Raw genomic sequence first — 144,179 nt, 5'->3', positions numbered from 1 at the left:
TGCCTGCTCACGTAGTTGACGGTGTTATAAGGCCATGGCGTAATGGAAAACGACTTGGGACGTCGTAGTGCAATGATAGTGAAAGGACTAGAGCAATGGCAACCTGAACAGACACGTGGAACCACGTGATTTACGTGTAAGGCCGTTTTAGGCGGGAAAAGGTTATATAACAACTTTTAGAGGCCTGTTCACGTAGTTGACGGTGTTATAAGGCCATGGCGTAATGGAAAACGACTTGGGACGTCGTGGTGCATTGACAGTGAAAGGACTAGACCAATGGCAACCTGAACAGACACGTGGAACCACGTGATTTACGTGTAAAGCCGTTTTAGGCGGCAAAAAGGTTATATAACAAACTTTAGAGGCCTGTTCACGTAGTTGACGGTGTTATAAGGCTATGGCGTAATGGAAAACGACTTCGGACGTCGTAGTCCATTAAGAGTGGAAGGACTAGACCAATCCCTACCTGCACAGACACGTGGAACGACGTGATTTAGGTGCAAGGACGTTATTAGGAGGCAAAAGGTCATATAACAGCTTTTAGAGGTCAGTACACGTAGTTGACGGAGTTATAAAGCCATTGCGCAATGTAAGACGAATTGGGACGTCGTAGTACATTCATAGTGGTAGGACTAGACCAATGGCAACCTAAACAGACACGTGGAACCACGTGATTTACGTGTAAGGCAATTGTTTAGGCGGCAAAAGGTCATATAACAGCCTTTAAAGGCATGTACATGTAGTTGACGGTGTTATAACGTCATGAAGCAATGGAAACAGACTTGGGACGTTGTAGTTCATTGAGTGTCGAGGGAATAAACCAATGGTAAGCAGTGCAGACACGCGGAACCACGTGATTTATGTGTAACGTCATTATTAGGCGCCAAAAGGTGATATAACAGACTTTAGAGGACTGTACGCATAGTTGACGGTGTTATAAGGCAATTACGCAGTGGAAAAGAACTTGGGAGGTCGTAGTGAATTGATAGTGAAAGGACCAGACCAATGGCAACTTGCCCAGACATGTGGAACAACGTGATTGATGTGCAAGGCCATTATTAGGCGGCAAAAGGTCATATAACAGCCTTTAGAGGCCTGTTCACGTAGTTGACGGTGTTATAAGGCTATTGCGCAATAGAAAAGAACTTGGGATGTCGTAGTGTATTCATAGTGAAAGGACTAGACCAATGGCAACTTGCCCAGACATGTGGAACGACGTGATTTATGTATAAGGCCATTAATAGGCGGTAAAAGGTCATATAACAGCCTTTAGAGGCCTGTACACGTAGTTGACGGTGTTATAATGTCATGGCACCATGGAAAAAAACTTGGGACGTCGTAGTGCATTGATAGTGAAAGGACTAGACCAATGGCAACTTGCCCAGACAAGTGGAGCGACGTGATTTATATGTAAAGCCATTATTAGGCGGCAAAAGGCCATATAAAAACCTTTAGGGGCCTGCTCACGTAGTTGACGTGTTAAAAGGCTATTCTGCAAGGTAAAACAATTTGGGACGTCGTAGTACATTCGTAGTGGTAGGACTAGAGCAATGGCAACCTGATTAAACACGTGGAACCACGTGATTTACGTGTAAGGCTTTTTTAGGCGGCAAATGGTTATATAACAACCTTTAGAGACCTGTTCACGTAGTTGACGGTGTTATAAGGCCATGGCGTAATGGAAAACGACTTGGGACGTCGTAGTGCATTAAGAGTGGAAGGACTAGACCAATCCCTACCTGCACAGACACGTGGAACGACGTGATTTACGTGCAAGGACGTTATTAGGAGGCAAAAGGTCATATAACAGCTTTTAGAGGCCAGTACACGTAGTTGACGGAGCTATAAAGCCATTGCGCAATGTAAGACGATTTGGGACGTCGTAGTACATTCATAGTGGTAGGACTAGACTAATGGCAACCTAAACAGACACGTCGAACCAGGTGATTTACGTGTAAGGCCATTGTTAGGAGGCAAAAGGTCATATAACAGCTTTTAGAGGCCAGTACACGTAGTTGACAGAGTTATAAAGCCATTGCGCAATGTAAGACGAATTGGGACGTCGTAGTACATTCATAGTGGTAGGACTAGACCAATGGCAACCTAAACAGACACGTGGAACCACGTGATTTACGTGTAAGGCAATTGTTAGGCGGCAAAAGGTCATATAACAGCCTTTAAAGGCATGTACATGTAGTTGACGGTGTTATAACGTCATGCAGCAATGGAAACAGACTTGGGACGTTGTAGTTCATTGAGTGTCGAGGGAATAAACCAATGGTAAGCAGTGCAGACACGCGGAACCACGTGATTTATGTGTAACGTCATTATTAGGCGCCAAAAGGTGATATAACAGACTTTAGAGGACTGTACGCATAGTTGACGGTGTTATAAGGCAATTGCGCAGTGGAAAAGAACTTGGGAGGTCGTAGTGAATTGATAGTGAAAGGACCAGACCAATGGCAACTTGCCCAGACATGTGGAACAACGTGATTGATGTGCAAGGCCATTATTAGGCGGCAAAAGGTCATATAACAGCCTTTAGAGGCCTGTTCACGTAGTTGACGGTGTTATAAGGCTATTGCGCAATAGAAAAGAACTTGGGATGTCGTAGTGTATTCATAGTGAAAGGACTAGACCAATGGCAACTTGCCCAGACATGTGGAACGACGTGATTTATGTATAAGGCCATTAATAGGCGGTAAAAGGTCATATAACAGCCTTTAGAGGCCTGTACACGTAGTTGACGGTGTTATAATGTCATGGCACCATGGAAAAAAACTTGGGACGTCGTAGTGCATTGATAGTGAAAGGACTAGACCAATGGCAACTTGCCCAGACAAGTGGAGCGACGTGATTTATATGTAAAGCCATTATTAGGCGGCAAAAGGCCATATAAAAACCTTTAGGGGCCTGCTCACGTAGTTGACGTGTTAAAAGGCTATTCTGCAAGGTAAAACAATTTGGGACGTCGTAGTACATTCGTAGTGGTAGGACTAGAGCAATGGCAACCTGATCAAACACGTGGAACCACGTGATTTACGTGTAAGGCTTTTTTAGGCGGCAAATGGTTATATAACAACCTTTAGAGACCTGTTCACGTAGTTGACGGTGTTATAAGGCCATGGCGTAATGGAAAACGACTTGGGACGTCGTAGTGCATTAAGAGTGGAAGGACTAGACCAATCCCTACCTGCACAGACACGTGGAACGACGTGATTTACGTGCAAGGACGTTATTAGGAGGCAAAAGGTCATATAACAGCTTTTAGAGGCCAGTACACGTAGTTGACGGAGCTATAAAGCCATTGCGCAATGTAAGACGATTTGGGACGTCGTAGTACATTCATAGTGGTAGGACTAGACTAATGGCAACCTAAACAGACACGTCGAACCAGGTGATTTACGTGTAAGGCCATTGTTAGGAGGCAAAAGGTCATATAACAGCTTTTAGAGGCCAGTACACGTAGTTGACAGAGTTATAAAGCCATTGCGCAATGTAAGACGAATTGGGACGTCGTAGTACATTCATAGTGGTAGGACTAGACCAATGGCAACCTAAACAGACACGTGGAACCACGTGATTTACGTGTAAGGCCATTGTTAGGCTGCAAAAGGTCATATAACAGCCTTTAGAGGCATGTACATGTAGTTGACGGTGTTATAACGTCATGCAGCAATGGAAATAGACTTGGGACGTTGTAGTTCATTGAGTGTCGAGGGAATAAACCAATGGTAAGCAGTGCAGACAGGCGGAACCACGTGATTTATGTGTAATGTCATTATTAGGCGCCAAAAGGTGATATAACAGACTTTAGAGGACTGTACGCGTAGTTGACGGTGTTATAAGGCAATTGCGCAGTGGAAAAGAACTTGGGAGGTCGTAGTGAATTGATAGTGAAAGGACCAGACCAATGGCAACTTGCCCAGACATGTGGAACAACGTGATTGATGTGCAAGGCCATTATTAGGCGGCAAAAGGTCATATAACAGCCTTTAGAGGCCTGTTCACGTAGTTGACGGTGTTATAAGGCTATTGCGCAATAGAAAAGAACTTGGGATGTCGTAGTGTATTCATAGTGAAAGGACTAGACCAATGGCAACTTGCCCAGACATGTGGAACGACGTGATTTATGTATAAGGCCATTAATAGGCGGTAAAAGGTCATATAACAGCCTTTAGAGGCCTGTAAACGTAGTTGACGGTGTTATAATGTCATGGCACCATGGAAAAAAACTTGGGACGTCGTAGTGCATTGATAGTGAAAGGACTAGACCAATGGCAACTTGCCCAGACAAGTGGAGCGACGTGATTTATATGTAAAGCCATTATTAGGCGGCAAAAGGCCATATAAAAACCTTTAGGGGCCTGCTCACGTAGTTGACGTGTTAAAAGGCTATTCTGCAAGGTAAAACAATTTGGGACGTCGTAGTACATTCGTAGTGGTAGGACTAGAGCAATGGCAACCTGATCAAACACGTGGAACCACGTGATTTACGTGTAAGGCTTTTTTAGGCGGCAAATGGTTATATAACAACCTTTAGAGACCTGTTCACGTAGTTGACGGTGTTATAAGGCCATGGCGTAATGGAAAACGACTTGGGACGTCGTAGTGCATTAAGAGTGGAAGGACTAGACCAATCCCTACCTGCACAGACACGTGGAACGACGTGATTTACGTGCAAGGACGTTATTAGGAGGCAAAAGGTCATATAACAGCTTTTAGAGGCCAGTACACGTAGTTGACGGAGCTATAAAGCCATTGCGCAATGTAAGACGATTTGGGACGTCGTAGTACATTCATAGTGGTAGGACTAGACTAATGGCAACCTAAACAGACACGTCGAACCAGGTGATTTACGTGTAAGGCCATTGTTAGGAGGCAAAAGGTCATATAACAGCTTTTAGAGGCCAGTACACGTAGTTGACAGAGTTATAAAGCCATTGCGCAATGTAAGACGAATTGGGACGTCGTAGTACATTCATAGTGGTAGGACTAGACCAATGGCAACCTAAACAGACACGTGGAACCACGTGATTTACGTGTAAGGCCATTGTTAGGCTGCAAAAGGTCATATAACAGCCTTTAGAGGCATGTACATGTAGTTGACGGTGTTATAACGTCATGCAGCAATGGAAATAGACTTGGGACGTTGTAGTTCATTGAGTGTCGAGGGAATAAACCAATGGTAAGCAGTGCAGACAGGCGGAACCACGTGATTTATGTGTAATGTCATTATTAGGCGCCAAAAGGTGATATAACAGACTTTAGAGGACTGTACGCGTAGTTGACGGTGTTATAAGGTTATTGCGCAGTGGAAAAGAACTTGGGAGGTCGTTGTGCATTGATAGTGAAAGGACCAGACCAATGGCAACTTGCCCAGACATGTGGAACGACGTGATTGATGTGTAAGGCCATTATTAGGCGGCAAAAGGTCATATAACAGCCTTTATAGGACTGTTCACGTAGTTGACGGTGTTATAAGGCTATTGCGCAATAGAAAAGAACTTGGGACGTCGTAGTGTATTTATAGTGAAAGGACTAGACCAATGGCCACTTGCCCAGACATGTGGAACGACGTGATTTATGTATAAGGCCATTAATAGGCGGTAAAAGGTCATATAACAGCCTTTAGAGGCCTGTACACGTAGTTGACGGTGTTATAATGTCATGGCACCATGGAAAACAACTTGGGACGTCGTAGTGCATTGATACTGAAAGGACTAGACCGATGGCAGCTTGCCCAGACAAGTGGAGCGACGTGATTTATATGTAAGGCCATTATTAGGCGGCAAAAGGCCATATAAAAACCTTTAGCGGCCTGCTCACGTAGTTGATGTGTTATAAGGCTATTCCGCAATGTAAAACAATTTGGGACGTCGTAGTACATTCGTTGTGGTAGGACTAGAGCAATGGCAACCTGAACAAACACGTGGAACCACGTGATTTTCGTGTAAGGCCGTTTTAGACGGCAAATGGTTATATAACAACCTTTAGAGGCCTGTTCACGTAGTTGACGGTGTTATAACGTCATGCAGCAATGGAAATAGACTTGGAACGTTGTAGTTCATTGAGTGTCGAGGGAATAAACCAATGGTAAGCAGTGCAGACACGTGGAACCACGTGATTTATTTCTAAGGCCATTATTAGGCGCCAAAAGGTGATATAACAGATTTTAGAGGACTGTACACATAGTTGACGGTGTTATAAGGCTATTGCGCAATGGAAAAGAACTTGGGACGTCGTAGTGTATTCATAGTGAAAGGAATAGACCAATGGCAACTTGCCCAGACATATGCAACCACGTTATGTACGTGTAAGGCCGTTATTAGGAGGCAAAAGGTCATATAACAGCTTTTAGAGGCCAGTACACGTAGTTGACGGAGTTATAAAGCCATTGCGCAATGTAAGACGATTTGGGACGTCGTAGTACATTCATAGTGGTAGGACTAGACCAATGGCAACGTAAACAGACACGTCGAACCACGTGATTTACGTGTAAGGCCATTGTTAGGGGGCAAAAGGTCATATAACAGCCTTTAGAGGCATGTACATGTAGTTGACGGTGTTATAACGTCATGAAGCAATGGAAATAGACTTGGGACGTTGTAGTTCATCGAGTGTCGAGGGAATAAACCAATGGTAAGCAGTGCAGACACGTGGAACCAAGTGATATACGTGTAAGGCCATTGTTAGGGGGCAAAATGTCATTTACCAGACTTTAGAGGAATGTACGCGTAGTTGACGGTGTTATAACGTCATGACGCAATCGAAAACGACTTAGGACGTCGTAGTACATTAACAGTGGAAGGACTAGACCAATGGCAGCCTGCACAGACATGTGGAGCGACGTGATTTATGTGTAAGGCCATTATTAGGCGGCAAACTGTCATATAACAGACTTTTAGAGGCTTGTTCACGTAGTTGACGGTGTTATAAGGCTATTCCGCAATGTAAAACGATTTGGGACGTCGTTTTACATTCATAGTGGTAGGACTATAGCAATGGCAACCTGAACAGACACGTGGAACCACGTGATTTACGTGTAAGGCCGTTTTAGGCGGCAAAAGGTTATATAACCACCTTTAGAGACCTGTACATGTATTTGACGGTGTTATAACGCCACTGCGCAATGGGAAACGACTTTTTGACATCGTAGTCCATTGAGAGTTTAAGGAATAGACCCATGGCAACCAGTGTAGACACGTGGAACCATGTGATTTATTTCTAAGGCCATTATTAGGCGCCAAAAGGTGATATAACAGATTTTAGAGGACTGTACACATAGTTGACGGTGTTATAAGGCTATTGCGCAATGGAAAAGAACTTGGGACGTCGTAGTGTATTCATAGTGAAAGGACTAGACCAAGGGCAACTTGCCCAGACATATGCAACCACGTTATGTACGTGTATGGCCGTTATTAGGCGACAAAAGGTCATACAACAGCCTTTAGAAGCCTGTACATGAAGTTGACGGTGTTATAACGCCACGGCGCAATGGGAAACGGGTTTTGACATCGTAGTGCATTGAGAGTATAAGAAATAGACCCATGGTAACCAGTGTAGACACGTGGAACCACGTGATTTATTTCTAAGACCATTATTAGGCGCCAAAAGGTGATGCAACAGACTTTAGATGACTGTACACGTAGTTGACGGTGTTATAACGTCATGACGCAATGGAGAACGACTTAGAAAGTCGTAGTGCATTAATAGTGGAAGGACTAGAGCAATGGCAACCTGAACAGGTACGTGGAACCACGTGATTTACGTGTAAGGCCGTTTTAGGCGGCAAAAGGTTATATAACAACCTTTGGAGGCCTGTCCACGTAGTTGACGGTGTTATAAGGCCATGGCGTTATGGAAAACGTCTTGGGTCGTCGTAGTCCATTGAGAGTGGAAGGACTAGACCAATCCCAACCTGCACAGACACGTGGAACGACGTGTATTACGTGCAAGGACGTTATTACGAGGCAAAAGGCCATATAAAAACCTTTAGAGGCCAGTACACGTAGTTGACAGTGTTATAAGGCCATTGCGCAATGTAAGACGATTTGGGACGTTGTAGTACATTGAGTGTCGAGGAAATAAACCAATGGTAACCAGTGGAGACACGCGGAACCACGTGATTTATGTGTAAGGTCATTATTAGGCGCCAAAAGGTGATATAACAGACTTTAAAGGACTGTACGCGTAGTTGACGGTGATATATAGCCATGTCACAATTAAAACAATTTGGGACGTCGTAGTGCATTGATAGTGAAAGTACTAGACGAATGCCAACTTGCCCAGACATGTGGAACCACGTGGTTGATGTGTAAGGCCATTATTAGGCGGCAAAAGGTCATATAACAGCCTTTAGAGGTCTGTTCACGTAGTTGACGGTGTTATAACGCTATTACGCAATGGAAAAGAACTTGTGACGTCGTAGTGTATTCATAGTGAAAGGACAAGACCAATGGCAACTTGCCCAGACATGTGGAACGACGTGATTGATGTGTAAGGCCATTATTAGGCGGCAAAAGGTCATATAACAGCCTTTAGAGGCCTGTTCACGTAGTTGACGGTGTTATAAGGCTACTGCGCAATAGAAAAGAACTTGGGACGTCGTAGTGTGTTCATAGTGAAAGGACTAGACCAATGGCAACTTGCCCAGACAAGTGGAGCGACGTGATTTATATGTAAGGCCATTATTAGGCGGCAAAAGGCCATATAAAAACCTTTAGCAGCCTGCTCACGTAGTTGACGTGTTATAAGGCTATTCCGCAATGTAAAACAATTTGGGACGTCGTAGTACAATCGTAGTGGTAGGACTAGAGCAATGGCAACCTGAACAGACACGTGGAACCACGTGATTTACGTGTAAGGCCGTTTTAGGCGGCAAAAAGGTTATATAACAAACTTTAGAGGCCTGTTCACGTAGTTGACGGTGTTATAAGGCCATGGCATAATGGAAAACGACTAAAGACGTCGTAGTCCATTGATAGTGGAAGGACTAGACCAATCCCTACCTGCACAGACACGTGGAACGACGTGATTTACGTGCAAGGACGTTATTAGGAGGCAAAAGGTCATATAACAGCTTTTAGAGGCCAGTACACGTAGTTGACGGAGTTATAAAGCCATTGCGCAATGTAAGACGAATTGGGACGTCGTAGTACATTCATAGTGGTAGGACTAGACCAATGACAACCTAAACAGACACGTGGAACCACGTGATTTACGTGTAAGGCCATTGTTAGGCGGCAAAAGGTCATCTAACAGCCTTTAGAAGCCTGTTTACGTAGTTGACGGTGTTATAAGGCTTTTGCGCAATGGAAAAGCACTTGGGACGTCGTAGTGCATCGATAGTGAAAGGACTAGACCAATGGCAACTTGCCCAGACATGTCGAACGACGTGATTTATGTGTAAGGCCATTATTAGGCGGCAAACGGTCATTTAAGAGATTTTAGAGGACGGTACGCGTAGTTGACGGTGTTATAAGGTCATGACGCATTCGAAAACGATTTAAGACGTCGTAGTACATTAACAGTGGAAGTACTAGATCAATAACAACCTGAACAAATATGTGGAACGACGTGATTTATGTCTAAGGCCATTATTAGGCGGCAAAACAATCATATAACAGACTTTAGAGGACTGTGCGCGTTGTTGACGGTGTTATGACGCTATTGCGCAATGGAAAAGAACTTGGGACGTCGTAGTGTATTCATAGTCAAAGAACTAGACCAATGGCAACTTGCCCAGACATATGCAACCACGTTATGTACGTGTAAGGCCGATATTAGGCGACAAAACGTCATACAACAGCCTTTAGAAGCCTGTACATGTAGTTGGCGGTGTTATAACGCCACGGCGCAATGGGAAACGGGTTTTGACATCGTAGTGCATTGAGAGTATAAGAAATAGACCCATGGTAACCAGTGTCGACACGTGGAACGACGTGATTTATTTCTAAGGCCATTATTATGCGCTAAAAAATGCTGCAACAGATTTTAGAGGACTGTACACGTAGTTGACGGTGTTATAACGTCATGACGCAATTGAGAACGACTTAGGAAGTCGTAGTACATTAATAGTGGAAGGACTAGACTAATGGCAACCTGCACAGACATGTGGAACGACGTGATTTACGTGCAAGGACGTAAATACGAAGCCAAAGGCCATATAAAAACCTTTAGAGGCCAGTACATGTAGTTGACGGTGTTATAAGGCCATTGCGCAATGTAAGACGATTTGGGACGTTGTAGTACATTGAGTGTCGAGGAAATAAACCAATGGTAACCAGTGGAGACACGCGGAACGACGTGATTTATGTGTAAGGTCATTATTAGGCGCCAAAAGTGATATAACAGACTTTAAAGGACTGTACGCGTAGTTGACGGTGATATATGGCCATGTCACAATGAAAACAACTTGGGACGTCGTAGTGCATTGAGAGAGAAAGGACCAGAGCAATGGCAACTTGCCCAGACATGTGGAACGACGTGATTGATGTGTAAGGTCTTTATTAGGCGATAAAAGGTCATATAACAGCCCTTAGAGGCATGCACATGTAGTTAACGGTGTTATAACGTCATGCAGCAATGTAAATAGACTTAGGACGTTGTAGTCCATTGAGTGTCGAGGGAATAAACCAATGGTAACCAGTGCAGACACGCGGAACCACGTGATTTATGTGTAACGTCATTATTAGGCACCAAAAGGTGATATAACGGACTTTAGAGGACTCTACGCGTAGTTGACGGTGTTATAAGGCTATTGCGCAGTGGAAAAGAACTTGGGAGGTCGTAGTGCATTGATAGTGAAAGGTCCAGACCAATGGCAACTTGCACAGACATGTGGGACGACGTGATTTATGTGTAAGGCCATTAATAGGCAGCAAAAGGTCATATAACAGATTTTAGAGGACTGTACACGTAGTCAACGGTGTTATAACGTCATGACGCAATCGAAAACGACTTAGGAAGTCGTAGTACATTGATAGTGAAAGGACTAGACCAATGGCAACCTGCACAGACATGTGGAACGACGTGATTTATGTGTAAGGCCATTATTAGGCGGCAAAAGGCCATATAAAAACCTTTAGAGGCCTGCTCACGTAGTTGACGATGTTATAAGGCTAGTCCGCAATGAAAAACGATTTGGGACGTCGTAGTACATATGTAGTGGTAGGACTAGAGCAATGGCAACCTGAACAGACACGTGGAACCACGTAATTTGCGTGTAAGGCCGTTTTATCCGGCAAAACGTTATATAACAACCTTTAGAGGCCTGTTCACGTAGTTGACGGTGTTATAAGGCCATGGCGTTATGGAAAACGACTTGGGACGTCGTAGTCCATTGAGAGTGGAAGAACTAGACCAATCCCAACCTGCACAGACACGTGGAACGACGTGATTTACGTGCAAGGACGTAAATACGAAGCCAAAGGCCATATAAAAACCTTTAGAGGCCAGTATATGTAGTTGACGGTGTTATAAGGCCATTGCGCAATGAAAGACGATTTGGGACGTTGTAGTACATTGAGTGTCGAGGAAATAAACCAATTGTAACCAGTGGAGACACGCGGAACGACGTGATTTATGTGTAAGGTCATTATTAGGCGCCAAAAGTGATATAACAGACTTTAAAGGACTGTACGCGTAGTTGACGGTGATATATGGCCATGTCACAATGAAAACAACTTGGGACGTCGTAGTGCATTGACAGTGAAAATACTAGACCAATGCCAACTTGCCCAGACATGTGGAACCACGTGATTTATGTGTAAGGCTATAATTAGGCGGCAAAAGGTCATATATTAAGCTGTAGAGGCCTGTACACGTAGTTGGCGGTGTTATGTCATGGCACAATGGAAAACAACTTGGGACGTCGTAGTGCATTGAGAGAGAAAGGACCAGACCAATGGCAACTTGCCCAGACATGTGGAACGACGTGATTGATGTGTAAGGTCTTTATTAGGCGATAAAAGGTCATATAACAGCCTTTGGAGGCCTGTTCATGTAGTTGACGGTGTTATAAGGCTATTGCGCAATTGAAAAGAATTTGAGACGTCGTAGTGTATTCATAGTGAAAAGACTAGACCAATGGCAACTTGCCCAGACGTGTCAAACGACGTGATTTATGGATAAGGCCATTAATAGGCGGTAAAAGGTAATATAACAGCCTTTAGAGGCCTGTACACGTAGTTGACGGTGTTATGATGTCATGGCACCATGGAAAACAACTTGGGACGTCGTAGTGCATTGATAGCGAAAGGACTAGACTAATGGCAACTTGCCCAGACATGTGGAGCGACGTGATTTATGTGTAGGGTCATTATTAGGCGGCAAAAGGCCATATAAACCCCTTTAGAGGCCTTCTCACGTAGTTGACGGTGTTATAAGGCTATTCCGCAATGTAAAACGATTTGGGACGTCGTACTACATTCATAGTGGTAGGACTAGACCAATGGCAACCTGAACAGACACGTGGAACTACGTGATTTACGTGTAAGGCCGTTATTAGGCGGCAAAAGGTCATATAACAGCCCTTAGAGGCATGCACATGTAGTTAACGGTGTTATAACGTCATGCAGCAATGTAAATAGACTTAGGACGTTGTAGTCCATTGAGTGTCGAGGGAATAAACCAATGGTAACCAGTGTAGACACGCGGAACCACGTGATTTATGTGTAACGTCATTATTAGGCACCAAAAGGTGATATAACCGACTTTAGAGGACTCTACGCGTAGTTGACGCTGTTATAAGGCTATTGCGCAGTGGAAAAGAACTTGGGAGGTCGTAGTGCATTGATATTGAAAGGACCAGACCAATGGCAACTTGCACAGACATGTGGGACGACGTGATTTATGTGTAAGGCCATTAATAGGCAGCAAAAGGTCATATAACAGATTTTAGAGGACTGTACACGTAGTCAACGGTGTTATAACGTCATGACGCAATCGAAAACGACTTAGGAAGTCGTAGTCCATTGATAGTGAAAGGACTAGAACAATGGCAACCTGCACAGACATCTGGAACGACGTGATTTGTGTGTAAGGCCATTATTAGGCGGCAAAAGGCCATATAAAAACCTTTAGAGGCCTGCTCACGTAGTTGACGGTGTTATAAGGCTTTTCCGCAATGTAAAACGATTTGGGACGTCGTAGTACATTTTTAGTTGTAGGACTAGGGCAATGGAAACCTAAACAGACACGTGGAACCACGTCATTTACGTGCAAGGCCGTTTTAGGCGGCAAAAGGTTATATAACAACCTTTAGAGGCCTGTTCACGTAGTTGACGGTGTTATAAGACCATGGCGTTATGGAAAACAACTTGGGACGTCGTAGTCCATTGAGAGTGGAAGGACTAGACCAATCCCAACCTGCACAGACACATGGAACGACGTGATTTACGTGCAAGGACCTTATTACGAGGCAAAAGGCGATATAACAGCCTTTGGAGGCCTGTTCATGTAGTTGACGGTGTTATAAGGCTATTGCGCAATGGAAAAGAACTTGGGACGTCGTAGTGTATTCATAGTGAAAGGACTAGACCAATGGCAACTTGCCCAGACATGTGGAACGACGTGATTTATGTGTAAGGCCAATAATAGGCGGTGAAAGGTAATATAACAGCCTTTAGAGGCCTGTACACGTAGTTGACGGTGTTATAACGTCATGACGCATTCGAAAACGACTTAGGAAGTCGTAGTCCATGGATAGTGCAAGGACTAGACCAATGCCAACCTGCACAGACATTGGAACGACGTGATTTATGTGTAAGGCCATTATTAGGCGGCAAAAGGTCATCTAACAGCCTTTAGAAGCCTGTTCACGTATTTGACGGTGTTAAAAGGCTTTTGCGCAATGGAAAAGCACTTGGGACGTCGTAGTGCATCGATAGTGAAAGGAGTAGACCAATGGCTACTTGCCCAGACATGTTGAACGACGTGATTTATGTGTAAGGCCATTATCAGGCGGCAAACGGTCATTTAAGAGATTTTAGAGGACGGTACGCGTAGTTGACGGTGTTATAAGGTCATGACGCATTCGAAAACGACTTAGGACGTCGTAGTACATTAACAGTGGAAGTACTAGATCAATAACAACCGGAACAAATATGTGGAACGACGTGATTTATGTCTAAGGCCATTATTAGGCGGCAAAACAATCATATAACAGACTTTAGAGGACTGTGCGCGTTGTTGACGGTGTTATAACGCTATTGCGCAATGGAGAAGAACTTGGGACGTCGTAGTGTATTCATAGTCAAAGGACTAGACCAATGGCAACTTGCCCAGACATATGCAACCACGTTATGTACGTGTAAGGCCGATATTAGGCGTCAAAACGTCATACAACAGCCTTTAGAAGCCTGTACATGTAGTTGGCGGTGTTATAACGCCACGGCGCAATGGGAAACGGGTTTTGACATCGTAGTGCATTGAGAGTATAAGAAATAGACCCATGGTAACCAGTGTCGACACGTGGAACCACGTGATTTATTTCTAAGGCCATTATTATGGGCTAAAAGGTGATGCAACAGACTTTAGAGGACTGTACACGTAGTTGACGGTGTTATAACGTCATGACGCAATGGAGAACGACTTAAGAAGTCGTAGTACATTAATAGTGGAAGTACTAGACCAATGGCAACCTGCACAGACATGTGGAACGACGTGATTTATGTGTAAGGCCATTATTAGGCGGGAAAAGGCCATATAAAAACCTTTAGAGGCCTGCTCACGTAGTTGACGGTGTTATAAGGATATTCCGCAATGTAAAACGATTTGGGACGTCGTAGTACATTTGTAGTGGTAGGACTAGAGCAATGGCAACCTGAACAGACACGTGGAACCACGTAATTTACGTGTAAGGCCGTTTTATGCGGCAAAAGGTTATATAACAACCTTTAGAGGCCTGTTCACGTAGTTGACGGTGTTATAAGGCCATGGCGTTATGGAAAACGACTTGGGACGTCGTAGTCCATTGAGAGTGGAAGGACTAGACCAATCCCAACCTGCACAGACACGTGGAACGACGTGATTTACGTGCAAGGACGTAAATACGAAGCTAAAGGCCATATAAAAACCTTTAGAGGCCAGTACATGTAGTTGACGGTGTTATCAGGCCATTGCGCAATGTAAGACGATTTGGGACGTTGTAGTACATTGAGTGTCGAGGGAATAAACCAATGGTAACCAGTGGAGGCACGCGGAACCACGTGATTTATGTGTAAGGTCATTATTAGGCGGCAAAAGGTCATATATTAGGCTGTACAGGCCTGTACACGTAGTTGGCGGTGTTATAATGTCATGGCACAATGGAAAACAACTTGGGACGTCGTTATGCATTGAGAGTGAAAGGACCGGACCAATGGCAACTTGCCCAGACATGTGGAACGACGTGATTGATGTGTAAGGTCATTATTAGGCGGCAAAAGGTCATATAACTGCCTTTGGAGGCCTGTTCATGTAGTTGACGGTGTTATAAGGCTATTCCGCAATGTAAAACGATTTAGGACGTCGTACTACATTCATAGTGGTAGGACTAGACCAATGGCAACCTGAACAGACTTGTGGAACGACGTGATTTATGTGTAAGGTCATTATTAGGCGGCAAACGTTCATTTAACAGATTTTAGAGGACTGTACGCGTAGTTGACGCTGTTTTAACGTCATGACGCATTCGAAAACGACTTAGGACGTTATAGTACATTAACAGTGGAAGTACTAGATCAATAACAACCTGAACAGATATGTGGAACGACGTGATTTATGTCTAAGGCCATTATTAGGCGGCAAAACAATCATATAACAGACTTTAGAGGACTGTGCGCGTTGTTGACGGTGTTATAACGCTATTGCGCAATGGAAAAGAACTTGGGACGTCGTAGTGTATTCATAGTGAAAGGACTAGACCAATGCCAACCTGCCCAGACATATGCAACCACGTTATGTACGTGTAAGGCCGTTATTAGGCGACAAAAGGTCATACAACAGCCTTTAGAAGCCTGTACATGTAGTTGACGGTGTTATAACGCCACGGCGCAATGGGAAACGGGTTCTGACATCGTAGTGCATTGAGAGTATAAGAAATAGACCCATGGTAACCAGTGTAGACACGTGGAACCACGTGATTTATTTCTAAGGCCATTACTAGGCGCCAAAAGGTGATGCAACAGACTTTAGAGGACTGTACACGTAGTTGACGGTGTTATAACGTCATGGCACCATGGAAAACAACTTGGGACGTCGTAGTGCATTGATAGTGAAAGGACTAGACCAATGGCAACTTGCCCAGACATGTGGAGCGACGTGATTTATGTGTAAAGCCATTATTAGGCGGCAAAAGGCCATATAAACCCCTTTAGAGGCCTGCTCACGTAGTTGACGGTGTTATAAGGCTATTCTGCAATGTAAGACGATTTGAGACGTCGTACTACATTCATAGTGGTAGGACTAGACCAATGGCAACCTGAACAGACACGTGGAACCAGGTGATTTATGTGTAACGTCATTATTAGGCGCCAAAAGGTGATATAACGGACTTTAGAGGATTGTACGCGTAGTTGACGGTGTTATAAGGCTATTGCGCAGTGGAAAAGAACTTGGGAGGTCGTAGTGCATTGATAGTGAAAGGACCAGGCCAATGGCAACTCGCACAGACATGTGGGACGACGTGATTTATGTGTAAGGCCATTAATAGGCAGCAAAAGGTCATATAACAGATTTTAGAGGACTGTACACGTAGTTGACGGTGTTATAACGTCATGACGCAATCGAAAACGACTTAGGAAGTCGTAGTCCATTGATAGTGAAAGGACTAGACCAATGGCAACCTGCAGAGACATGTGGAACGATGTGCTTTGTGTGTAAGGCCATTTTTAGGCGGCAAAAGGCCATTTAAAAACCTTTAGAGACCTGCTTACGTAGTTGACAGTGTTACAAGGCTATTCCGCAATGTAAAACGATTTGGGACGTCGTAGAACATTTGTAGTGGTAGGACTAGAGCAATGGCTACCTGAACAGACACGTGGAACCACGTGATTTACGTGTAAGGCCGTTTTAGGCGGCAAAAGGTTATATAACAACCTTCAGAGGCCTGTTCACGTAGTTGACGGTGTTATAAGGCCATGGCGTTATGGAAAACGACTTGGGACGTCGTATTCCATTGAGAGTGGAAGGACTAGACCAATCCCACCCTGCACAGACACGTGGAACGACGTGATTTACGTGCACGGACGTTATTACGAGGCAAAAGGCCATATAACAGCCTTTTGAGGCCTGTTCATGCAGTTGACGGTGTTATAAGGCTATTGCGCAATGGAAAAGAACTTGGGACGTCGTAGTGTATTCATAGTGAAAGGACTAAACCAATGGCAACTTGCCCAGACATGTGGAACGACGTGATTTATATATAAGGCCATTAATAGGCAGCAAAAGGTCATATAACAGATTTTAGAGGACTGTACACGTAGTTGACGGAGTTATAACGTCATGACGCAATCGAAAACGACTTAGGAAGTCGTAGTCCATTGATAGTGAAAGGACTAGACCAATGGCAACCTGCACAGACATGTGGAGCGACGTGATTTGTGTGTAAGGCCATTATTAGGCGGCAAGAAGCCATATAAAAACCTTCAGAGGCCTGTTCACGTAGGTGACGGTGTTATAAGGCTATTCCGCAATGTAAAACGATTTGGGACGTCGTACTACATTCATAGTGTTAGGACTAGACCAATGGCAACCTGAACAGACACGTGGAACTATGTGATTTACGTGTAAGGCCGTTATTAGGCGGCAAAAGGTCATATAACAGCCCTTAGAGGCATGCACATGTAGTTAACGGTGTTATAACGTCATGCAGCAATGTAAATAGACTTAGGACGTTGTAGTCCATTGAGTGTCGAGAGAATAAACCAATGGTAACCAGTGTAGACACGCGGAACCACGTGATTTATGTGTAACGTCATTATTAGGCGCCAAAAGGTGATATAACGGACTTTAGAGGACTGTACGCGTAGTTGACAGTGTTATAACGCTATTGCGCAGAGGAAAAGAACTTGGGAAGTCGTAGTGCATTGATAGTGAAAGGACGAGACCAATGGCAACTTGCCCAGACATGTGGAACGACGTGATTTATGTGTAGGGCCATTATTAGGCGGCAAACGGTCATTTAACAGATTTTAGAGGACTGTACGCGTAGTTGACGCTGTTTTAACGTCATGACGCATTCGAAAACGACTTAGGACGTTATAGTACATTAACAGTGGAAGTACTAGATCAATAACAACCTGAACAGATATGTGGAACGACGTGATTTATGTCTAAGGCCATTATTAGGCGGCAAAACAATCATATAACAGACTTTAGAGGACTGTGCGCGTTGTTGACGGTGTTATAACGCTATTGCGCAATGGAAAAGAACTTGGGACGTCGTAGTGTATTCATAGTGAAAGGACTAGACCAATGCCAACCTGCCCAGACATATGCAACCACGTTATGTACGTGTAAGGCCGTTATTAGGCGACAAAAGGTCATACAACAGCCTTTAGAAGCCTGTACATGCAGTTGACGGTGTTATAACGCCACGGCGCAATGGGAAACGGGTTTTGACATCGTAGTGCATTGAGAGTATAAGAAATAGACCCATGGTTACCAGTGTAGACACGTGGAACCACGTGATTTATTTCTAAGGCCATTACTAGGCGCCAAAAGGTGATGCAACAGACTTTAGAGGACTGTACACGTAGTTGACGGTGTTATAACGTCATGGCACCATGGAAAACAACTTGGGACGTCGTAGTGCATTGATAGTGAAAGGACTAGACCAATGGCCACTTGCCCAGACATGTGGAGCGACGTGATTTATGTGTAAGGCCATTATTAGGCGGCAAAAGGCCATATAAACCCCTTTAGAGGCCTGCTCACGTAGTTGACGGTGTTATAAGGCTATTCTGCAATGTAAGACGATTTGAGACGTCGTACTACATTCATAGTGGTAGGACTAGACCAATGGCAACCTGAACAGACACGTGGAACTACGTGATTTACGTGTCAGGCCGTTATTAGGCGGCAAAAGGTCATATAGCAGCCCTTAGAGGCATGCACATGTAGTTAACGGTGTTATAACGTCATGCAGCCATGTAAATAGACTTAGGACGTTGTAGTCCATTGAGTGTCGAGGGAATAAACCAATGGTAACCAGTGTAGACACGCGGAACCACGTGATTTATGTGTAACGTCATTATTAGGCGCCAAAAGGTGATATAACGGACGTTAGAGGATTGTAGGCGTAGTTGACGGTGTTATAAGGCTATTGCGCAGTGGAAAAGAACTTGGGAGGTCGTAGTGCATTGATAGTGAAATGACCAGACCAATGGCAACTTGCACAGACATGTGGGACGACGTGATTGATGTGTAAGGCCATTAATAGGCAGTAAAAGGTCATATAACAGATTTTAGAGGACTGTACACGTAGTCGACGGTGTTATAACGTCATGACGCAATCGAAAACGACTTAGGAAGTCGTAGTCCATTGATAGTGAAAGGACTAGACCAATGGCAACCTGCACAGACATGTGGAACGATGTGATTTGTGTGTAAGGCCATTATTAGGCGGCAAAAGGCCATATAAAAACCTTTAGAGACCTGCTCACGTAGTTGACGGTGTTACAAGGCTATTCCGCAATGTAAAACGATTTGGGACGTCGTAGAACATTTGTAGTGGTAGGACTAGAACAATGGCTACCTGAACAGACACGTGGAACCACGTGATTTACGTGTAAGGCCGTTTTAGTCGGCAAAAGGTTATATAACAACCTTTAGAGGCCTTTTCACGTAGTTGACGGTGTTATAAGGCCATGGCGTTATGGAAAACGACTTGGGACGTCGTAGTCCATTGAGAGTGGAAGGACTAGACCAATTGCAACTTGCCCAGACATGTGGAACGACGTGATTGATGTGTAAGGTCATTATTAGGCGGCAAAAGATCATATAACAGCCTTTGGAGGCCTGTTCATGTAGTTGACGGTGTTATAAGGCTATTGCACAATGGAAAAGAACTTGGGACGTCGTAGTGTATTCATAGTGAAAGGACTAGACCAATGGCAACTTGCCCAGACATGTGGAACGACGTGATTTATATATAAGGCCATTATTAGGCAGCAAAAGGTCATATAACAGATTTTAGAGGACTGTACACGTAGTTGACGGAGTTATAACGTCATGACGCAATCGAAAACGACTTAGGAAGTCGTAGTCCATTGATAGTGAAAGGACTAGACCAATGGCAACTTGCCCAGACATGTGGAACAACGTGATTGATGTGTAAAGCAATTATTAGGCGGCAAAAGGTCATATAACAGCCTTTAGAGGCCTGTTCACGTAGTTGACGGTGTTATAACGCTATTCCGCAATGGAAAAGAACTTGGGACGTCGTAGTGCATTGAGAGTGGAAGGACTAGACCAATCCCAACCTGCACAGACACGTGGAACGACGTGATTTACGTGCACGGACGTTATTACGAGGCAAAAGGCCATATAACAGCCTTTGGAGGCCTGTGCATGCAGTTGACGGTGTTATAAGGCTATTGCGCAATGGAAAAGAACTTGGGACGTCGTAGTGTATTCATAGTGAAAGGACTAAACCAATGGCAACTTGCCCAGACATGTGGAACGACGTGATTTATATATAAGGCCATTAATAGGCAGCAAAAGGTCATATAACAGATTTTAGAGGACTGTACACGTAGTTGACGGAGTTATAACGTCATGACGCAATCGAAAACGACTTAGGAAGTCGTAGTCCATTGATAGTGAAAGGACTAGACCAATGGCAACTTGCCCAGACATGTGGAACAACGTGATTGATGTGTAAAGCAATTATTAGGCGGCAAAAGGTCATATAACAGCCTTTAGAGGCCTGTTCACGTAGTTGACGGTGTTATAACGCTATTCCGCAATGGAAAAGAACTTGGGACGTCGTAGTGCATTGAGAGTGGAAGGACTAGACCAATCCCAACCTGCACAGACACGTGGAACGACGTGATTTACGTGCACGGACGTTATTACGAGGCAAAAGGCCATATAACAGCCTTTGGAGGCCTGTGCATGCAGTTGACGGTGTTATAAGGCTATTGCGCAATGGAAAAGAACTTGGGACGTCGTAGTGTATTCATAGTGAAAGGACTAAACCAATGGCAACTTGCCCAGACATGTGGAACGACGTGATTTATATATAAGGCCATTAATAGGCAGCAAAAGGTCATATAACAGATTTTAGAGGACTGTACACGTAGTTGACGGAGTTATAACGTCATGACGCAATCGAAAACGACTTAGGAAGTCGTAGTCCATTGATAGTGAAAGGACTAGACCAATGGCAACCTGCACAGACATGTGGAGCGACGTGATTTGTGTGTAAGGCCATTATTAGGCGGCAAGAAGCCATATAAAAACCTTCAGAGGCCTGTTCACGTAGTTGACGGTGTTATAAGGCTATTCCGCAATGTAAAACGATTTGGGACGTCGTACTACATTCATAGTGTTAGGACTAGACCAATGGCAACCTGAACAGACACGTGGAACTATGTGATTTACGTGTAAGGCCGTTATTAGGCGGCAAAAGGTCATATAACAGCCCTTAGAGGCATGCACATGTAGTTAACGGTGTTATAACGTCATGCAGCAATGTAAATAGACTTAGGACGTTGTAGTCCATTGAGTGTCGAGAGAATAAACCAATGGTAACCAGTGTAGACACGCGGAACCACGTGATTTATGTGTAACGTCATTATTAGGCGCCAAAAGGTGATATAACGGACTTTAGAGGACTGTACGCGTAGTTGACAGTGTTATAACGCTATTGCGCAGTGGAAAAGAACTTGGGAAGTCGTAGTGCATTGATAGTGAAAGGACGAGACCAATGGCAACTTGCCCAGACATGTGGAACGACGTGATTTATGTGTAGGGCCATTATTAGGCGGCAAACGGTCATTTAACAGATTTTAGAGGACTGTACGCGTAGTTGACGGTGTTTTAACGTCATGACGCATTCGAAAACGACTTAGGACGTTATAGTACATTAACAGTGGAAGTACTAGATCAATAACAACCTGAACAGATATGTGGAACGACGTGATTTATGTCTAAGGCCATTATTAGGCGGCAAAACAATCATATAACAGACTTTAGAGGACTGTGCGCGTTGTTGACGGTGTTATAACGCTATTGCGCAATGGAAAAGAACTTGGGACGTCGTAGTGTATTCATAGTGAAAGGACTAGACCAATGCCAACCTGCCCAGACATATGCAACCACGTTATGTACGTGTAAGGCCGTTATTAGGCGACAAAAGGTCATACAACAGCCTTTAGAAGCCTGTACATGTAGTTGACGGTGTTATAACGCCACGGCGCAATGGGAAACGGGTTTTGACATCCTAGTGCATTGAGAGTATAAAAAATAGACCCATGGTAACCAGTGTAGACACGTGGAACCACGTGATTTATTTCTAAGGCCATTACTAGGCGCCAAAAGGTGATGCAACAGACTTTAGAGGACTGTACACGTAGTTGACGGTGTTATAACGTCATGGCACCATGGAAAACAACTTGGGACGTCGTAGTGCATTGATAGTGAAAGGACTAGACCAATGGCCACTTGCCCAGACATGTGGAGCGACGTGATTTATGTGTAAGGCCATTATTAGGCGGCAAAAGGCCATATAAACCCCTTTAGAGGCCTGCTCACGTAGTTGACGGTGTTATAAGGCTATTCTGCAATGTAAGACGATTTGAGACGTCGTACTACATTCATAGTGGTAGGACTAGACCAATGGCAACCTGAACAGACACGTGGAACTACGTGATTTACGTGTCAGGCCGTTATTAGGCGGCAAAAGGTCATATAGCAGCCCTTAGAGGCATGCACATGTAGTTAACGGTGTTATAACGTCATGCAGCCATGTAAATAGACTTAGGACGTTGTAGTCCATTGAGTGTCGAGGGAATAAACCAATGGTAACCAGTGTAGACACGCGGAACCACGTGATTTATGTGTAACGTCATTATTAGGCGCCAAAAGGTGATATAACGGACGTTAGAGGATTGTAGGCGTAGTTGACGGTGTTATAAGGCTATTGCGCAGTGGAAAAGAACTTGGGAGGTCGTAGTGCATTGATAGTGAAAGGACCAGACCAATGGCAACTTGCACAGACATGTGGGACGACGTGATTGATGTGTAAGGCCATTAATAGGCAGCAAAAGGTCATATAACAGATTTTAGAGGACTGTACACGTAGTCGACGGTGTTATAACGTCATGACGCAATCGAAAACGACTTAGGAAGTCGTAGTCCATTGATAGTGAAAGGACTAGACCAATGGCAACCTGCACAGACATGTGGAACGATGTGATTTGTGTGTAAGGCCATTATTAGGCGGCAAAAGGCCATATAAAAAGCTTTAGAGACCTGCTCACGTAGTTGACGGTGTTACAAGGCTATTCCGCAATGTAAAACGATTTGGGACGTCGTAGAACATTTGTAGTGGTAGGACTAGAGCAATGGCTACCTGAACAGACACGTGGAACCACGTGATTTACGTGTAAGGCCGTTTTAGTCGGCAAAAGGTTATATAACAACCTTTAGAGGCCTTTTCACGTAGTTGACGGTGTTATAAGGCCATGGCGTTATGGAAAACGACTTGGGACGTCGTAGTCCATTGAGAGTGGAAGGACTAGACCAATTGCAACTTGCCCAGACATGTGGAACGACGTGATTGATGTGTAAGGTCATTATTAGGCGGCAAAAGATCATATAACAGCCTTTGGAGGCCTGTTCATGTAGTTGACGGTGTTATAAGGCTATTGCGCAATGGAAAAGAACTTGGGACGTCGTAGTGTATTCATAGTGAAAGGACTAGACCAATGGCAACTTGCCCAGACATGTGGAACGACGTGATTTATATATAAGGCCATTATTAGGCAGCAAAAGGTCATATAACAGATTTTAGAGGACTGTACACGTAGTTGACGGAGTTATAACGTCATGACGCAATCGAAAACGACTTAGGAAGTCGTAGTCCATTGATAGTGAAAGGACTAGACCAATGGCAACTTGCCCAGACATGTGGAACAACGTGATTGATGTGTAAGGCAATTATTAGGCGGCAAAAGGCCATATAAACCCCTTTAGATTCCTGCTCACGTAGTAGACGGTGTTATAAGGCTATTCCGCAATGTAAAACGATTTGGGACGTCGTACTACATTCATAGTGTTAGGACTAGACCAATGGCAACCTGAACAGACACGTGGAACTATGTGATTTACGTGTAAGGCCGTTATTAGGCGTCAAAAGGTCATATAACAGCCCTTAGAGGCATGCACATGTAGTTAACGGTGTTATAACGTCATGCAGCAATGTAAATAGACTTAGGACGTTGTAGTCCATTGAGTGTCGAGAGAATAAACCAATGGTAACCAGTGTAGACACGCGGAACCACGTGATTTATGTGTAACGTCATTATTAGGCGCCAAAAGGTGATATAACGGACTTTAGAGGACTGTACGCGTAGTTGACAGTGTTATAAGGCTATTGCGCAGTGGAAAAGAACTTGGGAAGTCGTAGTGCATTGATAGTGAAAGGACGAGACCAATGGCAACTTGCCCAGACATGTGGAACGACGTGATTTATGTGTAAGGCCATTATTAGGCGGCAAACGGTCATTTAACAGATTGTAGAGGACTGTACGCGTAGTTGACGGTGTTTTAACGTCATGACGCATTCGAAAACGACTTAGGACGTTATAGTACATTAACAGTGGAAGTACTAGATCAATAACAACCTGAACAGATATGTGGAACGACGTGATTTATGTCTAAGGCCATTATTAGGCGGCAAAACAATCATATAACAGACTTTAGAGGACTGTGCGCGTTGTTGACGGTGTTATAACGCTATTGCGCAATGGAAAAGAACTTGGGACGTCGTAGTGTATTCATAGTGAAAGGACTAGACCAAAGCCAACCTGCCCAGACATATGCAACCACGTTATGTACGTGTAAGGCCGTTATTAGGCGACAAAAGGTCATACAACAGCCTTTAGAAGCCTGTACATGTAGTTGACGGTGTTATAACGCCACGGCGCAATGGGAAACGGGTTTTGACATCGTAGTGCATTGAGAGTATAAGAAATAGACCCATGGTAACCAGTGTAGACACGTGGAACCACGTGATTTATTTCCAAGGCCATTACTAGGCGCCAAAAGCTGATGCAACAGACTTTAGAGGACTGTACACGTAGTTGACGGTGTTATAACGTCATGGCACCATGGAAAACAACTTGGGACGTCGTAGTGCATTGATAGTGAAAGGACTAGACCAATGGCAACTTGCCCAGACATGTGGAGCGACGTGATTTATGTGTAAGGCCATTATTAGGCGGCAAAAGGCCATATAAACCCCTTTAGAGGCCTGCTCACGTAGTTGACGGTGTTATAAGGCTATTCTGCAATGTAAGACGATTTGAGACGTCGTACTACATTCATAGTGGTAGGACTAGACCAATGGCAACCTGAACAGACACGTGGAACTACGTGATTTACGTGTCAGGCCGTTATTAGGCGGCAAAAGGTCATATAGCAGCCCTTAGAGGCATGCACATGTAGTTAACGGTGTTATAACGTCATGCAGCCATGTAAATAGACTTAGGACGTTGTAGTCCATTGAGTGTCGAGGGAATAAACCAATGGTAACCAGTGTAGACACGCGGAACCACGTGATTTATGTGTAACGTCATTATTAGGCGCCAAAAGGTGATATAACGGACGTTAGAGGATTGTACGCGTAGTTGACGGTGTTATAAGGCTATTGCGCAGTGGAAAAGAACTTGGGAGGTCGTAGTGCATTGATAGTGAAAGGACCAGACCAATGGCAACTTGCACAGACATGTGGGACGACGTGATTGATGTGTAAGGCCATTAATAGGCAGCAAAAGGTCATATAACAGATTTTAGAGGACTGTACACGTAGTCGACGGTGTTATAACGTCATGACGCAATCGAAAACGACTTAGGAAGTCGTAGTCCATTGATAGTGAAAGGACTAGACCAATGGCAACCTGCACAGACATGTGGAACGATGTGATTTGTGTGTAAGGCCATTATTAGGCGGCAAAAGGCCATATAAAAAGCTTTAGAGACCTGCTCACGTAGTTGACGGTGTTACAAGGCTATTCCGCAATGTAAAACGATTTGGGACGTCGTAGAACATTTGTAGTGGTAGGACTAGAGCAATGGCTACCTGAACAGACACGTGGAACCACGTGATTTACGTGTAAGGCCGTTTTAGTCGGCAAAAGGTTATATAACAACCTTTAGAGGCCTGTTCACGTAGTTAACGGTGTTATAAGGCCATGGCGTTATGGAAAACGACTTGGGACGTCGTAGTCCATTGAGAGTGGAAGGACTAGACCAATCCCAACCTGCACAGACACGTGGAACGACGTGATTTACGTGCAAGGATGTTATTACGAGGCAAAAGGCCATATAACAGCCTTTGGAGGCCTGTTCACGTAGTTGACGGTGTTATAAGGCTATTGCGCAATGGAAAAGAACTTGGGACGTCGTAGTGCATTGAGAGTGAAAGGACCAGACCAATGGCAACTTGCCCAGACATGTGGAACGACGTGATTGATGTGTAAGGTCATTATTAGGCGGCAAAAGATCATATAACAGCCTTTGGAGGCCTGTTCATGTAGTTGACGGTGTTATAAGGCTATTGCGCAATGGAAAAGAACTTGGGACGTCGTAGTGTATTCATAGTGAAAGGACTAGACCAATGGCAACTTGCACAGACATGTGGAACGACGTGATTTATATATAAGGCCATTATTAGGCAGCAAAAGGTCATGTAACAGATTATAGAGGACTGTACACGTAGTTGACGGAGTTATAACGTCATGACGCAATCGAAAACGACTTAGGAAGTCGTAGTCCATTGATAGTGAAAGGACTAGACCAATGGCAACTTGCCCAGACATGTGGAACAACGTGATTTATGTGAAAGGCCATTAATAGGCGGCAAAAGGCCATATAAACCCCTTTAGAGGCCTGCTCACGTAGTAGACGGTGTTATAAGGCTATTCCGCAATGTAAAACGATTTGGGACGTCGTACTACATTCATAGTGGTAGGACTAGACCAATGGCAACCTGAACAGACACGTGGAACTACGTGATTTACGTGTAAGGCCGATATTAGGCGGCAAAAGGTCATATAACAGCCCTTAGAGGCATGCACGTGTAGTTAACGGTGTTATAACGTCATGCAGCAATGTAAATGGACTTAGGACGTTGTAGTCCATTGAGTGTCGAGGGAATAAACCAATGGTAACCAGTGTAGACACGCAGAACCACGTGATTTTTGTGTAACCTCATTATTAGGCGCCAAAAGGTGATATAACGGACTTTAGAGGACTGTACGCGTAGTTGACGGTGTTATAAGGCTATTGCGCAGTGGAAAAGAACTTGGGAGGTCGTAGTGCATTGATAGTGGAAGGACTAGACCAATCCCAACCTGCACAGACACGTGGAACGACGTGATTTACGTGCAAGGACGTTATTACGAGGCAAAAGGCCATATAACAGCCTTTGGAGGCCTGTTCGTGTAGTTGACGGTGTTATAAGGCTATTGCGCAATGGAAAAGAACTTGGGACGTCGTAGTGCATTGAGAGTGAAAGGACCAGACCAATGGCAACTTGCCCAGACATGTGGAACGACCTGATTGATGTGTAAGGTCATTATTAGGCGGCAAAACAATCATATAACAGACTTTAGAGGACTGTGCGCGTTGTTGACGGTGTTATAACGCTATTGCGCAATGGAAAAGAACTTGGGACGTCGTAGTGTATTCATAGTGAAAGGACTAGACCAATGCCAACCTGCCCAGACATATGCAACCACGTTATGTACGTGTAAGGCCGCTATTAGGCGACAAAAGGTCATACAACAGCCTTTAGAAGCCTGTACATGTAGTTGACGGTGTTATAACGCCACGGCGCAATGGGAAACGGGTTTTGACATCGTAGCGCATTGAGAGTATAAGAAATAGACCCATGGTAACCAGTGTAGACACGTGGAACGTGATTTATTTCTAAGGCCATTACTAGGCGCCAAAAGGTGATGCAACAGACTTTAGAGGACTGTACACGTAGTTGACGGTGTTATAACGTCATGGCACCATGGAAAACAACTTGGGACGTCGTAGTGCATTGATAGTGAAAGGACTAGACCAATGGCAACTTGCCCAGACATGTGGAGCGACGTGATTTATGTGTAAGGCCGTTATTAGGCGGCAAAAGGTCATATAGCAGCCCTTAGAGGCATGCACATGTAGTTAACGGTGTTATAACGTCATGCAGCCATGTAAATAGACTTAGGACGTTGTAGTCCATTGAGTGTCGAGGGAATAAACCAATGGTAACCAGTGTAGACACGCGGAACCACGTGATTTATGTGTAACGTCATTATTAGGCGCCAAAAGGTGATATAACGGACGTTAGAGGATTGCACGCGTAGTTGACGGTGTTATAAGGCTATTGCGCAGTGGAAAAGAACTTGGGAGGTCGTAGTGCATTGATAGTGAAAGGACCAGACCAATGGCAACTTGCACAGACATGTGGGACGACGTGATTGATGGGTAAGGCCATTAATAGGCAGCAAAAGGTCATATAACAGATTTTAGAGGACTGTACACGTAGTCGACGGTGTTATAACGTCATGACGCAATCGAAAACGACTTAGGAAGTCGTAGTCCATTGATAGTGAAAGGACTAGACCAATGGCAACCTGCACAGACATGTGGAACGATGTGATTTGTGTGTAAGGCCATTATTAGGCGGCAAAAGGCCATATAAAAACCTTTAGAGACCTGCTCACGTAGTTGACGGTGTTACAAGGCTATTCCGCAATGTAAAACGATTTGGGACGTCGTAGAACATTTGTAGTGGTAGGACTAGAGCAATGGCTACCTGAACAGACACGTGGAACCACGTGATTTACGTGTAAGGCCGTTTTAGTCGGCAAAAGGTTATATAACAACCTTTAGAGGCCTGTTCACGTAGTTGACGGTGTTATAAGGCCATGGCGTTATGGAAAACGACTTGGGACGTCGTAGTCCATTGAGAGTGGAAGGACTAGACCAATCCCAACCTGCACAGACACGTGGAACGACGTGATTTACGTGCAAGGATGTTATTACGAGGCAAAAGGCCATATAACAGCCTTTGGAGGCCTGTTCACGTAGTTGACGGTGTTATAACGCTATTGCGCAATGGAAAAGAACTTGGGACGTCGTAGTGCATTGAGAGTGAAAGGACCAGACCAATGGCAACTTGCCCAGACATGTGGAACGACGTGATTTATATATAAGGCCATTATTAGGCAGCAAAAGGTCATATAACAGATTTTAGAGGACTGTACACGTAGTTGACGGAGTTATAACGTCATGACGCAATCGAAAACGACTTAGGAAGTCGTAGTCCATTGATAGTGAAAGGACTAGACCAATGGCAACTTGCCCAGACATGTGGAACAACGTGATTGATGTGTAAGGCAATTATTAGGCGGCAAAATGTCATATAACAGCCTTTAGAGGCCTGTTCACGTAGTTGACGGTGTTATAAGGCTATTCCGCAATGTAAAACGATTTGGGACGTCGTAGAACATTTGTAGTGGTAGGACTAGAGCAATGGCTACCTGAACAGACACGTGGAACCACGTGATTTACGTGTAAGGTCATTTTTAGGCGGCAAAAGATCATATAACAGCCTTTGAAGGCCTGTTCATGTAGTTGACGGTGTTATAACGTCATGACGCAATCGAAAACGACTTAGGAAGTCGTAGTCCATTGAGAGTGGAAGGACTAGACCAATCCCAACCTGCACAGACACGTGGAACGACGTGATTTACGTGCAAGGACGTTATTACGAGGCAAAAGGCCATATAACAGCCTTTGGAGGCCTGTTCATGCAGTTGACGGTGTTATAAGGCTATTGCGCAATGGAAAAGAACTTGGGACGTCGTAGTGTATTCATAGTGAATTGACTAAACCAATGGCAACTTGCCCAGACATGTGGAACGACATGATTTATATATAAGGCCATTAACCGACTGATAGCCTTGTCGTAGAGCGTTCGCTTTCAGTGCGGGAGGTCTTGGGTTCAAACCCTGGCCGAGTCATGCCAGAGACTAAAAAAGTGTGAATCTATCCTTTCTGCTTAGCGTTCAGCATGAGAATAGGATTGATATCTTAGGCGGTTGTCTAGTTGAGCGATTGCTGTGCTTCCACGACTTTCGTAGCTCAAATGGGAGCTTTAAATGCGCTAGGACCCCCTTCGCAGGACCCTCGTTGATAGCAGTACCAATAGGAACTGAAGAGGCTATCCTGGGTAAATAATAGTAATAAAATTAGGCAGCAAAAGGTCATATAACAGCCTTTGGAGGCCTGTTCACGTAGTTGACGGTGTTATAAGGCTATAGCGCAATGGAAAAGAACTTGGGACGTCGTAGTGTATTCATAGTGAAAGGACTAAACCAATGGCAACTTGCCCAGACATGTGGAACGACGTGATTTATATATAAGGCCATTATTAGGCGGCAAAAGGCCATATAAACCCCTTTAGAGGCCTGCTCACGTAGTAGACGGTGTTATAAGGCTATTCCGCAATGTAAAACGATTTGGGACGTCGTAGAACATTTGTAGTGGTAGGACTAGAGCAATGGCTACTTGAACAGACACGTGGAACCACGTGATTTACGTGTAAGGCCGTTTTAGGCGGCAAAAGGTTATATAACAACCTTTAGAGGCCTGTTCACGTAGTTGACGGTGTTATAAGGCCATGGCGTTATGGAAAACGACTTGGGACGTCGTAGTCCATTGAGAGTGGAAGGACTAGACCAATCCCAACCTGCACAGACACGTGGAACGACGTGATTTACGTGCAAGGACGTTATTACGAGGCAAAAGGCCATATAACAGCCTTTGGAGGCCTGTTCATGCAGTTGACGGTGTTATAAGGCTATTGCGCAATGGAAAAGAACTTGGGACGTCGTAGTGTATTCATAGTGAAAGGACTAAACCAATGGCAACTTGCCCAGACATGTGGAACGACGTGATTTATATATAAGGCCATTATTAGGCAGCAAAAGGTCATATAACAGCCTTTGGAGGCCTGTTCACGTAGTTGACGGTGTTATAAGGCTATAGCGCAATGGAAAAGAACTTGGGACATCGTAGTGTATTCATAGTGAAAGGACTAAACCAATGGCAACTTGCCCAGACATGTGGAACGACGTGATTTATATATAAGGCCATTATTAGGCAGCAAAAGGTCATATAACAGATTTTAGAGGACTGTACACGTAGTTGACGGAGTTATAACGTCATGACGCAATCGAAAACGACTTAGGAAGTCGTAGTCCATTGATAGTGAAAGGACTAGACCAATGGCAACTTGCCCAGACATGTGGAACAACGTGATTGTTGTGTAAGGCAATTGTTAGGCGGCAAAAGGTCATATAACAGCCTTTAGAGGCCTGTTCACATTGTTGACGGTGTTATAACGGTATTGCGCAATGGAAAAGAATTTGGGACGTCGTAGTGCATTGAGAGTGAAAGGACTAAACCAATGGCAACTTGCCCAGACATGTGGAACAACGTGATTGATGTGTAAGGCAATTATTAGGCGGCAAAAGGTCATATAACAGCCTTTAGAGGCTGTTCACGTAGTTGACGGTGTTATAACGCTATTGCGCAATGGAAAAGAACTTGGGACGTCGTAGTGCATTGAGAGTGAAAGGACCAGACAAATGGCAACTTGCCCAGACATGTGCAACCACGTGATTGATGTGTAAGGTCATTATTAGGCGGCAAAAGATCATATAACAGCATTTGGAGGCCTGTTCATGTAGTTGACCGTGTTATAAGGCTATTGGGCAATGGAAAAGAACTTGGGACGTCGTAGTGTATTCATAGTGAAAGGACTAGACCAATGGCAACTTGCCCAGACATGTGGAGCGACGTGATTGATGTGAAAGGCCATTATTAGGCGGCAAAAGGCCATATAAACCCCTTTAGAGGCCTGCTTACGTAGTAGACGGTGTTATAAGGCTATTCCGCAATGTAAAACGATTTGGGACGTCGTACTACATTCATAGTGGTAGGACTAGACCAATGGCAACCTGAACAGACACGTGGAACTACGTGATTTACGTGTAAGGCCGATATTAGGCGGCAAAAGGTCATATAACAGCCCTTAGAGGCATGCACGTGTAGCTAACGGTGTTATAACGTCATGCAGCAATGTAAATGGACTTAGGACGTTGTAGTCCATTGAGTGTCGAGGGAATAAACCAATGGTAACCAGTGTAGACACGCGGAACCACGTGATTTTTGTGTAACCTCATTATTAGGCGCCAAAAGGTGATATAACGGACTTTAGAGGACTGTACGCGTAGTTGACGGTGTTATAAGGCTATTGCGCAGTGGAAAAGAACTTGGGAGGTCGTAGTGCATTGATAGTGAAAGGACTAGACCAATCCCAACCTGCACAGACACGTGGAACGACGTGATTTACGTGCAAGGACGTTATTACGAGGCAAAAGGCCATATAACAGCCTTTGGAGGCCTGTTCATGTAGTTGACGGTGTTATAAGGCTATAGCGCAATGGAAAAGAACTTGGGACGTCGTAGTGTATTCATAGTGAAAGGACTAAACCAATGGCAACTTGCCCAGACATGGGGAACAACGTGATTGATGTGTCAGGCAATTATTAGGCGGCAAAAGGTCATATAACAGCCTTTAGAGGCCTGTTCACGTAGTTGACGGTGTTATAACGCTATTGCGCAATGGAAAAGAACTTGGGACGTCGTAGTGCATTGAGAGTGAAAGGACCAGACCAATGGCAACTTGCCCAGACATGTGGAACGACGTGATTGATGTGTAAGGTCATTATTAGGCGGCAAAAGATCATATAACAGCCTTTAGAGGCCTGTTCACGTAGTTGACGGTGTTATAACGCTATTGCGCAATGGAAAAGAACTTGGGACGTCGTAGTGCATTGAGAGTGAAAGGACCAGACCAATGGCAACTTGCCCAGACATGTGGAACCACGTGATTGATGTGTAAGGTCTTTATTAGGCGCCAAAAGGTGATATAACGGACTTTAGAGGATTGTACGCGTAGTTGACGGTGTTATAAGGCTATTGCGCAGTGGAAAAGAACTTGGGAGGTCGTAGTGCATTGATAGTGAAAGGACCAGACCAATGGCAACTTGCACAGACATGTGGGACGACGTGATTTATGTGTAAGGCCATTAATAGGCAGCAAAAGGTCATATAACAGATTTTAGAGGACTGTACACGTAGTCGACGGTGTTATAACGTCATGACGCAATCGAAAACGACTTAGGAAGTCGTAGTCCATTGATAGTGAAAGGACTAGACCAATGGCAACCTGCACAGACATGTGGATCGATGTGATTTGTGTGTAAGGCCATTATTAGGCGGCAAAAGGCCATATAAAAACCTTTAGAGACCTGCTCACGTAGTTGACGGTGTTACAAGGCTATTCCGCAATGTAAAACGATTAGGGACGTCGTAGAACATTTGTAGTGGTAGGACTAGAGCAATGGCTACCTGAACAGACACGTGGAACCACGTGATTTACGTGTAAGGCCGTTTTAGGCGGCAAAAGGTTATATAACAACCTTTAGAGGCCTGTTCACGTAGTTGACGGTGTTATAAGGCCATGGCGTTATGGAAAACGACTTGGGACGTCGTAGTCCATTGAGAGTGGAAGGACTAGACCAATCCCAACCTGCACAGACACGTGGAACGACGTGATTTACGTGCAAGGACGTTATTACGAGGCAAAAGGCCATATAACAGCCTTTGGAGGCCTGTTCATGCAGTTGACGGTGTTATAAGTCTATTGCGCAATGGAAAAGAACTTGGGACGTCGTAGTGTATTCATAGTGAAAGGACTAAACCAATGGCAACTTGCCCAGACATGTGGAACGACGTGATTTATATATAAGGCCATTATTAGGCAGCAAAAGGTCATATAACAGCCTTTGGAGGCCTGTTCACGTAGTTGACGGTGTTATAAGGCTATAGCGCAATGGAAAAGAACTTGGGACGTCGTAGTGTATTCATAGTGAAAGGACTAAACCAATGGCAACTTGCCCAGACATGTGGAACGACGTGATTTATATATAAGGCCATTATTAGGCAGCAAAAGGTCATATAACAGATTTTAGAGGACTGTACACGTAGTTGACGGAGTTATAACGTCATGACGCAATCGAAAACGACTTAGGAAGTCGTAGTCCATTGATAGTGAAAGGACTAGACCAATGGCAACTTGCCCAGACATGTGGAACAACGTGATTGATGTGTAAGGCAATTATTAGGCGGCAAAAGGTCATATAACAGCCTTTAGAGGCCTGTTCACATTGTTGACGGTGTTATAACGCTATTGCGCAATGGAAAAGAATTTGGGACGTCGTAGTGCATTGAGAGTGAAAGGACTAAACCAATGGCAACTTGCCCAGACATGTGGAACAACGTGATTGATGTGTAAGGCAATTATTAGGCGGCAAAAGGTCATATAACAGCCTTTAGAGGCCTGTTCACATTGTTGACGGTGTTATAACGCTATTGCGCAATGGAAAAGAATTTGGGACGTCGTAGTGCATTGAGAGTGAAAGGACTAAACCAATGGCAACTTGCCCAGACATGTGGAACCACGTGATTGATGTGTAAGGTCTTTATTAGGCGCCAAAAGGTGATATAACGGACTTTAGAGGATTGTACGCGTAGTTGACGGTGTTATAAGGCTATTGCGCAGTGGAAAAGAACTTGGGAGGTCGTAGTGCATTGATAGTGAAAGGACCAGACCAATGGCAACTTGCACAGACATGTGGGACGACGTGATTTATGTGTAAGGCCATTAATAGGCAGCAAAAGGTCATATAACAGATTTTAGAGGACTGTACACGTAGTCGACGGTGTTATAACGTCATGACGCAATCGAAAACGACTTAGGAAGTCGTAGTCCATTGATAGTGAAAGGAATAGACCAATGGCAACCTGCACAGACATGTGGATCGATGTGATTTGTGTGTAAGGCCATTATTAGGCGGCAAAAGGCCATATAAAAACCTTTAGAGACCTGCTCACGTAGTTGACGGTGTTACAAGGCTATTCCGCAATGTAAAACGATTAGGGACGTCGTAGAACATTTGTAGTGGTAAGACTAGAGCAATGGCTACCTGAACAGACACGTGGAACCACGTGATTTACGTGTAAGGCCGTTTTAGGCGGCAAAAGGTTATATAACAACCTTTAGAGGCCTGTTCACGTAGTTGACGGTGTTATAAGGCCATGGCGTTATGGAAAACGACTTGGGACGTCATAGTCCATTGAGAGTGGAAGGACTAGAGCAATCCCAACCTGCACAGACACGTGGAACGACGTGATTTACGTGCAAGGACGTTATTACGAGGCAAAAGGCCATATAACAGCCTTTGGAGGCCTGTTCATGCAGTTGACGGTGTTATAAGTCTATTGCGCAATGGAAAAGAACTTGGGACGTCGTAGTGTATTCATAGTGAAAGGACTAAACCAATGGCAACTTGCCCAGACATGTGGAACGACGTGATTTATATATAAGGCCATTATTAGGCAGCAAAAGGTCATATAACAGCCTTTGGAGGCCTGTTCACGTAGTTGACGGTGTTATAAGGCTATAGCGCAATGGAAAAGAACTTGGGACGTTGTAGTGTATTCATAGTGAAAGGACTAAACCAATGGCAACTTGCCCAGACATGTGGAACGACGTGATTTATATATAAGGCCATTATTAGGGCAGCAAAAGGTCATATAACAGATTTTAGAGGACTGTACACGTAGTTGACGGAGTTATAACGTCATGACGCAATCGAAAACGACTTAGGAAGTCGTAGTCCATTGATAGTGAAAGGACTAGACCAATGGCAACTTGCCCAGACATGTGGAACAACGTGATTGATGTGTAAGGCAATTATTAGGCGGCAAAAGGTCATATAACAGCCTTTAGAGGCCTGTTCACATTGTTGACGGTGTTATAACGCTATTGCGCAATGGAAAAGAATTTGGGACGTCGTAGTGCATTGAGAGTGAAAGGACTAAACCAATGGCAACTTGCCCAGACATGTGGAACAACGTGATTGATGTGTAAGGCAATTATTAGGCGGCAAAAGGTCATATAACAGCCTTTAGAGGCCTGTTCACGTAGTTGACGGTGTTATGACGCTATTGCGCAATGGAAAAGAACTTGGGACGTCGTAGTGCATTGAGAGTGAAAGGACCAGACCAATGGCAACTTGCCCAGACATGTGGAACGACGTGATTGATGTGTAAGGTCATTATTAGGCGGCAAAAGATCATATAACAGCCTTTGGAGGCCTGTTCATGTAGTTGACGGTGTTATAAGGCTATTGCGCAATGGAAAAGAACTTGGGACGTCGTAGTGTATTCATAGTGAAAGGACTAGACCAATGGCAACTTGCCCAGACATGTGGAGCGACGTGATTTATGTGAAAGGCCATTATTAGGCGGCAAAAGGTCATATAACAGCCTTTAGAGGCCTGTTCACGTAGTTGACGGTGTTATAACGCTATTGCGCAATGGAAAAGAACTTGGGACGTCGTAGTGCATTGAGAGTGAAAGGACCAGACCAATGGCAACTTGCCCAGACATGTGGAACGACGTGATTGATGTGTAAGGTCATTATTAGGCGGCAAAAGATCATATAACAGCCTTTGGAGGCCTGTTCATGTAGTTGACGGTGTTATAAGGCTATTGCGCAATGGAAAAGAACTTGGGACGTCGTAGTGTATTCATAGTGAAAGGACTAGACCAATGGCAACTTGCCCAGACATGTGGAGCGACGTGATTTATGTGAAAGGCCATTATTAGGCGGCAAAAGGCCATATAAACCCCTTTAGAGGCCTGCTCACGTAGTAGACGGTGTTATAAGGCTATTCCGCAATGTAAAACGATTTGGGACGTCGTACTACATTCATAGTGGTAGGACTAGACCAATGGCAACCTGAACAGACACGTGGAACTACGTGATTTACGTGTAAGGCCGATATTAGGTGGCAAAAGGTCTTATAACAGCCCTTAGAGGCATGCACGTGTAGTTAACGGTGTTATAACGCTATTGCGCAATGGAAAAGAACTTGGGACGTCGTAGTGTATTCATAGTGAAAGGAGTAAACCAATGGCAACTTGCCCAGACATGTGGAACGACGTGATTGATGTGTAAGGTCATTATTAGGCGGCAAAAGATCATATAACAGCCTTTGGAGGCCTGTTCATGTAGTTGACGGTGTTATAAGGCTATTGCGCAGTGGAAAAGAACTTGGGACGTCGTAGTGTATTCATAGTGAAAGGACTAGACCAATGGCAACTTGCCCAGACATGTGGAGCGACGTGATTTATGTGAAAGGCCATTATTAGGCGGCAAAAGGCCATATAAACCCCTTTAGAGGCCTGCTCACGTAGTAGACGGTGTTATAAGGCTATTCCGCAATGTAAAACGATTTGGGACGTCGTACTACATTCATAGTGGTAGGAGTAGACCAATGGCAACCTGAACAGACACGTGGAACTACGTGATTTACGTGTAAGGCCGATATTAGGCGGCAAAAGGTCTTATAACAGCCCTTAGAGGCATGCACGTGTAGTTAACGGTGTTATAACGTCATGCAGCAATGTAAATGGACTTAGGACGTTGTAGTCCATTGAGTGTCGAGGGAATAAACCAATGGTAACCAGTGTAGACACGCGGAACCACGTGATTTTTGTGTAACCTCATTATTAGGCGCCAAAAGGTGATATAACGGACTTTAGAGGACTGTACGCGTAGTTGACTCTGTTATAAGGCTATTGCGCAGTGGAAAAGGACTTGGGAGGTCGTAGTGCATTGATAGTGGAAGGACTAGACCAATCCCAACCTGCACAGACACGTGGAACAACGTGATTTACGTGCGAGGACGTTATTACGAGACAAAAGGCCATATAACAGCCTTTGGAGGCCTGTTCATGTAGTTGACGGTGTTATAAGGCTATAGCGCAATGGAAAAGAACTTGGGACGTCGTAGTGTATTCATAGTGAAAGGACTAAACCAATGGCAACTTGCCCAGACATGTGGAACAACGTGATTGATGTGTAAGGCAATTATTAGGCGGCAAAAGGTCATATAACAGCCTTTAGAGGCCTGTTCACGTAGTTGACGGTGTTATAACGCTATTGCGCAATGGAAAAGAACTTGGGACGTCGTAGTGCATTGAGAGTGAAAGGACCAGACCAATGGCAACTTGCCCAGACATGTGGAACCACGTGATTGATGTGTAAGGTCTTTATTGGGCGCCAAAAGGTGATATAACGGACTTTAGAGGATTGTACGCGTAGTTGACGGTGTTATAAGGCTATTGCGCAGTGGAAAAGAACTTGGGAGGTTGTAGTGCATTGATAATGAAAGGACCAGACCAATGGCAACTTGCACAGACATGTGGGACGACGTGATTTATGTGTAAGGCCATTAATAGGCAGCAAAAGGTCATATAACAGATTTTAGAGGACTGTACACGTAGTCGACGGTGTTATAACGTCATGACGCAATCGAAAACGACTTAGGAAGTCGTAGTCCATTGATAGTGAAAGGACTAGACCAATGGCAACCTGCACAGACATGTGGCTCGATGTGATTTGTGTGTAAGGCCATTATTAGGCGGCAAAAGGCCATATAAAAACCTTTAGAGACCTGCTCACGTAGTTGACGGTGTTACAAGGCTATTCCGCAATGTAAAACGATTAGGGACGTCGTAGAACATTTGTAGTGGTAGGACTAGAGCAATGGCTACCTGAACAGACACGTGGAACCACGTGATTTACGTGTAAGGCCGTTTTAGGCGGCAAAAGGTTATATAACAACCTTTAGAGGCCTGTTCACGTAGTTGACGGTGTTATAAGGCCATGGCGTTATGGAAAACGACTTGGGACGTCGTAGTCCATTGAGAGTGGAAGGACTAGACCAATCCCAACCTGCACACACACGTGGAACGACGTGATTTACGTGCAAGAACGTTATTACGAGGCAAAAGGCCATATAACAGCCTTTGGAGGCCTGTTCATGCAGTTGACGGTGTTATAAGTCTATTGCGCAATGGAAAAGAACTTGGGACGTCGTAGTGTATTCATAGTGAAAGGACTAAACCAATGGCAACTTGCCCAGACATGTGGAACGACGTGATTTATATATAAGGCCATTATTAGGCAGCAAAAGGTCATATAACAGCCTTTGGAGGCCTGTTCACGTAGTTGACGGTGTTATAAGGCTATAGCGCAATGGAAAAGAACTTGGGACGTTGTAGTGTATTCATAGTGAAAGGACTAAACCAATGGCAACTTGCCCAGACATGTGGAACGACGTGATTTATATATAAGGCCATTATTAGGGCAGCAAAAGGTCATATAACAGATTTTAGAGGACTGTACACGTAGTTGACGGAGTTATAACGTCATGACGCAATCGAAAACGACTTAGGAAGTCGTAGTCCATTGATAGTGAAAGGACTAGACCAATGGCAACTTGCCCAGACATGTGGAACAACGTGATTGATGTGTAAGGCAATTATTAGGCGGCAAAAGGTCATATAACAGCCTTTAGAGGCCTGTTCACATTGTTGACGGTGTTATAACGCTATTGCGCAATGGAAAAGAATTTGGGACGTCGTAGTGCATTGAGAGTGAAAGGACTAAACCAATGGCAACTTGCCCAGACATGTGGAACAACGTGATTGATGTGTAAGGCAATTATTAGGCGGCAAAAGGTCATATAACAGCCTTTAGAGACCTGTTCACGTAGTTGACGGTGTTATGACGCTATTGCGCAATGGAAAAGAACTTGGGACGTCGTAGTGCATTGAGAGTGAAAGGACCAGACCAATGGCAACTTGCCCAGACATGTGGAACGACGTGATTGATGTGTAAGGTCATTATTAGGCGGCAAAAGATCATATAACAGCCTTTGGAGGCCTGTTCATGTAGTTGACGGTGTTATAAGGCTATTGCGCAATGGAAAAGAACTTGGGAGGTTGTAGTGCATTGATAATGAAAGGACCAGACCAATGGCAACTTGCACAGACATGTGGGACGACGTGATTTATGTGTAAGGCCATTAATAGGCAGCAAAAGGTCATATAACAGCCTTTAGAGACCTGTTCACGTAGTTGACGGTGTTATGACGCTATTGCGCAATGGAAAAGAACTTGGGACGTCGTAGTGCATTGAGAGTGAAAGGACCAGACCAATGGCAACTTGCCCAGACATGTGGAACCACGTGATTGATGTGTAAGGTCTTTATTGGGCGCCAAAAGGTGATATAACGGACTTTAGAGGATTGTACGCGTAGTTGACGGTGTTATAAGGCTATTGCGCAGTGGAAAAGAACTTGGGAGGTTGTAGTGCATTGATAATGAAAGGACCAGACCAATGGCAACTTGCACAGACATGTGGGACGACGTGATTTATGTGTAAGGCCATTAATAGGCAGCAAAAGGTCATATAACAGATTTTAGAGGACTGTACACGTAGTCGACGGTGTTATAACGTCATGACGCAATCGAAAACGACTTAGGAAGTCGTAGTCCATTGATAGTGAAAGGACTAGACCAATGGCAACCTGCACAGACATGTGGCTCGATGTGATTTGTGTGTAAGGCCATTATTAGGCGGCAAAAGGCCATATAAAAACCTTTAGAGACCTGCTCACGTAGTTGACGGTGTTACAAGGCTATTCCGCAATGTAAAACGATTAGGGACGTCGTAGATCATTTGTAGTGGTAGGACTAGAGCAATGGCTACCTGAACAGACACGTGGAACCACGTGATTTACGTGTAAGGCCGTTTTAGGCGGCAAAAGGTTATATAACAACCTTTAGAGGCCTGTTCACGTAGTTGACGGTGTTATAAGGCCATGGCGTTATGGAAAACGACTTGGGACGTCGTAGTCCATTGAGAGTGGAAGGACTAGACCAATCCCAACCTGCACACACACGTGGAACGACGTGATTTACGTGCAAGAACGTTATTACGAGGCAAAAGGCCATATAACAGCCTTTGGAGGCCTGTTCATGCAGTTGACGGTGTTATAAGTCTATTGCGCAATGGAAAAGAACTTGGGACGTCGTAGTGTATTCATAGTGAAAGGACTAAACCAATGGCAACTTGCCCAGACATGTGGAACGACGTGATTTATATATAAGGCCATTATTAGGCAGCAAAAGGTCATATAACAGCCTTTGGAGGCCTGTTCACGTAGTTGACGGTGTTATAAGGCTATAGCGCAATGGAAAAGAACTTGGGACGTTGTAGTGTATTCATAGTGAAAGGACTAAACCAATGGCAACTTGCCCAGACATGTGGAACGACGTGATTTATATATAAGGCCATTATTAGGGCAGCAAAAGGTCATATAACAGATTTTAGAGGACTGTACACGTAGTTGACGGAGTTATAACGTCATGACGCAATCGAAAACGACTTAGGAAGTCGTAGTCCATTGATAGTGAAAGGACTAGACCAATGGCAACTTGCCCAGACATGTGGAACAACGTGATTGATGTGTAAGGCAATTATTAGGCGGCAAAAGGTCATATAACAGCCTTTAGAGGCCTGTTCACATTGTTGACGGTGTTATAACGCTATTGCGCAATGGAAAAGAATTTGGGACGTCGTAGTGCATTGAGAGTGAAAGGACTAAACCAATGGCAACTTGCCCAGACATGTGGAACAACGTGATTGATGTGTAAGGCAATTATTAGGCGGCAAAAGGTCATATAACAGCCTTTAGAGACCTGTTCACGTAGTTGACGGTGTTATGACGCTATTGCGCAATGGAAAAGAACTTGGGACGTCGTAGTGCATTGAGAGTGAAAGGACCAGACCAATGGCAACTTGCCCAGACATGTGGAACGACGTGATTGATGTGTAAGGTCATTATTAGGCGGCAAAAGATCATATAACAGCCTTTGGAGGCCTGTTCATGTAGTTGACGGTGTTATAAGGCTATTGCGCAATGGAAAAGAACTTGGGACGTCGTAGTGTATTCATAGTGAAAGGACTAGACCAATGGCAACTTGCCCAGACATGTGGAGCGACGTGATTTATGTGAAAGGCCATTATTAGGCGGCAAAAGGTCATATAACAGCCTTTAGAGGCCTGTTCACATTGTTGACGGTGTTATAACGCTATTGCGCAATGGAAAAGAACTTGGGACGTCGTAGTGCATTGAGAGTGAAAGGACCAGACCAATGGCAACTTCCCCAGACATGTGGAACGACGTGATTGATGTGTAAGGTCATTATTAGGCGGCAAAAGATCATATAACAGCCTTTGGAGGCCTGTTCATGTAGTTGACGGTGTTATAAGGCTATTGCGCAATGGAAAAGAACTTGGGACGTCGTAGTGTATTCATAGTGAAAGGACTAGACCAATGGCAACTTGCCCAGACATGTGGAGCGACGTGATTTATGTGAAAGGCCATTATTAGGCGGCAAAAGGCCATATAAACCCCTTAGAGGCCTGCTCACGTAGTAGACGGTGTTATAAGGCTATTCCGCAATGTAAAACGATTTGGGACGTCGTACTACATTCATAGTGGTAGGACTAGACCAATGGCAACCTGAACAGACACGTGGAACTACGTGATTTACGTGTAAGGCCGATATTAGGTGGCAAAAGGTCTTATAACAGCCCTTAGAGGCATGCACGTGTAGTTAACGGTGTTATAACGCTATTGCGCAATGGAAAAGAACTTGGGACGTCGTAGTGTATTCATAGTGAAAGGAGTAAACCAATGGCAACTTGCCCAGACATGTGGAACGACGTGATTGATGTGTAAGGTCATTATTAGGCGGCAAAAGATCATATAACAGCCTTTGGAGGCCTGTTCATGTAGTTGACGGTGTTATAAGGCTATTGCGCAGTGGAAAAGAACTTGGGACGTCGTAGTGTATTCATAGTGAAAGGACTAGACCAATGGCAACTTGCCCAGACATGTGGAGCGACGTGATTTATGTGAAAGGCCATTATTAGGCGGCAAAAGGCCATATAAACCCTTTTAGAGGCCTGCTCACGTAGTAGACGGTGTTATAAGGCTATTCCGCAATGTAAAACGATTTGGGACGTCGTACTACATTCATAGTGGTAGGAGTAGACCAATGGCAACCTGAACAGACACGTGGAACTACGTGATTTACGTGTAAGGCCGATATTAGGCGGCAAAAGGTCTTATAACAGCCCTTAGAGGCATGCACGTGTAGTTAACGGTGTTATAACGTCATGCAGCAATGTAAATGGACTTAGGACGTTGTAGTCCATTGAGTGTCGAGGGAATAAACCAATGGTAACCAGTGTAGACACGCGGAACCACGTGATTTTTGTGTAACCTCATTATTAGGCGCCAAAAGGTGATATAACGGACTTTAGAGGACTGTACGCGTAGTTGACTCTGTTATAAGGCTATTGCGCAGTGGAAAAGGACTTGGGAGGTCGTAGTGCATTGATAGTGGAAGGACTAGACCAATCCCAACCTGCACAGACACGTGGAACAACGTGATTTACGTGCGAGGACGTTATTACGAGACAAAAGGCCATATAACAGCCTTTGGAGGCCTGTTCATGTAGTTGACGGTGTTATAAGGCTATAGCGCAATGGAAAAGAACTTGGGACGTCGTAGTGTATTCATAGTGAAAGGACTAAACCAATGGCAACTTGCCCAGACATGTGGAACAACGTGATTGATGTGTAAGGCAATTATTAGGCGGCAAAAGGTCATATAACAGCCTTTAGAGGCCTGTTCACGTAGTTGACGGTGTTATAACGCTATTGCGCAATGGAAAAGAACTTGGGACGTCGTAGTGCATTGAGAGTGAAAGGACCAGACCAATGGCAACTTGCCCAGACATGTGGAACCACGTGATTGATGTGTAAGGTCTTTATTGGGCGCCAAAAGGTGATATAACGGACTTTAGAGGATTGTACGCGTAGTTGACGGTGTTATAAGGCTATTGCGCAGTGGAAAAGAACTTGGGAGGTTGTAGTGCATTGATAGTGAAAGGACCAGACCAATGGCAACTTGCACAGACATGTGGGACGACGTGATTTATGTGTAAGGCCATTAATAGGCAGCAAAAGGTCATATAACAGATTTTAGAGGACTGTACACGTAGTCGACGGTGTTATAACGTCATGACGCAATCGAAAACGACTTAGGAAGTCGTAGTCCATTGATAGTGAAAGGACTAGACTAATGGCAACCTGCACAGACATGTGGCTCGATGTGATTTGTGTGTAAGGCCATTATTAGGCGGCAAAAGGCCATATAAAAACCTTTAGAGACCTGCTCACGTAGTTGACGGTGTTACAAGGCTATTCCGCAATGTAAAACGATTAGGGACGTCGTAGAACATTTGTAGTGGTAGGACTAGAGCAATGGCTACCTGAACAGACACGTGGAACCACGTGATTTACGTGTAAGGCCGTTTTAGGCGGCAAAAGGTTATATAACAACCTTTAGAGGCCTGTTCACGTAGTTGACGGTGTTATAAGGCCATGGCGTTATGGAAAACGACTTGGGACGTCGTAGTCCATTGAGAGTGGAAGGACTAGACCAATCCCAACCTGCACACACACGTGGAACGACGTGATTTACGTGCAAGAACGTTATTACGAGGCAAAAGGCCATATAACAGCCTTTGGAGGCCTGTTCATGCAGTTGACGGTGTTATAAGTCTATTGCGCAATGGAAAAGAACTTGGGACGTCGTAGTGTATTCATAGTGAAAGGACTAAACCAATGGCAACTTGCCCAGACATGTGGAACGACGTGATTGATGTGTAAGGCCATTATTAGGCGGCAAAAGGTCATATAACAGCCTTTGGAGGCCTGTTCACGTAGTTGACGGTGTTATAAGGCTATAGCGCCATGGAAAAGAACTTAGGACGTCGTAGTGTATTCATAATGAAAGGACTAAACCAATGGCAACTTGCCCAGACATGTGGAACGACGTGATTTATATATAAGGCCATTATTAGGCAGCAAAAGGTCATATAACAGATTTTAGAGAACTGTACACGTAGTTGACGGAGTTATAACGTCATGACGCAATCGAAAACGACTTAGGAAGTCGTAGTCCATTGATAGTGAAAGGACTAGACCAATGGCAACTTGCCCAGACATGTGGAACAACGTGATTGATGTGTAAGGCAATTATTAGGCGGCAAAAGGTTATATAACAACCTTTAGAGGCCTGTTCACGTAGTTGACGGTGTTATAAGGCCATGCCGTTATGGAAAACGACTTGGGACGTCGTAGTCCATTGAGAGTGGAAGGACTAGACCAATCCCAACCTGCACAGACACGTGGAACGACGTGATTTACGTGCAAGGACGTTATTACGAGGCAAAAGGCCATATAACAGCCTTTGGAGGCCTGTTCATGCAGTTGACGGTGTTATAAGGCTATTGCGCAATGGAAAAGAACTTGGGACGTCGTAGTGTATTCATAGTGAAAGGACTAAACCAATGGCAACTTGCCCAGACATGTGGAACGACGTGATTGATGTGTAAGGCCATTATTAGGCGGCAAAAGGTCATATAACAGCCTTTGGAGGCCTGTTCACGTAGTTGACGGTGTTATAAGGCTATAGCGCAATGGAAAAGAACTTAGGACGTCGTAGTGTATTCATAGTGAAAGGACTAAACCAATGGCAACTTGCCCAGACATGTGGAACGACGTGATTTATATATAAGGCCATTATTAGGCAGCAAAAGGTCATATAACAGATTTTAGAGGACTGTACACGTAGTTGACGGAGTTATAACGTCATGACGCAATCGAAAACGACTTAGGAAGTCGTAGCCCATTGATAGTGAAAGGACTAGACCAATGGCAACTTGCCCAGACATGTGGAACAACGTGATTGATGTGTAAGGCAATTATTAGGCGGCAAAAGGTCATATAACAGCCTTTAGAGGCCTGTTCACGTAGTTGACGGTGTTATAACGCTATTGCGCAATGGAAAAGAACTTGGGACGTCGTAGTGCATTGATAGTGAAAGGACTAAACCAATGGCAACTTGCCCAGACATGTGGAACAACGTGATTGATGTGTAAGGCAATTATTAGGCGGCAAAAGGTCATATAACAGCCTTTAGAGGCCTGTTCACGTAGTTGACGGTGTTATAACGCTATTGCGCAATGGAAAAGAACTTGGGACGTCGTAGTGCATTGAGAGTGAAAGGACCAGACCAATGGCAACTTGCCCAGACATGTGGAACCACGTGATTGATGTGTAAGGTCTTTATTAGGCGCTAAAAGGTGATATAATGGACTTTAGAGGATTGTACGCGTAGTTGACGGTGTTATAAGGCTATTGCACAGTGGAAAAGAACTTGGGAGGTCGCAGTGCATTGATAGTGAAAGGACCAGACCAATGGCAACTTGCACAGACATGTGGGACGACGTGATTTATGTGTAAGGCCATTAATAGGCAGCAAAAGGTCATATAACAGATTTTAGAGGACTGTACACGTAGTCAACGGTGTTATAACGTCATGACGCAATCGAGAACGACTTAGGAAGTCGTAGTCCATTGATAGTGAAAGGACTAGACCAATGGCAACCTGCACAGACATGTGGAACGATGTGATTTGTGTGTAAGGCCATTATTAGGCGGCAAAAGGCCATATAAAAACCATTAGAGACCTGCTCACGTAGTTGACGGTGTTACAAGGCTATTCCGCAATGTAAAACGATTTGGGACGTCGTAGAACATTTGTAGTGGTAGGACTAGAGCAATGGCTACCTGAACAGACACGTGGAACCACGTGATTTACGTGTAAGGCCGTTTTAGGCGGCAAAAGGTTATATAACAACCTTTAGAGGCCTGTTCACGTAGTTGACGGTGTTATAAGGCCATGGCGTTATGGAAAACGACTTGGGACGTCGTAGTCCATTGAGAGTGGAAGGACTAGACCAATCCCAACCTGCACAGACACGTGGAACGACGTGATTTACGTGCAAGGACGTTATTACGAGGCAAAAGGCCATATAACAGCCTTTGGAGGCCTGTTCATGCAGTTGACGGTGTTATAAGGCTATTGCGCAATGGAAAAGAACTTGGGACGTCGTAGTGTATTCATAGTGAAAGGACTAAACCAATGGCAACTTGCCCAGACATGTGGAACGACGTGATTGATGTGTAAGGCCATTATTAGGCGGCAAAAGGTCATATAACAGCCTTTGGAGGCCTGTTCACGTAGTTGACGGTGTTATAAGGCTATAGCGCAATGGAAAAGAACTTGGGACGTCGTAGTGTATTCATAGTGAAAGGACTAAACCAATGGCAACTTGCCCAGACATGTGGAACGACGTGATTTATATATAAGGCCATTATTAGGCAGCAAAAGGTCATATAACAGATTTTAGAGGACTGTACACGTAGTTGACGAAGTTATAACGTCATGACGCAATCGAAAACGACTTAGGAAGTCGTAGTCCATTGATGATGAAAGGACTAGACCAATGGCAACTTGCCCAGACATGTGGAACAACGTGATTTACGTGCAAGGACGTTATTACGAGGCAAAAGGCCATATAACAGCCTTTGGAGGCCTGTTCATGTAGTTGACGGTGTTATAAGGCTATAGCGCAATGGAAAAGAACTTGGGACGTCGTAGTGTATTCATAGTGAAAGGACTAAACCAATGGCAACTTGCCCAGACATGTGGAACAACGTGATTGATGTGTAAGGCAATTATTAGGCGGCAAAAGGTCATATAACAGCCTTTAGAGGCCTGTTCACGTAGTTGACGGTGTTATAACGCTATTGCGCAATGGAAAAGAACTTGGGACGTCGTAGTGCATTGAGAGTGAAAGGACCAGACCAATGGCAACTTGCCCAGACATGTGGAGCGACGTGATTTATGTGAAAGGCCATTATTAGGCGGCAAAAGGCCATATAAACCCCTTTAGAGGCCTGCTCACGTAGTAGACGGTGTTATAAGGCTATTCCGCAATGTAAAACGATTTGGGACGTCGTACTACATTCATAGTGGTAGGACTAGACCAATGACAACCTGAACAGACACGTGGAACTACGTGATATACGTGTAAGGCCGATATTAGGCGGCAAAAGGTCATATAACAGCCCTTAGAGGCATGCACGTGTAGTTAACGGTGTTATAACGTCATGCAGCAATGTAAATGGACTTAGGACGTTGTAGTCCATTGAGTGTCGAGGGAATAAACCAATGGTAACCAGTGTAGACACGCGGAACCACGTGATTTTTGTGTAACCTCATTATTAGGCGCCAAAAGGTGATATGACGGACTTTAGAGGACTGTACGCGTAGTTGACGGTGTTATAAGGCTATTGCGCAGTGGAAAAGAACTTGGGAGGTCGTAGTGCATTGATAGTGAAAGGACGAGACCAATGGCAACTTGCACAGACATGTGGGACGACGTGATTTATGTGTAAGGCCATTAATAGGCAACAAAAGGTCATATAACAGATTTTAGAGGACTGTACACGTAGTTGACGGTGTTATAACGTCATGACGCAATTGAAAACGACCTAGGAAGTCGTAGTCCATTGATAGTGAAAGGACTAGACCAATGGCAACCTGCACAGACATGTGGAACGACGTGATTTGTGTGTAAGGCCATTATTAGGCGGCAAAAGGCCATATAAAAACCTTTAGAGGCCTGCTCACGTAGTTGACGGTGTTATAAGGCTATTCCGCAATGTAAAACGATTTGGGACGTCGTAGTACATTTGTAGTGGTAGGACTAGAGCAACGGCAACCTGAACAGACACGTGGAACCACGTGATTTACGTGTAAGGCCGTTTTAGGCGGCAAAAGGTTATGTAACAACCTTTAGAGGCCTGTTCACGTAGTTGACGGTGTTATAAGGCCATGGCGTTATGGAAAACGACTTGGTACATCGTAGTCCACTGAAAGTGGAAGGACTAGACCAATCCCAACCTGCACAGACACGTGGAACGACGTGATTTACGTGCAAGGACGTTATTACGAGGCAAAAGGCCATATAACAGCTTTTGGAGGCCTGCTCATGTAGTTGACGGTGTTATAAAGCTATTGCGCAATGGAAAAGAACTTGGGACGTCGTAGTGTATTCATAGTGAAAGGAATAAACCAATGGCAACTTGCCCAGACATGTGGAACGACGTGATTGATGTGTAAGCACATTATTAGGCGGCAAAAGGTCATATAACAGCCTTTAGAGGCCTGTTCACGTAGTTCACGGTGTTATAAGGCTATTCCGCAATGTGAAACGATTTGGGACGTCGTAGTACATTTGTAGTGGTAGGACTAGAGCAATGGCAACCTGAACAGACACGTGGAACCACGTGATTTACGTGTAAGGCCGTTTTAGGCAGCAAAAGGTTATATAACAACCTTTAGAGGCCTGTTCACGTAGTTGACGGTGTTATAAGGCCATGGCGTTATGGAAAACGACTTGGGACGTCGTAGTCCATTGAGAGTGGAAGGACTAGACCAATCCCAACCTGCACAGACACGTGGAACGACGTGATTTACGTGCAAGGACGTTATTACGAGGCAAAAGGCCATATAACAGCCTTTGGAGGGCTGTTCATGTAGTAGACGGTGTTATAAGGCTATTGCGCAATGGAAAAGAACTTGGGACGTCGTAGTGTATTCATAGTGAAAGGACTAAACCAATGGCAACTTGCCTAGACATGTGGAACGACGTAATTGATGTGTAAGGCCATTATTAGGCGCAAAAGGTCATATAACAGCCTTTAGAGGCCTGTTCACGTAGTTGACGGTGTTATAACGCTATTGCGCAATGGAAAAGAACTTGGGACGTCGTAGTGCATTGAGAGTGAAAGGACCAGACCAATGGCAACTTGCCCAGACATGTGGAACGACGTGATTGATGTGTAAGGCCATTAATGGGCAGCAAAAGGTCATATAACAGATTTTAGAGGACTGTACACGTAGTTGACGGTGTTATAAGGCTATTGCGCAGTGGAAATGAACTTGGGAGGTCGTAGTGCATTGATAGTGAAAGGACGGGAGCAATGGCAACTTGCCCAGACGTGTCAAACGACGTGATTTATGGATAAGGCCATTAATAGGCGGTAAAAGGTAATATAACAGCCTTTAGAGGCCTGTACACGTAGTTGACGGTGTTATATTGTCATGGCACCATGGAAAACAACTTGGGACGTCGTAGTGCATTGATACTGAAAGGACTAGACCAATGGCAACTTGCCCAGACATGTGGAGCGACGTGATTTATGTGTAAGGCCATTATTAGGCGGCAAAAGGCCATATAAACCCCTTTAGAGGCCTGCTCACGTAGTTAACGGTGTTATAACGTCATGCAGCAATGTAAATAGACTTAGGACATTGTAGTCCATTGAGTGTCGAGGGCATAAAACAATGGTAACCAGTGTAGACACGCGGAACCACGTGATTTATGAGTAACGTCATTATTAGGCGCAAAAAGGTGATATAACAGATTTTAGAGAACTGTACGCGTAGTTGACGGTGTTATAAGGCTATTGCGCAGTGGAAATGAACTTGGGAGGTCGTAGTGCATTGATAGTGAAAGGACGGGACCAATGGCAACTTGCACAGACATGTGGGACGACGTGATTTTTGTGTAAGGCCATTAATAGGCAGCAAAAGGTCATATAACAGATTTTAGAGGACTGTACACGTAGTTGACGGTGTTATAACGTCATGACGCAATCGAAAACGACTTAGGAAGTCGTAGTCCATTGATAGTGAAAGGACTAGACTAATGGCAACCTGCAGAGACATGTGGAACGACGTGATTTGTGTGTAAGGCCATTATTAGGCGGCAAAAGGTCATATAAAAACCTTTAGAGGCCTGCTCACGTAGTTGACGGTGTTATAAGGCTATTGCGCAATGGAAAAGAACTTGGGACGTCGTAGTGTATTTATAGTGAAAGGACTAAACCAATGGCAACTTGCCCAGACATGTGGAACGACGTGATTGATGTGTAAGGTCATTATTAGGCGGCAAAATGTCATATAACAGCCTTTGGAGGCCTGTTCATGTAGTTGACGGTGTTATAAGGCTATTGCGCAATGGAAAAGAACTTGGGACGTCGTAGTGTATTTATAGTGAAAGGAGTAGACCATTGGCAACTTGCCCAGACGTGTCAAACGACGTGATTTATGGATAAGGCCATTAATAGGCGGTAAAAGGTAATATAACAGATTTTAGAGGACTGTACACGTAGTTGACGGTGTTATAACGTCATGACGCAATCGAAAACGACTTAGGAAGTCGTAGTCCATTGATAGTGAAAGGACTAGACTAATGGCAACCTGCAGAGACATGTGGAACGACGTGATTTGTGTGTAAGGCCATTATTAGGCGGCAAAAGGTCATATAAAAACCTTTAGAGGCCTGCTCACGTAGTTGACGGTGTTATAAGGCTATTCCGCGATGTAAAACGATTTGGGACGTCGTACTACATTCATAGTGGTAGGACTAGACCAATGGCAACGTGAACAGACACGTGGAACTACGTGATTTACGTGTAAGGCCGTTATTAGGCGGCAAAAGGTCATATAACAGCCCTTAGAGGCATGCACATGTAGTTACCGGTGTTATAACGTCATGCAGCAATGTAAATAGACTTAGGACGTTGTAGTTCATTGAGTGTCGAGGAAATAAACCAATGGTAACCAGTGTAGACACGCGGAACCACGTGATTTATGTGTAACGTCATTATTAGGCGCCAAAAGGTGATATAACAGACTTTAGAGAACTGTACGCGTAGTTGACGGTGTTATAAGGCTATTGCGCAGTGGAAAAGACCTTGGGAGGTCGTAGTGCATTGATAGTGAAAGGACGGGACCAATGGCAACTTGCACAGACATGTGGGACGACGTGATTGATGTGTAAGGCCATTAATAGGCAGCAAAAGGCCATATAACAGATTTTAGAGGACTGTACACGCAGTTGACGGTGTTATAACGTCATGACAGAATCGAAAACGACTTAGGAAGTCGTAGTCCATTGATAGTGAAAGGACTAGACCAAAGGCAACCTGCACAGACATGTGGAACGACGTGATTTGTGTGTAAGGCCATTATTAGGCGGCAAAAGGCCATATAAAAACCTTTAGAGGCCTGCTCACGTAGTTGACAGTGTTATAAGGCTATTCCGCAATGTAAAACGATTTGGGACGTCGTAGTACATTTGTAGTGGTAGGACTAAAGGAATGGCAACCTGAACAGACACGTGGAACCACGTGATTTACGTGTAAAGCCGTTTTAGGCGGCAAAAGGTTATATGACAACCTTTAGAGGCCTGTTCACGTAGTTGACGGAGTTATAAGGCCATGGCGTTATGGAAAACGACTTGGGACGTCGTAGTCCATTGAGAGTGGAAGGACTAGACCAATCCCAACCTGCACTAACACGTGGAACGACTTGATTTACGTGCAAGGACGTTATTTCGAAGCAAAAGGCCATATAACAGCCTTTGGAGGCCTGTTCATGTAGTTGACGGTGTTATAAGGCTATTGCGCAATGGAAAAGAACTTGGGACGTCGTAGTGTATTCATAGTGAAAGGACTAAACCAATGGCAACTTGCCCAGACATGTGGAACGACGTGATTGATGTGAAAGGCCATTTTTAGGCGGCAAAAGGCCATATAACAGCCTTTAGAAGTCTGTTCACGTAGTTTACGGTGTTATAACGCTATTGCGCAATGGAAAAGAACTTGGGACGTCGTAGTGCATTGAGAGTGAAACGACCAGACCAATGGCAACTTGCCAAGACATGTGGAACGACGTGATTAATGTGTAAGGTTATTACTAGGCGGCAAAAGGTCATATAACAGCCTTTGGAGGCCTGTTCATGTAGTTGACGGTGTTATAAGGCTATTGCGCAATGGAAAAGAACTTGGGACGTCGTAGTGTATTCATAGTGAAAGGACTAGACCAATGGCAACTTGCCCAGACGTGTCAAACGACGTGATTTATGGATAAGGCCATTAATAGGCGGTAAAAAATAATATAACAGCCTTTAGAGGCCTGTACAAGTAGTTGACGGTGTTATAATGTCATAGCACCATGGAAAACAATTTGGGACGTCGTAGTGCATTGATAGTGAAAGGACTAGACCAATGGCAACTTGCCCAGACATGTGGAGCGACGTGATTTATGTGTAAGACCATTATTAGGCGGCAAAAGGCCATATAAACCCCTTTAGAGGCCTGCCCATGTAGTTGACGGTGTTATAAGGCTATTCCGCAATGTAAAACGATTTGGGACGTCGTACTACATTCATAGTGGTAGGACTAGACCAATGGCAACCTGAACAGACACGTGGAACTACGTGATTTACGTGTAAGGCCGTTATTAGGCAGCAAAAGGTCATATAACTGCCCTTAGAGGCATGCACATGTAGTTAACGGTGTTATAACGCTATTGCGCAATGGAAAAGAACTTGGGACGTCGTAGTGCATTGAGAGTGAAAGGACCAGACCAATGGCAACTTGCCCAGACATGTGGAACCACGTGATTGATGTGTAAGGTCATTATTAGGCGGCAAAAGATCATATAACAGCCTTTGGAGGCCTGTTCATGTAGTTGACGGTGTTATAAGGCTATTGGGCAATGGAAAAGAACTTGGGACGTCGTAGTGTATTCATAGTGAAAGGACTAGACCAATGGCAACTTGCCAAGACATGTGGAGCGACGTGATTTATGTGAAAGGCCATTATTAGGCGGCAAAAGGCCATATAAACCCCTTTAGAGGCCTGCTCACGTAGTAGACGGTGTTATAAGGCTATTCCGCAATGTAAAACGATTTGGGACGTCGTACTACATTCATAGTGGTAGGACTAGACCAATGGCAACCTGAACAGACACGTGGAACTACGTGATTTACGTGTAAGGCCGATATTAGGCGGCAAAAGGTCATATAACAGCCCTTAGAGGCATGCACGTGTAGTTAACGGTGTTATAACGTCATGCAGCAATGTAAATGGACTTAGGACGTTGTAGTCCATTGAGTGTCGAGGGAATAAACCAATGGTAACCAGTGTAGACACGCGGAACCACGTGATTTTTGTGTAACCTCATTATTAGGCGCCAAAAGGTGATATAACGGACTTTAGAGGACTGTACGCGTAGTTGACGGTGTTATAAGGCTATTGCGCAGTGGAAAAGAACTTGGGAGGTCGTAGTGCATTGATAGTGGAAGGACTAGACCAATCCCAACCTGCACAGGCACGTGGAACGACGTGATTTACGTGCAAGGACGTTATTACGAGGCAAAAGGCCATATAACAGCCTTTGGAGGCCTGTTCATGTAGTTGACGGTGTTATAAGGCTATAGCGCAATGGAAAAGAACTTGGGACGTCGTAGTGTATTCATAGTGAAAGGACCAGACCAATGGCAACTTGCCCAGACATGTGGAACAACGTGATTGATGTGTAAGGTCATTATTAGGCGGCAAAAGATCATATAACAGCCTTTGGAGGCCTGTTCATGTAGTTGACGGTGTTATAAGGCTATTGCGCAATGGAAAAGAACTTGGGACGTCGTAGTGTATTCATAGTGAAAGGACTAGACCAATGGCAACTTGCCCAGACATGTGGAGCGACGTGATTTATGTGAAAGGCCATTATTAGGCGGCAAAAGGCCATATAAACCCCTTTAGAGGCCTGCTCACGTAGTAGACGGTGTTATAAGGCTATTCCGCAATGTAAAACGATTTGGGACGTCGTACTACATTCATAGTGGTAGGACTAGACCAATGGCAACCTGAACAGACATGTGGAACTACGTGATTTACGTGTAAGGCCGATATTAGGCGGCAAAAGGTCTTATAACAGCCCTTAGAGGCATGCACGTGTAGTTAACGGTGTTATAACGTCATGCAGCAATGTAAATGGACTTAGGACGTTGTAGTCCATTGAGTGTCGAGGGAATAAACCAATGGTAACCAGTGTAGACACGCGGAACCACGTGATTTTTGTGTAACCTCATTATTAGGCGCCAAAAGGTGATATAACGGACTTTAGAGGACTGTACGCGTAGTTAACTCTGTTATAAGGCTATTGCGCAGTGGAAAAGGACTTGGGAGGTCGTAGTGCATTGATTGTGGAAGGACTAGACCAATCCCAACCTGCACAGACACGTGGAACAACGTGATTTACGTGCGAGGACGTTTTTACGAGACAAAAGGCCATATAACAGCCTTTGGAGGCCTGTACACGTAGTCGACGGTGTTATAACGTCATGACGCAATCGAAAACGACTTAGGAAGTCGTAGTCCATTGATAGTGAAAGGACTAGACCAATGGCAACCTGCACAGACAAGTGGCTCGATGTGATTTGTGTGTAAGGCCATTATTAGGCGGCAAAAGGCCATATAAAAACCTTTAGAGACCTGCTCACGTAGTTGACGGTGTTACAAGGCTATTCCGCAATGTAAAACGATTAGGGACGTCGTAGAACATTTGTAGTGGTAGGACTAGAGCAATGGCTACCTGAACAGACACGTGGAACCACGTGATTTACGTGTAAGGCCGTTTTAGGCGGCAAAAGGTTATATAACAACCTTTAGAGGCCTGTTCACGTAGTTGACGGTGATATAAGGCCATGGCGTTATGGAAAACGACTTGGGACGTCGTAGTCCATTGAGAGTGGAAGGACTAGACCAATCCCAACCTGCACACACACGTGGAACGACGTGATTTACGTGCAAGGACGTTATTACGAGGCAAAAGGCCATATAACAGCCTTTGGAGGCCTCTTTATGCAGTTGACGGTGTTATAAGTCTATTGCGCAATGGAAAAGAACTTGGGACGTCGTAGTGTATTCATAGTGAAAGGACTAAACCAATGGCAACTTGCCCAGACATGTGGAACGACGTGATTGATGTGTAAGGCCATTATTAGGCGGCAAAAGGTCATATAACAGCCTTTGGAGGCCTGTTCACGTAGTTGACGGTGTTATAAGGCTATAGCGCAATGGAAAAGAACTTAGGACGTCTTAGTGTATTCATAGTGAAAGGACTAAACCAATGGCAACTTGCCCAGACATGTGGAACGACGTGATTAATATATAAGGCCATTATTAGGCAGCAAAATGTCATATAACAGATTTTAGAGAACTGTACACGTAGTTGACGGAGTTATAACGTCATGACGCAATCGAAAACGACTTAGGAAGTCGTAGTCCATTGATAGTGAAAGGACTAGACCAATGGCAACTTGCCCAGACATGTGGAACAACGTGATTGATGTGTAAGGCAATTATTAGGCGGCAAAAGGTTATATAACAACCTTTAGAGGCCTGTTCACGTAGTTGACGGTGTTATAAGGCCATGCCGTTATGGAAAACGACTTGGGACGTCGTAGTCCATTGAGAGTGGAAGGACTAGACCAATCCCAACCTGCACAGACACGTGGAACGACGTGATTTACGTGCAAGGACGTTATTACGAGGCAAAAGGCCATATAACAGCCTTTGGAGGCCTGTTCATGCAGTTGACGGTGTTATAAGGCTATTGCGCAATGGAAAAGAACTTGGGACGTCGTAGTGTATTCATAGTGAAAGGACTAAACCAATGGCAACTTGCCCAGACATGTGGAACGACGTGATTGATGTGTAAGGCCATTAGTAGGCGGCAAAAGGTCATATAACAGCCTTTGGAGGCCTGTTCACGTAGTTGACGGTGTTATAAGGCTATAGCGCAATGGAAAAGAACTTAGGACGTCGTAGTGTATTCATAGTGAAAAGACTAAACCAATGGCAACTTGCCCAGACATGTGGAACGACGTGATTTATATATAAGGCCATTATTAGGCAGCAAAAGGTCATATAACAGATTTTAGAGGACTGTACACGTAGTTGACGGAGTTATAACGTCATGACGCAATCGAAAACGACTTAGGAAGTCGTAGTCCATTGATAGTGAAAGGACTAGACCAATGGCAACTTGCCCAGACATGTGGAACAACGTGATTGATGTGTAAGGCAATTATTAGTCGGCAAAAGGTCATATAACAGCCTTTAGAGGCCTGTACACGTAGTGAAAGGACTAGACCAATGTAACCTGCACAGACATGTGGAGCGACGTGATTTATGTGTAAGGCCATTATTAGGCGGCAAAAGGTCATATAACAGCCCTTAGAGGCATGCACATGTAGTTACCGGTGTTATAACGTCATGCAGCAATGTAAATAGACTTAGGACGTTGTAGTTCATTGAGTGTCGAGGAAATAAACCAATGGTAACCAGTGTAGACACGCGGAACCACGTGATTTATGTGTAACGTCATTATTAGGCGCCAAAAGGTGATATAACAGACTTTAGAGAACTGTACGCGTAGTTGACGGTGTTATAAGGCTATTGCGCAGTGGAAAAGACATTGGGAGGTCGTAGTGCATTGATAGTGAAAGGACGGGACCAATGGCAACTTGCACAGACATGTGGGACGACGTGATTGATGTGTAAGGCCATTAATAGGCAGCAAAAGGCCATATAACAGATTTTAGAGGACTGTACACGCAGTTGACGGTGTTATAACGTCATGACAGAATCGAAAACGACTTAGGAAGTCGTAGTCCATTGATAGTGAAAGGACTAGACCAAAGGCAACCTGCACAGGCATGTGGAACGACGTGATTTGTGTGTAAGGCCATTATTAGGCGGCAAAAGGCCATATAAAAACCTTTAGAGGCCTGCTCACGTAGTTGACAGTGTTATAAGGCTATTCCGCAATGTAAAACGATTTGGGACGTCGTAGTACATTTGTAGTGGTAGGACTAAAGGAATGGCAACCTGAACAGACACGTGGAACCACGTGATTTACGTGTAAGGCCGTTTTAGGCGGCAAAAGGTTATATGACAACCTTTAGAGGCCTGTTCACGTAGTTGACGGAGTTATAAGGCCATGGCGTTATGGAAAACGACTTGGGACGTCGTAGTCCATTGAGAGTGGAAGGACTAGACCAATCCCAACCTGCACTAACACGTGGAACGACTTGATTTACGTGCAAGGACGTTATTTCGAAGCAAAAGGCCATATAACAGCCTTTGGAGGACTGTTCATGTAGTTGACGGTGTTATAAGGCTATTGCGCAATGGAAAAGAACTTGGGACGTCGTAGTGTATTCATAGTGAAAGGACTAAACCAATGGCAACTTGCCCAGACATGTGGAACGACGTGATTGATGTGTAAGGCCATTATTAGGCGGCAAAAGGTCATATAACAGCCTTTAGAAGTCTGTTCACGTAGTTGACGGTGTTATAACGCTATTGCGCAATGGAAAAGAACTTGGGACGTCGTAGTGCATTGAGAGTGAAACGACCAGACCAATGGCAACTTGCCAAGACATGTGGAACGACGTGATTAATGTGTAAGGTTATTACTAGGCGGCAAAAGGTCATATAACAGCCTTTGGAGGCCTGTTCATGTAGTTGACGGTGTTATAAGGCTATTGCGCAATGGAAAAGAACTTGGGACGTCGTAGTGTATTCATAGTGAAAGGACTAGACCAATGGCAACTTGCCCAGACGTGTCAAACGACGTGATTTATGGATAAGGCCATTAATAGGCGGTAAAAAATAATATAACAGCCTTTAGAGGCCTGTACAAGTAGTTGACGGTGTTATAATGTCATAGCACCATGGAAAACAATTTAACACGTCGTAGTGCATTGATAGTGAAAGGACTAGACCAATGGCAACTTGCCCAGACATGTGGAGCGACGTGATTTATGTGTAAGACCATTATTAGGCGGCAAAAGGCCATATAAACCCCTTTAGAGGCCTGCCCATGTAGTTGACGGTGTTATAAGGCTATTCCGCAATGTAAAACGATTTGGGACGTCGTACTACATTCATAGTGGTAGGACTAGACCAATGGCAACCTGAACAGACACGTGGAACTACGTGATTTACGTGTAAGGCCGTTATTAGGCAGCAAAAGGTCATATAACTGCCCTTAGAGGCATGCACATGTAGTTAACGGTGTTATAACGCTATTGCGCAATGGAAAAGAACTTGGGACGTCGTAGTGCATTGAGAGTGAAAGGACCAGACCAATGGCAACTTGCCCAGACATGTGGAACCACGTGATTGATGTGTAAGGTCATTATTAGGCGGCAAAAGATCATATAACAGCCTTTGGAGGCCTGTTCATGTAGTTGACGGTGTTATAAGGCTATTGGGCAATGGAAAAGAACTTGGGACGTCGTAGTGTATTCATAGTGAAAGGACTAGACCAATGGCAACTTGCCCAGACATGTGGAGCGACGTGATTTATGTGAAAGGCCATTATTAGGCGGCAAAAGGCCATATAAACCCCTTTAGAGGCCTGCTCACGTAGTAGACGGTGTTATAAGGCTATTCCGCAATGTAAAACGATTTGGGACGTCGTACTACATTCATAGTGGTAGGACTAGACCAATGGCAACCTGAACAGACACGTGGAACTACGTGATTTACGTGTAAGGCCGATATTAGGCGGCAAAAGGTCATATAACAGCCCTTAGAGGCATGCACGTGTAGTTAACGGTGTTATAACGTCATGCAGCAATGTAAATGGACTTAGGACGTTGTAGTCCATTGAGTGTCGAGGGAATAAACCAATGGTAACCAGTGTAGACACGCGGAACCACGTGATTTTTGTGTAACCTCATTATTAGGCGCCAAAAGGTGATATAACGGACTTTAGAGGACTGTACGCGTAGTTGACGGTGTTATAAGGCTATTGCGCAGTGGAAAAGAACTTGGGAGGTCGTAGTGCATTGATAGTGGAAGGACTAGACCAATCCCAACCTGCACAGGCACGTGGAACGACGTGATTTACGTGCAAGGACGTTATTGCGAGGCAAAAGGCCATATAACAGCCTTTGGAGGCCTGTTCATGTAGTTGACGGTGTTATAAGGCTATAGCGCAATGGAAAAGAACTTGGGACGTCGTAGTGTATTCATAGTGAAAGGACCAGACCAATGGCAACTTGCCCAGACATGTGGAACGACGTGATTGATGTGTAAGGTCATTATTAGGCGGCAAAAGATCATATAACAGCCTTTGGAGGCCTGTTCATGTAGTTGACGGTGTTATAAGGCTATTGCGCAATGGAAAAGAACTTGGGACGTCGTAGTGTATTCATAGTGAAAGGACTAGACCAATGGCAACTTGCCCAGACATGTGGAGCGACGTGATTTATGTGAAAGGCCATTATTAGGCGGCAAAAGGCCATATAAACCCCTTTAGAGGCCTGCTCACGTAGTAGACGGTGTTATAAGGCTATTCCGCAATGTAAAACGATTTGGGACGTCGTACTACATTCATAGTGGTAGGACTAGACCAATGGCAACCTGAACAGACACGTGGAACTACGTGATTTACGTGTAAGGCCGATATTAGGCGGCAAAAGGTCTTATAACAGCCCTTAGAGGCATGCACGTGTAGTTAACGGTGTTATAACGTCATGCAGCAATGTAAATGGACTTAGGACGTTGTAGTCCATTGAGTGTCGAGGGAATAAACCAATGGTAACCAGTGTAGACACGCGGAACCACGTGATTTTTGTGTAACCTCATTATTAGGCGCCAAAAGGTGATATAACGGACTTTAGAGGACTGTACGCGTAGTTAACTCTGTTATAAGGCTATTGCGCAGTGGAAAAGGACTTGGGAGGTCGTAGTCCATTGAGAGTGGAAGGACTAGACCAATCCCAACCTGCACACACACGTGGAACGACGTGATTTACGTGCAAGGACGTTATTACGAGGCAAAAGGCCATATAACAGCCTTTGGAGGCCTGTTCATGCAGTTGACGGTGTTATAAGTCTATTGCGCAATGGAAAAGAACTTGGGACGTCGTAGTGTATTCATAGTGAAAGGACTAAACCAATGGCAACTTGCCCAGACATGTGGAACGACGTGATTGATGTGTAAGGCCATTATTAGGGGCAAAAGGTCATATAACAGCCTTTGGAGGCCTGTTCACGTAGTTGACGGTGTTATAAGGCTATAGCGCAATGGAAAAGAACTTAGGACGTCTTAGTGTATTCATAGTGAAAGGACTAAACCAATGGCAACTTGCCCAGACATGTGGAACGACGTGATTTATATATAAGGCCATTATTAGGCAGCAAAAGGTCATATAACAGATTTTAGAGAACTGTACACGTAGTTGACGGAGTTATAACGTCATGACGCAATCGAAAACGAATTAGGAAGTCGTAGTCCATTGATAGTGAAAGGACTAGACCAATGGCAACTTGCCCAGACATGTGGAACAACGTGATTGATGTGTAAGGCAATTATTAGGCGGCAAAAGGTTATATAACAACCTTTAGAGGCCTGTTCACGTAGTTGACGGTGTTATAAGGCCATGCCGTTATGGAAAACGACTTGGGACGTCGTAGTCCATTGAGAGTGGAAGGACTAGACCAATCCCAACCTGCACAGACACGTGGAACGACGTGATTTACGTGCAAGGACGTTATTACGAGGCAAAAGGCCATATAACAGCCTTTGGAGGCCTGTTCATGCAGTTGACGGTGTTATAAGGCTATTGCGCAATGGAAAAGAACTTGGGACGTCGTAGTGTATTCATAGTGAAAGGACTAAACCAATGGCAACTTGCCCAGACATGTGGAACGACGTGATTGATGTGTAAGGCCATTATTAGGCGGCAAAAGGTCATATAACAGCCTTTGGAGGCCTGTTCACGTAGTTGACGGTGTTATAAGGCTATAGCGCAATGGAAAAGAACTTAGGACGTCGTAGTGTATTCATAGTGAAAGGACTAAACCAATGGCAACTTGCCCAGACATGTGGAACGACGTGATTTATATATAAGGCCATTATTAGGCAGCAAAAGGTCATATAACAGATTTTAGAGGACTGTACACGTAGTTGACGGAGTTATAACGTCATGACGCAATCGAAAACGACCTAGGAAGTCGTAGTCCATTGATAGTGAAAGGACTAGACCAATGGCAACTTGCCCAGACATGTGGAACAACGTGATTGATGTGTAAGGCAATTATTAGTCGGCAAAAGGTCATATAACAGCCTTTAGAGGCCTGTTCACGTAGTTGACGGTGTTATAACGCTATTGCGCAATGGAAAAGAACTTGGGACGTCGTAGTGCATTGATAGTGAAAGGACTAAACCAATGGCAACTTGCCCAGACATGTGGAACAACGTGATTGATGTGTAAGGCAATTATTAGGCGGCAAAAGGTCATATAACAGCCTTTAGAGGCCTGTTCACGTAGTTGACGGTGTTATAACGCTATTGCGCAATGGAAAAGAACTTGGGACGTCGTAGTGCATTGAGAGTGAAAGGACCAGACCAATGGCAACTTGCCCAGACATGTGGAACCACGTGATTGATGTGTAAGGTCTTTATTAGGCGCTAAAAGGTGATATAACGGACTTTAGAGGATTGTACGCGTAGTTGACGGTGTTATAAGGCTATTGCGCAGTGGAAAAGAACTTGGGAGGTCGCAGTGCATTGATAGTGAAAGGACCAGACCAATGGCAACTTGCACAGACATGTGGGACGACGTGATTTATGTGTAAGGCCATTAATAGGCAGCAAAAGGTCATATAACAGATTTTAGAGGACTGTACACGTAGTCGACGGTGTTATAACGTCATGACGCAATCGAAAACGACTTAGGAAGTCGTAGTCCATTGATAGTGAAAGGACTAGACCAATGGCAACCTGCACAGACATGTGGAACGATGTGATTTGTGTGTAAGGCCATTATTAGGCGGCAAAAGGCCATATAAAAACCATTAGAGACCTGCTCACGTAGTTGACGGTGTTACAAGGCTATTCCGCAATGTAAAACGATTTGGGACGTTGTAGAACATTTGTAGTGGTAGGACTAGAGCAATGGCTACCTGAACAGACACGTGGAACCACGTGATTTACGTGTAAGGCCGTTTTAGGCGGCAAAAGGTTATATAACAACCTTTAGAGGCCTGTTCACGTAGTTGACGGTGTTATAAGGCCATGGCGTTATGGAAAACGACTTGGGACGTCGTAGTCCATTGAGAGTGGAAGGACTAGACCAATCCCAACCTGCACAGACACGTGGAACGACGTGATTTACGTGCAAGGACGTTATTACGAGGCAAAAGGCCATATAACAGCCTTTGGAGGCCTGTTCATGCAGTTGACGGTGTTATAAGGCTATTGCGCAATGGAAAAATACTTGGGACGTCGTAGTGTATTCATAGCGAAAGGACTAAACCAATGGCAACTTGCCCAGACATGTGGAACGACGTGTTGATGTGTAAGGCCATTATTAGGCGGCAAAAGGTCATATAACAGCCTTTCGAGGCCTGCTCACGTAGTTGACGGTGTTATAAGGCTATAGCGCAATGGAAAAGAACTTGGGACGTCGTAGTGTATTCATAGTGAAAGGACTAAACCAATGGCAACTTGCCCAGACACGTGGAACGACGTGATTTACGTGCAAGGACGTTATTACGAGACAAAAGGCCATATAACAGCCTTTGGAGGCCTGTTCATGTAGTTGACGGTGTTATAAGGCTATAGCGCAATGGAAAAGAACTTGGGACGTCGTAGTGTATTCATAGTGAAAGGACTAAACCAATGGCAACTTGCCCAGACATGTGGAACAACGTGATTGATGTGTAAGGCAATTATTAGGCGGCAAAAGGTCATATAACAGCCTTTAGAGGCCTGTTCACGTAGTTGACGGTGTTATAACGCTATTGCGCAATGGAAAAGAACTTGGGACGTCGTAGTGCATTGAGAGTGAAAGGACTAAACCAATGGCAACTTGCCCAGACATGTGGAACGACGTGATTTATATATAAGGCCATTATTAGGCAGCAAAAGGTCATATAACAGATTTTAGAGAACTGTACACGTAGTTGACGGAGTTATAACGTCATGACGCAATCGAAAACGACTTAGGAAGTCGTAGTCCATTGATAGTGAAAGGACTAGACCAATGGCAACTTGCCCAGACATGTGGAACAACGTGATTGATGTGTAAGGCAATTATTAGGCGGCAAAAGGTTATATAACAACCTTTAGAGGCCTGTTCACGTAGTTGACGGTGTTATAAGGCCATGCCGTTATGGAAAACGACTTGGGACGTCGTAGTCCATTGAGAGTGGAAGGACTAGACCAATCCCAACCTGCACAGACACGTGGAACGACGTGATTTACGTGCAAGGACGTTATTACGAGGCAAAAGGCCATATAACAGCCTTTGGAGGCCTGTTCATGCAGTTGACGGTGTTATAAGGCTATTGCGCAATGGAAAAGAACTTGGGACGTCGTAGTGTATTCATAGTGAAAGGACTAAACCAATGGCAACTTGCCCAGACATGTGGAACGACGTGATTGATGTGTAAGGCCATTATTAGGCGGCAAAAGGTCATATAACAGCCTTTGGAGGCCTGTTCACGTAGTTGACGGTGTTATAAGGCTATAGCGCAATGGAAAAGAACTTAGGACGTCGTAGTGTATTCATAGTGAAAGGACTAAACCAATGGCAACTTGCCCAGACATGTGGAACGACGTGATTTATATATAAGGCCATTATTAGGCAGCAAAAGGTCATATAACAGATTTTAGAGGACTGTACACGTAGTTGACGGAGTTATAACGTCATGACGCAATCGAAAACGACCTAGGAAGTCGTAGTCCATTGATAGTGAAAGGACTAGACCAATGGCAACTTGCCCAGACATGTGGAACAACGTGATTGATGTGTAAGGCAATTATTAGTCGGCAAAAGGTCATATAACAGCCTTTAGAGGCCTGTTCACGTAGTTGACGGTGTTATAACGGTATTGCGCAATGGAAAAGAACTTGGGACGTCGTAGTGCATTGATAGTGAAAGGACTAAACCAATGGCAACTTGCCCAGACATGTGGAACAACGTGATTGATGTGTAAGGCAATTATTAGGCGGCAAAAGGTCATATAACAGCCTTTAGAGGCCTGTTCACGTAGTTGACGGTGTTATAACGCTATTGCGCAATGGAAAAGAACTTGGGACGTCGTAGTGCATTGAGAGTGAAAGGACCAGACCAATGGCAACTTGCCCAGACATGTGGAACCACGTGATTGATGTGTAAGGTCTTTATTAGGCGCTAAAAGGTGATATAACGGACTTTAGAGGATTGTACGCGTAGTTGACGGTGTTATAAGGCTATTGCGCAGTGGAAAAGAACTTGGGAGGTCGCAGTGCATTGATAGTGAAAGGACCAGACCAATGGCAACTTGCACAGACATGTGGGACGACGTGATTTATGTGTAAGGCCATTATTAGGCGGCAAAAGGTCATATAACAGCCTTTGGAGGCCTGTTCACGTAGTTGACGGTGTTATAAGGCTATAGCGCAATGGAAAAGAACTTAGGACGTCGTAGTGTATTCATAGTGAAAGGACTAAACCAATGGCAACTTGCCCAGACATGTGGAACGACGTGATTTATATATAAGGCCATTATTAGGCAGCAAAAGGTCATATAACAGATTTTAGAGGACTGTACACGTAGTTGACGGAGTTATAACGTCATGACGCAATCGAAAACGACCTAGGAAGTCGTAGTCCATTGATAGTGAAAGGACTAGACCAATGGCAACTTGCCCAGACATGTGGAACAACGTGATTGATGTGTAAGGCAATTATTAGTCGGCAAAAGGTCATATAACAGCCTTTAGAGGCCTGTTCACGTAGTTGACGGTGTTATAACGGTATTGCGCAATGGAAAAGAACTTGGGACGTCGTAGTGCATTGATAGTGAAAGGACTAAACCAATGGCAACTTGCCCAGACATGTGGAACAACGTGATTGATGTGTAAGGCAATTATTAGGCGGCAAAAGGTCATATAACAGCCTTTAGAGGCCTGTTCACGTAGTTGACGGTGTTATAACGCTATTGCGCAATGGAAAAGAACTTGGGACGTCGTAGTGCATTGAGAGTGAAAGGACCAGACCAATGGCAACTTGCCCAGACATGTGGAACCACGTGATTGATGTGTAAGGTCTTTATTAGGCGCTAAAAGGTGATATAACGGACTTTAGAGGATTGTACGCGTAGTTGACGGTGTTATAAGGCTATTGCGCAGTGGAAAAGAACTTGGGAGGTCGCAGTGCATTGATAGTGAAAGGACCAGACCAATGGCAACTTGCACAGACATGTGGGACGACGTGATTTATGTGTAAGGCCATTAATAGGCAGCAAAAGGTCATATAACAGATTTTAGAGGACTGTACACGTAGTCGACGGTGTTATAACGTCATGACGCAATCGAAAACGACTTAGGAAGTCGTAGTCCATTGATAGTGAAAGGACTAGACCAATGGCAACCTGCACAGACATGTGGAACGATGTGATTTGTGTGTAAGGCCATTATTAGGCGGCAAAAGGCCATATAAAAACCATTAGAGACCTGCTCACGTAGTTGACGGTGTTACAAGGCTATTCCGCAATGTAAAACGATTTGGGACGTTGTAGAACATTTGTAGTGGTAGGACTAGAGCAATGGCTACCTGAACAGACACGTGGAACCACGTGATTTACGTGTAAGGCCGTTTTAGGCGGCAAAAGGTTATATAACAACCTTTAGAGGCCTGTTCACGTAGTTGACGGTGTTATAAGGCCATGGCGTTATGGAAAACGACTTGGGACGTCGTAGTCCATTGAGAGTGGAAGGACTAGACCAATCCCAACCTGCACAGACACGTGGAACGACGTGATTTACGTGCAAGGACGTTATTACGAGGCAAAAGGCCATATAACAGCCTTTGGAGGCCTGTTCATGCAGTTGACGGTGTTATAAGGCTATTGCGCAATGGAAAAGAACTTGGGACGTCGTAGTGTATTCATAGCGAAAGGACTAAACCAATGGCAACTTGCCCAGACATGTGGAACGACGTGTTGATGTGTAAGGCCATTATTAGGCGGCAAAAGGTCATATAACAGCCTTTCGAGGCCTGCTCACGTAGTTGACGGTGTTATAAGGCTATAGCGCAATAGAAAAGAACTTGGGACGTCGTAGTGTATTCATAGTGAAAGGACTAAACCAATGGCAACTTGCCCAGACATGTGGAACGACGTGATTTATATATAAGGCCATTATTAGGCAGCAAAAGGTCATATAACAGATTTTAGAGGACTGTACACGTAGTTGACGAAGTTATAACGTCATGACGCAATCGAAAACGACTTAGGAAGTCGTAGTCCATTGATGATGAAAGGACTAGACCAATGGCAACTTGCCCAGACATGTGGAACAACGTGATTTACGTGCAAGGACGTTATTACGAGGCAAAAGGCCATATAACAGCCTTTGGAGGCCTGTTCATGTAGTTGACGGTGTTATAAGGCTATAGCGCAATGGAAAAGAACTTGGGACGTCGTAGTGTATTCATAGTGAAAGGACTAAACCAATGGCAACTTGCCCAGACATGTGGAACAACGTGATTGATGGGTAAGGCAATTATTAGGCGGCAAAAGGTCATATAACAGCCTTTAGAGGTCTGTTCACGTAGTTGACGAAGTTATAACGTCATGACGCAATCGAAAACGACTTAGGAAGTCGTAGTCCATTGATGATGAAAGGACTAGACCAATGGCAACTTGCCCAGACATGTGGAACAACGTGATTTACGTGCAAGGACGTTATTACGAGGCAAAAGGCCATATAACAGCCTTTGGAGGCCTGTTCATGTAGTTGACGGTGTTATAAGGCTATTGCGCAATGGAAAAGAATTTGGAACGTCGTAGTGTATTCATAGTGAAAGGACTAGACCAATGGCAACTTGCCCAGACATGTGGAGCGACGTGATTTATGTGAAAGGCCATTATTAGGCGGCAAAAGGCCATATAAACCCCTTTAGAGGCCTGCTCACGTAGTAGACGGTGTTATAAGGCTATTTCGCAATGTAAAACGATTTGGCACGTCGTACTACATTCATAGTGGTAGGACTAGACCAATGGCAACCTGAACAGACACGTGGAACTACGTGATTTACGTGTAAGGCCGATATTAGGCGGCAAAAGGTCTTATAACAGCCCTTAGAGGCATGCACGTGTAGTTAACGGTGTTATAACGTCATGCAGCAATGTAAATGGACTTAGGACGTTGTAGTCCATTGAGTGTCGAGGGAATAAACCAATGGTAACCAGTGTAGACACGCAGAACCACGTGATTTTTGTGTAACCTCATTATTAGGCGCCAAAAGGTGATATAACGGACTTTAGAGGACTGTACGCGTAGTTGACGGTGTTATAAGGCAATTGCGCAGTGGAAAAGAACTTGGGAGGTCGTAGTGCATTGATAGTGGAAGGACTAGACCAATCCCAACCTGCACAGACACGTGGAACGACGTGATTTACGTGCAAGGACGTTATTACGAGACAAAAGGCCATATAACAGCCTTTGGAGGCCTGTTCATGTAGTTGACGGTGTTATAAGGCTATAGCGCAATGGAAAAGAACTTGGGACGTCGTAGTGTATTCATAGTGAAAGGACTAAACCAATGGCAACTTGCCCAGACATGTGGAACAACGTGATTGATGTGTAAGGCAATTATTAGGCGGCAAAAGGTCATATAACAGCCTTTCGAGGCCTGCTCACGTAGTTGACGGTGTTATAAGGCTATAGCGCAATAGAAAAGAACTTGGGACGTCGTAGTGTATTCATAGTGAAAGGACTAAACCAATGGCAACTTGCCCAGACATGTGGAACGACGTGATTTATATATAAGGCCATTATTAGGCAGCAAAAGGTCATATAACAGATTTTAGAGGACTGTACACGTAGTTGACGAAGTTATAACGTCATGACGCAATCGAAAACGACTTAGGAAGTCGTAGTCCATTGATGATGAAAGGACTAGACCAATGGCAACTTGCCCAGACATGTGGAACAACGTGATTTACGTGCAAGGACGTTATTACGAGGCAAAAGGCCATATAACAGCCTTTGGAGGCCTGTTCATGTAGTTGACGGTGTTATAAGGCTATAGCGCAATGGAAAAGAACTTGGGACGTCGTAGTGTATTCATAGTGAAAGGACTAAACCAATGGCAACTTGCCCAGACATGTGGAACAACGTGATTGATGGGTAAGGCAATTATTAGGCGGCAAAAGGTCATATAACAGCCTTTAGAGGTCTGTTCACGTAGTTGACGAAGTTATAACGTCATGACGCAATCGAAAACGACTTAGGAAGTCGTAGTCCATTGATGATGAAAGGACTAGACCAATGGCAACTTGCCCAGACATGTGGAACAACGTGATTTACGTGCAAGGACGTTATTACGAGGCAAAAGGCCATATAACAGCCTTTGGAGGCCTGTTCATGTAGTTGACGGTGTTATAAGGCTATTGCGCAATGGAAAAGAATTTGGAACGTCGTAGTGTATTCATAGTGAAAGGACTAGACCAATGGCAACTTGCCCAGACATGTGGAGCGACGTGATTTATGTGAAAGGCCATTATTAGGCGGCAAAAGGCCATATAAACCCCTTTAGAGGCCTGCTCACGTAGTAGACGGTGTTATAAGGCTATTTCGCAATGTAAAACGATTTGGCACGTCGTACTACATTCATAGTGGTAGGACTAGACCAATGGCAACCTGAACAGACACGTGGAACTACGTGATTTACGTGTAAGGCCGATATTAGGCGGCAAAAGGTCTTATAACAGCCCTTAGAGGCATGCACGTGTAGTTAACGGTGTTATAACGTCATGCAGCAATGTAAATGGACTTAGGACGTTGTAGTCCATTGAGTGTCGAGGGAATAAACCAATGGTAACCAGTGTAGACACGCAGAACCACGTGATTTTTGTGTAACCTCATTATTAGGCGCCAAAAGGTGATATAACGGACTTTAGAGGACTGTACGCGTAGTTGACGGTGTTATAAGGCAATTGCGCAGTGGAAAAGAACTTGGGAGGTCGTAGTGCATTGATAGTGGAAGGACTAGACCAATCCCAACCTGCACAGACACGTGGAACGACGTGATTTACGTGCAAGGACGTTATTACGAGACAAAAGGCCATATAACAGCCTTTGGAGGCCTGTTCATGTAGTTGACGGTGTTATAAGGCTATAGCGCAATGGAAAAGAACTTGGGACGTCGTAGTGTATTCATAGTGAAAGGACTAAACCAATGGCAACTTGCCCAGACATGTGGAACAACGTGATTGATGTGTAAGGCAATTATTAGGCGGCAAAAGGTCATATAACAGCCTTTAGAGGCCTGTTCACGTAGTTGACGGTGTTATAACGCTATTGCGCAATGGAAAAGAACTTGGGACGTCGTAGTGCATTGAGAGTGAAAGGACCAGACCAATGGCAACTTGCCCAGACATGTGGAGCGACGTGATTTATGTGAAAGGCCATTATTAGGCGGCAAAAGGCCATATAAACCCCTTTAGAGGCCTGCTCACGTAGTAGACGGTGTTATAAGGCTATTCCGCAATGTAAAACGATTTGGGACGTCGTACTACATTCATAGTGGTAGGACTAGACCAATGACAACCTGAACAGACACGTGGAACTACGTGATTTACGTGTAAGGCCGATATTAGGCGGCAAAAGGTCATATAACAGCCCTTAGAGGCATGCACGTGTAGTTAACGGTGTTATAACGTCATGCAGCAATGTAAATGGACTTAGGACGTTGTAGTCCATTGAGTGTCGAGGGAATAAACCAATGGTAACCAGTGTAGACACGCGGAACCACGTGATTTTTGTGTAACCTCATTATTAGGCGCCAAAAGGTGATATAACGGACTTTAGAGGACTGTACGCGTAGTTGACGGTGTTATAAGGCTATTGCGCAGTGGAAAAGAACTTGGGAGGTCGTAGTGCATTGATAGTGAAAGGACGAGACCAATGGCAACTTGCACAGACATGTGGGACGACGTGATTTATGTGTAAGGCCATTAATAGGCAACAAAAGGTCATATAACAGATTTTAGAGGACTGTACACGTAGTTGACGGTGTTATAACGTCATGACGCAATTGAAAACGACTTAGGAAGTCGTAGTCCATTGATAGTGAAAGGACTAGACCAATGGCAACCTGCACAGACATGTGGAACGACGTGATTTGTGTGTAAGGCCATTATTAGGCGGCAAAAGGCCATATAAAAACCTTTAGAGGCCTGCTCACGTAGTTGACGGTGTTATAAGGCTATTCCGCAATGTAAAACGATTTGGGACGTCGTAGTACATTTGTAGTGGTAGGACTAGAGCAACGGCAACCTGAACAGACACGTGGAACCACGTGATTTACGTGTAAGGCCGTTTTAGGCGGCAAAAGGTTATGTAACAACCTTTAGAGGCCTGTTCACGTAGTTGACCGTGTTATAAGGCCATGGCGTTATGGAAAACGACTTGGTACATCGTAGTCCACTGAAAGTGGAAGGACTAGACCAATCCCAACCTGCACAGACACGTGGAACGATGTGATTTACGTGCAAGGACGTTATTACGAGGCAAAAGGCCATATAACAGCTTTTGGAGGCCTGTTCATGTAGTTGACGGTGTTATAAAGCTATTGCGCAATGGAAAAGAACTTGGGACGTCGTAGTGTATTCATAGTGAAAGGAATAAACCAATGGCAACTTGCCCAGACATGTGGAACGACGTGATTGATGTGTAAGCACATTATTAGGCGGCAAAAGGTCATATAACAGCCTTTAGAGACCTGTTCACGTAGTTCACGGTGTTATAAGGCTATTCCGCAATGTGAAACGATTTGGGACGTCGTAGTACATTTGTAGTGGTAGGAATAGAGCAATGGCAACCTGAACAGACACGTGGAACCACGTGATTTACGTGTAAGGCCGTTTTAGGCAGCAAAAGGTTATATAACAACCTTTAGAGGCCTGTTCACGTAGTTGACGGTGTTATAAGGCCATGGCGTTATGGAAAACGACTTGGGACGTCGTAGTCCTTTGAGAGTGGAAGGACTAGACCAATCCCAACCTGCACAGACACGTGGAACGACGTGATTTACGTGCAAGGACGTTATTACGAGGCAAAAGGCCATATAACAGCCTTTGGAGGGCTGTTCATGTAGTAGACGGTGTTATAAGGCTATTGCGCAATGGAAAAGAACTTGGGACGTCGTAGTGTATTCATAGTGAAAGGACTAAACCAATGGCAACTTGCCTAGACATGTGGAACGACGTAATTGATGTGTAAGGCCATTATTAGGCGCAAAAGGTCATATAACAGCCTTTAGAGGCCTGTTCACGTAGTTGACGGTGTTATAACGCTATTGCGCAATGGAAAAGAACTTGGGACGTCGTAGTGCATTGAGAGTGAAAGGACCAGACCAATGGCAACTTGCCCAGACATGTGGAACGACGTGATTGATGTGTAAGGCCATTAATGGGCAGCAAAAGGTCATATAACAGATTTTAGAGGACTGTACACGTAGTTGACGGTGTTATAACGTCATGACGCAATCGAAAACGACTTAGGAAGTCGTAGTCCATTGATAGTGAAAGGACTAGACCAATGGCAACCTGCACAGACATGTGGAACGACGTGATTTGTGTGTAAGGCCATTATTAGGCGGCAAAAGGCCATATAAAAACCTTTAGAGGACTGCTCACGTAGTTGACGGTGTTATAAGGCTATTCCGCAATGTAAAATGATTTGGGACGTCGTAGTACATTTGTAGTGGTAGGACTAGAGCAATGGCAACCTGAACAGACACGTGGAACCCCGTGATTTACGTGTAAGGCCGTTTTAGGCGGCAAAAGGTTATATGACAACCTTTAGAGGCCTGTTCACGTAGTTGACGGAGTTATAAGGCCATGGCGTTATGGAAAACGACTTGGGACGTCGTAGTCCATTGAGAGTGGAAGGACTAGACCAATCCCAACCTGCACAGGCACGTGGAACGACTTGATTTACGTGCAAGGACGTTATTGCGAGGCAAAAGGCCCTATAACAGCCTTTGGAGGCCTGTTCATGTAGTTGACGGTGTTATAAGGCTATTGCGCAAAGGAAAAGAACTTGGGACGTCGTAGTGTATTCATAGTGAAAGGACTAAACCAATGGCAACTTGCCCAGACATGTGGAACGACGTGATTGATGTGTAAGGTCATTATTAGGCGGCAAAATGTCATATAACAGCCTTTTGAGGCCTGTTCATGTAGTTGACGGTGTTATAAGGCTATTGCGCAATGGAAAAGAACTTGGGACGTCGTAGTGTATTTATAGTGAAAGGAGTAGACCAATGGCAACTTGCCCAGACGTGTCAAACGACGTGATTTATGGATAAGGCCAATAATAGGCGGTAAAAGGTAATATAACAGCCTTTAGAGGCCTGTACACGTAGTTGACGGTGTTATATTGTCATGGCACCATGGAAAACAACTTGGGACGTCGTAGTGCATTGATACTGAAAGGACTAGACCAATGGCAACTTGCCCAGACATGTGGAGCGACGTGATTTATGTGTAAGGCCATTATTAGGCGGCAAAAGGCCATATAAACCCCTTTAGAGGCCTGCTCACGTAGTTAACGGTGTTATAACGTCATGCAGCAATGTAAATAGACTTAGGACATTGTAGTCCATTGAGTGTCGAGGGCATAAACCAATGGTAACCAGTGTAGACACGCGGAACCACGTGATTTATGTGTAACGTCATTATTAGGCGCAAAAAGGTGATATAACAGATTTTAGAGAACTGTACGCGTAGTTGACGGTGTTATAAGGCTATTGCGCAGTGGAAATGAACTTGGGAGGTCGTAGTACATTGATAGTGAAAGGACGGGACCAATGGCAACTTGCACAGACATGTGGGACGACGTGATTTTTGTGTAAGGCCATTAATAGGCAGCAAAAGGTCATATAACAGATTTTAGAGGACTGTACACGAAGTTGACGGTGTTATAACGTCATGACGCAATCGAAAACGACTTAGGAAGTCGTAGTCCATTGATAGTGAAAAGACTAGACCAATGGCAACCTGCAGAGACATGTGGAACGACGTAAATTTGTGTGTAAGGCCATTATTAGGCGGCAAAAGGTCATATAAAAACCTTTAGAGGCCTGCTCACGTAGTTGACGGTGTTATAAGGCTATTGCGCAATGGAAAAGAACTTGGGACGTCGTAGTGTATTTATAGTGAAAGGACTAAACCAATGGCAACTTGCCCAGACATGTGGAACGACGTGATTGATGTGTAAGGTCATTATTAGGCGGCAAAATATCATATAACAGCCTTTGGAGGCCTGTTCATGTAGTTGACGGTGTTATAAGGCTATTGCGCAATGGAAAAGAACTTGGGACGTCGTAGTGTATTTATAGTGAAAGGAGTAGACCATTGGCAACTTGCCCAGACGTGTCAAACGACGTGATTTATGGATAAGGCCATTAATAGGCGGTAAAAGGTAATATAACAGCCTTTAGAGGCCTGTACACGTAGTTGACGGTGTTATAATGTCATGGCACCATGGAAAACAACTTGGGACGTCGTAGTGCATTGATAGTGAAAGGACTAGACAAATGGCAACTTCCCCAGAAATGTGGAGCGACGTGATTTATGTGTAAGGCCATTATTAGGCGGCAAAAGGCCATATGAACCCCTTTAGAGGCCTGCTCACGTAGTTGACGGTGTTATAAGGCTATTCCGCAATGTAAAACGATTTGGGACGTCGTACTACATTCATAGTGGTAGGACTACACCAATGGCCACCTGAACAGACACGTGGAACTACGTGATTTACGTGTAAGGCCGTTATTAGGCGGCAAAAGGTCATATAACAGCCCTTAGAGGCATGCACATGTAGTTAACGGTGTTATAACGTCATGCAGCAATGTAAATAGACTTAGGACGTTGTAGTCCATTGAGTGTCGAGGGAATAAACCAATGGTAACCAGTGTAGACACGCGGAACCACGTGATTTATGTGTAACGTCATTATTAGGCGCAAAAAGGTGATATAACAGATTTTAGAGCACTGTACGCGTAGTTGACGGTGTTATAAGGCTATTGCGCAGTGGAAATGAACTTGGGAGGTCGTAGTGCATTGATAGTGAAATGACTAGACCAATGGCAACCTGCACAGACATGTGGAGCGACGTGATTTATGTGTAAGGCCATTATTAGGCGGCAAAAGGCCATATGAACCCCTTTAGAGGCCTGCTCACGTAGTTGACGGTGTTATAAGGCTATTCCGCGATGTAAAACGATTTGGGACGTCGTACTACATTCATAGTGGTAGGACTAGACCAATGGCAACGTGAACAGACACGTGGAACTACGTGATTTACGTGTAAGGCCGTTATTAGGCGGCAAAAGGTCATATAACAGCCCTTAGAGGCATGCACATGTAGTTACCGGTGTTATAACGTCATGCAGCAATGTAAATAGACTTAGGACGTTGTAGTTCATTGAGTGTCGAGGAAATAAACCAATGGTAACCAGTGTAGACACGCGGAACCACGTGATTTATGTGTAACGTCATTATTAGGCGCCAAAAGGTGATATAACAGACTTTAGAGAACTGTACGCGTAGTTGACGGTGTTATAAGGCTATTGCGCAGTGGAAAAGACCTTGGGAGGTCGTAGTGCATTGATAGTGAAAGGACGGGACCAATGGCAACTTGCACAGACATGTGGGACGACGTGATTGATGTGTAAGGCCATTAATAGGCAGCAAAAGGTCATATAACAGATTTTAGAGGACTGTACACGCAGTTGACGGTGTTATAACGTCATGACGGAATCGAAAACGACTTAGGAAGTCGTAGTCCATTGATAGTGAAAGGACTAGACCAAAGGCAACCTGCACAGACATGTGGAACGACGTGATTTGTGTGTAAGGCCATTATTAGGCGGCAAAAGGCCATATAAAAACCTTTAGAGGCCTGCTCACGTAGTTGACAGTGTTATAAGGCTATTCCGCAATGTAAAACGATTTGGGACGTCGTAGTACATTTGTAGTGGTAGGACTAAAGGAATGGCAACCTGAACAGACACGTGGAACCACGTGATTTACGTGTAAGGCCGTTTTAGGCGGCAAAAGGTTATATGACAACCTTTAGAGGCCTGTTCACGTAGTTGACGGAGTTATAAGGCCATGGCGTTATGGAAAACGACTTGGGACGTCGTAGTCCATTGAGAGTGGAAGGACTAGACCAATCCCAACCTGCACTAACACGTGGAACGACTTGATTTACGTGCAAGGACGTTATTTCGAAGCAAAAGGCCATATAACAGCCTTTGGAGGCCTGTTCATGTAGTTGACGGTGTTATAAGGCTATTGCGCAATGGAAAAGAACTTGGGACGTCGTAGTGTATTCATAGTGAAAGGACTAAACCAATGGCAACTTGCCCAGACATGTGGAACGACGTGATTGATGTGTAAGGCCATTATTAGGCGGCAAAAGGTCATATAACAGCCTTTAGAAGTCTGTTCACGTAGTTGACGGTGTTATAACGCTATTGCGCAATGGAAAAGAACTTGGGACGTCGTAGTGCATTGAGAGTGAAACGACCAGACCAATGGCAACTTGCCAAGACATGTGGAACGACGTGATTAATGTGTAAGGTTATTACTAGGCGGCAAAAGGTCATATAACAGCCTTTGGAGGCCTGTTCATGTAGTTGACGGTGTTATAAGGCTATTGCGCAATGGAAAAGAACTTGGGACGTCGTAGTGTATTCATAGTGAAAGGACTAGACCAATGGCAACTTGCCCAGACGTGTCAAACGACGTGATTTATGGATAAGGCCATTAATAGGCGGTAAAAGGTAATATAACAGCCTTTAGAGGCCTGTACACGTAGTTGACGGTGTTATAATGTCATGGCACCATGGAAAACAACTTGGGACGTCGTAGTGCATTAATAGTGAAAGGACTAGACCAATGGCAACTTGCACAGACGTGTCAAACGACGTGATTTATGGATAAGGCCATTAATAGGCGGTAAAAGGTAATATAACAGCCTTTAGAGGCCTGTACACGTAGTTGACGGTGTTATAATGTCATGGCACCATGGAAAACAACTTGGGACGTCGTAGTGCATTAATAGTGAAAGGACTAGACCAATGGCAACTTGCCCAGACATGTGGAGCGACGTGATTTATGTGTAAGGCCATTATTAGGCGGCAAAAGGCCATATAAACCCCTTTAGAGGCCTGCTCACGTAGTTGACGGTGTTATAAGGCTATTCCGCAATGTAAAACGATTTGGGACGTCGTACTACATTCATAGTGGTAGGACTAGACCAATGGCAACCTGAACAGACACGTGGAACTACGTGATTTACGTGTAAGGCCGTTATTAGGCGGCAAAAGGTCATATAACAGCCCTTAGAGGCATGCACATGTAGTTAACGGTGTTATAACGTCATGCAGCAATGTAAATAGACTTAGGACGTTGTAGTCCATTGAGTGTCGAGGGAATAAACCAATGGTAACCAGTGTAGACACGCGGAACCACGTCATTTATGTGTAACGTCATTATTAGGCGCAAAAAGGTGATATAACAGATTTTAGAGCACTGTACGCGTAGTTGACGGTGTTATAAGGCTATTCCGCAATGTAAAACGATTTGGGACGTCGTAGTACATTTGTAGTGGTAGGACTAGTGCAATGGCAACCTGAACAGACACGTGGAACCCCGTGATTTACGTGTAAGGCCGTTTTAGGCGGCAAAAGGTTATATGACAACCTTTAGAGGCCTGTTCACGTAGTTGACGGAGTTATAAGGCCATGGCGTTATGGAAAACGACTTGGGACGTCGTAGTCCATTGAGAGTGGAAGGACGAGACCAATCCCAACCTGCACAGGCACGTGGAACGACTTGATTTACGTTCAAGGATGTTATTACGAGGCAAAAGGCCATATAACAGCCTTTGGAAGCCTGTTCATGTAGTTGACGGTGTTATAAGGCTATTGCGCAAAGGAAAAGAACTTGGGACGTTGTAGTGTATTCATAGTGAAAGGACTAAACCAATGGCAACTTGCCCAGACATGTGGAACGACGTGATTGATGCGTAAGGCCATTATTAGGCGGCAAAAGGTCATATAACAGCCTTTGGAGGCCTGTTCACGTAGTTGACGGTGTTATAAGGCTATTGCGCAATGGAAAAGAACTTGGGACGTCGTAGTGTATTCATAGTGAAAGGACTAGACCAATGGCAACTTGCCCAGTCGTGTCAAACTACGTGATTTATGGATAAGGCCATTAATAGGCGGTAAAAGGTAATATAACAGCCTTTAGAGGCCTGTGCACGTAGTTGACGGTGTTATAATGTCATGGCACCATGGAAAACAACTTTGGACGTCGTGGTGCATTGATAGTGAAAGGACTAGACCAATGGCAACTTGCCCAGACATGTGGAGCGACGTGATTTATGTGTAAGGCCATTATTAGGCGGCAAAAGGCCATATAAACCCCTTTAGAGGCTTGCTCACGTAGTTGACGGTGTTATAAGGCTATTCTGCAATGTAAAACGATTTGGGACGTAGTACTACATTCATAGTACAGACGTGTCAAACGACGTGATTTATGGATAAGGCCATTAATAGGCGGTAAAAGGTAATATAACAGCCTTTAGAGGCCTGTACACGTAGTTGACTGTGTTATAATGTCATGGCACCATGGAAAACAACTTGGGACGTCGTAGTGCATTGATAGTGAAAGGACTAGACCAATGGCAACTTGCCCAGACATATGGGACGACGTGATTTTTGTGTAAGGCCATTATTAGGCGGCAAAAGGTCATATAACAGCCTAGGACGTTGTAGTCCATTGAGTGTCGAGGGAATAAACCAATGGTAACCAGTGTAGACACGCGGAACCACGTGATTGATGTGTAAGGTCATTATTAGGCGGCAAAAGGTCATATAACAGCCTTTGGAGGCCTGTTCATGTAGTTGACGGTGTTATAAGGCTATTGCGCAATGGAAAAGAACTTGGGACGTCGTAGTGTATTCATAGTGAAAGGACTAGACCAATGGCAACTTGCCCAGATGTGTCAAACGACGTGATTTATGGATAAGGCCATTAATAGGCGGTAAAAGGTAATATAACGGCCTTTAGAGGCCTGTACACGTAGTTGACGGTGTTATAATGTCATGGCACCATGGAAAACAACTTTGGACGTCGTAGTGCATTGATAGTGAAAGGACTAGACCAATGGCAACTTGCCCAGACATGTGGAGCGACGTGATTTATGTGTAAGGCCATTATTAGGCGGCAAAAGGCCATATAAACCCCTTTAGAGGCCTGCTCACATAGTTGACGGTGTTATAAGGCTATTCCGCGATGTAAAACGATTTGGGACGTCGTACTACATTCATAGTGGTAGGACTAGACCAATGGCAACGTGAACAGACACGTGGAACTACGTGATTTACGTGTAAGGCCGTTATTAAACAGCAAAAGGTCATATAACAGCCCTTAGAGGCATGCACATGTAGTTAACGGTGTTATAACGTCATGCAGCAATGTAAATAGACTTAGGACGTTGTAGTCCATTGAGTTTCGAGGAAATAAACCAATGGTAACCAGTGTAGACACGCGGAACCACGTGATTTATGTGTAACGTCATTATTAGGCGCCAAAAGGTGATATAACGGACTTTAGAGCACTGTACGCGTAGTTGACGGTGTTATAAGGCTATTGCGCAGTGGAAAAGAACTTGGGAGGTCGTAGTGCATTGATAGTGAAAGGACGGGACCAATGGCAACTTGCACAGACGTGTCAAACGACGTGATTTATGGATAAGGCCATTAATAGGCGGTAAAAGGTAATATAACAGCCTTTAGAGGCCTGTACACGTAGTTGACGGTGTTATAATGTCATGGCACCATGGAAAACAACTTGGGACGTCGTAGTGCATTTATAGTGAAAGGACTAGACCAATGGCAACTTGCCCAGACATGTGGAGCGACGTGATTTATGTGTAAGGCCATTATTAGGCGGCAAAGAGCCATAAAAAACCCTTTTAGAGTCCTGCTCCCGTAGTTGACGGTGTTATGAGGCTATTCCGCAATGTAAAACGATTTGGGACGTCGTACTACATTCATAGTGATAGGACTAGACCAATGGCAACCAGAACAGGCACGTGGAACCACGTGATTTACGTGTAAGGCCGTTTTAGGCGGCAAAAGGTTATATGACAACCTTTAGAGGCCTGTTCACGTAGTTGACGGTGCTATAAGGCCATGCCGTTGTGGAAAACGACTTGGGACGTCGTAGTCCATTGAGAGTAAAAGGACTAAACCAATGGCAACTTGCCCAGACATGTGGAACGACATGATTGATGTGTAAGGCCATTATTAGGCGGTAAAAGGTCATATAACATCCTTTAGAGGCCTGTTCACGTAGTTGACGGTGTTATAACGCTATTGCGCAATGGAAAAGAACCTGGGACGTCGTAGTGTATTCATAGTGAAAGGACTAGACCAATGGCAACTTGCCCAGACATGTGGAACGGCGTGATTTATGTATAAGGTCATTATTAGGCAGCAAAAGGTCATATAACAGCCTTTAGAGGCTTGTACACGTAGTTGACGGTGTTATAACGTCACGGCGCCATGGAAAACGATTGGGACGTCATAGTCCATTGAGACTGGTGGGAATAGACCAATGGTAACCAATGCAGACACGCGGAACCACGTGACTTGCGTGTAAGGCCATTATTAGGCAGCAAAATGGCATACAACAGGATTTAGAGGCCTGTAGAAGTAGTTGACGTTGTTATAACGTCATGACGCAATGGAAAACAACTTGGGACGTCGTAGTGCATTGAGAGTGACAGGACCAGACCAATGGCAACTTGCCCAGACATGTGGAACGACGTGATTGAAGTGTAAGGACGTTATTACGATGCAAAATGCAATATAAAAACCTTTAGAGGCCAGTACACGTAGTTGACGGTGTTATAAGGCCATTGCGCAATGCAAGACGATTTGGGAGGTTGTAGTACATTGAGTGTCAAGGGAATAAACCAATGGTAACCAGTGGAGACACGCGGAACCACGTGATTTAAGTGTAAGGTCATAATTAGGCGGCAAAAGGTCATATATTAGGGTGTAGAGGCCTGTACACGTAGTTGGTGGTGTTATAATGTCATGGCACAATGGAAAACAACTTGGGACGTCGTAGTGCATTGAGAGTGAAAGGACCAGACCAATGGCAACTTGCCTAGACATGTGGAACGACGTGATTGATGTGCAAGGTCATTATTAGGCGGTAAAAGGTCATATAACAGCCTTTAGACGGCCTGTACACGTAGTTGACGGTATTATATTGTCATGGCACAATGGAAAACAACTTGGCACGTCGTGGTGCATTGATAGTGAAAGGACTAGACCAATGGCAACATGCCCAGACATGTGGAGCGACGTGATTTATGTGTAAGGCCATTATTAGGCGGCAAAAGGCGATATAAACCCCTTTAGAGGCCTGCTCACGTAGTTGACGGTGTTATAAGGCTATTCTGCAATGTAAAACGATTTGGGACGTCGTACTACATTCATAGTGGTAGGACTAGACCAATGGCAACCTGAACAGACACGTGGAACTACGTGACTTACGTGTAAGGCCGTTATAAGGCGGCAAAAGGTCATATAACAGCCCTTAGAGGCATGCACATGTAGTTAACGGTGTTATAACGTCATGCAGCAATGTAAATAGACTTAGGACGTTGTAGTCCATTGAGTGTCGAGGGAATAAACCAATGGTAACCAGTGTAGACACGCGGAACCACGTGATTGATGTGTAAGGTCATTATTAGGCGGCAAAAGGTCATATAACAGCCTTTGGAGGCCTGTTCATGTAGTTGACGGTGTTATAAGGCTATTGTGCAATGGAAAAGAACTTGGGACGTCGTAGTGTATTCATAGTGAAAGGACTAGACCAATGGCAACTTGCCCAGATGTGTCAAACGACGTGATTTATGGATAAGGCCATTAATAGGCGGTAAAAGGTAATATAACAGCCGTTAGAGGTTTGTACACGTAGTTGACGGTGTTATAATGTCATGGCACCATGGAAAACAACTTTGGACGTCGTAGTGCATTGATAATGAAAGGACTAGACCAATGGCAACTTGCCCAGACATGTGGAGCGACGTGATTTATGTGTAAGGCCATTATTAGGCGGCAAAGAGCCATATAAACCCCTTTAGAGGCCTGCTCACGTAGTTGACGGTGTTATGAGGCTATTCCGCAATGTAAAACGATTTGGGACGTCGTACTACATTCATAGTGGTAGGACTAGATAATGGCAACCAGAACAGGCACGTGGAACCACGTGATTTGCGTGTAAGGCCGTTTTAGGCGGCAAAAGGTTATATGACAACCTTTAGAGGCCTGTTCACGTAGTTGACGGTGTTATAAGGCCATGCCGTTATGGAAAAAGGTTGGGACGTCGTAGTCCATTGAGAGTAAAAGGACTAAACCAATGGCAACTTGCCCAGACATGTGGAACGACGTGATTGATGTGTAAGGCCATTATTAGGCGGTAAAAGGTCATAAACCATCCTTTAGAGGCCTGTTCACGTAGTTGACGGTGTTATAACGCTATTGCGCAATGGAAAAGAACCTGGGGCGTCGTAGTGTATTCATAGTGAAAGGACTAGACCAATGGCAACTTGCCCAGACATGTGGAACGGCGTGATTTATGTATAAGGTCATTATTAGGCGGCAAAAGGTCATATAACAGCCTTTAGAGGCCTGTACACGTAGTTGACGGTGTTATAACGTCACGGCGCCATGGAAAACGATTGGGACGTCATAGTCCATTGAGACTGGTGGGAATAGACCAATTGTAACCAATGTAGACACGCGGAACCACGTGACTTGCGTGTAAGGCCATTATTAGGCAGCAAAATGGCATACAACAGGATTTAGAGGCCTGTAGAAGTAGTTGACGTTGTTATAACGTCATGACGCAATGGAAAACAACTTGGGACGTCGTAGTGCATTGAGAGTGACAGGACCAGACCAATGGCAACTTGCCCAGACATGTGGAACGACGTGATTGAAGTGTAAGGTCATTATTAGGCGGTAAAAGGTCATATAACAGCCTTTAGAGGCCTGCTCACGTAGTTGACGGTGTTATAAGGCTATTCCGCAATGTAAAACGATTTGGAACGTCGTAGTACATTGATAGTGGTAGGACTATAGCAATGGCAACCTGAACAGACAGGTGGAACTATGTGATTTACGTGTAAGGCCGTTTTAGGCGGCAAAAGGTTATATAACAACCTTTAGAGGCCTGTTCACGTAGTTGACGGTGTTATAAGGCCATGGCGTTATGGAAAACGACTTGGGACGTCGTAGTCCATTGAGAGTGGAAGGACTAGACCAATCTCAACCTGCACAGACACGTGGAACGACGTGATTTACGTGCAAGGACGTTATTACGATGCAAAAGGCCATATAAAAACCTTTAGAGGCCAGTACACGTAGTTGACGGTGTTATAAGGCCATTGCGCAATGTAAGACGATTTGGGACGTTGTAGTACATTGAGTGTCAAGGGAATAAACCAATGGTAACCAGTGGAGACACGCGGAACCACGTGATTTAAGTGTAAGGTCATAATTAGGCGGCAAAAGGTCATATATTAGGGTGTGGAGGCCTGTACACGTAGTTGGTGGTGTTATAATGTCATGGCAAAATGGAAAACAACTTGGGACGTCGTAGTGCATTGAGAGTGAAAGGACCAGACCAATGGCAACTTGCCTAGACATGTGGAACGACGTGATTGATGCGTAAGGTCATTATTAGGCGGTAAAAGGTCATATAACAGCCTTTAGAGGCCTGTACACGTAGTTGACGGTATTATATTGTCATGGCACAATGGAAAACAACTTGGGACGTCGTAGTGCATTGAGAGTGAAAGGACCAGACCAATGGCAACTTGCCTAGACATGTGGAACGACGTGATTCATGTGTAAGGCCATTATTACGCGGGAAAAGGCCATATAAAAACCTTCAGAGGGCTGCTCAAGTAGTTGACGGTGTTATAAAGCTATTGCGCAATGTAAAACGATTTGGGACGTCGTAGTACATTCGTAGTGGTAGGACTAGACGAATGGCAACCTGAACAGACACGTGTAACCACGTCATTTACGTGTAAGGCGGTTATTAGGCGGCAAAAGGTCATATAACAGCCTTTAGAGGCATGTACATGTAGTTGACGGTGTTATAACGTCATGCAGCGATGGAAATAGACTTGGGGCGTTGTAGTGCATTGAGAGTGAAAGGACCAGACCAATTGCAACTTGCCCAGATATGTGGAACGACGTGATTTATGTGTAGGGCCATTATTAGGCAACAAAATGGCATACAACAGGATTTAGAGGCCTGTAGAAGTAGTTGACGTTGTTATAACGTCATGACGCAATGGAAAAAGACTTGGGACATCGTATTACATTGAGAGTGGAAAGAATGGACCAATGGCAAATTAAACAGACATGCGGAACGACGTGATTTATGTGTAAGGCCATTGTTATGCGGCAAAAGATCATATAATAGACTTTAGAGGACTGTACGCGTAGTTGACGGTGTTATAACGTCATGACGCAATGGAAAACGACTTAGGACGTCGTAGTACATTAACAGATAAAGGAATGGACCAATGGCAACTTACACAGACATGTGGAACGACGTGATTTATGTGCAAGGCCATTACTAGGCGGCAAAAGATCATATAACAGACTTTAGAGGACTGTATGAGTAGTTGACGGTGTTATAATGTCATGGCACCATAGAAAACAACTTGGGACGTCGTAGTGCATTGATAGTAAAAGGACCAGACCAATGGCAACTTGCCCAGACATGTGGAACGACGTGATTTATGTGTAAGGCCATTAATAGGCGGCAAAAGGCCATATAAAAACCTTTAGAGGGCTGCTCACGTAGTTGACGGTGTTATAAGGCTATTCCGCAATGTAAAACAATTTGGGACGTCGTAGTACATTTGTAGTGGTAGGACTAGAGCAATGGCAACCTGAACAGACACGTGTAACAACGTGATTTACGTGTAAGGCAGTTATTAGGCGACAAAAGCTTATATAACAACCTTTACAGGCCTGTGCACGTAGTTGACGGTGTTATAAGGCCATGGCGTAATGGAAAACGACTTGGGACGTAGTAGTCTATTGAGAGAGGAAGGACTAGACCAATGCAAACCTGCATAGACACGTGGAACGACGTGATTTACGTGCAAGAACGTTATTAGGAGGCAAAAGGTCATATAAATACCTTTGGAGGACTGTTCACGTAGTTGACGGTGTTATAAGGCCATGGCGTAATGGAAAACGACTTGGGACGTCTTGTCCATTGAGAGTGGAAGGACTAGACCAATGCCAACCTGCACAGACACGTGGAACGACGTGATTTACGTGCAAGGATGTTATTAGGAGGCAAAAGATCATATAACAACCTTTAGAGGCCTGTTCACGTAGTTGACGGTGTTATAAGGCCATGGCGTAATGGAAAACGACTTGGGACGTCGTAGTCCATTGAGAGTGGATGGACTAGACCAATCTCAACCTGCACAGACACGTGGAACGACGTGATTTACGTGCAAGGACGTTATTAGGAGGCAAAAGGCCATATAAAAACCTTTAGAGGCCAGTACACGTAGTTGACGGTGTTATAAGGCCATTGCGCAATGTAAGACGATTTGGGACGTTGTAGTACATTGAGTGTCAAGGGAATAAACCAATGGTAACCAGTGGAGACACGCGGAACCACGTGATTTAAGTGTAAGGTCATTATTAGGCGCCAAAAGGTGATATAACAGACTTTAGAGGCCTGTACACGTAGTTGACGGTATTATATTGTCATGGCACAATGGAAAACAACTTGGGACGTCGTAGTGCATTGAGAGTGAAAGGACCAGACCAATGGCAACTTGCCTAGACATGTGGAACGACATGATTCATGTGTAAGGCCATTATTACGCGGGAAAAGGCCATATAAAAACCTTCAGAGGGCTGCTCAAGTAGTTGACGGTGTTATAACGTCATGCAGCGATGGAAATAGACTTGGGGCGTTGTAGTGCATTGAGAGTGAAAGGACCAGACCAATGGCAACCTGAACAGACACGTGTAACCACGTCATTTACGTGTAAGGTGGTTATTAGGCGGCAAAAGGTCATATAACAGCCTTTAGAGGCATGTACATGTAGTCGACGGTGTTATAACGTCATGCAGCGATGGAAATAGACTTGGGGCGTTGTAATGCATTGAGAGTGAAAGGACCAGACCAATGGCAACTTGCCCAGATATGTGGAACGACGTGATTTATGTGTAGGGCCATTATTAGGCAACAAAATGGCATACAACAGGATTTAGAGGCCTGTAGAAGTAGTTGACGTTGTTATAACGTCATGACGCAATGGAAAAAGACTTGGGACATCGTATTACATTGAGAGTGGAAAGAATGGACCAATGGCAAATTAAACAGACATGCGGAACGACGTGATTTATGTGTAAGGCCATTGTTATGCGGCAAAAGATCATATAATAGACTTTAGAGGACTGTACGCGTAGTTGACGGTGTTATAACGTCATGACGCAATGGAAAACGACTTAGGACGTCGTAGTACATTAACAGATAAAGGAATGGACCAATGGCAACTTACACAGACATGTGGAACGACGTGATTTATGTGCAAGGCCATTACTAGGCGGCAAAAGATCATATAACAGACTTTAGAGGACTGTATGAGTAGTTGACGGTGTTATAATGTCATGGCACCATAGAAAACAACTTGGGACGTCGTAGTACATTCATAGTGGTAGGACTAGACCAATCCCAACCTGCACAGACACGTGGAACGACGTGATTTACGTGCAAGGACGTTATTAGGAGGCAAAAGATCATATAACAACCTTTAGAGGCCTGTTCACGTAGTTGACGGTGTTATAAGGCCATGGCGTAATGGAAAACGACTTGGGACGTCGTAGTCCATTGAGAGTGGATGGACTAGACCAATCTCAACCTGCACAGACACGTGGAACGACGTGATTTACGTGCAAGGACGTTATTACGAGGCAAAAGGCCATATAAAAACCTTTAGAGGCCAGTACACGTAGTTGACGGTGTTATAAGGCCATTGCGCAATGTAAGACGATTTGGGACGTTGTAGTACATTGAGTGTCAAGGGAATAAACCAATGGTAACCAGTGGAGACACGCGGAACCACGTGATTTAAGTGTAAGGTCATTATTAGGCGCCAAAAGGTGATATAACAGACTTTAAAGGACTGTACGCGTAGTTGACGGTGTTATATAGCCATGTCACAATGGAAAACAACTTGGGACGTCGTAGTGCATTGATAGTGAAAAGACTAGACCAATGGCAACTTGCCCAGACATGTGGAACACCGTGATTTATGTGTAAGGCCATAATTAGGCGGTAAAAGGTCATATAACAGCCTTTAGAGGCCTGTACACGTAGTTGACGGTATTATATTGTCATGGCACAATGGAAAACAACTTGGGACGTCGTAGTGCATTGAGAGTGAAAGGACCAGACCAATGGCAACTTGCCTAGACATGTGGAACGACATGATTCATGTGTAAGGCCATTATTACGCGGGAAAAGGCCATATAAAAACCTTCAGAGGGCTGCTCAAGTAGTTGACGGTGTTATAACGTCATGCAGCGATGGAAATAGACTTGGGGCGTTGTAGTGCATTGAGAGTGAAAGGACCAGACCAATGGCAACCTGAACAGACACGTGTAACCACGTCATTTACGTGTAAGGTGGTTATTAGGCGGCAAAAGGTCATATAACAGCCTTTAGAGGCATGTACATGTAGTCGACGGTGTTATAACGTCATGCAGCGATGGAAATAGACTTGGGGCGTTGTAATGCATTGAGAGTGAAAGGACCAGACCAATGGCAACTTGCCCAGATATGTGGAACGACGTGATTTATGTGTAGGGCCATTATTAGGCAACAAAATGGCATACAACAGGATTTAGAGGCCTGTAGAAGTAGTTGACGTTGTTATAACGTCATGACGCAATGGAAAAAGACTTGGGACATCGTATTACATTGAGAGTGGAAAGAATGGACCAATGGCAAATTAAACAGACATGCGGAACGACGTGATTTATGTGTAAGGCCATTGTTATGCGGCAAAAGATCATATAATAGACTTTAGAGGACTGTACGCGTAGTTGACGGTGTTATAACGTCATGACGCAATGGAAAACGACTTAGGACGTCGTAGTACATTAACAGATAAAGGAATGGACCAATGGCAACTTACACAGACATGTGGAACGACGTGATTTATGTGCAAGGCCATTACTAGGCGGCAAAAGATCATATAACAGACTTTAGAGGACTGTATGAGTAGTTGACGGTGTTATAATGTCATGGCAACATAGAAAACAACTTGGGACATCGTAGTGCATTGATAGTAAAAGGACCAGACCAATGGCAACTTGCCCAGACATGTGGAACGACGTGATTGATGTGTAAGGCCATTATTAGGCGGTAAAAGGTCATATAACATCCTTTAGAGGCCTGTTCACGTAGTTGACGGTGTTATAACGCTATTGCGCAATGGAAAAGAACCTGGGACGTCGTAGTGTATTCATAGTGAAAGGACTAGACCAATGGCAACTTGCCCAGACATGTGGAACGGCGTGATTTATGTATAAGGTCATTATTAGGCGGCAAAAGGTCATATAACAGCCTTTAGAGGCCTGTACACGTAGTTGACGGTGTTATAACGTCATGGCGCCATGGAAAACGATTGGGACGTCATAGTCCATTGAGACTGGTGGGAATAGACCAATGGTAACCAATGCAGACACGCGGAACCACGTGACTTGCGTGTAAGGCCATTATTAGGCAGCAAAATGGCATACAACAGGATTTAGAGGCCTGTAGAAGTAGTTGACGTTGTTATAACGTCATGACGCAATGGAAAACAACTTGGGACGTCGTAGTGCATTGAGAGTGACAGGACCAGACCAATGGCAACTTGCCCAGACATGTGGAACGACGTGATTGAAGTGTAAGGTCATTATTAAGCGGTAAAAGGTCATATAACAGCCTTTAGAGGCCTGCTCACGTAGTTGACGGTGTTATAAGGCTATTCTGCAATGTAAAATGATTTGGAATGTCGTAGTACATTTGTAGTGGTAGGACTATAGCAATGGCAACCTGAACAGACAGGTGGAACTACGTGATTTACGTGTAAGGCCGTTTTAGGCGGCAAAAGGTTATATAACAACCTTTAGAGGCCTGTTCACGTAGTTGACGGTGTTATAAGGCCATGGCGTTATGGAAAACGACTTGGGACGTCGTAGTCCATTGAGAGTGGAAGGACTAGACCAATCTCAACCTGCACAGACACGTGGAACGACGTGATTTACGTGCAAGGACGTTATTACGATGCAAAAGGCCATATAAAAACCTTTAGAGGCCAGTACACGTAGTTGACGGTGTTATAAGGCCATTGCGCAATGTAAGAAGATTTGGGACGTTGTAGTACATTGAGTGTCAAGGGAATAAACCAATGGTAACCAGTGGAGACACGCGGAACCACGTGATTTAAGTGTAAGGTCATAATTAGGCGGCAAAAGGTCATATATTAGGGTGTGGAGGCCTGTACACGTAGTTGGTGGTGTTATAATGTCATGGCAAAATGGAAAACAACTTGGGACGTCGTAGTGCATTGAGAGTGAAAGGACCAGACCAATGGCAACTTGCCTAGACATGTGGAACGACGTGATTGATGCGTAAGGTCATTATTAGGCGGTAAAAGGTCATATAACAGACTTTAGAGGCCTGTACACGTAGTTGACGGTATTATATTGTCATGGCACAATGGAAAACAACTTGGGACGTCGTAGTGCATTGAGAGTGAAAGGACCAGACCAATGGCAACTTGCCTAGACATGTGGAACGACGTGATTCATGTGTAAGGCCATTATTACGCGGGAAAAGGCCATATAAAAACCTTTAGAGGGCTGCTCAAGTAGTTGACGGTGTTATAAGGCTATTGCGCAATGTAAAACGATTTGGGACGTCGTAGTACATTCGTAGTGGTAGGACTAGACGAATGGCAACCTGAACAGACACGTGTAACCACGTCATTTACGTGTAAGGCGGTTATTAGGCGGCAAAAGGTCATATAACAGCCTTTAGAGGCATGTACATGTAGTTGACGGTGTTATAACGTCATGCAGCGATGGAAATAGACTTGGGGCGTTGTAGTGCATTGAGAGTGAAAGGACCAGACCAATGGCAACTTGCCCAGATATGTGGAACGACGTGATTTATGTGTAGGGCCTTTATTAGGCAACAAAATGGCATACAACAGGATTTAGAGGCCTGTAGAAGTAGTTGACGTTGTTATAACGTCATGACGCAATGGAAAAAGACTTGGGACATCGTATTACATTGAGAGTGGAAAGAATGGACCAATGGCAAATTAAACAGACATGCGGAACGACGTGATTTATGTGTAAGGCCATTGTTATGCGGCAAAAGATCATATAATAGACTTTAGAGGACTGTACGCGTAGTTGACGGTGTTATAACGTCATGACGCAATGGAAAACGACTTAGGACGTCGTAGTACATTAACAGATAAAGGAATGGACCAATGGCAACTTACACAGACATGTGGAACGACGTGATTTATGTGCAAGGCCATTACTAGGCGGCAAAAGATCATATAACAGACTTTAGAGGACTGTATGAGTAGTTGACGGTGTTATAATGTCATGGCACCATAGAAAACAACTTGGGACGTCGTAGTGCATTGATAGTAAAAGGACCAGACCAATGGCAACTTGCCCAGACATGTGGAACGACGTGATTTATGTGTAAGGCCATTAATAGGCGGCAAAAGGCCATATAAAAACCTTTAGAGGGCTGCTCACGTAGTTGACGGTGTTATAAGGCTATTCTGCAATGTAAAACGATTTGGGACGTCGTAGTACATTTGTAGTGGTAGGACTAGAGCAATGGCAACCTGAACAGACACGTGTAACAACGTGATTTACGTGTAAGGCAGTTATTAGGCGACAAAAGCTTATATAACAACCTTTACAGGCCTGTGCACGTAGTTGACGGTGTTATAAGGCCATGGCGTAATGGAAAACGACTTGGGACGTAGTAGTCTATTGAGAGAGGAAGGACTAGACCAATGCGAACCTGCATAGACACGTGGAACGACGTGATTTACGTGCAAGAACGTTATTAGGAGGCAAAAGGTCATATAACAACCTTTGGAGGACTGTTCACGTAGTTGACGGTGTTATAAGGCCATGGCGTAATGGAAAACGACTTGGGACGTCTTGTCCATTGAGAGTGGAAGGACTAGACCAATGCCAACCTGCACAGACACGTGGAACGACGTGATTTACGTGCAAGGATGTTATTAGGAGGCAAAAGATCATATAACAACCTTTAGAGGCCTGTTCACGTAGTTGACGGTATTATATTGTCATGGCACAATGGAAAACAACTTGGCACGTCGTAGTGCATTGAGAGTGAAAGGACCAGACCAATGGCAACTTGCCTAGACATGTGGAACGACGTGATTCATGTGTAAGGCCATTATTACGCGGGAAAAGGCCATATAAAAACCTTTAGAGGGCTGCTCAAGTAGTTGACGGTGTTATAAGGCTATTGCGCAATGTAAAACGATTTGGGACGTCGTAGTACATTCGTAATGGTAGGACTAGACGAATGGCAACCTGAACAGACACGTGTAACCACGTCATTTACGTGTAAGGCGGTTATTAGGCGGCAAAAGGTCATATAACAGCCTTTAGAGGCATGTACATGTAGTTGACGGTGTTATAACGTCATGCAGCGATGGAAATAGACTTGGGGCGTTGTAGTGCATTGAGAGTGGAAAGAATGGACCATTGGCAAATTAAACAGACATGCGGAACGACGTGATTTATGTGTAAGGCCATTGTTATGCGGCAAAAGATCATAAAATAGACTTTAGAGGACTGTACGCGTAGTTGACGGTGTTATAACGTCATGACGCAATGGAAAACGACTTAGGACGTCGTAGTACATTAACAGATAAAGGAATGGACCAATGGCAACTTACACAGACACGTGGAACGACGTGATTTACGTGCAAGAACGTTATTAGGAGGCAAAAGGTCATATAACAACCTTTGGAGGACTGTTCACGTAGTTGACGGTGTTATAAGGCCATGGCGTAATGGAAAACGACTTGGGACGTCTTGTCCATTGAGAGTGGAAGGACTAGACCAATGCCAACCTGCACAGACACGTGGAACGACGTGATTTACGTGCAAGGATGTTATTAGGAGGCAAAAGATCATATAACAACCTTTAGAGGCCTGTTCACGTAGTTGACGGTGTTATAAGGCCATGGCGTAATGAAAAACGACTTGGGACGTCGAAGTCCATTGAGAGTGGAAGGACTAGACCAATCTCAACATGCACAGACACGTGGAACGACGTGATTTACGTGCAAGGACGTTATTACGAGGCAAAAGGCCATATAAAAACCTTTAGAGGCCAGTACACGTAGTTGACGGTGTTATAAGGCCATTGCGCAATGTAAGACGATTTGGGACGTTGTAGTACATTGAGTGTCAAGGGAATAAACCAATGGTAACCAGTAGAGACACGCGGAACCACGTGATTTAAGTGTAAGGTCATTATTAGGCGCCAAAAGGTGATATAACAAACTTTAAAGGACTGTACGCGTAGTTGACGGTGTTATATGGCCATGTCACAATGGAAAACAACTTGGGACGTCGTAGTGCATTGATAGTGAAAAGACTAGACCAATGGCAACTTGCCCAGACATGTGGAACCCCGTGATTTATGTGTAAGGCCATAATTAGGCGGTAAAAGGTCATATAACAGCCTTTAGAGGCCTGTACACGTAGTTGATGGTGTTATAAGGCTATTGCGCAATGTAAAACGATTTGGGACGTCGTAGTACATTAACAGTGGAAGGACTAGACCAATGGCAACCTGCACAGACATGTGGAGCGGCGTGATTTTTGTGTAAGGCCATTATTAGGCGGCAAACGGTCATATAACAGACTTTAGAGGACTGTACGCGTAGTTGGCGGTGTTATAAGGCCATGGCGCAATAGAAAACGATTTGGGACTTTATAGTCCATTGAGAGTGGAAGGAGTATCCCAATGGTAACCAGTGCAGACACTCGGAACCACCTGATTTACGCATGAGGTCTTTATTAGACAGCAGAATGCCATATTACAGCATTGAGAGGATTGTACGCTGAGTTGACGGTGTTACAGGGCCATGGCGCAATGGAAAACAACTTGGGACGTCGTAGTCTGTTGATAGTGAAAGGAATAGACCAATGGCAACTTGCCCAGACATGTGGAACGACGTGATTTATGTGTAAGGCCATTATAAGGCGGCAAAATTTCATATAACAGCCTTTAGAGGTAAATTTATTTGGGACGTCATAGTCCGTTGAGACTGGTGGAAATAGACCAATGGTAACCAATGCAGACACGCGGAACCACGTGATTTGCGTGCAAGGCCATTATTAGGCAGCAAAATGGCATACAACAGGATTTAGAGGCCTGTAGAAGTAGTTGACGTTGTTATAACGTCATGACGCAATGGAAAACGATTGGGACGTCATAGTCCATTGAGACTGGTGGGAATAGACCAATCGTAACCAATGCAGACACGCGGAACCACGTGATGTGCGTGCAAGGCCATTATTAGGCAGCAAAATGGCATACAACAGGATTTAGAGGCCTTGTAGAAGTAGTTGACGTTGTTATAACGTCATGACGCAATGGAAAACAACTTGGGACGTCGTAGTGCATTGCCCAGACATGTGGAACGACGTGATTGATGTGTAAGGTCATTATTAGGCGGTAAAAGGTCATATAACAGCCTTTAGAGGCCTGCTCACGTAGTTGACGGTGTTATAAGGCTATTCTGCAATGTAAAACGATTTGGGACGTCGTAGTACATTTGTAGTGGTAGGACTAGAGCAATGGCAACCTGAACAGACACGTGTAACAACGTGATTTACGTGTAAGGCAGTTATTAGGCGACAAAAGCTTATATAACAACCTTTACAGGCCTGTGCACGTAGTTGACGGTGTTATAAGGCCATGGCGTAATGGAAAACGACTTGGGACGTCGTAGTCCATTGAGAGTGGAAGGACTAGACCAATCTCAACATGCACAGACACGTGGAACGACGTGATTTACGTGCAAGGACGTTATTACGAGGCAAAAGGCCATATAAAAACCTTTAGAGGCCAGTACACGTAGTTGACGGTGTTATAAGGCCATTGCGCAATGTAAGACGATTTGGGACGTTGTAGTACATTGAGTGTCAAGGAAATAAACCAATGGTAACCAGTAGAGACACGCGGAACCACGTGATTTAAGTGTAAGGTCATTATTAGGCGCCAAAAGGTGATATAACAGACTTTAAAGGACTGTACGCGTAGTTGACGGTGTTATATGGCCATGTCACAATGGAAAACAACTTGGGACGTCGTAGTGTATTGATAGTGAAAAGACTAGACCAATGGCAACTTGCCCAGACATGTGGAACCCCGTGATTTATGTGTAAGGCCATAATTAGGCGGTAAAAGGTCATATAACAGCCTTTAGAGGCCTGTACACGTAGTTGATGGTGTTATAAGGCTATTGCGCAATGTAAAACGATTTGGGACGTCGTAGTACATTAACAGTGGAAGGACTAGACCAATGGCAACCTGCACAGACATGTGGAGCGGCGTGATTTTTGTGTAAGGCCATTATTAGGCGGCAAACGGTCATATAACAGACTTTAGAGGACTGTACGCGTAGTTGGCGGTGTTATAAGGCCATGGCGCAATAGAAAACGATTTGGGACTTTATAGTCCATTGAGAGTGGAAGGAGTATCCCAATGGTAACCAGTGCAGACACTCGGAACCACCTGATTTACGCATGAGGTCTTTATTAGACAGCAGAATGCCATATTACAGCATTGAGAGGATTGTACGCTGAGTTGACGGTGTTACAGGGCCATGGCGCAATAGAAAACAACTTGGGACGTCGTAGTCTGTTGATAGTGAAAGGACCAGACCAATGGCAACTTGCCCAGACATGTGGAACGACGTGATTGATGTGTAAGGTCATTATTAGGCGGCAAAAGGTCATATAACAGTCTTTAGAGGCCTGTTCATGCAGTTGACGGTGTTATAAGGCTTTTGCGCAATGAAAAAGAACTTGGGACTTCGTAGTGTTTTCATAGTGAAAGGACTAGACCAATGGAAACTTGCGCAGACGTGTCGAACGACGTGATTTATGGATAAGGCCATTATTAGGCGCCAAAAGGTGATATAATAGACTTTAGAGGACTGTACGCGTAGTTGACGGTGTTATAAAGCTATTCCGCAATGTAAAACGATTTGGGACGTCGTAGTACATTAACAGTGGAAAGACTAGACCAATGGCAAACTGCACAGACATGTGGAGCGGCGTGATTTTTGTGCAAGGCCATTATTAGGCGGCAAACGGTCATATAACAGACTTTAGAGGACTGTACGCGTAGTTGGCGGTGTTATAAGGCCATGGCGCAATGGAAAACGATTTGGAACTTTATAGTCAATTGAGAGTGGAAGGAGTATTCCAATGGTAACCAGTTCAGACACGTGGAAACACATGATTTATGTGTAAGGCCATTATTAGGCGGCAAACGGTCATATAACAGACTTTAGAGGACTGTACGCGTAGTTGACGGTGTTATAACGTCATGACGCAATGAAAAACAACTTGGGACGTCGTAGTGCATTGACAGTGAAAATACTAGACCAATGGCAACCTGCCCAGACATGTGGAACGACGTGATTGATGTGTAAGGTCATTATTAGACGGCAAAAGGTCATATAACAGACTTTAGAGGACTATACGCGTAGTTGACGGTGTTATAAGGCTATTGCGCAGTGGAAAACGATTTGGGACTTTATAGTCCATTGAGAGTGGAAGGAGTATCCCAATGGTAACCAGTGCAGACACTCGGAACCACCTGATTTACGCATGAGGTCGTTATTAGACAGCAGAATGCCATATTACAGCATTGAGAGGATTGTACGCTGAGTTGACGGTGTTTCAAGGCCATGGCGCAATGGAAAACAACTTGGGACGTCGTAGTCTGTTGATAGGGAAAGGAATAGACCAATGGCAACTTGCCCAGACATGTGGAACGACGTGATTTATGTGTAAGGCCATTATAAGGCGGCAAAATTTCATATAACAGCCTTTAGAGGCCTGCTAGCGCAGTTGACGGTGTTATAAGGGTTTTGCGCAATGTAAATTTATTTGGGACGTCGTAGTACATTGATAGTGGAAGGACTAGACCAATGCCAACCTGCACAGACTCGTGGAACGACGTGATATACGTGCAAGGACGATAATAGGAGGCAAAAGGTCATATAACATCTTTTAGAGGCCTGTTCACGTAGTTGACGGTGTTATAAGGCCATGGCACAATGGAAAACAACTTGGGACGTCGTAGTGCATTGAGATTGAAAGGACCAGACCAATGGCAACTTGCCCAGACATGTGGAACGACGTGATTGATGTGTAAGGTCATTATTAGGCGGCAAAAGGTCATATAACAGTCTTTAGAGGCCTGTTCATGCAGTTGACGGTGTTATAAGGCTTTTGCGCAATGAAAAAGAAGTTGGGACTTCGTAGTGTTTTCATAGTGAAAGGACTAGACCAATGGAAACTTGCGCAGACGTGTCGAACGACGTGATTTATGCATAAGGCCATTATTAGGCGCCAAAAGGTGATATAATAGACTTTAGAGGACTGTACGCGTAGTTGACGGTGTTATAAAGCTATTCCGCAATGTAAAACGATTTGGGACGTCGTAGTACATTAACAGTGGAAAGACTAGACCAATGGCAAACTGCACAGACATGTGGAGCGGCGTGATTTTTGTGCAAGGCCATTATTAGGCGGCAAACGGTCATATAACAGACTTTAGAGGACTGTACGCGTAGTTGGCGGTGTTATAAGGCCATGGCGCAATGGAAAACGATTTGGGACTTTATAGTCCATTGAGAGTGGAAGGAGTATTCCAATGGTAACCAGTGCAGACACGTGGAAACACGTGATTTATGTGTAAGGCCATTATTAGGCGGCAAACGGTCATATAACAGACTTTAGAGGACTGTACGCGTAGTTGACGGTGTTATAACGTCATGACGCAATGGAAAACAACTTGGGACGTCGTAGTGCATTGACAGTGAAAATACTAGACCAATGGCGACCTGCCCAGACATGTGGAACGACGTGATTGATGTGTAAGGTCATTAGTAGACGGCAAAAGGTCATATAACAGACTTTAGAGGACTATACGCGTAGTTGACGGTGTTATAAGGCTATTGCGCAGTGGAAAACGATTTGGGACTTTATAGTCCATTGAGAGTGGAAGGAGAATCCCAATGGTAACCAGTGCAGACACTCAGAACCACCTGATTTACGCATGAGGTCTTTATTAGACAGCAGAATGCCATATTACAGCATTGAGAGGATTGTACGCTGAGTTTACGGTGTTACAGGGCCATGGCGCAATGGAAAACAACTTGGGACGTCGTAGTCTGTTCATAGTGAAAGGAATAGACCAATGGCAACTTGCCCAGACATGTGGAACGACGTGATTTATGTGTAAGGCCATTATAAGGCGGCAAAAATTCATATAACAGCCCTTAGAGGCCTGTTAGCGCAGTTGACGGTGTTATAAGGGTATTGCGCAATGTAAATTAATTTGGAACGTCGTAGTACATTGATAGTGAAAGGACTAGACCAATGCCAACCTGCACAGACACGTGGAACGACGTGATATATGTGCAAGGACGATAATAGGAGGCAAAAGGTCATATAACATTATTTTAGAGGCCTGTACGCGTAGTTGACGGTTTTATAACGCCATGGCACAATGGAAAACAACTTGGGACGTCGTAGTACGATCGTAGTGGTAGGACTAGACCAATGGCAACCTGAAGAGACACGCGTAACCACGTGAATTACGTGTAAGGCCGTTATTAGGCGGCAAAAGGTTATATAACAACCTTTAGAGACCTGTTCACGTAGTTGACGGTGTTATCAGGCTATTGCGCAATGTAAAACGATTTGGGACGTCGTAGTCCATTGATAGTGAAAGGACGAGACCAATGGCAACCTGAACAGACACGTGGAAACACGTGAATTATGTGTAAGGCCATTATTAGGTGGCAAACGGTCATATAACAGCCTTTAGAGGACTGTACGCGTAGTTGACGGTGTTATAACGTCATGACGCAATCGAAAACGACTTAGGAGGTCGTAGTACATTACCAGTGGAAGGACTAGACCAATGGCAACTTGCCCAGACATGTGGAACCACGTGATTTATGTGTAAGGTCATAATTTGGCGGCAAAAGGTCTTATATTAGGCTTTAGACACCTGTACACGTAGTTGGCGGTGTTATAATGTCACGGCACAATGGAAAACAACTTGGGAAGTCGTAGTCCATTGATAGTGAAAGGACTAGAGAAATGGCAACCTGCACAGACATGTGGAACGACGTGATTTGTGTGTAAGGCCATTATTAGGCGGCAAAAGGCCATATAAAAACCTTTAGAGGCCTGCTCACGTAGTTGACGGTGTTATAACGTTATTGCGCAATGGAAAAGAACTTGGGACGTCGTAGTGTATTCATAGTGAAAGGACTAGACCAATGGCAACTTGCCCCAGACATGTGGAACGACGTGATTTATGTATTATTAGGCGGCAAAAGGTCATATAACAGCCTTTAGAGCCCTGTACACGTAGTTGACGGTGTTATAACGTCATGGCGCCATGGAAAAGGATTGGGACGTCATAGTCCATTGAGACTGGTGGGAATAGACCAATGGTAACCAATGCAGACACGCGGAACCACGTGATTTGCGTGTAAGGCCATTATTACGCGGCAAAAGGCCATATAAAAACCTTCAGAGGGCTGCTTAAGTAGTTGACGGTGTTATAAGGCTATTGCGCAATGTAAAACGGTTTGGGACGTCGTAGTACATTCGTAGTGGTAGGACTAGACCAATGGCAACCTGAGCAGACACGTGGAACGACGTGATTTATGTGTAGGGCCATTATTAGGCAGCAAAATGGCATACAACAGGATATAGAGGCCTGTAGAAGTAGTTGACGTTGTTATAACGTCATGACGCAATGGAAGAAGACTTAGGACATCGTATTACATTGAGAGTGGAAAGAATGGACCAATGGCAAATTAAACAGACATGCGGAACGACGTGATTTATGTGTAAGCCCATTGTTATGCGGCAAAAGATCATATAATAGACTTTAGAGGACTGTACGCGTAGTTGACGGTGTTATAACGTCATGACGCAATGGAAAACGACTTAGGACGTCGTAGTACATTAACAGATAAAGGAATGGACCAATGGCAACTTACACAGACATGTGGAACGACGTGATTTATGTGCAAGGCCATTACTAGGCGGCAAAAGATCATATAACAGACTTTAGAGGACTGTATGAGTAGTTGACGGTGTTATAAGGCCATCGCGCAATGGAAAACGATTTGGGACTTTATAGTCCATTGAGAGTGGAAGGAGTATCCCAATGGTAACCAGTGCAGACACGTGGAAAAACGTGATCCATTATTAGGCGGCAAACGGTCATATAACAGACTTTAGAGGACTGTACGCGTAGTTGACGGTGTTATAACGTCATGACGCAAACGAAAACGACTTAGGAGGCCGTAGTACATTACCAGTGGAAGGACTAGATCAATGGCAACTTGCCCAGACATGTGGAACCACGTGATTTATGTGTAAGGTCATAATTAGGCGGCAAAAGATCATATATTAGGCTTTAGAGACCTGTACACGTAGTTGGCGGTGTTATAAGGGTATTGCGCAATGCAAATTAATTTGGAACGTCGTAGTACATTGATAGTGGAAGGACTAGACCAATGCCAACCTGCACAGACACGTGGAACGACGTGATATACGTGCAAGGACGATAATAGGAGGCAAAAGGTCATATAACATCTTTTAGAGGCCTGTACACGTAGTTGACGGTTTTATAAGGCCATGGCACAATGGAAAACAACTTGGGACGTCGTAGTACGATCGTAGTGGTAGGACTAGACCAATGGCAACCTGAAGAGACACGCGGAACCACGTGAATTACGTGTAAGGCCGTTATTAGGCGGCAAAAGGTTATATAACAACCTTTAGAGACCTGTTCACGTAGTTGACGGTGTTATAAGGCTATTGCGCAATGTAAAACGACTTGGGACGTTGTAGTCCATTGATAGTGAAAGGACGAGACCAATGGCAACCTGAACAGACACGTGGAAACACGTGATTTATGAGTAAGGCCCTTATTAGGTGGCAAACGGTCATATAACAGACTTTAGAGGACTGTACGCGTAGTTGACGGTGTTATAACGTCATGACGCAATGGAAAACGACTTAGGACGTCGTAGTACATTAACAGATAAAGGAATGGACGAATGGCAACTTACACAGACATGTGGAACGACATGATTTATGTGCAAGGTCATTACTAGGCGGCAAAAGATCATATAACAGACTTTAGAGGATTGTATGAGTAGTTGACGGTGTTATAATGTCATGGCACCAAAGAAAACAACTTGGGACGTCGTAGTGCATTGATAGTGAAAGGACCAGACCAATGGCAACTTGCTCAGACATGTGGAACGACGTGATTTATGTGTAAGGCCATTAATAGGCGGCAAAAGGCCATATAAAAACCTTTAGAGGGCTGCTCACGTAGTTGACGGTGTTATAAGGCCATGGCGTAATGGAAAACGACTTGGGACGTAGTAGTCCATTGAGAGAGGAAGGACTAGACCAATGCGAACATGCATAGACACGTGGAACGACGTCATTTACGTGCAAGAACGTTATTAGGAGGCAAAAGGTCATATAACAACCTTTGGAGGCCTGTTCACGTAGTTGACGGTGTTATAAGGCCATGGCGTAATGGAAAACGACTTGGGACGTCTTGTCCATTGAGAGTGGAAGGACTAGACCAATGCCAACCTGCACAGACACGTGGAACGACGTGATTTACGTGCAAGGATGTTATTAGGAGGCAAAAGATCATATAACAACCTTTAGAGGCCTGTTCACGTAGTTGACGGTGTTATAAGGCCATTGCGTAATGGAAGACGATTTGGGACGTCGTAGTCCATTGAGAGTGGAAGGACTAGCCCAATCTCAACCTGCACAGGCACGTGAAACGACGTGATTTACGTGCAAGGACGTTATTACGAGGCAAAAGGCCATATAAAAACCTTTAGAGGCCAGTACACGTAGTTGACGGTGTTATAAGGCCATTGCGCAATGTAAGTCGATTTGGGACGTTGTAGTACATTGAGTGTCAAGGGAATAAACCAATGGTAACCAGTGGAGACACGCGCAACCACGTGATTTAAGTGTAAGGTCATTATTAGGCGCCAAAAGGTGATATAACAGACTTTAAAGGACTGTACGCGTAGTTGACGGTGTTATATGGCCATGTCACAATGGAAAACAACTTGGGACGTTGTAGTGCATTGATAGTGAAAAGACTAGACCAATGGCAACTTGCCCAGACATGTGGAACACCGTGATTTATGTGTAAGGCCATAATTAGGCGGTAAAAGGTCATATAACAGCCTTTAGAGGCCTGTACACGTAGTTGACGGTGTTATAAGGCTATTGCGCAATGTAAAACGATTGGCACGTCGTACTACATTAACAGTGGAAGGACTAGACCAATGGCAACCTGCACAGACATGTGGAGCGGCGTGATTTTTGTGTAAGGCCATTATTAGGCGGCAAACGGTCATATAACAGACTTTAGAGGACTGTACGCGTAGTTGGCGGTGTTATAAGGCCATGGCGCAATAGAAAACGATTTGGGACTTTATAGTCCATTGAAAGTGGAAGGAGTATCCCAATGGTAACCAGTGCAGACACTCGGAACCACCTGATTTACGCATGAGGTCTTTATTAGACAGCAGAATGCCATATTACAGCATTGAGAGGATTGTACGCTGAGTTGACGGTGTTACAGGGCCATGGCGCAATGGAAAACAACTTGGGACGTCATAGTCTGTTGATAGTGAAAGGAATAGACCAATGGCAACTTGCCCAGACATGTGGAACGACGTGTTTTATGTGTAAGGCCAATATAAGGCGGCAAAATTTCATATAACAGCCTTTAGAGGCCTGTTAGCGCAGTTGACGGTGTTATAAGGGTTTTGCGCAATGTAAATTTATTTGGGACGTCGTAGTACATTGATAGTGGAAGGACTAGACCAATGCCAACCTGCACAGACTCGTGGAACGACGTGATATACGTGCAAGGACGATAATAGGACGCAAAAGGTCATATAACATCTTTTAGAGGCCTGTACACGTAGTTGACGGTGTTATAAGGCCATGGCACAATGGAAAACAACTTGGGACGTCCTAGTGCATTAAGATTGAAAGGACCAGACCAATGGCAACTTGCCCAGACATGTGGAACGACGTGATTGATGTGTAAGGTCATTATTAGGCGGCAAAAGGTCATATAACAGTCTTTAGAGGCCTGTTCATGCAGTTGACGGTGTTATAAGGCTTTTGCGCAATGAAAAAGAACTTGGGACGTAGTAGTCCATTGAGAGAGGAAGGACTAGACCAATGCGAACCTGCATAGACATGTGGAACGACGTGGTTTACGTGCAAGAACGTTATTAGGAGGCAAAAGGTCATATAACAACATTTGGAGGCCTGTTCACGTAGTTGACGGTGTTATAAGGCCATGGCGTAATGGAAAACGACTTGGGACGTCTTGTCCATTGAGAGTGGAAGGACTAGACCAATGCCAACCTGCACAGACACGTGGAACGACGTGATTTACTTGCAAGGATGTTATTAGGAGGCAAAAGATCATATAACAACCTTTAGAGGCCTGTTCACGTAGTTGACGGTGTTATAAGGCCATGGCGTAATGGAAAACGACTTGGGACGTCGTAGTCCATTGAGAGTGGAAGGACTAGACCAATCTCAACCTGCACAGACACGTGGAACGACGTGATTTACGTGCAAGGACGTTATTACGAGGCAAACGGTCATATACCAGACTTTAGAGGACTGTACGCGTAGTTGGCGGTGTTATAAGGCCATCGCGCAATGGAAAACGGTTTGGGACTTTATAGTCCATTGAGAGTGGAAGGAGTATCCCAATGGTAACCAGTGCAGACACGTGGAAACACGTGATTTATGTGTAAGGCCATTTTTAGGCGGCAAACGGTCATATAACAGACTTTAGAGGACTGTACGCGTAGTTGACGGTGTTATAACGTCATGACGCAATCGAAAACGACTTAGGAGGCCGTAGTACATTACCAGTGGAAGGACTAGATCAATGGCAACTTGCCCAGACATGTGGAACCACGTGATTTATGTGTAAGGTCTTAATTAGGCGGCAAAAGATCATATATTAGGCTTTAGAGACCTGTACACGTAGTTGGCGGTGTTATAAGGGTATTGCGCAACGCAAATTAATTTGGAACGTCGTAGTACATTGATAGTGGAAGGACTAGACCAATGCCAACCTGCACAGACACGTGGAACGGCGTGATATACGTGCAAGGACGATAATAGGAGGCAAAAGGTCATATAACATCTTTTAGAGGCCTGTACACGTAGTTGACGGTTTTATAAGGCCATGGCACAATGGAAAACAACTTGGGACGTCGTAGTACGATCGTAGTGGTAGGACTAGACCAATGGCAACCTGAAGAGACACGCGGAACCACGTGAATTACGTGTAAGGCCGTTATTAGGCGGCAAAAGGTTATATAACAACCTTTAGAGACCTGTTCACGTAGTTGACGGTGTTATAAGGCTATTGCGCAATGTAAAACGATTTGGGACGTCGTAGTCCATTGATAGTGAAAGGACGAGACCAATGGCAACCTGAACAGACACGTGGAAACACGTGATTTATGTGTAAGGCCCTTATTAGGTGGCAAACGGTCATATAACAGACTTTAGAGGACTGTACGCGTAGTTGACGGTGTTATAACGTCATGACGCAATGGAAAACGACTTAGGACGTCGTAGTACATTAACAGATAAAGGAATGGACCAATGGCAACTTACACAGACATGTGGAACGACGTGATTTATGTGCAAGGCCATTACTAGGCAGCAAAAGATCATATAACAGACTTTAGAGGATTGTATGAGTAGTTGACGGTGTTATAATGTCATGGCACCAAAGAAAACAACTTGGGACGTCGTAGTGCATTGATAGTGAAAGGACCAGACCAATGGCAACTTGCCCAGACATGTGGAACGACGTGATTTATGTGTAAGGCCATTAATAGGCGGCAAAAGGCCATATAAAAACCTTTAGAGGGCTGCTCACGTAGTTGACGGTGTTATAAGGCTATTCCGCAATGTAAAACGATTTGGGACGTCGTAGTACATTTGTAGTGGTAGGACTAGAGCAATGGCAACCTGAACAGACACGTGTAACAACGTGATTTACGTGTAAGGCAGTTATTAGGCGACAAAAGCTTATATAACAACCTTTACAGGCCTGTGCACGTAGTTGACGGTGTTATAAGGCCATGGCGTAATGGAAAACGACTTGGGACGTAGTAGTCCATTGAGAGAGGAAGGACTAGACCAATGCGAACATGCATAGACACGTGGAACGACGTCATTTACGTGCAACAACGTTATTAGGAGGCAAAAGGTCATATAACAACCTTTGGAGGCCTGTTCACGTAGTTGACGGTGTTATAAGGCCATGGCGTAATGGAAAACGACTTGGGACGTCTTGTCCATTGAGAGTGGAAGGACTAGACCAATGCCAACCTGCACAGACACGTGGAACGACGTGATTTACGTGCAAGGTTGTTATTAGGAGGCAAAAGATCATATGACAACCTTTAGAGGCCTGTTCACGTAGTTGACGGTGTTATAAGGCCATGGCGTAATGGAAGACGATTTGGGACGTCGTAGTCCATTGAGAGTGGAAGGACTAGCCCAATCTCAACCTGCACAGGCACGTGAAACGGCGTGATTTACGTGCAAGGACGTTATTAAGAGGCAAAAGGCCATATAAAAACCTTTAGAGGCCAGTACACGTAGTTGACGGTGTTATAAGGCCATTGCGCAATGTAAGACGATTTGGGACGTTGTAGTACATTGAGTGTCAAGGGAATAAACCAATGGTAACCAGTGGAGACACGCGGAACCACTAGATTTAAGTGTAAGGTCATTATTAGGCGCCAAAAGGTGATATAACAGACTTTAAAGGACTGTACGCGTAGTTGACGGTGTTATATGACCATGTCACAATGGAAAACAACTTGGGACGTCGTAGTGCATTGATAGTGAAAAGACTAGATCAATGGCAACTTGCCCAGACATGTGGAACACCGTGATTTATGTGTAAGGCCATAATTAGGCGGTAAAAGGTCATATAACAGCCTTTAGAGGCCTGTACACGTAGTTGACGGTGTTATAAGGCTATTGCGCAATGTAAAACGATTTGGCCTGTCGTACTACATTAACAGTGGAAGGACTAGACCAATGGCAACCTGCACAGACATGTGGAGCGGTGTGATTTTTGTGTAAGGCCATTATTAGGCGGCAAACGGTCATATAACAGACTTTAGAGGACTGTACGCGTAGTTGGCGGTGTTATAAGGCCATAGCGCAATAGAAAACGATTTGGGACTTTATAGTCCATTGAGAGTGGAAGGAGTATCCCAATGGTAACCAGTGCAGACACTCGGAACCACCTGATTTACGCATGAGGTCTTTATTAGACAGCAGAATGCCATATTACAGCATTGAGAGAATTGTACGCTGAGTTGACGGTGTTACAGGGCCATTGCGCAATGGAAAACAACTTGGGACGTCGTAGTCTGTTGATAGTGAAATGAATGGACCAATGGCAACTTGCCCAGACATGTGGAACGACGTGATTTATGTGTAAGGCCAATATAAGGCGGCAAAATTTCATATAACAGCCTTTAGAGGCCTGTTAGCGCAGTTGACGGTGTTATAAGGGTTTTGCGCAATGTAAATTTATTTGGGACGTCGTAGTACATTGATAGTGGAAGGACTAGACCAATGCCAACCTGCACAGACTCGTGGAACTACGTGATATACGTGCAAGGACGATAATAGGACGCAAAAGGTCATATAACATCTTTTAGAGGCCTGTACACGTAGTTGACGGTGTTATAAGGCCATGGCACAATGGAAAACAACTTGGGACGTCCTAGTGCATTGAGATTGAAAGGACCAGACCAATGGCAACTTGCCCAGACATGTGGAACGACGTGATTGATGTGTAAGGTCATTATTAGGCGGCAAAAGGTCATATAACAGTCTTTAGAGGCCTGTTCATGCAGTTGACGGTGTTATAAGGCTTTTGCGCAATGAAAAAGAACTTGGGACTTCGTAGTGTATTCATAGTGAAAGGACTAGACCAATGGAAACTTGCGCAGACGTGTCGAACGACGTGATTTATGGATAAGGCCATCATTAGGCGCCAAAAGGTGATATAATAGACTTTAGAGGACTGTACGCGTAGTTGACGGTGTTATAAGGCTATTCCGCAATGTAAAACGATTTGGGACGTCGTAGTACATTAACAGTGGAAGGACTAGACCAATGGCAAACTGCACAGACATGTAGAGCGGCGTGATTTTTGTGCAAGGCCAATATTAGGCGGCAAACGGTCATATAACAGACTTTAGAGGACTGTACGCGTAGTTGGAGGTGTTATAAGGCCATCGCGCAATGGAAAACGATTTGGGACTTTATAGTCCATTGAGAGTGGAAGGAGTATCCCAATGGTAACCAGTGCAGACACGTGAAAACACGTGATTTATGTGTAAGGCCATTATTAGGCGGCAAACGGTCATATAACAGACTTTAGAGGACTGTACGCGTAGTTGACGGTGTTATAACGTCATGACGCAATCGAAAACGACTTCGGAGGTCGTAGTACATTACCAGTGGAAGGACTAGATCAATGGCAACTTTCCCAGACATGTGGAACCACGTGATTTATGTGTAAGGTCATAATTAGGCGGTAAAAGGTCATATATTAGGCTTTAGAGACCTGTACACGTAGTTGGCGGTGTTATAATGTCATGGCACAATGGAAAACAACTTGGGACGTCGTAGTGCATTGACAGTGAAAATACTAGACCAATGGCAACCTGCCCAGACATGTGGAACGACGTGATTGATGTGTAAGGTCATTATTAGACGGCAAAAGGTCATATAACAGACTTTAGAGGACTATACGCGTAGTTGACGGTGTTATAAGGCTATTGCGCAGTGGAAAACGATTTGGGACTTTATAGTCCATTGAGAGTGGAAGGAGAATCACAATGGTAACCAGTGCAGACACTCAGAACCACCTGATTTACGCATGAGGTCTTTATTAGACAGCAGAATGCCATATTACAGCATTGAGAGGATTGTACGCTGAGTTGACGGTGTTACAGGGCCATGGCGCAATGGAAAACAATTTGGGACGTCGTAGTCTGTTCATAGTGAAAGGAACAGACCAATGGCAACTTCCCCAGACATGTGGAACGACGTGATTTATGTGTAAGGCCATTATAAGGCGGCAAAAATTCATATAACAGCCTTTAGAGGCCTGTTAGCGCAGTTGACGGTGTTATAAGGGTATTGCGCAATGTAAATTAATTTGGAACGTAGTAGTACATTGATAGTGGAAGGACTAGACCAATGCCAACCTGCACAGACACGTGGAACGACGTGATATACGTGCAAGGACGATAATTGGAGGCAAAAGGTCATATAACATCTTTTAGAGGCCTGTACACGTAGTTGACGGTTTTATAAGGCCATGGCACAATGGAAAACAACTTGGGACGTCGTAGTACGATCGTAGTGGTAGGACTAGACCAATGGCAACCTGAAGAGACACGTGGAACCACGTGAATTACGTGTAAGGCCGTTATTAGGCGGCAAAAGGTTATATAACAACCTTTAGAGACCTGTTCACGTAGTTGACGGTGTTATAAGGCTATTGCGCAATGTAAAACGATTTGGGACGTCGTAGTCCATTGATAGTGAAAGGACGAGACCAATGGCAACCTGAACAGCACGTGGAAACACGTGATTTATGTGTAAGGCCATTATTAGGTGGCAAACGGTCATATAACAGACTTTAGAGGACTGTACGCGTAGTTGACGGTGTTATAACGTCATGACGAAATCGAAAACGACTTAGGAGGTCGTAGTACATTACCAGTGGAAGGACTAGACCAATGGCAACTTGCCCAGACATGTGGAACGACGTGATTCATGTGTAAGGCCATTATTACGCGGCAAAAGGCCATATAAAAACTTTCAGAGGGTTGCTCAAGTAGTTGACGGTGTTATAAGGCTATTGCGCAATGTAAAACGATTTGGGACGTCGTAGTACATTCGTAGTGGTAGGACTAGACCAATGGCAACCTGAACAGACACGTGGAACGACGTGATTTATGTGTAGGGCCATTATTAGGCAGCAAAATGGCATACATCAGGATTTAGAGGCCTGTAGAAGTAGTTGACGTTGTTATAACGTCATGACGCAATGGAAAACGACTTAGGACGTCGTAGTACATTAACAGATAAAGGAATGGACCAATGGCAAATTAAACAGACATGCGGAACGACGTGATTTATGTGTAAGGCCATTGTTATGCGGCAAAAGATCATATAATAGACTTTAGAGGACTGTACGCGTAGTTGACGGTGTTATAACGTCCTGACGCAATGGAAAACGACTTAGGACGTCGTAGTACATTAACAGATAAAGGAATGGACCCATGGCAAGTTACACAGACATTTGGAACGACGTGATTTATGTGCAAGGCCATTACTAGGCGGCAAAAGATCATATAACAGACTTTAGAGGACTGTATGAGTAGTTGACGGTGTTATAATGTCATGGTACCAAAGAAAACAACTTGGGACGTCGTAGTGCATTGATAGTGAAAGGACCAGACACAATGGCAACTTGCCCAGACATGTGGAACGACGTGATTTATGTATAAGGCCATTAATAAGCGGCAAAAGGCCAGATAAAAACCTTTAGAGGGCTGCTCACGTAGTTGACGGTGTTATAAGGCTATTCCGCAATGTAAAACGATTTGGGACGTCGTAGTACATTTGTAGTGGTAGGACTAGAGCAATGGCAACCTGAACAGACACGTGTAACAACGTGATTTACGTGTAAGGCAGTTATTAGGCGACAAAAGCTTATATAACAAACTTTACAGGCCTGTGCACGTAGTTGACGGTGTTATAAGGCCATGGCGTAATGGAAAACGACTTGGGACGTAGTAGTCCATTGAGAGAGGAAGGACTAGACCAATGCCAACCTGCACAGACACGTGGAACGACGTGATTTACGTGCAAGGATGTTATTAGGAGGCAAAAGATCATATAACAACCTTTAGAGGCCTGTTCACGTAGTTGACGGTGTTATAAGGCCATGGCGTAATGGAAGACGACTTGGGACGTCGTAGTCCATTGAAAGTGGAAGGACTAGACCAATCTCAACCTGCACAGACACGTGGAACGACGTGATTTATGTGTAAGGCCATAATTAGGCAGTAAAAGGTCATATAACAGCCTTTAGAGGCCTGTACACGTAGTTGACGGTGTTATAAGGCTATTGCGCAATGTAAAACGATTTGGCACGTCGTACTACATTAACAGTGGAAGGACTAGACCAATGGCAACCTGCACAGACATGTGGAGCGGCGTGATTTTTGTGTAAGGCCATTATTAGGCGGCAAACGGTCATATAACAGACTTTAGAGGACTGTACGCGTTGTTGGCGGTGTTATAAGGCCATGGCGCAATAGAAAACGATTTGGCACTTTATAGTCCATTGAGAGTGGAAGGAGTATCCGAATGGTAACCAGTGCAGACACTCGGAACCACCTGATTTACGCATGAGGTCTTTATTAGACAGCAGAATGCCATATTACAGCATTGAGCACGGCGGGTAAAAACGGTCCAAGAAATGCTTATCAAAAGCGTCCGCGTTTTTCGGCCCGTAGGTTTTTAAAAACGGTCGAGGACCGTAAGTATTATATCTTTGGTACATGGTACCATACTTTTATCTGGTATGTGTTTTAAACGTGTCTGATGGTTTTACGAGCGCTAGAATTTGAAAGTCGAATAAATTTTCTTTCGATCGAATATAAACATGCTTATGTTGAACATCGTGGAATGTCTTTTTAGCTGTCTTGAAATAGTGCCTCTTTCAATTTTACCCTTCCAGTAACAAACTTTGTTGGGTATAGAATAGTATTAAATGGTATTATTTTTCTATTTGAAGGCATTAAAACGCAAGTTGTAAGACGAATCTTCAATTCTGTTGTTTTACATTTTTTAATTTTGAAGTTTTTTTGGTAAATAAAAGCAACGGAAGTATGGGAAAATTGTAGTAAGCTACGTATGGCAGTCTCAGGAATTAAGAAATGGCGGCCATTTTTAAATTGTTTCTTTTTTATTATATTCTGTAAACTAAGGTGTGTTAATGGTCTATCTGGCTATGTCCTATGAGTATAAGTATATTTTAGGTCTCATATAGCCGACTTCTCAATTTTTCACAATATATACAAGAAACCCATCCATATAAAAAAAATTAAAACTTGTCTTTAAAGCTAGCTAGCTAGCTAAATATTTTGTGGATGTGTTGTCCCATTGTATAGCTATAGCTAGCTATGCTTTATTCTGACTAAATTTTCTCATGTATTAATTTTTTCGCAAGTTTTCATTCATCCACAAGTAACAAGGAAAAATTTGGGGTTTTTAGGCAAAATAGATGCGTTAAACCGTAGCTAGCTAGAGTTCTGTGTATAGATGAGCGAATGTTTACAAAGTTCTGTATATGTAGGCGCATTCTTACAGGCAATAAAAGAAGGACCACATAAGAAAAACTATTTCCACTAATTTATATATTTAAGGAATAAACGATCTAAAAGGAGCTGGAATTGGAATACCGTTTTTTTTAATTAAGAAAAGAAAAATGTTTTTTCCCTATAAATAACGAACTTGTGTTTATATATATATACGTTTATTCTTATTTTTTTTAAAACATTCCAAGACATAAAAATTCATTTCTTTGTGTCATTCGCCAAAATAAATTCCGTTAAAATAAACATTTTTTTGTATTCGCCAAATTAAATCCTCGCCAAATTTTATAAAATTTATCATTCGCAAAATTAAATCCCCGCCAAGTATTCCATTTTGGTCATTCACCATTAAATACTCTCCAAAATTTGGTATGATTGACACATTGTGTTCGAAAATCCCCTCAAAAATGTTTGCAAAAAGTTTATTGAATGCTAAATCATCTGTAGTAAAACAGATAAAGGAAACTACCATCAAAATAGCAAATGAAGAATTTTACAATTCAGAAGATAATAAACTACGTTCTCTCAATGTTTTTTACAGCCACAATGTCATGGGGAAAGCTAAATACATGGCAATTAGAAAGGCAAATAGAATTTCCCAGAATAAACAGAATTCAGTGGTTAATTATATTCAGTATCCTCATTTAGCAACCATTATCAATAACATTGATATAGGAACACTACATGACATACATCCAACTCTAACCTTTGGAGATGAAACAAAATCAGTTACAGGAAATTATAGATCGTGTGATGAATTTTTGTTACGATTGGCAAAATTCTATTTAAAAGTGAATCGTCAACGGAGTGACAAACTAAAAACATTCAATATGCTTGAAAAAAAAGATTTTGAATCTTTTCTGTTTGTATTTGCTCTTGGTGGGGATGGAGCTCCTATTTGTGGTATGTCATTTTTAGTCTCTTTTCTTAATGTTGGTAATCGGATATGCAGCAGCTCCGAAAACTTTTTAATTTTTGGTGGTGATACTGAGGAAAATTCTACTGTTGTACGCAATTATGTTCTCAAGTTGTTGTCGGACGTGAAGTTTTTGGAAAGTCAGGTTTTCACTGTTTATGTTGATGAAGTTGCCTACAAAGTTGAATTTTTATTGGGTGAATTACCTAACGATATGAAGATGTTGGCTTTTTTGGCTGGGGAACTAACAAATTCAGCCTACTACTTTTCAACGTTCGGAAATGTAAATAAAGATAATTCAGCCAAATTTGAATATACATACGGAACCAAGCAAAGTGACAAATGGATGCCCTTCAACTATCACAAACGCATAAGTGATGCCAAAAAGGTTGAAGGTAAAAAAAAAGAAATCGAAGTTAAATGCAAAGGAAATAGTGCAACGAAACGTAGTAACTTGACATCTTATATATCTAAAGTTTTGAAAGGTAGACAAGAAGAAGTCCCCTTGGTTGGCCATTATATTGATAAAGCAAAAGGCGAACCTCTTCATCTGAAGAACAATGTCGTCAAAGAGCACTTCATGAAGTTATTCAATCTATGTTTGGCAACTGCTCCATTGAATTCCTACAAAGCATTTAAAGATATACCTTCCTCACATGCTTTAATTAAATTTGTTAATTTTATACGTTCAGCAATGGGATGTAATTTTTTGTCGAAAAAAATTATCCGGTGGTTTAATGAAAGCAGTTCTAAGAATGAAAGTAGTTTCACTTTTCGTTTTCGTGGAAAGGAGAGTAAAGCCTTTCTTTGTCATTTCCCAGAATTAAATTTACTTATTTTAAATGAATTGAAGAGTGAACAAATGAAAATAAGGCTGCATCAAATCCATTTTCAGTTCATATGTTTGCGAAAAATTATTTCACTATCAGTACGTGTAGAGAATTTCAATTTGGAACTTTTAAAAGATTTAAAGAAGCAATGTAAACTACTTTTCAAGTCAAGCTGTTGGTATGATGTAAGCGTCTCACCCAGTTTATGGACTTTATGTAACTGCATACCTTTCCATGCTGAAAGTACTTTGCTGTGCTACGGTTTCGGAATTGGATGTAATAGTATGGAAGGGCGGGAGCAAAAGCACCAGATGATTGTAAAGTATTCTAACAATACCACTTTCCAATGTCGCTGGCCAAGAATTTTCCGTCACGAGTACATACAATTGTTGCATCTGAGAGAAAACGGTTACGATAAGTTGCACTATGTTTCAAGAGGATCTGATTACATACCAGAGAGAGATATGTGTTGTGAACATTGCTTGCTGCTTGTTAGAAATAACTTGAAATGCCAACTATGTGAGAGTGCTTTCATGAAAAAGGTTTTTTCTGATTTAGAAATTTAGACACCGTTTTTTGTTTAAAAGTTCAGTATGTTGATAGTTCGTGTTAGATGTATATTTTCCTTATTTCCTTATTCTGCTATATACTTTTTGTTTGCATAACATTTGCAATGTATATTTGTGAATCAGTGAGATAGTGTCTTTCGCAAGAGTATGAATATTAATTTTCCCAATTAGAAAGCTCAAAGAAATCAATTTTTTAATATAAATGTGTGTGAATTAATGTTTTGTCAGAACATTTGGTACATAAATGTTTACGACGTAATCATATAGAAAGTATGGTGACTATTACAGCATAAAATTTATAATATTTACATCAAAGAATATGTATTTTATACAAATATATTTTATTTTTATGAGCATGGCAATGCCAAATTTTCTCTTGCAAAAGAAAACAAATTCTAGATCATCATCATTTTTTTCTGTGAATAGATGTTATAAAACACTAGCTATATGATAGTTTATATTTTATTAAAAAAAAGTTTTCATAGTTCATATGTTTTATTTAAACAGAGTTGTTGTGTTATTATTTGCTTCATATTGAGATACAATGTGTCACAAAAGTAGTTTTTGTTGTTTGACTGTCCTGTGTGTTCTGGCAGCTAGCTAGCTGTGCTGCCTCCATCCCATCTTCTTTTTATTTTTTATTATATGCAATAATGAGTAACGGTAGCTACGAAAGCCATAAAATAACAATAATTTATCCATTTTTTACTCGTTATATACCAAATCAAAACTTTAAACACTTGCAGCAACCTTTCAGTGTGTTTAGCCAGGTAGCCATTTTTATTTTTCTACAAATCTCTCCATCGCGCTGCTGTTGTACCTGCTATTGTGAAAACCTAGGTTGCAATTGAAGGAGTGTCGAATTGCGGCGCAAACTCCATGTAACAATCCTTGACAAAATAGCCAGGCCGTTTGAAAAATACGAGTTAAGCATTTTCACACGGGAAATAGCCCGCCGTGGAGAGGATTGTACGCTGAGTTGACGGTGTTACAGGGCCATGGCGCAATGGAAAACAACTTGGGACGTCGTAGTCTGTTGATAGTGAAAGGAATAGACCAATGGCAACTTGCCCAGACATGTGGAACGACGTGATTTATGTGTAAGGCCATTATAAGGCGGCAAAATTTCATATAACAGCCTTTAGAGGCCTGTTAGCGCAGTTGACGGTGATATAAGGGTTTTGCGCAATGTAAATTTATTTGGGACGTCGTAGTACATTGATAGTGGAAGGACTAGACCAATGCCAACCTGCACAGACTCGTGGAACGACGTGATATACGTGCAAGGACTATAATAGGAGGCAAAAGGTCATATAACATCTTTTAGAGGCATGTACACGTAGTTGACGGTGTTATAAGGCCATGGCACAATGGAAAACAACTTGGGACTTCGTAGTGTATTCATAGTGAAAGGACTAGACCAATGGAAACTTGCGCAGACGTCTCGAACGACCTGATTGATGGATAAGGCCATTATTAGGCGCCAAAAGGTGATATAATAGACTTTAGAGGCCTGTTCATGCAGTTGACGGTGTTATAAGGCTTTTGCGCAATGAAAAAGAACTTGGGACTTCGTAGTGTATTCATAGTGAAAGGACAAGACCAATGGAAACTTGCGCAGACGTGTCGAACGACGTGATTGATGGATAAGGCCATTATTAGGCGCCAAAAGGTCATATAACATCTTTTAGAGGCCTGTACACGTAGTTGACGGTTTTATAAGGCCATGGCACAATGGAAAAAAACTTGGGACGTCGTAGTACGATCGTAGTGGTAGGACTAGACCAATGGCAACCTGAAGAGACACGTGGAACCACGTGAATTACGTGTAAGGCCGTTATTAGGCGGCAAAAGGTTATATAACAACCTTTAGAGACCTGTTCACGTAGTTGACGGTGTTATAAGGCTATTGCGCAATCTAAAACGATTTGGGACGTCGTAGTCCATTGATAGTGAAAGGACGAGACCAATGGCAACCTGAACAGACACGTGGAAACACGTGATTTATGTGTAAGGCCATTATTAGGTGGCAAACGGTCATATAACAGACTTTAGAGGACTGTACGCGTAGTTGACGGTGTTATAACGTCATGACGAAATCGAAAACGACTTAGGAGGTCGTAGTACATTACCAGTGGAAGAACTAGACCAATGGCAACTTGCCCAGACATGTGGAACGACGTGATTCATGTGTAAGGCCATTATTACGCGGCAAAAGGCCATATAAAAACCTTCAGAGGGTTGCTCAAGTAGTTGACGGTGTTATAAGGCTATTGCGCAATGTAAAACGATTTGGGACGTCGTAGTACATTCGTAGTGGTAGGACTAGACCAATGGCAACCTAAACAGACACGTGGAACGACGTGATTTATGTGTAGGGCCATTATTAGGCAGCAAAATGGCATATATCAGGATTTAGAGGCCTGTAGAAGTAGTTGACGTTGTTATAACGTCATGACGCAATGGAAAAAGACTTAGGACATCGTATTACATTGAGAGTGGAAAGAATGGACCAATGGCAAATTAAACAGACATGCGGAACGACGTTATTTATGTGTAAGGCTATTGTTTTGCGACAAAAGATCATATAATAGACTTTAGAGGACTGTACGCGTAGTTGACGGTGTTATAACGTCGTGACGCAATGGAAAACGACTTAGGACGTCGTAGTACATTAACAGATAAAGGAATGGACCAATGGCAACTTACACAGACATGTGGAACGACGTGATTTTTGTTCAAGGCCATTACTAGGCGGCAAAAGATCATATAACAGACTTTAGAGGACTGTATGAGTAGTTGACGGTGTTATAATGTCATGGCACCAAAGAAAGCAACTTGGGACGTTGTAGTGCATTGATAGTGAAAGGACCAGACCAATGGCAACTTGCCCAGACATGTGGAACGACGTGATTTATGTGTAAGGCCATTAATAGGCGGCAAAAGGCCATATAAAAACCTTTAGAGGGCTGCTCACGTAGTTGACGGTGTTATAAGGCTATTCCGCAATATAAAACGATTTGGGACGTCGTAGTACATTTGTAGTGGTAGGACTAGAGCAATGGCAACCTGAACAGACACGTGTAAGAACGTGATTTACGTGTAAGGCAGTTAATAGGCGACAAAAGCTTATATAACAACCTTTACAGGCCTGTGCACGTAGTTGACGGTGTTATAAGGCCATGGCGTAATGGAAAACGACTTGGAACGTAGTAGTCCATTGAGAGAGGAAGGACTAGACCAATGCGAACCTGCATAGACACGTGGAACGACGTGATTTACGTGCAAGAACGTTATTAGGAGGCAAAAGGTCATATAACAACCTTTGGAGGCCTGTTCACGTAGTTGACGGTGTTATAAGGCCATGGCGTAATGGAAAACGACTTGGGACGTCTTGTCCATTGAGAGTGGAAGGACTAGACCAATGCCAACCTGCACAGACACGTGGAACGACGTGATTTACGTGCAAGGATGTTATTAGGAGGCAAAAGATCATATAACAACCTTTAGAGGCCTGTTCACGTAGTTGACGGTGTTATAAGGCCATGGCGTAATGGAAGACGACTTGGGACGTCGTAGTCCATTGAGAGTGGAAGGACTAGACCAATCTCAACCTGCACAGACACGTGGAACGACGTGATTTACGTGCAAGGACGTTATTACGAGGCAAAAGGCCATATAAAAACCTTTAGAGGCCAGTACACGTAGTTGACGGTGTTATAAGTCCATTGCGCAATGTAAGACGATTTGGGACGTTGTAGTACATTGAGTGTCAAGGGAATAAACCAATGGTAACCAGTGGAGACACGCGGAACCACGTGATTTAAGTGTAAGGTCATTATTAGGCGCCAAAAGGTGATATAACAGACTTTAAAGGACTGTACGCGTAGTTGACGGTGTTATATGGCCATGTCACAATGGAAAACAACTTGAGACTTCGTAGTGTATTCATAGTGAAAGGACTAGACCAATGGAAACTTGCCCAGACATGTGGAACCCCGTGATTTATGTGTAAGGCCATAATTAGGCAGTAAAAGGTCATATAACAGCCTTTAGAGGCCTGTACACGTAGTTGACGGTGTTATAAGGCTATTGCGCAATGTAAAACGATTTGGCACGTTGTACTACATTAACAGTGGAAGGACTAGACCAATGGCAACCTGCACAGACATGTGGAGCGGCGTGATTTTTGTGTAAGGCCATTATTAGGCGGCAAACGGTCATATAACAGACTTTAGAGGACTGTACGCGTAGTTGGCGGTGATATAAGGGTTTTGCGCAATGTAAATTTATTTGGGACGTCGTAGTACATTGATAGTGGAAGGACTAGACCAATGCCAACCTGCACAGACTCGTGGAACGACGTGATATACGTGCAAGGACGATAATAGGAGGCAAAAGGTCATATAACATCTTTTAGAGGCCTGTACACGTAGTTGACGGTGTTATAAGGCCATGGCACAATGGAAAACAACTTGAGACTTCGTAGTGTATTCATAGTGAAAGGACTAGACCAATGGAAACTTGCGCAGACGTGTCGAACGACGTGATTTATGGATAAGGCCATTATTAGGCGCCAAAAGGTGATATAATAGACTTTAGAGGCCTGTTCATGCAGTTGACGGTGTTATAAGGCTTTTGCGCAATGAAAAAGAACTTGGGACTTCGTAGTGTATTCATAGTGAAAGGACTAGACCAATGGAAACTTGCGCAGACGTGTCGAACGACGTGATTTATGTATTATTAGGCGGCAAAAGGTCATATAAAAGCCTTTAGAGGCCTGTACACGTAGTTGACGGTGTTATAACGTCATGGCGCCATGGAAAACGATTGGGACGTCATAGTCCATTGAGACTGGTGGGAATAGACCAATGGTAACCAATGCAGACACGCGGAACCACGTGATTTGCGTGCAAGGCCATTATTAGGCAGCAAAATGGCATACAACAGGATTTAGAGGCCTGTAGAAGTAGTTGACGTTGTTATAACGTCATGACGCAATGGAAAACAACTTGGGACGTCGTAGTGCATTGCCCAGACATGTGGAACGACGTGATTGATGTGTAAGGTCATTATTAGGCGGTAAAAGGTCATATAACAGCCTTTAGAGGCCTGCTCACGTAGTTGACGGTGTTATAAGGCTATTCCGCAATGTAAAATGATTTGGAACGTCGTAGTACATTTGTAGTGGTAGGACTATAGCAATGGCAACCTGAACAGACAGGAGGAACTACGTGATTTACGTGTAAGGCCGTTTTAGGCGGCAAAAGGTTATATAACAACCTTTAGAGGCCTGTTCACGTAGTTGACGGTGTTATAAGGCTATTGTGCAATGTAAAACGATTTGGGACGTCGTAGTACATTCGTAGTGGTAGGACTAGACCAATGGCAACCTAAACAGACACGTGGAACCACGTAATTTACGTGTAAGGCGGTTATTAGGCGGCAAAAGGTCATATAACAGCCTTTAGAGGCATGTACATGTAGGTGACGGTGTTATAACGTCATGCAGCGATGGAAATAGACTTGGGACGTTGTAGTCCATTGAGTGTCGAGGGAATAAACCAATGGTAACCAGTGAAGACACGCGGAACCACGTGATTTAAGTGTAACGTCATTATTAGGCGCCAAAAGGTGATATAATAGACTTTAGAGAACTGTACGCGTAGTTGACGGTGTTATAACGTCATGGCGCCATGGAAAAAGACTTAGGACATCGTATTACATTGAGAGTGGAAAGAATGGACAAATGACAACTTAAAAAGACATGCGGAACGACGTGATTTAAGTGTAAGGTCATAATTAGGCGGCAAAAGGTCATATATTAGGCTGTAGAGGCCTGTACACGTAGTTGGTGGTGTTATAATGTCATGGCACAATGGAAAAGAACTTGGGACGTCGTAGTGCATTGAGAGTGAAAGGACCAGACCAATGGCAACTTGCCCAGACATGTGGAACGACGTGATTGATGTGTAAGGTCATTATTAGGCGGTAAAAGGTCATATAACAGCCTTTTGAGGTCTGTTCACGTAGTTGACGGTGTTTTAAGGCTATTCCGCAATGTAAAACGATTTGGGACGTTGTAGTACATTTGTAGTGGTAGGACTAGAGCAATGGCAACCTGAACAGACACGTGGAACTACGTGATTTACGTGTAAGGCCGTTTTAGGCGGCAAATGGTTATATAACAACCTTTAGAGGCCTGTTCACGTAGTTGACGGTGTTATAAGGCCATGGCGTTATGGAAAACGATTTGGGACGTCGTATTCCATTGAGAGTGGAAGGACTAGACCAATCTCAACCTGCACAGACACTTGGAACGACGTGATTTACGTGCAAGGACGTTATTACGAGGCAAAAGGCCATATAAAAACCTTTAGAGGACAGTACACGTAGTTGACGGTGCTATAAGGCCACTGCGCAATGTAAGACGATTTCAGACGTTGTAGTACATTGAGTGTCAAGGGAATAAACCAATGGTAACCAGTGGAGACACGCGGAACCACGTGATTTAAGTGTAAGGTCATAATTAGGCGGCAAAATGTCATATATTAGGCTGTAGAGGCCTGTACACGTAGTTGGTGGTGTTATAATGTCATGGCACAATGGAAACAACTTGGGACGTCGTAGTGCATTGAGACTGAAAGGACCAGACCAATGGCAACTTGCCTAGACATGTGGAACGACGTAATTGATGTGTCAGGTCATTATTAGGCGGTAAAAGGTCATATAACAGCCTTTAGAGGCCTGTACACGTAGTTGACGGTATTATAATGTCATGGCACAATGGAAAACAACTTGGGACGTCGTAGTGCATTAATAGTGAAAAGACTAGACCAATGGCAACCTGAACAGACACGTGGAACGACGTGATTCATGTGTAAGGCCATTATTACGCGGCAAAAGGCCATATAAAAACATTTAGAGGGCTGCTCAAGTAGTTGACGGTGTTATAAGGCTATTGTGCAATGTAAAACGATTAGGGACGTCGTAGTACATTAACAGTGGAAGGACTAGACCAATGGCAACCTGCACAGACATGTGGAGCGGCGTGATTTTTGTGTAAGGCCATTATTAGGCGGCAAACGGTCATATAACAGACTTTAGAGGACTGTACGCGTAGTTGGCGGTGTTATAAGGCCATGGCGCAATAGAAAACGATTTGGCACTTTATAGTCCATTGAGAGTGGAAGGAGTATCCCAATGGTAACCAGTGCAGACACTCGGAACCACCTGATTTACGCATGAGGTCTTTATTAGACAGCAGAATGCCACATTACAGCATTGAGAGGATTGTACGCTGAGTTGACGGTGTTACAGGGCCATGGCGCAATGGAAAACAACTTGGGACGTCGTAGTCTGTTGATAGTGAAAGGAATAGACCAATGGCAACTTGCCCAGACATGTGGAACGACGTGATTGATGTGTAAGGTCATTATTAGGCGGTAAAAGGTCATATAACAGCCTTTTGAGGCCTGTTCACGTAGTTGACGGTGTTATAAGGCCATGCCGTTATGGAAAACGACTTGGGACGTCGTAGTCCATTGAGAGTAAAAGGACTAAACCAATGGCAACTTGCCCAGACATGTGGAACGACGTGATTGATGTGTAAGGCCATTATAAGGCGGCAAAATTTCATATAACAGCCTTTAGAGGCCTGTTGGCGCAGTTGACGGTGATATAAGGGTTTTGCGCAATGTAAATTTATTTGGGACGTCGTAGTACATTGATAGTGGAAGGACTAGACCAATGCCAACCTGCACAGACTCGTGGAACGACGTGATATACGTGCAAGGACGATAATAGGAGGCAAAAGGTCATATAACATCTTTTAGAGGCTTGTACACGTAGTTGACGGTGTTATAAGGCCATGGCACAATGGAAAACAACTTGGGACTTCGTAGTGTATTCATAGTGAAAGGACTAGACCAATGGAAACTTGCGCAGACGTGTCGAACGACGTGATTGATGGATAAGGCCATTATTAGGCGCCAAAAGGTGATATAATAGACTTTAGAGGCCTGTTCATGCAGTTGACGGTGTTATAAGGCTTTTGCGCAATGAAAAAGAACTTGGGACTTCGTAATGTATTCATAGTGAAAGGACTAGACCAATGGAAACTTGCGCAGACGTGTCGAACGACGTGATTGATGGATAAGGCCATTATTAGGCGCCAAAAGGTGATATAATAGACTTTAGAGGACTGTACGCGTAGTTGGCGGTGTTATAAGGCCATCGCGCAATGTAAAACGATTTGGGACTTTATAGTCCATTGAGAGTGGAAGGAGTATCCCAATGGTAACCAGTGCAGACACGTGGAACGACGTGATTTATGTGTAAGGCCATTATTAGGCGGCAAACGGTCATATAACAGACTTTAGAGCACTGTACGCGTAGTTGACGGTGGTATAACGTCATGACGCAATCGAAAACGACTTAGGAGGTCGTAGTACATTACCAGTGGAAGGACTAGACCAATGGCAACTTGCCCAGACATGTGGAACCACGTGATTTATGTGTAAGGTCATAATTAGGCGGCAAAAGGTCATATATTAGGCTTTAGAGACCTGTACAAGTAGTTGGCGGTGTTATAATGTCATGGCACAATGGAAAACAACTTGGGACGTCGTAGTGCATTGACAGTGAAAATACTAGACCAATGGCAACCTGCCCAGACATGTGGAACGACGTGATTGATGTGTAAGGTCATTATTAGACGGCAAAAGGTCATATAACAGACTTTAGAGGACTGTACGCGTAGTTGACGGTGTTATAAGGCTATTGCGCAGTGGAAAACGATATGGGACTTTATAGTCCATTGAGAGTGGAAGGAGAATCCCAATGGTAACCAGTGCAGACACTCAGAACCACCTGCTTTACGCATGAGGTCTTTATTAGACAGCAGAATGCCATATTACAGCATTGAGAGGATTGTACGCTGAGTTGACGGTGTTACAGGGCCATGGCGCAATGGAAAACAACTTGGGACGTCGTAGTCTGTTCATAGTGAAAGGAATAGACCAATGGCAACTTGCCCAGACATGTGGAACGACGTGATTTATGTGTAAGGCCATTATAAGGCGGCAAAAATTCATATAACAGCCTTTAGAGGCCTGTTAGCGCAGTTGACGGTGTTTTAAGGGTATTGCGCAATGTAAATTAATTTGGAACGTCGTAGTACATTGATAGTGGAAGGACTAGACCAATGCCAACCTGCACAGACACGTGGAACGACGTGATATACGTGCAAGGACGATAATAGGAGGCAAAAGGTCATATAACATCTTTTAGAGGCCTGTACACGTAGTTGACGGTTTTATAAGGCCATGGCACAATGGAAAACAACTTGGGACGTCGTAGTACGATCGTAGTGGTAGGACTAGACCAATGGCAACCTGAAGAGACACGTGGAACCACGTGAATTACGTGTAAGGCCGTTATTAGGCGGCAAAATGGTTATATAACAACCTTTAGAGACCTGTTCACGTAGTTGACGGTGTTATAAGGCTATTGCGCAATGTGAAACGATTTGGGACGTCGTAGTCCATTGATAATGAAAGGACGAGACCAATGGCAACCTGAACAGACACGTGGAAACACGTGATTTATGTGTAAGGCCATTATCAGGTGGCAAACGGTCATATAACAGACTTTAGAGGACTGTACGCGTAGTTGACGGTGTTATAACGTCATGACGCAATCGAAAACGACTTAGGAGGTCGTAGTACATTACCAGTGGAAGGACTAGACCAATGGCAACTTGCCCAGACATGTGGAACCACATGATTTATGTGTAAGGTCATAATTAAGCGGCAAAAGGTCATATATTAGGCTTTAGAGACCTGTACACGTAGTTGGCGGTGTTATAATGTCATGGCACAATGGAAAACAACTTGGGAAGTCGTAGTCCATTGATAGTGAAAGGACTAAAGAAATGGCAACCTGCACAGACATGTGGAACGACGTGATTTGTGTGTAAGGCCATTATTAGGCGGCAAAAAGCCATATAAAAACCTTTAGAGGCCTGCTCACGTAGTTGACGGTGTTATAAGGCTATTCCGCAATGTAAAACGATTTGGGACGTCGTAGTACATTTGTAGTGGTAGGACTAGAGCAATGGCAACCTGAACAGACACGTGGAACCACGTGATTTACGTGTAAGGCCGTTTTAGGCGGCAAAATGTTATATGACAACCTTTAGAGGCCTGTTCACGTAGTTGACGGTGTTATAAGGCCATGCCGTTATGGAAAACGACTTGGGACGTCGTAGTCCATTGAGAGTAAAAGGACTAAACCAATGGCAACTTGCCCAGACATGTGGAACGACGTGATTTATGTATTATTAGGCGGCAAAAGGTCATATAACAGCCTTTAGAGGCCTGTACACGTAGTTGACGGTGTTATAACGTCATGGCGCCATGGAAAACGATTGGGACGTCATAGTCCATTGAGACTGGTGGGAATAGACCAATGGTAACCAATGCAGACACGCGGAACCACGTGATTTGCGTGCAAGGCCATTATTAGGCAGCAAAATGGCATACAACAGGATTTGGAGGCCTGTAGAAGTAGTTGACGTTGTTATAACGTCATGACGCAATGGAAAACAACTTGGGACGTCGTAGTGCATTGCCCAGACATGTGGAACGACGTGATTGATGTGTAAGGTCATTATTAGGCGGTAAAAGGTCATATAACAGCCTTTAGAGGCCTGTACACGTAGTTGACGGTATTATAATGTCATGGCACAATGGAAAACAACTTGGGACGTCGTAGTGCATTGATAGTGAAAAGACTAGACCAATGGCAACCTGAACAGACACGTGGAACGACGTGATTCATGTGTAAGGCCATTATTACGCGGCAAAAGGCCATATAAAAACCTTTAGAGGGCTGCTCAAGTAGTTGACGGTGTTATAAGGCTATTGTGCAATGTAAAACGATTTGGGACGTCGTAGTACATACGTAGTAGTAGGACTAGACCAATGGCAACCTGAACAGACACGTGGAACCACGTGATTTACGTGTAAGGCGGTTATTAGGCGGCAAAAGGTCATATAACAGTCTTTAGAGGCATGTACATGTAGTTGACGGTGTTATAACGTCATGCAGCGATGGAAATAGACTTGGGACGTTGTAGTCCATTGAGTGTCGAGGGAATAAACCAATGGTAACCAGTGAAGACACGCGGAACCACGTGATTTAAGTGTAACGTCATTATTAGGCGCCAAAAGGTGATATAATAGACTTTAGAGCACTGTACGCGTAGTTGACGGTGTTATAACGTCATGGCGCCATGGAAAAAGACTTAGGACATCGTATTACATTGAGAGTGGAAAGAATGGACCAATGGCAACTTAAAAAGACATGCGGAACGACGTGATTTAAGTGTAAGGTCATAATTAGGCGGCAAAAGGTCATATATTAGGCTGTAGAGGCCTGTACACTTAGTTGGTGGTGTTATAATGTCATGGCACAATGGAAAACAACTTGGGACGTCGTAGTGCTTTGAGAGTGAAAGTACCAGACCAATGGCAACTTGCCCAGACATGTGGAACGACGTGATTGATGTGTAAGATCATTATTAGGCGGTAAAAGGTCATATAACAGCCTTTAGAGGTCTGCTCACGTAGTTGACGGTGTTTTAAGGCTATTCCGCAATGTAAAACGATTTGGGACGTCGTAGTACATTTGTAATGGTAGGACTAGAGCAATGGGAACCTGAACAGACACGTGGAACTACGTGATTTACGTGCAAGGCCGTTTTAGGCGGCAAATGGTTATATAACAACCTTTAGAGGCCTGTTCACGTAGTTGACGGTGTTATAAGGCCATGGCGTTATGGAAAACGACTTGGGACGTCGTATACCATTGAGAGTGGAAGGACTAAACCAATCTCAACCTGCACAGACACGTGGAACGACGTGATTTACGTGCAAGGACGTTGTTACGAGGCAAAAGGCCATATAAAAACCTTTAGAGACCAGTACACGTAGTTGACGGTGCTATAAGGCCATTGCACAATGTAAGACGATTTGGGACGTTGTAGTACATTGAGTGTCAAGGGAATAAACCAATGGTAACCAGTGGAGACACGCGGAACCACGTGATTTAAGTGTAAGGTCATTATTAGGCGCCAAAAGGTGATATAACAGACTTTAAAGGACTGTACGCGTAGTTGACGGTGTTATAATGTCATGGCACAATGGAAAACAACTTGGGACGTCGTATTGCATTGATAGTGAAAAGACTAGACCAATGGCAACTTGCCCAGACATGTGGAACGACGTGATTCATGTGTAAGGCCATTATTACGCAGCAAAAGGCCATATAAAAACCTTTAGATGGCTGCTCAAGTAGTTGACGGTGTTATAAGGCTATTGTGCAATGTAAAACGACTTGGGACGTCGTATTCCATTGAGAGTGGAAGGACTAGACCAATCTCAACCTGCACAGACACGTGTAACAACGTGATTTATGTATTATTAGGCGGCAAAGGGTTATATAACAGCCTTTAGAGGCATGTACATGTAGTTGACGGTGTTATAACGTCATGCAGCGATGGAAATAGACTTGGGACGTTGTAGTCCATTGAGTGTCGAGGGAATAAACCAATGGTAACCAGTGAAGACACGCGGAACCACGTGATTTAAGTGTAACGTCATTATTAGGCGCCAAAAGGTGATATAATAGACTTTAGAGCACTGTACGCGCAGTTGACGGTGTTATAACGTCATGGCGCCATGGAAAACAACTTGGGGCGTCGTAGTACATTGCCCAGACATGTGGAACGACGTGATTGATGTGTAAGGTCATTATTAGGCGGTAAAATGTCATATAACAGCCTTTAGAGGTCTGCTCACGTAGTTGACGGTGTTTTAAGGCTATTCCGCAATGTAAAACGATTTGGGACGTCGTAGTACATTTGTAGTGGTAGGACTAGAGCAATGGCAACCTGAACAGACACGTGGAACTACGTGATTTACGTGTAAGGCCGTTTTAGGCGGCAAATGGTTATATAACAACCTTTAGAGGCCTGTTCACGTAGTTGACGGTGTTATAAGACCATGGCGTTATGGAAAACGATTTGGGACGTCGTATTCCATTGAGAGTGGAAGGACTAGACCAATCTCAACCTGCACAGACACGTGGAACGACGTGATTTACGTGCAAGGACGTTATTACGAGGCAAAAGGCCATATAAAAACCTTTAGAGGCCAGTACACGTAGTTGACGGTGCTATAAGGCCATTGCGCAATGTAAGACGATTTGGGACGTTGTAGTACATTGAGTGTCAAGGGAATAAACCAATGGTAACCAGTGGAGACACGCGGAACCACGTGATTTAAGTGTAAGGTCATAATTAGGCGGCAAAAGGTCATATATTAGGCTGTAGAGGCCTGTACACGTAGTTGATGGTGTTATAATGTCATGGCACAATGGAAAACAACTTGGAACGTCGTAGTGCATTGAGAGTGAAAGGACCAGACCAATGGCAACTTGCCCAGACATGTGGAACGACGTGATTCATGTGTAAGGCCATTATTACGCTGCAAAAGGTCATATAACAGTCTTTAGAGGCCTGTACACGTAGTTGACGGTATTATAATGTCATGGCACAATGGAAAACAACTTGGGACGTCGTAGTGCATTGATAGTGAAAAGACTAGACAAATGGCTACTTGCCCAGACATGTGGAACGACGTGATTCATGTGCAAGGCCATTATTACGCGGCAAAAGCCCATATAAAAACCTTTAGAGGGCTGCTCAAGAAGTTGACGGTGTTATAAGGCTATTGTGCAATGTAAAACGATTTGGGACGTCGTAGTACATTCGTAGTGGTAGGACTAGACCAATGGCAACCTGACCAGACACGTGGAACCACGTGATTTACGTGTAAGGCGGTTATTAGGCGGCAAAAGGTCATATAACAGCCTTTAGAGGCATGTACATGTAGTTGACGGTGTTATAACGTCATGCAGCGATGTAAATAGACTTGGGACGTTGTAGTCCATTGAGTGTCGAGGGAATAAACCAATGGTAACCAGTGAAGACACGCGGAACCACGTGATTTAAGTGTAACGTCATTATTAGGCGCCAAAAGGTGATATAATAGACTTTAGAGCACTGTACGCGCAGTTGACGGTGTTATAACGTCATGGCGCCATGGAAAACAACTTGGGGCGTCGTAGTACATTGCCCAGACATGTGGAACGACGTGATTGATGTGTAAGGTCATTATTAGGCGGTAAAATGTCATATAACAGCCTTTAGAGGTCTGCTCACGTAGTTGACGGTGTTATAAGGCTATTGTGCAATGTAAAACGATTTGGGACGTCGTAGTACATTCGTAGTGGTAGGACTAGACCAATGGCAACCTGACCAGACACGTGGAACCACGTGATTTACGTGTAAGGCGGTTATTAGGCGGCAAAAGGTCATATAACAGCCTTTAGAGGCATGTACATGTAGTTGACGGTGTTATAACGTCATGCAGCGATGTAAATAGACTTGGGACGTTGTAGTCCATTGAGTGTCGAGGGAATAAACCAATGGTAACCAGTGAAGACACGCGGAACCACGTGATTTAAGTGTAACGACATTATTAGGCGCAAAAAGGTGATATAATAGACTTTAGAGCACTGTACGCGTAGTTGACGGTGTTATAACGTCATGGCGCCATGGAAAAAGACTTAGAACATCGTATTACATTGAGAGTGGAAAGAATGGACCAATGACAACTTAAAAAGACATGCGGAACGACGTGATTTAAGTGTAAGGTCATAATTAGGCTGCAAAAGGTCATATATTAGGCTGTAGAGGCCTGTACACGTAGTTGGTGGTGTTATAATGTCATGGCACAATGGAAAACAACTTGGGACGTCGTAGTGCATTGAGAGTGAAAAGACCACACCAATGGCAACTTGCCCAGACATGTGGAACGACGTGATTGATGTGTAAGGTCATTATTAGGCGGTAACAGGTCATATAACAGCCTTTAGAGGTCTGCTCACGTAGTTGACGGTGTTTTAAGGCTATTCCGCAATGTAAAACGATTTGGGACGTTGTAGTACATTTGTAGTGGTAGGACTAGAGTAATGGCAACCTGAACAGACACGTGGAACTACGTGATTTACGTGTAAGGCCGTTTTAGGCGGCAAATGGTTATATAACAACCTTTAGAGGCCTGTTCACGTAGTTGACGGTGTTATAAGGCCATGGCGTTATGGAAAACGACTTGGGACGTCGTATACCATTGAGAGTGGAAGGACTAGACCAATCTCAACCTGCACAGACACGTGGAACGACGTGATTTACGTGCAAGGACGTTATTACGAGGCAAAAGGCCATATAAAAACCTTTAGAAGCCAGTACACGTAGTTGACGGTGCTATAAGGCCATTGCGCAATGTCAGACGATTTGGGACGTTGTAGTACATTGAGTGTCAAGGGAATAAACCAATGGTAACCAGTGGAGACACGCGGAACCACGTGATTTAAGAGTAAGGTTATAATTAGGCGGCAAAAGGTCATATATTAGGCTGTAGAGGCCTGTACACGTAGTTGGTGGTGTTATAATGTCATGGCACAATGGAAAACAACTTGGGACGTCGTAGTGCATTGAGAGTGAAAGGACCAGACCAATAGCAACTTGTCCAGACATGTGGAACGACGTGATTGATGTGTAAGGTCATTATTAGGCGGTAAAAGGTCATATAACAGCCTTTAGAGGTCTGCTCACGTAGTTGACGGTGTTTTAAGGCTATTCCGCAATGTAAAACGATTTGGGACGTCGTAGTACATTTGTAGTGGTAGGACTAGAGCAATGGCAACCTGAACAGACACGTGGAACTACGTGATTTACGTGCAAGGACGTTATTACGAGGCAAAAGGCCATATAAAAACCTTTAGAGGCCAGTACACGTAGTTGACGGTGCTAAAAGGCCATTGCGCAATGTAAGACGATTTGGGACGTTGTAGTACATTGAGTGTCAAGGGAATAAACCAATGGTAACCAGTGGAGACACGCGGAACCACGTGATTTAAGTGTAAGGTCATAATTAGTCGGCAAAAGGTCATATATTAGGCTGTAGAGGCCTGTACACGTAGTTGGTGGTGTTATAATGTCATGGCACAATGGAAAACAACTTGGGACGTCGTAGTGCATTGAGAGTGAAAGGACCAGACCAATGGCAACTTGCCCAGACATGTGGAAGGACTTGATTGATGTGTAAGGTCATTATTAGGCGGTAAAAGGTCATATAACAGTCTTTAGAGGCCTGTACACGTAGTTGACGGTATTATAATGTCATGGCACAATGGAAAACATCTTGGGACGTCGTAGTGCATTGATAGTGAAAAGACTAGACCAATGGCAACCTGACCAGACACGTGGAACGACGTGATTTACGTGCAAGGACGTTATTACGAGGCAAAAGGCCATATAAAAACCTTTAGAGGCCAGTACACGTAGTTGACGGTGCTATAAAGCAATTGCGCAATGTAAGACGATTTGGGACGTTGTAGTCCATTGAGAGTGGAAGGACTAGACCAATGCCAACCTGCATAGACACGTGGAACGACGTGATTTACGTGCAAGGATGTTATTGGGAGGCAAAAGATCATATAACAACCTTTAGAGGCCTGTTCACGTAGTTGACGGTGTTATAAGGCCATGGCGTAATGGAAAACGACTTGGGACATCGTAGTCCATTGAGAGTGGAAGGACTAGACCAATCTCAACCTGCACAGACACGTGGAACGACGTGGTTTACGTGCAAGGACGTTATTACGAGGCGAAAGGCCATATAAAAACCTTCAGAGGCCAGTACACGTAGTTGACGGTGTTATAAGGCCATTGCGCAATGTAAGACGATATGGGACGTTGTAGTACATTGAGTGTCAAGGGAATAAACCAATGGTAACCAGTGGACACACGCGGAACCACGTGATTTAAGTGTAAGGTCATATTTAAGCGGCAAAAGGTCATATATTAGGCTGTAGAGGCCTGTACACGTAGTTGGTGGTGTTATAATGTCATGGCACAATGGAAAACAACTTGGGACGTCGTAGTGCATTGATAGTGAAAAGACTAGACCAATGGCAACCTGACCAGACACGTGGAACGACGTGATTTACGTGCAAGGACGTTATTACGAGGCAAAAGGCCATATAAAAACCTTTAGAGGCCAGTACACGTAGTTGACGGTGCTATAAAGCAATTGCGCAATGTAAGACGATTTGGGACGTTGTAGTCCATTGAGAGTGGAAGGACTAGACCAATGCCAACCTGCATAGACACGTGGAACGACGTGATTTACGTGCAAGGATGTTATTGGGAGGCAAAAGATCATATAACAACCTTTAGAGGCCTGTTCACGTAGTTGACGGTGTTATAAGGCCATGGCGTAATGGAAAACGACTTGGGACATCGTAGTCCATTGAGAGTGGAAGGACTAGACCAATCTCAACCTGCACAGACACGTGGAACGACGTGGTTTACGTGCAAGGACGTTATTACGAGGCGAAAGGCCATATAAAAACCTTCAGAGGCCAGTACACGTAGTTGACGGTGTTATAAGGCCATTGCGCAATGTAAGACGATATGGGACGTTGTAGTACATTGAGTGTCAAGGGAATAAACCAATGGTAACCAGTGGACACACGCGGAACCACGTGATTTAAGTGTAAGGTCATATTTAAGCGGCAAAAGGTCATATATTAGGCTGTAGAGGCCTGTACACGTAGTTGGTGGTGTTATAATGTCATGGCACAATGGAAAACAACTTGGGACGTCGTAGTGCATTGAGAGTGAAAGGACCAGACCAATGGCAACTTGCGCAGACATGTGGAACGACGTGATTGATGTGTAAGGTCATTATTAGGCGGTAAAAGGTCATATAACAGCCTTTAGAGGCCTGCTCACGTAGTTGACGGTGTTATAAGGCTATTCCGCAATGTAAAACGATTTGGGACGTCGTACTACATTTGTAGTGGTAGGACTAGAGCAATGGCAACCTGAACAGACACGTGGAACTACGTGATTTACGTGTAAGGCCGTTTTAGGCGGCAAAAGGTTATATAACAACCTTTAGAGGCCTGTTCACGTAGTTGACGGTGTTATAAAGCCATGGCGTTATGGAAAACGATTTGGGACGTCGTAGTACATTGGTAGTGGTAGGATTAGACCAATGGCAACCTGAACAGACACGTGTAACAACGTGATTTACGTGTAAGGCGGTTATTAGGCGGCAAAAGCTTATATAACAACCTTTACAGGCCTGCGCACGTAGTTGACGGTGTTATAAGGGCATGGCGTAATGGAAAACGACTTGGGACGTAGTAGTCCATTGAGGGTGGAAGGACTAGACCAATGCCAACCTGCACAGACACGTGGAACGACGTGATTTACGTGCGAGGATGTTATTAGGAGGCAAAAGATCATATAACAACCTTTAGAGGCCTGTTCACGTAGTTGACGGTGTTATAAGGCCATGGCGTAATGGAAAACGACTTGGGACGTCGTAGTCCATTGAGAGTGGAAGGACTAGACCAATCTCAACCTGCACAGACACGTGGAACGACGTAATTTACGTGCAAGGACGTTATTACGAGGCAAAAGGCCATATAAAAACCTTTAGAGGCCAGTACACGTAGTTGACGGTGATATAAGGCCATGGCGCAATAGAAAACGATTTGGGACTTTATAGTCCATTGAGAGTGGAAGGAGTATCCCAATGGTAACCAGTGCAGACAGTCGGAACCACCTGATTTACGCATGAGGTCTTTATTAGACAGCAGAATGCCATATTACAGCATTGAGAGGATTGTACGCTGAGTTGACGGTGTTACAGGGCCATGGCGCAATGGAAAACAACTTGGGACGTTGTAGTCTGTTGATAGTGAAAGGAATAGACCAATGGCAACATGCCCAGACATGTGGAACGACGTGATTGATGTGTAAGGCCATTATAAGGCGGCAAAAATTCATATAACAGCATTTAGAGGCCTGTTAGCGCAGTTGACGGTGTTATAAGGGTATTGCGCAATGTAAATTAATTTGGGACGTCGTAGTACATTGATAGTGGAAGGACTAGACCAATGTCAACCTGCACAGACTCGTGGAACGACGTGATATACCTGCAAGGACGATAATAGGAGGCAAAAGGTCATATAACATCTTTTAGAGGCCTGTACACGTAGTTGACGGTGTTATAAGGCCATGGCACAATGGAAAACAACTTGGGACGTCGTAGTGCATTGAGATTGAAAGGACCAGACCAATGGCAACTGGCCCAGACATGTGGAACGACGTGATTGATGTGTAAGGTCATTATTAGGCGGTAAAATGTCATATAACAGTCTTTAGAGGCCTGTTCATGCAGTTGACGGTGTTATAAGGCTTTTGCGCAATGTAAAACGATTTGGGACGTCGTAGTACATTACCAGTGGAAGGACTAGACCAATGGCAAACTGCACAGACATGTGGAGCGGCGTGATTTTTGTGCAAGGCCATTATTAGGCGGCAAACGGTCATATAACAGACTTTAGAGGACTGTACGCGTAGTTGACGGTGTTATAACGTCATGACGCAATCGAAAACGACTTAGGAGGTCGTAGTACATTACCAGTGGAAGGACTAGACCAATGGCAACTTGCCCAGACATGTGGAAACACGTGATTTATGTGTAAGGTCATAATTAGGCGGCAAAAGGTCATATATTAGGCTTTAGAGACCTGTACACGTAGTTGGCGGTGTTATAATGTCATGGCACAATGAAAAACAACTTGGGAAGTCGTAGTCCATTGATAGTGAAAGGACTAGAGAAATGGCAACCTGCACAGACATGTGGAACGACGTGATTTGTGTGTAAGGCCATTATTAGGCGGCAAAAGGCCATATAAAAATCTTTAGAGGCCTGCTCACGTAGTTGACGGTGTTATAAGGCTATTCCGCAATGTAAAACGATTTGGGACGTCGTAGTACATTTGTAGTGGTAGGACTAGAGCAATGGCAACCTGAACAGACACATGGAACCACGTGATTTACGTGTAAGGCCGTTTTAGGCGGCAAAAGGTTATATGACAACCTTTAGAGGCCTGTTCACGTAGTTGACGGTGTTATAAGGCCATGCCGTTATGGAAAACGACTTGGGACGTCGTAGTCCATTAAGAGTAAAAGGACTAAACCAAAGGCAACTTGCCCAGACATTTGGAACGACGTGATTGATGTGTAAGGCCATTATTAGGCGGCAAAAGGTCATATATTAGGCTTTAGAGACCTGTACACGTAGTTGGCGGTGTTATAATGTCATGGCACAATGGAAAACAACTTGGGAAGTCGTAGTCCATTGATAGTGAAAGGACTAGAGAAATGGCAACCTGCACAGACATGTGGAACGACGTGATTTGTGTGTAAGGCCATTATTAGGCGGCAAAATGCCATATAAAAATCTTTAGAGGCCTGCTCACGTAGTTGACGGTGTTATAAGGCTATTCCGCAATGTAAAACGATTTGGGACGTCGTAGTACATTTGTAGTGGTAGGACTAGAGCAATGGCAACCTGAACAGACACATGGAACCACGTGATTTACGTGTAAGGCCGTTTTAGGCGACAAAAGGTTATATGACAACCTTTAGAGGCCTGTTCACGTAGTTGACGGTGTTATAAGGCCATGCCGTTATGGAAAACGACTTGGGACGTCGTAGTCCATTGAGAGTAAAAGGACTAAACCAATGGCAACTTGCCCAGACATTTGGAACGACGTGATTGATGTGTAAGGCCATTATTAGGCGGCAAAAGGTCATATAACATCCTTTAGAGGCCTGTTCACGTAGTTGACGGTGTTATAACGCTATTGCGCAATGGAAAAGAACTTGGGACGTCGTAGTGTATTCATAGTGAAAGGACTAGACCAATGGCAACTTGCCCAGACATGTGGAACGACGTGATTTATGTATAAGGTCATTATTTGGCGGCAAAAGGTCATATAACAGCCTTTAGAAGCCTGTACACGTAGTTGACGGTGTTATAACGTCATGGCGCCATGGAAAACGATTTGGACGTCATAGTCCATTGAGACTGGTGGGAATAGACCAATGGTAACCAATGCAGACACGCGGAACCACGTGATTTGCGTGTAAGGCCATTATTAGGCACTAAAAGGTGATATAACGGACTTTAGAGGACTGTACGCGTAGTTGAAGGTGTTATAAGGCTATTGCGCAGTGGAAAAGAACTTGGGAAGTCGTAGTGCATTGATAGTGAAAGGACCAGACCAATGGCAACTTGCCCAGACATGTGGAACGACGTGATTGATGTGTAAGGCCATTATTAGGCGGCAAAAGGTCATATAACAGACTTTAGAGGACTGTACGCGCAGGTGACGGTGTTATAAGGCCATGGCGTAATGGAAATGATTTGGGACGTCGTAGTACATTGATAGTGGAAGTACTAGACCAATGCCAACCTACACAGACACGTGGAACGACGTGATATACGTGCAAGGTTGATAATAGGGGGCAAAAGGTCATATAACATCTTTTAGAGGCTTGTACACGTAGTTGACGGTGTTATAAGGCAATGGCACAATGGAAAACAACTTGGGACGTCGTAGTGCATTGATAGTGAAAGGACTACACCAATGGCAACTTGCCCAGACATGTGGAACGACGTGATTTATGGATAAGGCCATTATTACGCGGCAAAAGGCCATATAAAAACCTTTAGAGGGCTGCTCACGTAGTTGACGGTGTTATAAGGCTATTCCGCAATGCAAAACGATTTGGGACGTCGTAGTACATTTGTAGTGGTAGGACTAGAGCAATGGCAACTTGCCCAGACATGTGGAACGACGTGATTTATGTATAAGGCCATTATTAGGCGGCAAAAGGTTATATAACAACCTTTAGAGGCCTGTTCACGTAGTTGACGGTGTTATAAGGCCATGGCGTTATGGAAAACGATTTGGAACGTCGTAGTACATTAGTAGTGGTAGGACTAGACCAATGGCAACCTGAACAGACACGTGTAACAACGTGATTTACGTGTAAGGCGGTTATTAGGCGGCAAAAGCTTATATAACAACCTTTACAGGCCTGTGCACGTAGTTGACGGTGTTATAAGGCCATGGCGTAATGGAAAACGACTTGGGACGTAGTAGTCCATTGAGAGTGGAAGGACTAGACCAATGCGAACCTGCATAGACACGTGGAACGACGTGATTTACGTGCAAGAACGTTATTAGGAGGCAAAAGGTCATATAACAACCTTTAGAGGCCTGTTCACGTAGTTGACGGTGTTATAAGGCCATGGCGTAATGGAAAACGACTTGGGACGTCTTGTCCATTGAGAGTGGAAGGACTAGACCAATGCCAACCTGCACAGACACGTGGAACGACGTGATATACGTGCAAGGTTGATAATAGGGGGCAAAAGGTCATATAACATCTTTTAGAGGCTTGTACACGTAGTTGACGGTGTTATAAGGCAATGGCACAATGGAAAACAACTTGGGACGTCGTAGTGCATTAATAGTGAAAGGACTACACCAATGGCAACTTGCCCAGACATGTGGAACGACGTGATTTATGGATAAGGCCATTATTACGCGGCAAAAGGCCATATAAAAACCTTTAGAGGGCTGCTCACGTAGTTGACGGTGTTATAAGGCTATTCCGCAATGCAAAACGATTTGGGACGTCGTAGTACATTTGTAGTGGTAGGACTAGAGCAATGGTAACTTGCCCAGACATGTGGAACGACGTGATTTATGTATAAGGCCATTATTAGGCGGCAAAAGGTCATATAACAGCCTTTAGAGCCCTGTACACGTAGTTGAAGGTGTTATAATTTCATGGCACCATGGAAAACAACTTGGGACGTCGTAGTGCATTGATAGTGAAAGGACTAGACCAATGGCAACCTGAACAGACACGTGAAGCCACGTGATTTATGTGTAAGGCCATTATTAGGCGGCAAACGGTCATATAACAGACTTTAGAGGACTGTACGCGTAGTTCACGGTGTTATAACGTCATGACGCAATCGAAAACGACTTAGGAGGTCGTAGTACATTACCAGTGGAAGGACTAGACCAATGCCAACTTGCCCAGAAATGTGGAACCACGTGATTTATGTGTAAGGTCATAATTAGGCGGCAAAAGGTCATATAACTGCCTTTAGAGGCCTGTACACGTAGTTGACGGTATTATATTGTCATGGCACAATGGAAAACAACTTGGGACGTCGTAGTGCATTGATAGTGAAAATACTAGACCAATGGCAGCTTGCCCAGACATGTGGAACGACGTGATTGATGTGTAAGGTCATTATTAGACGGCAAAAGGTCATATAACAGACTTTAGAGGCCTGTTCATGTAGTTGACGGTGTTATAACGTCATGCAGCAATGGAAATAGACTTGGGACGTTGTAGTTCATTGAGTGTCGAGGGAATAAACCAATGGTAACCAGTGTAGACACGCGGAACCACGTGATTTATGTGTAACGTCATTATTAGGCACCAAAAGGTGATATAACGGACTTTAGAGGACTGTACGCGTAGTTGACGGTGTTATAAGGCTATTGCGCAAAGGAAATGATTTGGGACGTCGTAGTACATTGATAGTGGAAGGACTAGACCAATGCCAACCTGCACAGACACATGGAACGACGTGATATACGTGCAAGGACGATAATAGGGGGCAAAAGGTCATATAACAAGCCTTTGGAGGCCTTTACACGTAGTTGACGGTATTATAATGTCATGGCACAATGGAAAACAATTGGAACGTCGTAGTGCATTGATAGTGAAAGGACTAGACCAATCGCAACTTGCCCAGACATGTGGAACGACGTGATTTATGTGTAGGGCCATCATTAGGCGGCAAAAGGCCATATAAAAACCTTTAGAGGGCTGCTCACGTAGGTGACGGTGTTATAAGGCTATTCCGCAATGTGAAACGATTTGGGACGTCGTAGTACATTGATAGTGGAAGGACTAGACCAATGCCAACCTGCACAGACACGTGGAACGACGTGATATACGTGCAAGGTTGATAATAGGGGGCAAAAGGTCATATAACATCTTTTAGAGGCTTGTACACGTAGTTGACGGTGTTATAAGGCAATGGCACAATGGAAAACAACTTGGGACGTCGTAGTGCATTAATAGTGAAAGGACTAGACCAATGGCAACCTGAACAGACACGTGAAGCCACGTGATTTATGTGTAAGGCCATTATTAGGCGGCAAACGGTCATATAACAGACTTTAGAGGACTGTACGCGGAGTTGACGGTGTTATAACGTCATGACGCAATCGAAAACGACTTAGGAGGTCGTAGTACATTACCAGTGGAAGGACTAGACCAATGGCAACTTGCCCAGACATGTGGAACCACGTGATTTATGTGTAAGGTCATAATTAGGCGGCAAAAGGTCATATATTAGGCTTTGGAGACGTGTACACGTAGTTGGCGGTGTTATAATGTCATGGCACAATGGAAAACAACTTGGGACGTCGTAGTGCATTGATAGTGAAAATACTAGACCAATGGCAACTTGCCCAGACATGTGGAACGACGTGATTGATGTGTAAGGTCATTATTAGACGGCAAAAGGTCATATAACAGACTTTAGAGGCCTTTTCATGTAGTTGACGGTGTTATAACGTCATGCAGCAATGGAAATAGACTTGGGACGTTGTAGTTCATTGAGTGTCGAGGGAATAAACCAATGGTAACCAGTGTAGACACGCGGAACCACGTGATTTATGTGTAACGTCATTATTAGGCACCAAAAGGTGATATAACGGACTTTAGAGGACTGTACGCGTAGTTGACGGTGTTATAAGGCTATTGCGCAGTGGAAATGATTTGGGACGTCGTAGTACATTGATAGTGAAAGGAATAGACCAATGGCAACTTGCCCAGACATGTGGAACGACGTGATTTATGTGTAAGGCCATTATAAGGCGGCAAAAATTCATATAACAGCCTTTAGAGGCCTGTTAGCGCAGTTGACGGTGTTATAAGGGTATTGCGCAATGTAAATTAATTTGGGACGTCGTAGTACATTGATAGTGGAAGGACTAGACCAATGCCAACCTGCACAGACACGTGGAACGACGTGATATACGTGCAAGGACGAGAATAGGAGGCAAACGGTCATATAACAACCTTTAGAGGCCTGTTCACGTAGTTGGCGGTGTTATAATGTCATGGCACAATGGAAAACAATTGGAACGTCGTAGTGCATTGATAGTGGAAGGACTAGACCAATGCCAACCTGCACAGACACGTGGAACGACGTGATTTACGTGCGAGGATGTTATTAGGAGGCAAAAGATCATATAACAACCTTTAGAGGCCTGTTCACGTAGTTGACGGTGTTATAAGGCCATGGCGTAATGGAAAACGACTTGGGACGTCGTAGTCCATTGAGAGTGGAAGGACTAGACCAATCTCAACCTGCACAGACACGTGGAACGACGTAATTTACGTGCAAGGACGATAATAGGAGGCAAAAGGTCATATAACATCTTTTAGAGGCCTGTACACGTAGTTGACGGTGTTATAAGGCCATGGCACAATGTAAGACGATTTGGGACGTTGTAGTACATTGAGTGTCAAGGGAATAAACCAATGGTAACCAGTGGACACACGCGGAACCACGTGATTTATGTGTAAGGTCATAATTAGGCGGCAAAAGGTCATATATTAGGCTATAGAGGCCTGTACACGTAGTTGGTGGTGTTATAATGTCATGGCACAATGGAAAACAACTTGCGACGTCGTAGTGCATTGAGAGTGAAAGGACCAGACCAATGGCAACTTGCCCAGACATGTGGAAGGACGTGATTGATGTGTAAGGTCATTATTAGGCGGTAAAAGGTCATATAACAGCCTTTAGAGGCCTGCTCACGTAGTTGACCATGTTATAAGGCTATTCCGCAATGAAAAACGATTTGGGACGTCGTAGTACATTTGTAGTGGTAGGACTAGAGCAATGGCAACCTGAACAGACACGTGGAACTACGTGATTTACGTGTAAGGCCGTTTTAGGCGGCAAAAGGTTATATAACAACCTTTAGAGGCCTGTTCACGTAGTTGACGGTGTTATAAGGCCATGGCGTTATGAAAAACGATTTGGGTTGTCGTAGTACATTCGTAGTGGTAGGACTAGACCAATGGCAACCTGAACAGACACGTGTAACAACGTGATTTACGTGTAAGGCGGTTATTAGGCGGCAAAAACTTATATAACAACCTTTACAGGCCTGTGCACGTAGTTGACGGTGTTATAAGGCCATGGCGTAATGGAAAACGACTTGGGACGTAGTAGTCCATTGAGAGTGGAAGGACTAGACCAATGCGAACCTGCATAGACACGTGGAACGACGTGATTTACGTGCAAGAACGTTATTAGGAGGCAAAAAGTCATATAACAACCTTTAGAGGCCTGTTCACGTAGTTGACGGTGTTATAAGGCCATGGCGTAATGGAAAACGACTTGGGACGTCTTGTCCATTGAGAGTGGAAGGACTAGACCAATGCCAACCTGCACAGACACGTGGAACGACGTGATTTTGCGTGCGAGGATGTTATTAGGAGGCAAAAGATCATACAACAACCTTTAGAGGCCTGTTCACGTAGTTGACGGTGTTATAAGGCCATGGCGTAATGGAAAACGACTTGGGACGTCGTAGTCCATTGAGAGTGGAAGGACTAGACCAATCTCAACCTGCACAGACACGTGGAACGACGTAATTTACGTGCAAGGACGTTATTACGAGGCAAAAGGCCATATAAAAATCTTTAGAGGCCAGTACACGTAGTTGACGGTGATATAACGTCATGGCGCCATGGAAAACGATTGGGACGTCATAGTCCATTGAGATTGGTGGGAATAGACCAATGGTAACCAATGCAGACACGCGGAACCACGTGATTTGCGTGTAAGGCCATTATTAGGCAGCAAAATGGCATACAACAGGATTTAGAGGCCTGTAGAAGTAGTTGACGTTGTTATAACGTCATGACGCAATGGAAAACAACTTGGGACGTCGTAGTGCATTGCCCAGACATGTGGAACGACGTGATTTACGTGCAAGGACGTTATTACGAGGCAAAAGGCCATATAAAAACCTTTAGAGGCCAGTACACGTAGTTGACGGTGTTATAAGGCCATTGCGCAATGTAAGACGATTTGGGACGTTGTAGTACATTGAGTGTCAAGGGAATAAACCAATTGTAACCAGTGGAGACACGCGGAACCACGTGATTTAAGTGTAAGGTCATAATTAGGCGGCAAAATGTCATATATTAGGGTGTAGAGGCCTGTACACGTAGTTGGTGGTGTTATAATGTCATGGCACAATGGAAAACAACTTGGGACGTCGTAGTGCATTGAGAGTGAAAGGACCAGACCAATGGCAACTTGCCTAGACATGTGGAAAGACGTGATTGATGTGTAAGGTCATTATTAGGCGGTAAAAGGTCATATAACTGCCTTTAGAGGCCTGTACACGTAGTTGACGGTATTATATTGTCATGGCACAATGGAAAACAACTTGGGACGTCGTAGTGCATTGATAGTGAAAAGACTAGACCAATGGCAACTTGCCCAGATATGTGGAACGACGTGATTCATGTGTAAGGCCATTATTACGCGGCAAAAGGCCATATAAAAACCTTTAGATGGCTGCTCAAGTAGTTGACGGTGTTATAAGGCTATTGTGCAATGTAAAACGATTTGGAACGTCGTAGTACATTCGTAGTGGTAGGACTAGACCAATGGCAACCTGAACAGACACGTGGAACCACGTGATTTACGTGTAAGGTCATTATTAGGCGGCAAAAGGTCATATAACAGTCTTTAGAGGCCTGTTCATGCAGTTGACGGTGTTTTAAGGCTTTTGCACAATGTAAAACGATTTGGGACGTCGTAGTACATTAACAGTGGAAGGACTAGACCAATGGCAAACTGCACAGACTCGTGGAACGACGTGATATACGTGCAAGGACGATAATAGGAGGCAAAAGGTTATATAACAACCTTTAGAGACCTGTTCACTTAGTTGACATTGCGCAATGTAAAACGATTTGGGACGTCGTAGTCCATTGATAGTGAAAGGACGAGACCAATGGCAACCTGAACAGACACGTGGAAACACGTGATTTATGTGTAAGGCCATTATTAGGCGGCAAACGGTCATATAACAGACTTTAGAGGACTGTACGCGTAGTTGACGGTGTTATAACGTCATGACGCATTCAAAAACGACTTAGGAGGTCGTAGTACATTACCAGTGGAAGGACTAGACCAATGGCAACTTGCCCAGACATGTGGAACCACGTGATTTACGTGTAAGGTCATAATTAGGCGGCAAAAGGTCATATATTAGGCTTTAGAGACCTGTACACGTAGTTGGCGGTGTTATAATGTCATGGCACAATGGAAAACAACTTGGGAAGTCGTAGTCCATTGATAGTGAAAGGACTAGAGAAATGGCAACCTGTACAGACATGTGGAACGACATGATTTGTGTGTAAGGCCATTATTAGGCGGCAAAAGGCCATATAAAAATCTTTAGAGGCCTGTACACGTAGTTGACGGTGTTATAACGTCATGGCGCCATGGAAAACGATTGGGACGTCATAGTCCATTGAGACTGGTGGGAATAGACCAATGGTAACCAATGCAGACACGCGGAACCACGTGATTTGCGTGTAAGGCCATTATTAGGCAGCAAAATGGCATACAACAGGATTTAGAGGCCTGTAGAAGTAGTTGACGTTGTTATAACGTCATGACGCAATGGAAAACAACTTGGGACGTCGTAGTGCATTGCCCAGACATGTGGAACGACGTGATTTACGTGCAAGGACGTTATTACGAGGCAAAAGGCCATATAAAAACCTTTAGAGGCCAGTACACGTAGTTGACGGTGTTATAAGGCCATGGCGTAATGGAAAACGACTTGGGACGTCTTGTCCATTGAGAGTGGAAGGACTAGACCAATGCCAACCTGCATAGACACGTGGAACGACGTGATTTACGTGCGAGGATGTTATTAGGCGGCAAAAGATCATATAACAACCTTTAGAGGCCTGTTCACGTAGTTGACGGTGTTATAAGGCCATGGCGTAATGGAAAACGACTTGGGACGTCGTAGTCCATTGAGAGTGGAAGGACTAGACCAATCTCAACCTGCACAGACTCGTGAAACGACGTGATATACGTGCAAGGACGATAATAGGAGGCAAAAGGTCATATAACATCTTTTAGAGGCCTGTACACGTAGTTGACGGTGTTATAAGGCCATGGCACAATGGAAAACAACTTGGGACGTCGTAGTGCATTGAGATTGAAAGGACCAGACCAATGGCAACTGGCCTAGACATGTGGAACGACGTGATTTTTGTGCAAGATCATTATTAGGCGGCAAAAGGCCATATAAAAATCTTTAGAGGCCTGTACACGTAGTTGACGGTGTTATAACGTCATGGCGCCATGGAAAACGATTGGGACGTCATAGTCCATTGAGACTGGTGGGAATAGACCAATGGTAACCAATGCAGACACGCGGAACCACGTGATTTGCGTGTAAGGCCATTATTAGGCAGCAAAATGGCATACAACAGGATTTAGAGGCCTGTAGAAGTAGTTGACGTTGTTATAACGTCATGACGCAATGGAAAACAACTTGGGACGTCGTAGTGCATTGCCCAGACATGTGGAACGACGTGATTTACGTGCAAGGACGTTATTACGAGGCAAAAGGCCATATAAAAACCTTTAAAGGCCAGTACACGTAGTTGACGGTCTTATAAGGCCATTGCGCAATGTAAGACGATTTGGGACGTTGTAGTACATTGAGTGTCAAGGGAATAAACCAATTGTAACCAGTGGAGACACGCGGAACCACGTGATTTAAGTGTAAGGTCATAATTAGGCGGCAAAAGGTCATATATTAGGGTGTAGAGGCCTGTACACGTAGTTGGTGGTGTTATAATGTCATGGCACAATGGAAAACAACTTGGGACGTCGTAGTGCATTGAGAGTGAAAGGACCAGACCAATGGCAACTTGCCTAGACATGTGGAAAGACGTGATTGATGTGTAAGGTCATTATTAGGCGGTAAAAGGTCATATAACAGCCTTTAGAGGCCTGTACACGTAGTTGACGGTATTATATTGTCATGGCACAATGGAAAACAACTTGGGACGTCGTAGTGCATTGATAGTGAAAAGACTAGACAAATGGCAACTTGCCCAGATATGTGGAACGACGTGATTCATGTGTAAGGCCATTATTACGCGGCAAAAGGCCATATAAAAACCTTTAGATGGCCGCTCAAGTAGTTGACGGTGTTATAAGGCTATTGTGCAATGTAAAACGATTTGGAACGTCGTAGTACATTCGTAGTGGTAGGACTAGACCAATGGCAACCTGAACAGACACGTGGAACCACGTGATTTACGTGTGAGGTCATTATTAGGCGGCAAAAGGTCATATAACAGTCTTTAGAGGCCTGTTCATGCAGTTGACGGTGTTATAAGGCTTTTGCGCAATGAAAAAGAACTTGGGACTTCGTAGTGTATTCATAGTGAAAGGACTAGACCAATGGAAACTTGCGCAGACGTGT

Source organism: Hydractinia symbiolongicarpus, chromosome 10 (genome assembly GCF_029227915.1).
Source record: "Hydractinia symbiolongicarpus strain clone_291-10 chromosome 10, HSymV2.1, whole genome shotgun sequence".
NCBI lineage: Eukaryota > Metazoa > Cnidaria > Hydrozoa > Anthoathecata > Hydractiniidae > Hydractinia > Hydractinia symbiolongicarpus.
The sequence above is the reverse complement of the archived record's forward strand: the minus strand, read 5'-3'. Positions refer to the sequence as shown.